At 47.2% G+C, this 142,787-nt stretch overlaps 3 protein-coding genes across 6 annotated transcripts in view; 2 read left to right on the top strand and 1 right to left on the bottom strand.

Moving 5' to 3' along the window:
- LOC308636049 (kinase suppressor of Ras 1-like) overlaps positions 1-6,997 on the top strand; it is a 16,695-nt gene extending 9,698 nt beyond the window's left edge. The window contains exons 5-6 of the mRNA XM_081271088.1: positions 2,130-2,210; positions 4,075-6,997. Of these exons, the coding sequence (XP_081127214.1) occupies positions 2,130-2,210; positions 4,075-4,153 (160 nt within the window). The 3' untranslated portion in view covers positions 4,154-6,997. The remainder of the gene's footprint in view (positions 1-2,129; positions 2,211-4,074) is intronic.
- A 19,478-nt stretch (positions 6,998-26,475) lies between these two features.
- Positions 26,476-41,904, top strand: LGALS9 (galectin 9). 3 transcript variants are annotated; one of them, XM_081270279.1, is made up of 12 exons: positions 26,476-26,587; positions 31,585-31,676; positions 34,002-34,203; positions 35,027-35,137; positions 36,399-36,485; positions 37,763-37,798; positions 38,338-38,388; positions 38,865-38,906; positions 39,397-39,485; positions 39,643-39,805; positions 41,308-41,454; positions 41,530-41,904. In XM_081270279.1, exons 1-11 carry the CDS (start codon positions 26,549-26,551, stop codon positions 41,452-41,454), a joined length of 1,059 nt encoding a protein of 352 aa, XP_081126405.1. In that variant the 5' UTR covers positions 26,476-26,548; the 3' UTR covers positions 41,530-41,904. The 3 variants fall into 3 exon arrangements, with proteins under 3 accessions (XP_081126405.1, XP_081126407.1, XP_081126406.1); XM_081270281.1 differs by lacking the exon at positions 36,399-36,485; XM_081270280.1 differs by having other exon boundaries at positions 41,308-41,904.
- Positions 41,905-43,940: 2,036 nt separating this feature from the next.
- Positions 43,941-80,723, bottom strand: NOS2 (nitric oxide synthase 2). Of its 2 annotated transcripts, XM_081269994.1 has the most exons (27): positions 80,389-80,723; positions 74,502-74,586; positions 73,659-73,781; positions 72,426-72,574; positions 67,454-67,616; positions 66,340-66,431; positions 65,327-65,468; positions 65,079-65,218; positions 63,454-63,628; positions 63,267-63,368; positions 62,882-62,947; positions 59,823-60,017; positions 58,822-58,904; positions 58,293-58,437; positions 58,099-58,203; positions 56,535-56,584; positions 55,993-56,167; positions 55,035-55,167; positions 53,370-53,448; positions 52,217-52,398; positions 51,080-51,243; positions 50,020-50,227; positions 48,578-48,665; positions 48,060-48,181; positions 46,621-46,769; positions 45,620-45,814; positions 43,941-44,203 (listed from the first exon to the last, which is right to left on the bottom strand). In XM_081269994.1, exons 1-27 carry the CDS (start codon positions 80,493-80,495, stop codon positions 44,108-44,110), a joined length of 3,513 nt encoding a protein of 1,170 aa, XP_081126120.1. In that variant the 5' UTR covers positions 80,496-80,723; the 3' UTR covers positions 43,941-44,107. The 2 variants fall into 2 exon arrangements, with proteins under 2 accessions (XP_081126120.1, XP_081126121.1); XM_081269995.1 differs by lacking the exon at positions 62,882-62,947.
- Between the last annotated feature and the right edge of the window lie 62,064 nt (positions 80,724-142,787).

Genomic DNA, 142,787 nt, shown 5'->3' with positions numbered 1-142,787 from the left:
TCAGTGAGACCCTGCCTCTAAATAAAATGTAAAATCGGGCTGGGGATGTGGCTCAGTGGCTGATTGCCCCTGACTTCAATCCCTGGTACCAAAAAACCAAAACAAACAATCGATAGATAGATAGATAGATAGATAGATAGATAGATAGATAGATAGATAGGAGCGCCCTAGATGGGGAGTAGAGGGCAAGAACCTGGTGGCTAACCCCCCTGCCAAGGCTGCCCTGGCCCCCAGCCCCTGTCTCCACCTAGTCCCTGGAGAAGCTGCAGGCCCAGAGCTCACCCCTGGTGCCCAAACGTGTGGTGGTAGCATTCCTCTTTCTGGAACAGGTCAGAGAGGCCTGCCAGGGATAAGTCTGTCGTATGTTCTTTTAAAACCCCTTGGCTGGGCACGGTGGTACACACCTGTAATCTCAGCAGCTCCGGGGGTGGAGGCAGGAGGATTGCAAGTTCAAAGCCAGCCTTGGCAAAAATGCAGAAGGCACTAAGCCACTCAGTGAGACCCTGTCTCTAAATAAAATACAAAGTAGGGCTGCGGATGTGGCTCAAAGGTCGAGTGCCCCTGAGTTCAATCCCCAATACCTCACCCCTGCCAAAAAAAAAAAAAAAAAATGAATAAAACCCTTTCATCAAAACCTTAGCTCATGGCTCTGTTTGGCTTGCCCGTAGTTGGCCATGTCCTCTTTTGAGGAAGCACCAAACTGATTAGGCCCCAAGCCTCAGGTGAGGATTGGTCCCAGCATGAGTCACCCCAGCAGGGTACAAGTGAGAGAAATTACTGAAGAAAAGCAGTGAACTTGGCTGCTTTAGGCCAGAGGTGGGGGTGCTCTGGAGTGGGCGGCGATTGGGCATCTGGGAATATCACATCTTGTAATGCATTAGGTTCAACATTTTGATCTTAGGGTGGGTCAGGGCCCAGTACAGGTTGGGCATCTCATACCTGAAGTGCTTGGGACCAGATATATTTTAGATTTTGGCATTTTTCTTTTTCTTTTTTCATTTTTAATATTTATTTAGTTGTAGATGAACACACAGTATCTTTATTCATTTTTATGTGGTGCTGGGGATTGAACCCAGTACCTCACACAGGCGAGGCAAGCACTTTACCACTGAGCTACCTCCTCAGCTAGATTTTGGCATTTTTCAGATTTTGAATTATTGGCACAGACTTTACTGGTTGGGAAGTTTCAGATTCTGGAGCATCGGTGATTTCAGATGAGGGGTGCTCAGCCTGTACGGGTGGGGGTTACAGTCTAGCCGTTGGAGGTGTGAGCTCGAGCCCACCCTTGCTGCACACCTGAGGATGCACAGGTGGCCCAGGCTGGGCCTCCACCAGTGAGCAGTTTAATCATCTCATCAGATAAGACAAGCAGATGTGCTCCAGAGAAACCTCTATGCCACAGGACTCTGTCTTGTCCTTGTCCCGAGTTCCTAGACCAGTCGCAGGAACAGAGTAGCTGAGCAACATATGTTTAACAGGTGCCTGAATGAATAAGCAGATGGTCTTATCAGGCCAAGTGACGTGAAGGCACACAGGGCCCTGTAGGAGCGCCCCCTGGAGGACTGCAGGAGGGGTCCCAGAAGACAGTCATCAGAGCTGGGTCTGAGCGGGAACCAGCTGGGCAGGGCACAGCGGCAGCAGGGTTGAGCTCTGATCCACTCCTTCAGACCTGGGGCCTCTCTGCCCAGCCCGGGCCCTGGCTTTCTCCTCCATGGCACAGAAGGCAGACTAGGTGGGCTCTGGCATTCAGGGGATGGTTCTTATTCCCTGAAAAGCAAATCGCTCCCCCTTTTCATATCATAGATGGGAAACTGAATCACAAAGGGGGGAACTTAACTTGCCCAACGCTGTGAATTCCAGCCCTCGGAAAGGGAGGTCCAGGACCCCAGTGAGCTGTCCGACCTTCCTGTTCACCACGGCCATTCTGCACGGACAGCCTCTAATTCTCATTCTCTCTCTTCTTTCCCATTGGCCTTATTGCTTTTTTATTTTGGGGGGATGGCGGATGTGCTGGCCGGTCCTGGCCTCTCCCCCTGCCCTGCCATCCTGACTCCTCCTCCTGTCTGCCATCCGCGCTGGGCTGGACCGCGCTCTCCCCACTCCTGGTGAATGGCCGTGGGCACTCCCAGCCGCTGGCGGAGCCGCTACTACGGGAAAGGACGTTACGGCCACCCTGACTTTAAGAACTCCTGTCCAGTTCTGGAGGAATAGTGTGTTGCTATCGTTTCTCTCGGTCCCCGCCTGAGTGTGGCTGCCCCTTTGTACCCCTTCTTCCTGTCTCTGCATCCGGCCTTCTGCATCTCGGCTTCTCCTAACCGTGTCATTGTGTCCCCATAATCCAAAGTGACACCCCACAGCCGAAATGGCCTCCAGCCAGGGCCCTGCAGACTTGTTTCTCCCAGTGGAAGAGAGAGCCCCACCGCGCGTGACCTGTCCCTGGGTGGGAGAGAGCTTGGATCATTGACCTCCGCTCCCAGGGCCCCTCCTCTGGCCAGAGGTCAACAAAAGGGAATCCAGTGAGCGGAAGTGGTCAACGCCAAGGTGTCAGTTTTGATAGTCAAGGGCTAAGAAACCTCTGTGGACCTGGCCTGGGACAGTTGAGGAAAGGCTCCTTGTGGCCAGGGTCCCTTCCAGGCTTGCCCTGCTGCCGGCCTGAGGGATGGAGTTGGAGGGGTCCCTTTCTCTGCAGGGAGGAGGATCCCCTGTCTGGCTGCCCTGGGGGTCAGCTCCCTGTGGGCTCTGATTCTGACCTGCTCTCCCTCTTCTCTGTCCTCTAGGTTGTAGGCCTGGCTGACTTGCATGCCCAGGGCTTCCTTCCTCCTAATCGACCGCTGGGCTCTGCGACACTTCTGCTAACACTCAAAACGCCCAGCGGGCACTAACCCAGGGGATACCATCTCTGCTGCTCCAACTTCTCTCTCCAGACTTGCTCTGTTTGTTTTTAAAACCAGCCCCCTTCCCTTTCCACGTGGCCTGTGTGTGCCTGGGTAACTGTTGGCGAGGATCGAGGATCTCACTAACCTGGCTCCCCGCTCGGGGTGGCCCAGCAGCTTCTAGCCGCTTTCTTGGACGTGGTGACTCTTCCTCTTGTCCTTCAGAGGGCTGACTTGCTTCTGTCTGTCGGGTGGCCCTGTTCTCTTCTAACACCTGAATGAGCCTCCTGCTGACCGGTCACAGCACAGGGGCGGCGGGGTGCTTGGCTTCTAACCCATGAGGATCCTGTCCTACAAGGAGTGGAATGACTTCAGAGCTGCCCCAAGACCAGCGCCAAGGAGTCCTCTCTGGGTTCCTGTGTCCTCTGTAGACTTGGGGCAGTAGACACTCAAAGTCCTGTTGCCTTGACAGACTCCTGCTCCGAAGGGCTGGGTCCTCAGCAACACACTCTGAAACGTTGTCCTAAAGCAGAGCGGAGCCTGTCTCCAAACAACTCCACTACCCGAAACAAAGCTGCTTCCCCAGCCCAACCCCACATCTTCTCCCTTCACATCTGCGGGGAGCTATATAGATGGACCCCAGGTCAGCATTCGTCGGGGTGGGGAAGACGGGCCACTGTGCTGCTCACTGGATACAGATGGCCCCCACCCTCTGTGCAAGGCTGTTCATTTTGGATCTCTGGAATGGGTCTCTGGGAGCCTTCACCTCAGTCTGCCTCCCAGGTGGCCCTAGTGGACCCAACATTTGGTCACCATTTGTAGAAGGAGCTTTTGTGTCACTCCTGGTGCTGGGGCTTAGGTCTCTCTTCTTTCCCAATTCTGCATGGACCAAGGGTGTTCTCGGGAAGCCAGTGAGGAGCTGTTCAAATGAGCCCACAGCAGTTACGGCGCACCCCAGGTACCAGGGAGTCAGAGGTGCATGAGCCACGTCGCTACCCCCAGGAGGGAAGTGTGGCCGAGGCCCAGGACTTGGGGGACCAGGGGCAGCTCTGCCAAGGCTTTGGGCTGAGCAGTCATTGTTGCTCCTTGGTGGGGGCTGGGTCCTCTGCTAAGCTTCTGGAACTAGCCTGTTCTTTAACCAACACCCCAGTGTTGGACAAGACCAGCAGGCCGTAACCCGTGTTTTTGTTCCTCTTCGCAGCATTAACAGCAGCAAAGTTGTACCCCGCTTTGAAAGGTTCGGCTTGGGCGCCCTGGAGTCCAGTAATCCAAAGATGTAGCCGGCCGTGCGGTTTTTCGACCACCCATTTCTTTCTTTTGCAAATGTGTTTCTAAAACACACCAACAACCACCACGACAGAAATAAATAAATAAAAATCAAAACACTCCACCTGCCCAGCGCTGCACACGAGGAGCACGAGTCCTCCATTCAGACTGTTCGTCACCAAGACGCGTGGGCCCTGGAGATGGAGCCACACACCTGCTATTTGAGATGATGCCACCAACAACCAGATCTGTCTGACTGACAGTGAATGTTTACACGTACGTCTCTGCGGAGCGGACTTGAGGTTTTACAATAGGTAATAATAAACAGTCCATGTGTAGGGGCGCTGGCACCTTGGGGTGGCGGAAGTGGCTGTCCCTTGTGGAGGACTTGTAACGGTGAGGGGCCCAGGGTTGGGCCAGAAGGAGGAAAAGCATCGTGATTATAGCTGTTCTGGGGGAGGCGGCCCATGGTGTGACCTGGCCTCTGCCTTGGCCCTAACACCCATCCATAGGGAGTCTCCATCCCTGGGATTCCCCCCTTGTCCTATCAAAGGGACATTATCCCTTCCTCATTCTGCAGAGGAAACCCTGGCTGGGAACCAAGCTGGATTTACAAGTGTTAGGATTCCCTGAAGAACTTGGATAGACCCTGTGACTCCCTCTAATCCAGGCTGTTTCTGTTGCAAAAGTAAAGGCAGAACCCAAACAGCATCTGGGTGGTTCCTAGCTAGGGTTTCTGCTACGTGGAGAAGAACTGTCCACACACCGTGGAAATGTGTTTCTTGAAGCCCCCAGACAGGCACTTGTGGTTTTAGACACATCCGAATGTGTGACTGACATCTGACCCCAGGGCTAGGGTCAGCCTGGTAGCTGCACATATCACGGGGAGTTGGTGAGTCAGAACAAGGAATATGGTAAAGGGAGGGGGAAAGAGACAGCCAGTGGGGGCCCGAGCCCCGCTTTCTGGCCACAGGGTGACCCTGGCACTTTAGAAACCCATCCCATCCGTTTTACTAGAAGGTTCCAGAACTGCCTGCCTCTTCCACCTTCCCAACCCTATTGAACCCCTTCACCCATCCCTGACTCCTCTCTCTGTGCTCAGAGCTGAGACGGGGGCATGAGGCAGTCCAGCCTTTCCAGTTAGACCCCCAGGGAGCCCCCACATCTGCAGAACCTTCTCTGGCAACATCAGGCCTTTTACTTGTGTCCATTCAAACCAGCGGCGGAGGGGTGGGGGGACTGGATTTGGGAACACCTTTGATGTGATTGAACCCCACCTGTCCTCTGTAAAACTATCACAAAGAAAAGTGCCCAATGGAAAAGAGGCCTTTAAGTGGAGGTTGGGTCTCATGGGGCTGCACAGACAAAGGAGAGACGAGGGAGATGGGGTGGAGATGCGACGGGATTGAGGCCTGGAACCTGTGCTTCGCTCTGAGCTCAGACAAGGGCAGCCATGTGGCTCCCACCTCTTTCAGTTAGCCACCTAGCAGAGCCCCAGGTCTTCAGAGCCTTCCCTAGCACCAGAGTCAGGTCCTAATGTCACATAGGACAGGCCGCTCTGATCCAGAAGCTAGGAAACTGCCTCCCTCTCTCCAGGCCCTCCACCCCACCCTCTTTGGGAGTATGTGACAATACAGCGGTGCAGGGTACCGTGGGACTGTGACATCCTTACTTTTTTTGGTCATTGTGGGCAGGAGAAAGAGGAACTGTAGGCCAGTTGGGGTCAGCTCTGTCATTGTGTCTGCCTCCCTGTGACTTCCCCACTTCAAAGCCATGTGGCCGCTGCCTCTGTGGCTGAAGCATACCTACAGCACCCCAGAGGGGACTGCAGATCCCCCCAACCTTGTGCTGCCAAGGGCTGGTGGACAGCTGGGTGTGTTGGGCTCAGCACCTCCCCATCCCCCTCAGAAAATCAATCTCCCTTTGTCTCGTGAATGTCAAGGTTCAGGGGGCTCCCTCGTGGACTTGTGCAAGTGCTGGGGACCCAGAGGTAGGAACAGCCACAGTCCCTGTCTTAAGGAACTGACCATCTTCCGGGAGCCTGGTATCCACCAGGAACCCAGAAGCCTCTTGGCTCTGATGGTAAGGCTAAGGTGCTGGGGGTCCTCCTCTTCCCCGCCAAGGCCTGGACAGCCTCTGGCTCTCCGCCAGCCCCCTCTGCACTGCCTGTTGTTTAGGAAAATCCTCCACAATGGTCCCCCTTCTCCCTTTTTTTATTTAAGTGACTGTGAATTGAGGTTAGGAAGACGAGCTCACCCTTCTGCGTGCCCTCCCCGTCTGCCTTGGAAACGCATGAAGGATGACAGATACTGTGAATTCAGTGCTCACGGCCCACTGTGAAAGGGATGGAGAAGGCCGAGGGCTCCCTGGGGCTGCAGAGGTCCCCACTGGGGTCCAAGAATGGAGCCCAAGAAACTTTGGCCCTTCCAGGCACCCCTAGTTCCCAGCCTCGTCTCCGAGGCCTTTAACCACCAGTCTCTAGTCTCCCCAGGTTTCTTTGTGACTCAAAGGTTGAATCCTGGCTAGTCCTGAGCAGCGTGTAGCAAAGTTGACCTCTCCATGTCACCAAATCAAAACACCCTGTGCCATCTCCTGGCATTTCTTCCTGTGGTCCCTGAAGGGAGTGAAAAGCCCTCTCAGGCTGTTGTTGTGGAATGACTTGGGGACACAGCGTTGCTCAGGATGTCATCAGTATGTATGCACCTGGCGTCTTCCATGGCCACAAGGCACACATTTTACTTTTTTTGTTTTTAATGTGATGTAAAATTTGTACAGTAAAAGTTTTTATATTTTCTATCAATTGCGTTTGTCTTCCAAAAATGCTATTAATTTAAATTAAAATGGTTAGTATTAACAAATGTGCTGTCTCCACGTTTTGATTTTTCCCGTCTTTGTTTTGCCACTGGTAAGAACACACCCTCCGTGCTGAGCCAGCCCTACAGGTCTGCAGTTTGTGAGTGAAGGAATACAAGGAATCCTGGGGCTCCTGTGTGCTTTGATCAGTTCCAAATGAGAGTTGGGGACCTCTCGTATGATGGCACAGGGTGACAGGAATGGAAGGGTCATGGGTGTTTAAACACCTCACACATCAAGGAGCTCCTTCTAAAGGAAGAGAGAAGACTTACGCTTGGACCCCAAGGGCAGGTGTCTCTGGAGAGGGAGGTGTCGAGGCCCCTGATGCACAAGGAGAATCACCCAACCCCACAGTAAGAAGCTCTCAAGTAACCTGAACCCAGTACGTCTCCCCGGGGCTGAGGTGACCTTTGCCTTAGAAGCCTTGGATGAAGGGAGCAGCCTTTGTGTTCAGAGAGGTGCTTGGAAGCTTGGTGCAAGGATAACAGGTAGAGGAGTGGAGGAACCATCATATGTGGGGCCCCTAATCTGAGCTGGGGAGTTGTTCACTGAGCGTAATCGTCCTTTATTCTAATCCTGATGACAGGGCCTTCAAGTAGGCATTGTGATATTTTCACTGGGCAAACAGGTAAAAGAAGGTAAGGTAGTCACCTGAGATCACACAGCTGTGGGACAGCCAGTCCAAGTCTCGGCTTTGACCTCCTCCTTATCTGAAGTCAGGGAATTTACTAGCCAGATATTTATTGAGCTCCTAAGGTGTTCAAAAGATAGTGCTGGGCTGGGGTTGTAGCTCAGTGGCTGAGCACTCGCCTCACATGTGTGAGGCACTGGGTTCGATCCTCAGCACCACATACAAAAATAAATAAATACAAAAAGATATTGTGTCCATCTACAATTTAAAAAAATTTTTTTTAAAAAGAAAGTGCTAAGGGATGGAATGTTTTTCAGAACAGATCGTAGGATAGACCACAAAATTTAGTCTCAATAGATTTAAAAAGTTAGCAAAGTATTTTACCTGACAACATGGTATGAAGTGAGAAATCGATAACAGAAGACTGGAAAATTCACAGACTTGTAAAAATTAAAGAACATGCTCTTTTTCTTTAATATTTATTTTTTAATTGTAGTTGGACACAATATCTTTATTTTACTTATTTTTATGTGGTGCTGAGGATCGAACCCAGGGCCCCACACATGCTAGGTGAGTACTGCTAAGCCCCGAGAACATGCTCTTAACTAATGGATCAAGGAAGAAATCACAAGGGAAATTAGAAAATACTTGGAGACGAATGAAAATTAATACAAACATACCAAAATTGATACGATGCAGCAAAAATAGTGGTAAGAGGGAAATTTATAGCCATAAACACTTAGAGCAACCTAACTTTACAAATTAAGGAACCAGAAAAAAGAAACTGGGTCAAAATTAGGGAAAGGAAATCAAGATTAGAACAGAGATATTAGAGAATAGAAAAATGTTAGAGAACATCAATGAAACCAAAAGTTGGTTCTTTGAAAAGATCAACCAAAGTGGTAATCCTTTACACTGGTGGGGGCAGGGGGAGAAGACTAAAATTAGTAATAAATGTGGAGACTACAGATTCTACAGAAATAAAAAGGAATATGAGGCAGTATCATGAGCAATTGTATGTCAATGAATTAGATAATAGATGAATTGGACAAATTCCTAGAAAGACAAAACCTATGAAGACTAAGTCACAAAGAAATATACATGTGATAGACCTATAACTAGTTAGGAGATGAGATCAGTAATCAAAAATCTCCAGGTAGGGCTGGGGTTGTGGCTCAGAGTAGAGCACTCACCTAGAACATTCAAGGCCCTGGGTTCGATTCATCACCACATAAAAATAAATTTTAAAAAGGTATTGTGTCCAACTACAACTAAAAAATAAATATTAAACCAGGTAAAAGTTTTGGACCTGATATCTTAGCCTGTGAATTCTTCCAAACATTTAAAAGGCTAATGCCTATGCTTCTCAGTTTTTTTTTAAACTGAAGAGTAGGAAATAATAACATATTTTGTAAAGCTACCATTACTCTCATATAAAGCCCATACCAAAAAAAGAAAAAAGAATAGTCCAGTATTCTTTATGAAAATTGACACAAAAATTCTCAAAATACTAACAAGCCAAATTTAGCATGCTAAAAGATGAGTCACCATGACCACATGAGGTTTATTTCTGGAATCCAATAAAAATTGGTCAGTGTAATGTACCACACTAACAGAATGAAAGAAAAAAACACATGATCATCTTATCACAGAAAAAGAGCATTTGGCAAATTTCAAAACCTTTTTACTATAGAAATAATGTAAGAATAAAAGGAAACAACTTCAACATAATGAAGTCATATTTAGAAACCCACAGAAAAAGGGCTGGGTGCTTTCCTCGAATGCACAAGGCCCTGGGTTTAATCCCCAGCACCACAAAACAAAACAAAAAAACAGAATTCTCACTGGTGAATAACTAGAAGCTGTTCCTATAAGGTCAGAAAGTGAAAAGGGTGCTCATTTCCAACATTTCTATTCAGCTGCTGGGAGTTCTTGCCAAAGCAATTAGGCAAGAAAAAGAAAAGGCATCCAAAATGGGAGGGGGGGGAGCAGTAAAATTAACTCCGGTTATAGATACTATGTTATATGTAGAGAATCCTAAAAATTCCATTTGAAAAAGTTGATAGCACTAATAAATAAATTTTTTCAAGGTAGCAACATACAAACAAAAATGGACTGCATTTTTTTAATATTTATTTTTTAGTTGTAGTTGGACACAATATCTTTAATTTATTTATTTTTATGTAGTGCTAAGGATTGAACACAGGGCCTTGCCCATGCTAGACAAGTGCTCTACCACTGAGCCACAACCCCAGCCCTGGACTGCATTTTTATGTACTAACAATGAACAACCTGAAAAGGAAGTTACAAAAATATGATTTCATTTATAAAAAATTATTCAAAAAATAATTACAAAATTATTCAAAAAAGAATAAATACTTAGGAATTAAGAAGGTAAAAGAGGGGCTGCGGTTGTAGCTCAGCGGTAGAGCGCTTGCCTAGCATGTGTGAGGCACTGGGTTCGATTCTCAGCACCACATAAAAATAAAATAAAGGTTATTGTGTCCACTTACAAGTAAAACAAATAAAAAAAGAAGAAGATAAAAGACTTATACAATTAAAACTACAAACATTGCTGAAAGAAGTTAAAAGGATATAAATAAATGGGAACACATCTAATGTATTGATTGGAAAGATAATGTTAAGATGTCACTAGTGTGATTCGGATGTGTGTTTTTGTTTTGTTTTAATTTTCTGGTGCTGGGGATTGAACCCAGGGCCTTGTGCATTTGAGGCAAGCACTCTACTAACTGAGCTATATCCCCAGCCCCAGATGTGATCTTAAGGAACTCCATAGCCCAAACAATCTTAGGGGGTGAGGTAAAAAGAAAAAACAAAGCTGAAGAACTTGTATTTCCTCATTTCAAAACTTATGTCAGGCTCCTTATCCCTTATCCAAAATACTTGGGGCCAAAAATACTATAGATTTCAAATGGTTCTGGATTTTGGAATACTTGCTTATGTGCAATGAAATATCTCAGAGATGGGACCCAAGACCGAACAAGAACTTCATTTATGTCTCATATGCATCATGTATGAACACATAGCCTAAAGGTCCCTTTACACAATAATTTTGTGCATGAAACAAAGTTTTATGGTGTGGATTTTTTCATTTGTGGCATCACAAAAGCACTCAACTATCTTCAGAAGATTTCAGATTTTCAGATTAGGGATGCTCAACCTACAAAAAGTTACAATAGTTAGCACAGCATGGTACTGGCACAAAGACAGACATGTAAGCCAATGGGCCAGAACAGAGACCCCACAAAGAAGCCCCAACATGCATGGCCAAGTGAATTTTTTTTGGGGGGGGTGAGGGTGTGTACCAGGGATTGAACTCAGGGACACTCGACCACTGTGCCACATCCCCAGCCCTATTTTGTATATTATTTAGAGACAGGGTCTCACTGAGTTGCATAGTGCACACCATTGCTGAGGCTGGCTTTGATCTTGGTATCCTCCTACCTCAGCCTCCCAAGCCACTGGAATTACAAGCCTGCACCCCAGAAGGGAGGGAATTTCCTCTCCTTTAGCATCACAGTTGCACTGTGGGGGATGTCAACCTACCTAACAGGGAGACTTTCTGGAGGAACAGGGAATTAGAATCCAAGATATGCATGCCATAATGGTTAATGGGAAGATCTGGGGAGGTTGAGACAAGATGATACTTTTAAAGGAAAAAGGAAAAGTGTATGTATGTGTGTGTGTATGTGTGTGTGTGTGTGTATGTATATAAATAATGGTAGTAATAACTATAAGGTCAGGCAGCAGTGACCAAAAGGAGGCAGATTTTAAAAGGCCGCTGAAGGAGGCTTTATTGAGATTTCACTCCTGGGCAGGACCCTTAGGCCAGCAGAGTGGGTCCAAGGAGAAGCGCACCAGGGCTGGACAGGACTGGAATTTTATTGGGCTTAGGGCAAGAAGGAGGGCTTGGGACAGGAAAAGGGTGTTTTTAGAGTCCCTTGTCCTACTGGGGTTGGTTGGGGGTAGCTGGCTAAGATCCAGGATTGGCTAGGAGACCCCACTGATTGACAGGCAGTTCCATCAGTGCCTGATCGGTGTTTCTTTCGTGTGTGGGTTGCTTGGTGCTTTGTTCCTGAGCCACCTCCATCGACCTAACATTTTTGCAGTGAATTTCATCTGGCTACTTCCTGCTGCTAGGGGCACTGGGGGGAGGAGGGTGGTTTGGGTGTCGGTTTGGTGGGTAGGCAACTATAGGGGTGTAGGAGCATCTGGTTGTAGGTCACTCTGGCAATTTCACCCATGTGCTTTTGGGTGAACCTGAGGAGGCAGGGAGTGATCATTCATAGAAGCTCTATGACTAATATAGGAGTGAGAACGGGAGTCAGCCATGTGGTGAGGGTTGAGTTTAGCCAGCCTGGCCAAGGGTCATTTGATTGTTGCTGTTTAAGCCTTTCACCCAATCAACAGAGGGTGTCGACATTCTTTTTGACCAATCCAGTTTCATTGATATAATAGCAGCATTCTTCTTTCAGGAATAGACGGGTTCCTCCTTTGTCTGCTCTCAGGAGGTCTAGGGCTCCACGGTTCTGTAATGAAACTTGGGCAATAGATGTTATTTGCCTTTGTAGGGAAGTGAGACAGGCAGCCAATGCCTCTACCGCTTCCCGAAGTTGTTGTTCAAGCTTCTGAGTAGTCATTACTGAATAACCAAGTCCTCCTGCCCCGAGTCCAGAGGCAGCAAGGGAAGAGGCCAGGGAGAGTCCAACTACTACTGGTAGAAAGACGGCCCTTCTTTTCCTGGGAAGGGAGGTAGTAACAAGCCATGTTAACTCAACCTCACTGTACAGAGTTAATTGAGGGACCACGTTGGAAAGAACACAAAACGCAAAGGGCATGTTGAGGCTAGGATTTTTTTTTTTTTTTTTTGTAACGGTACCATTGCACCAGAAAAAAAAAAAAAAAAAAAAAAAACCTGGAGGAGCAAAGATTGGGGAAGAAATTTGAATGATCTAGTCAGTCACAGGGTGCTAAACCAGAGGAAGTGTAGCAGCAGAGGAAATTCCCTGATGGGTTACGAAAAAGGGGTATTTTCACCAGATCTCAGATAGGAGGAGTCTGAGGGCCCTCCTCAGCTCGTTTGAGCTTTTTCCAATATCAGGGGCCGATTGAGTAATGAAATGGGTTGCTAACACTGTAGCCCCGGAGGGAGACTCAGGATCCAGCTTAGTATATTTGGCGAGGGCCTCTGTAAGGCGGTTGAGAAATAAGGCTGGATTCTCCTCTGGTTCCTGGGTGATTTCTCTCGGCTTATTAAAGTTAACCACCTTATTGGAAACCGCCTACTATAAGATATTGGACCATGTGAGTGCAGTGACGGCGACCTTGTTGGCCATCTTGATAGTCCCAGTTGGGATCAGTTAGGGGAACGGCGGCTTCACCGGTGGGGAGAGTCAGATCTGTTAGACAAATTTGATCAGCATGATCCTGTGCGGCCTGCTGGATGCAAGCTAGATCAGGAGTGAGGGTGGAGGACAGAACGACATAGACATCATGCCAGGTTAAGTTCATAAGTCTGGGAGAGGTATCGGAATTCCTTAATATAAGTTGAAGAGTCAGCAGAGAAGGACCCAAGGTGCTTTTCAATCTGGGAAAGATCTTGAAGTGAGAATGGGATGTATATTCGGATGATCCCTTCGGCCATCATGCACTTCCCTGAGAGGACAAAGGAGCTTTGGGTTAGCTGGTAAGAGGGTCTGGTGGGACCCGGTTTGGGCACTGACAGGAGAAGAGAGGAGTGAGTGGGGGGAGGGGGAAGGGCTTCTCAGTAGAAGAGGTGGGCGGAGGAGTCAGGGCTGCAGGAGAGGAGGAGGGAGAGGAGGGGGAGAGTCCTGGAGCGGGGGAGGAGGGGCTGTGGTAGCAGGAGGAGGGGCAGGGGAGGAGGGAGAGGATTGGCCTGGGTAGGGAGGGGGAAGGCAGGAAGGTGGGGCTGAGGGCAGCTCAGGTGGATCTGAGAATGAGGAAGGAGAAGTAGAAGAACAATGGGAAGGGGTTCCCTAGGAAGGAGAACTTGAGCAATTTACCTAGAGCAGAGGGGAGGATGGAGCAGACCTCAAAAAGCCTGAACGTTTCTGCCCACTTCCCTGCCCACTTCCCTTTCCGGCGACAGAAATTGTCCAATTCAGTGAGGCTTTAAAAATCAAAAGTTCCTCCTGGGGGCCATTGTGACCCATTGTCTAAGTCACACTGGGGCCAGGCCACAGTGGAGTAAAAGAGCAGGTGCTTATGGAGGCGTACATCTGGAGTGAGTCTTAACCTGGCAAAATTTGAATATAGACACCCAAGAGAGTTTGGGGGTCTAAGGAGGACTCAGTGCTTCCCATGACCTTCCGACACCCTCGGGGGTGGGTGGGATCAGAAAAAGGCATCATGCCCAAGTTCTGATGGCACTCAACCGAGGATAAGGGCCAGGCGGGGGGTTGAGGTGTCCCTACAACCCACCAGGGGCCCAAACGGATCAGAATGGCTCACACAAGGACTGGGCCATCTCACAGTTCCCGGGGCAGACAGGGTTCTATGGTACGTGTGTGACTTATGGATAGACCCCTGGGGACAGAGAGGGGCTGGAAGGTCAGGGGAAACAAGGGAACTTACCCCACTCCTGTCGGCCCCGGATGAAGGGAGAGGGAAGGAGCAGTTTAGGAATTTCCTGGTTTGTTTGAAGTGGGGAGGGTGGACCTCAATCCCCAGATGGAAGGTATGGAAGAGGCCCGAAAAGCCCCCCAGGGTTTCGGCATCAGATGTAAGGTCAGGCAGCAGCGACCAAAAGAGGCAGATTTAAAAAGGCCACTAAACGAGGCTTTATTGAGATTTCGCTCCCAGGCAGGACCCTTAGACCAGCAGAGTGGGTCCACAGAGAAGTGCACCAGGGCTGGACTGGACTGGAATTTTTATTGGGCTTAGGGCAGGAAGGGAGGGCTTGGGACAGGAAAAGGGGGTTTTAGAGTCCCTTGTCCTACTGGGGTTGGTCCAGGGTTGCTGGCTAAGATCCAGGATTGGCCAGGAGACCTCGCTGATTGACAGGCAGCTCCATCAGTGCCTGATTGGTGGTTCTTTCACGCGTGGGTTGCTTGGTGCTTTATTCCTGAGCCACCTCCATCGACCTGACAGTAACTTTTATATTATTTGTATCTTTTTTATTTGTTCTAATTAGTTATACATGACAGAATGCATTTGGATTATTTGTATCTTAACAATAACAAAATTGGACAAAAATGTGCCAGGCAGGGTGGCACAGGCCTGTAATTCCAGCAGCTCTGGAGTCTGAGGCAGGAGGATCAGGAGTTCAAAGCCAGCCTCAGCAACGACGAGGCACTAAGCAACTCAGTGAGACTCTGTCTCTAAATAAGATACAAAATAGGGCTGGGGATGTGGTTCAGTGGCCAAGTGCCCCTGAGTTCAATCCTTGGTACTCCCCACTCCCCAATAAAGGGGGGGGGCGATGCTGGGGATGAGGCCAGGGGACAAAAAACTACAGTCAGTACAGGTCATAAAGGATAAGGTCAGAAAGATGGGGGTTGATTCAGGAGGAAATGAAATGCTAATACCTTCAGGATGCCCCGCCCCCACTGTTGCCACGGTGACCAGCCTTCAGGTAACCAGGGGCTGTTAATGAATGAAGGCCTCCTGGGCCCCTCCCTTCCTTTCTAGCCCAGGATCACTCCACCTTTCAGGTCCTTGCCCACCTTTTGGGTGGTTTGTCACAAATGTACACTGGATGGGGGGAGGAGGAGAGCAAGAGAACAAAACAACTCTAAAATGTATAAAAGGGGCAGGTCATTCCCACTTCCTGGGCCACCCAGCTCTGGAGTCTCTGCAGAGAGCCCTGGCATCAGGGATGGGGCTCAGTGGTTAAGTGCCTCTGGGTTCAATCCCTGGCACAAAAAAAAACACACACACACAAAAAAAAAAACAATAATCAAGACAGCAGCTACTTGAATCTGTCCCCAGAAGAGTGGCTCAGCAGCTGGGCAGCAGGTTGCTGGTTGCTCAGGCAATTGCCACAGCCGGCCCCTTCACTGACCAAAGCCGAGGGGTGCTGCTGGTCAGAGGACACACGGGGAGCCGGGCTGCTCCTGGTGCTCTAGGTTCTGCCCGACATGGGCCTGGGTGCTCCTCTGCTTCTTAGGTTTGTCCCTTACTCAGCCGGTGGGGATGGGGGAGCCCTAACAGAAGCACCAGCTGCAGAATCCCCGGTGCCCAGGGCGCAGCAGAGCGGAATGGATGCCCTTTCCTGGGGAGTGTTTATGGAGCAGAGGATCTTTGCTCCCTGAGAGCAGGAACACAGAAGAGCATTAGCTGATGGACCCTGACAAGGAGGGAGGAGTGGCCTCCCAGGGCAGGCGTGACCTCCCTGTGCAAACAACACCAGCTGCCCTCAGCTGTGACAGATTCTTTGTGGCTTACGTGAGAACTGAACCCAGAGGTGAGTTCCTCTGAAAGTTGCTTCCCTCAGGGCGCCTTAGTGGGTTCACAGCCTCACCAGCTCTTCTGAATGAGCTAACAGAGCTCTGCTGTCTCCCCACTAGTACCCCCCCCATCACGCATTTCCGCCCCAGTCACTTGGTGTGTGAGCCCCCCCACAGTGGTTCTTTTTTTTGGTGGGGGTTAAGGGGGAGTTAAGTTGGAGGTGCCTCTCTTGGGATATAGTGCAATATGTTTGTGGGGTTCACAGCCACTTCTAAGAGTAATCCAGTTATCCCCAGCTGTCGGCTTAGGACCCCCTACTGGACACGCCTCCTGCCCACAGTGCCAGTTCACCTGAGTCCAGAAACAAAGGTGATCGACATGAAGGATGGTGTCCCATGGCACCCAGCACCCAAAAAAGGATCTATTTTCTCTCCAGAGAAGAGGTCTGATCTCCATCACCTGAAGAAGCAGTCAGAGTGTGCAGCTAAAGAAGTGGTATTGAGCAATTCATGAAAAAAAAAAAAACCATGTTTTTTCTGGGTTGTAGGATACATGGGGTATGGTCAACTTTTGAAAAAAGTGTAATCTATTTTGATTTCTTTGCTTATTCAAATAAATATTCACTTTAGTATCTGGTTTTGCATTCACCATTTTGTACATTTTTTTTCTAAAGAGAGTCACCCAAATTATAAAAATTTGGGGACCCACAAAACCTAGAAATGCCCCTAACAGAACCCCCATTTTGTTTAGAGTGGCAACAGACCCAACGAACAGACTGTTTTTCAGTCTCCCTTGCCGATATGAGTAGTCCCATGACTAAGTTCTAGAAATGGAGTGAGATAGAAGTGCTTGGGGCCTCCGGGAAGTCGACTGGGAGAGGGGGAGCCGACTGATCTGAGAGGAGTGCCCTTTGGCTTCTCCCTTCATGCTCCTTTCTGCTGCCTGGAATGTGGTTGTGATGGCTCACTCAGACTGTAGCAGCCCCTGTAGTTCAAGAGGTAACACACTCAGGACGGTTCAGATGCAATTAAAAGGAGCTGGAGTCCCGAAGGGTAGTGAAGCCGCCTCCCCAGTTGTAAATTACTGATATCCAGCCTTTTTCGTTGGAAAGAAAAACTTAATCTCCATATTGGATGTTTTTCTGTTAACGGCTGCCAAAATTGATCCTGAATTGTCCAATCTTGAGAAAGTCACGTCCCCTTTCTGTACCTCGGTGTCCCCATCGGAAAACTGAAACGAGGCAGATTTCCTAAACTCGTGGTTTTAATATTTCAACCATGTATTACATTTCTAAATCTTCCCATTCCGTGTACCACCAATACTATCATTTAATCTGTTTCTTTAAATCGATCTGTACTTTAAAACATTTATTTCATACTTTGAACAAAATGCCAGGCTCCTGTAATAATTCTGTGAAGATTATGTTTTCAACTTTTTAAATTTTAATTATTGGTGGTGATACTGGAGATTGAACCCTGGGATGCTTTACCACTGAGCTACATCCCTGGCACTTTTTATTTTTTTGAGACAGGGTCTCACTAAGTTGCTGAGGCTGGCCTTGAATGTGCCATCCTCCTTCCTCAGCCTCCTGAGTCACCGGAATCACAGGTGTGCACACCACACCTATCTCTGAACATTTCTTTTTCAAAGAGTGCATGAAATGACTCTTTTATTTCCATTTCATGTGTCTTTCTTCATTAAAACAAAAAAAAATGTTTAAAGTGATTTGACCCAAATAGCCCCATGGGGTCTGCCCTAGCCACACATGGGTGCCATCTGGACAGGTCCCACCTCACCCTGCTCCCTGTGTTTAATTTCAGCTATTTCAGAACCACTTGCACACGGAGAAAGGGCCGATGGGACTGGCCAATGAGAAGGGATTAATTTAGAGATGCTTGAGATGCTTAGAGATGGGCCTGCGGTGTCCCCCCTGTGGCTGCCACAGATGGGTGTCTGCTGGGACCTGGTAGCACATCAGACCACCTGCTGTCTCGGCCAAGTCAAATGAGCTTGGCCGGCTCTAGTGCAGTTCTTTATCACGAATGATAAAAATTTGTTTAAGAGCTCTTCCCATAACACCAGTGGCCAGTTACCCAACCTCTCTGTCCCCATGTCACCACCCAGGTCAAGCTGAGTTCCCACCTCCCAGCCCCCTGCTTCTCGGCTCAACTTTTCCAGTCTGTTCTCCTTTATGCTGCTTGAAGAATCCTTCTAAAACACAAAGCATGTGACCTCATGCCTCTAACTCCTCTCGGTGCTCAGGAGAAGATGCTAGCTACTTGGCCTGGTGCAGAGGGCTTCCAGATTGGGAGCCCCGGGTTCCCCAGCACCTTCTGGCCAAGTGCCTCCCCCAAGCTAAAAGCTCGGTCCTTGTCCCTGATGCCAATCCAATAATGAGAACATGGTTTTGAGAACAAATAAAAAGGTTTATTGCTTTGTAGGCAAAGGAGAAACACAGGGGACTCCTGTCCCAAAGGCTGGGATTCTGCCCAGCCGCAGGAACAGGGGGCTTTTAGAGAGGTGATTCAGAAAAAAATGAGACTAGGGAGGAGAGACAGAAGATCAAGGAGGAGAAAGTCACGGAGAAGAAGTTTGGGAAAAAGGCAAAAATGTGTAAGTTTCCAAGTGACAAGGGATTCAGTCAAAGCATCAAGTGAACCCCTGTTACATCAAGACCTCTGCTCCGCAGTTCTTCTCAGCTCCACCCCGGCCTCACCCTCCATACTAAAACAGGGAGGTAGACATAATCTAGGGAGTGCTCAGACCACCATTCCACCAGCTTCTTCGTGCCTGACAAGCATTAGCTCATTTCCTGCTCACAGCGACCTTATAAAGTAGGCCTGTCATTAGCTCCATTTCACAGATGGGGAAAGGGAGGCTTGGAGTGTGAATTAGCTTTCCTGTGTTCACCCAGCTGCCACAACCCCCTCTTCCCCACTTTGCATAATAGAACCTAATTTGCATAACCACCAACCCTAATGGCTCACAGCCCTCTGGAGGGCAAAAACATCAACCTGATCTCCAGTCCTCAGAGCAGAGCTCAGAGCCTGGCCCCCAAGGGTGCGCCCAGCCAGTGGCCACAGCACAGTAGCTGTTTCCTCAATGGAGTTTTGCTTTCCTCTTGCATTAGAATCCCCCTGGGCCCTAAGGAGGACTCATGGGGATGTTGCTGAAAGCTAAGTCCTTGTCCCCATGCCACTCCAATAATAAGGACACGGTTTTGAGAAAAAGGAAAAAGAAGCTTTATTGACTTACTAGCAAAGGAGAAGCACAGGGGACTCCTGTCTCAAAGGCTGGGATTCTGCCCATCTGCAGGAACAGGGGGTTTTTAAAGAGGTGACTCAAAGGCTACCTTCCACGTGTTCTCTGCTGGAGCTGTGATTCGCTTGATCACTTGGGAAAGTCATTTCTGAGATCTGCTGCCCTCCCCAGAGTCTGGATTCCTTGTTCCTGTGGTGAGGGTGCACTCAGGGACAGATAAATCTGCCTAAAATGGGGAAGAAAGGGAGGAGCAGGGAGATGAAGAGAAAGGAACATGAAGCATAAGGTGGGCCACTGTTGCAGGAAGGCCTGTGAGTGGGTGCAAGGACTCCCACTTGTGTGGTCCCAAGAGAGTCCCCAGCCACATGTCCCTGTGGCCATCTATTTTTGTAGACTAGGGCTCTTTTTTCTTTAAGATGTACCCCAAATCTGTCATCTTTGGGGCCCCCAAACCTGAGTCTCTATGGGATGTTGGTTAAAAATGCAGATTCCCAGCCCTGTCCCCAGGGCACCACATCATGGGCGATTCTTAGCTTGTTCCTCTTTGAGTCCTGCCAGGCTAGAGGCTCTTCCCGATTCCCAGCTGGCAGATTTGCAGGAGGGCTCATTGGAGACTTGGTGCCCATCTGGGGTCTGATCTGCTCATATCCATCCCTCCCTGTTCCCGGAAAATAGCTGATGCCTGCAGGAGGGGCCCCGAGCTCTGAGGACTTCAGTCTCTGCCCTCCTGGCCAAGACCTGTTAATCTGCTGGGCCTTGCTGATGGGAGTTAGGATGGAGGGAGGGGGAAGGGTGGAGTGGGAAGGGCGAGGAGGCCAGCTGCGGCAGCCCTGGACCCTGCCCTCTTCACGGTCTCTGCTGTGCCCCTTAAGGGGTCCTGCCTCCTTTTTCCTCAGAGCCAAGGGTCCTCCCTCCTCCTCCTCCCTCCCATTCTGTTGGGCCTCTGATTCTGGGGGTGGGACAGAGTGTCTCACAGCTGTCAAGGTGCAGGAAAAATAGGCTACCTGGAGTTGACTTCTCTGGGTGACCCAGAGTCACTCCCAGAAAGCTGGGCGGACTTTCGATTTCCCCGTAAGTGACCCCGTGTGGGCCTTGCCGAGAGGAAATGAGGAGAAAGGAGCCTCAGGGCTGGGGAGCGGAAACCCAGTGAATTCTGTTCTTCAGAGAGGCAGTGGGAAGAGCCTGAAGCTGGAGGAGGTTCTCTGCAGTGCAGTCCACACTCTTCACTGAAGTCCCAGGGGGAGGTGAGGGTCTGGATGCTGGAAGGGGGTCCATCCAGGCTGCGGGAGGATTTGAGGATTTCTTTTTTTTTTTTTTTTTATTGGTGGTACAGGGATTGAACCCAGGTGCACTCTGCCGCTGAGATACATCCCAGCCTTTTTTTAAAAAAAACTTTTATTTTTAGACAGGGTATTGCTAAGATGCTGAGGCTGGCCTCCAACTTTGATCCTCCTGCCTCAGCCTCTTGAGTAGCTGGGATTACAGGCTGGGGCCACACGGCACCCAGCCCCAGGGACTTCTTATGGCATAGTCTGTGGTTGGTGATAGATGGTGTCTCTGCCTTCATTCACTCTCTGCTCACAAACACCAGGGCCTTTTTAAAATTTTTGAAATATGCTTGAGCCTCTCCAAGCCATTTTTTTTTAAAGCTAAGGTATATTTTACAGTTGAATTGGAAAGCACAGATCTTAAGTGTACAGGTCTTTGCTTTTGCAGTGCTCAGGATGGAACCCAGAGCCTGGTCTTGGCTAATATGCTTCAGGACTGACCCCGGGGCTGGGTGATGGCATAGCTTGGGATCTCTCCTCCAGAAGAATGGGGAGCCCTACACAGAGTGGCTAGGAGCATGTCAGGGGCAGGCGGGCAGCAGCCCAGGAGGGGGAAAGGCTGAAGAGAAGAATTTAATTCAATGTAAACAGGTGCAAGAGTCAAAGCCCGGAACAAGGCCACGTCTAGGGGACATCCTTGGGCGTTCTCAAGATGTGAAATGTAGTTTGGGACAATCTTATCTAAGTCATAAGGGACAGGGACACCTGAGGTTTGTCTGCTTACACAAGAAAGGCAGGAGAGAGGCAGCAGGCAAGATCTCATTCAATGAATTCTGTTCTGCACCAAGCGCCTTCCCCGTCAGAGAGCATAAGTCCAGGGAGCATTGACCAGGAGGGGACCTAAGGGGCCCTCTGGGTCACTACTGGGATCAACTATTTTGATCTCTTACATGTACAGAGACACATGCATAATTTAATTGCATGGTACACTTAAGATTTGGGCTGACAGAAAGTGCCTGGGTAAGGCCCAAGAGGGATAATACCTGACTGGGACCTGGCAGTGGTAGATTCTCAGTCTGAGACCATCTGACTCACATTTTTAAAAGTGTAATTTAGTAAAATACACCTAACGAAATTTACCATTGAGAAACTGATGTGACTCCATTTTTGAGAAACCAGCCTCTACCTCAGAGTAAAGCCTGTCCAAGGAAGAGGGTGTGACCCTTGTCTTTGGAAAAACCCACAGAGCACTCCTAGGCACATTCCCACCCTGCTGAGTTGTTTATCTATAAATAACAGGAGAGATCTGCTGCACCAGGTGTCCCTAACTCAGGCTAGGTGAGGACCCATAGCAATCCCCTAGCAGCCACCAGTCAGCATGAGACAGGGAAAATACCTGGGATGCCAGATGACCCCCAGTAGTTTATGGTGGTTGATAACATGTTGGGAAACCATGTAGTTCAGCACGGACTCCCTTGTGCCTTAAACCAATCAGTTCAAACGAATCCCCCTCTTGTACTAACCAATCACCCTTACCCAACTTGATCCAGCTAGTGACTGTGCTAATCAATGTTAAGAGTTGTTTTATGGTTTTCCCGCGGGGTGTGAAGACTTGCTAAGAGATGCTATGATGCATGTGAAGTCCCTGCCTTCCCCAAAGAGTGTATAAAACTGCTGCAAACCCTGGCTCAGGGCCTCTCAGTGTCACCAGTTGCTGTGTGCGTGGAGGACCGAGCTAGCTCGCAATAAATGCCTCTTTGCTGCTTACATGGATCTTGGTCTCTGGTGGTGTTTTGGGGATCCCAAACTCTAGCATAACACCCAATCTTGATTTTTTTTTTTAATTTGGTACTGGGTTTTGACCTGAGTCATATCCCCAGCCCTTTTCATTATTTATTGAAAGACAGCATCTCATTAAATTGCTTAAGGCCCTCCCTAAGTTGCTGAGGCGGGCCTTGAAATTGCGATCAGCCTGCCTCAGCCTCCCAAGTTGCTGGGAGTTTTTTCCTAGGAACCATCCTCCTGTCTTCCACAGAAGCTGTACCCTCTTACATTCCCACCCACAGTTCAGGAGCTTCCTGTTTCTCCACACCCTCACCAATAGTTCTGTTTGCTGTTGTTTGTTTGTTTAAGTTGTAGCCATCCTAGTAGGTGTGAGATGTCAGATTAGCAGTTTGAAAAGACCTGTCAGTCCCTAGTGCTGAGAAGCCAGGGCTGCAGGCAAAGACCTGGATGCAAGCTCTGAGAAGGAGCGTCCCTGAGGGCTGCCTCTCACCAAGCTCAGAGCTACCCAGGAGTGCACTGTGGCTCAGCAGTCTGGGGAGCTGCCTGGGTCAGAATCCTCTGGCCTGGCACAGTGCCTGGAAGGCATCGCCCTGATGCCTTGATTAGTCCAAGAACACCCTGGCATGTGGGTTTGACCGTGGACCCTCCCCAGGCTGCCTGGAGCAGCGCCCCGGGGCCCTCCTTGGGGACTGGACTCACCAGTGAGGTCGGTTACTGTGACTCACCTGCAAAGCACAAGGTTTTGCAAAGGTATTTGTTTTCTGGGCCTCTCTTAGGCTCTGGGAGATTTTTTTTTCTCCTAATGGTGAAGCCGTCGGACAAGGCCATCAGTGTAGGTCATAAATGATTGAGTCAGAAAGATGGGGGGGCTGGTTCAGGGGGGGAAATGAAATGCTAATACTTTCAGGACTCGTCCCCCTTCTCCAGAGAGTTGTTCCTCCTCACCAGGGGCTGTTGATGAATGAAGGCCTCCTGGGCCCCAGGATCACTTTCCTGCCCAGGATCCCTCCACCTTTGGCCCACCTTTTGGCCAGTAATCACATATGCAAGATGGGGGGAGGACAGAGCACGAGAACAAAGAAAATCTAAGAAGTATAGAGGGGCAGGACACCCCCACTTCCTCGACACCCAGCTCCCTGTGTTTCTCAGGTGCTCAGTCTTCACTTCTGAAGAAACGGGTGATTCTCAACACCAGCATCAACAGACTTTTCTTGAGATATCGTTTACCTAGTTTGCTGAGGTTTTAAGAATGGAAATGCCTGTGAGGCCACCACCCAGATAAGGTCTGGAATGTAGGCAGCCATCAGAGGGTTCATCTGTGCCCCTCCTGGGGGGTTGTTCCCCTCCACCTACTTTTTGTAGCTTGAGGGTTATTCCATTGGACAGACACCACCATCATCTCCCCTTTCTCCTGCTGGGGACCATTTGGCTTGTATCCAGTTTGGTGCTGAGATGGGTGAAGTCGTTGTGAACTGTCACCAGTCACGTAGGTCCTCCATTCTCTTAGGTATATATTTAGGAGTAGAACAGCTGGGACGAAGAAGTAGACGTTTGACTATGTCACACCCAAGCAGTTCTCCCGAGCTGAATTATTTCACTCTCCAAGTGAGAGTTCCAGTCGTTGTTGTTCCAAATCATGACCAGTTGGCAATTGCCTAAAAGTGACAAGATCCTAGTGTGTTCTTTTCTCCCTTCCTTTCTGCTCCCACTGGGCTGTCTCCTTAAATCCATTCAAAATTCTGATCACTCCAGGGGCACATGGGGTGGAAGGTTTGGGGGACACATATGCCCTCCGTCTATGGGACCAACCCTCTCCTAGAAGTCAGTCTTTGCAAACCCTGATGCATCTCAGTAGAACTCGAGGAGGAAAAGAGGTGCAAACATACATGTGGCTTGAGGCACCTTCTGCCACTCAGTGCCTGTGGGACCCGGGTCTTGGTCTCTTTCATGGCACTATAACAGAACACATAGACCAGGTGATTCATAAACAGTGGAGGCTATTTATTTCTCTGAGCTCTGGAGACTGGGGAGTACAAGGTGCTGGCATTGGGTGAGGGCCTTTTGCTATATCATCTCTTGAAAGAAGGTGGAAGGTGGGAGGATGGGAGATGGCAAGAGTGGGGACAAGGGATGGAGTTCGGGCCACAGCCCTTCATAATCCACATTAATGCATTCATGAGGGCGCCCCCCTCCTCACCCGACACCTCCCATTGGGTGCTTCTCAACGCTGGTGCCTTGGAGATGGTTTCCAGCGGGTGCTTTAACTGCTCGTCCCAAGTTTTCTTCTTCTCACTGTCGTGTTGGAGACCTGAGGGACTTCAGGTAAGTTTATGGAGATGGCTCCCCTCCCCCACTGCCTCTCCTGTGTTCTATTCTATTGCCCTTACCTGGTTGCTAACGCCAATTAAAGGCCATTTGTTTCAAATGTCCCCGTCCACCCCCTTCGGCATTGCTTGGAAGGTTCTATGGTGCGCAGGACTGACTTCTCTCCTCATTCCAAAACCCAGGAAAAAGTAGAGAAAAGATAGGAAGAAAAGAAGAAAGACGAGTTCATAGAGGAGACTGGAAGCTCTTGGGATTCTAGAATAAAAATGTCCATCATGGTATTTTTCTTGCAAAACTCTTCTTCCTGCATAATTATGTTTTTACAGAAGGAATCAAATTTAAAGAGATACTTTTTGGATAGCCTAAGAATTCTCAAGTAGTTCAGTGAGCTGTGTGTCTTTGGGCCTATCCTGAGTCTCTCTGAGCCTCAGTTGGTCTGTGTGTGTGGAGGGTTGAAACAGGCCTTCCCATCACTACCCCTGTGCTGCCCTGGATACTGCAAAGGATCTTGCTTGGGAAGATGGCCACGTGCTTCCGGACAATGTCAAGGAGAAACTCTCCATCATGTCACTTGGAATCTATGAACCAAATAGGCTTGGGCTCTGCTGGAGCCCTGGAGGAGAGAGGAGGGAGAGGTCATAGGGTTGGAAACTCCCCTTTTCTCCCAAGCCCCGAATGATGGGGACAGACCACGTGTGAGCCATGGGAACAGGAGACTAAGGGAATAATTCTCTAAACTGGGCCCACTGTGCTGCCCCCGCGTGCTTTCTCTTTTCCAAAACCATTTTCCTGCCGCCCTGGCTGGAAAATAAGCCACAGGGCTCCTTACATTCTTCAGCAAACAGCCTGCAGGACTAGCAGGCCCCAAATGCAGATATGAGGAGCACCAGTTTCCCCGAAGCAGAGACTTTAGTGACCCTTACACAGACCAGATCCCAGAACTCAGGGAGATAAGGACGATTCCCCCTAACCGTAAAATCTGTAAAAACAGGTTCCAATGAGAACCAGTCAGCAGGGGCCAAAGTGACCTGCAGTTGTCAGGCACCGTGGGGACTCAGGAGTCTGAGGTCATCCTGCTGTCAGTCAAAAGTCTGTTATACAAAATTACGTATAAGAGGAAGTGAGGGGAAAGGGGAAAAAAACAAGAGAGAGAAATGAATTACAGTAGAGGGGGTAGAGAGAGAAGATGGGAGGGGAGGGGAGGGGGATAGTAGAGGATAGGAAAGGCAGCAGAACACAACAGACACTAGTATGGCAGTATGTAAAACGTGGATGTGTAACCGATGTGATTCTGCAATCTGTATACGGGGTAAAAATGGGAGTTCATAATCCACTTGAGTCAAATGTATGAAATATGATATGTCAAGAGCTTTGTAATGTTTTGAACAACCAATAATAAAAAAAAAAGTCAAGAGGTGGACCTGGGTGGGATTCTCTGAAAACGTCCCCAGGATCCTCAGGAAAACTGAATGGCAGGAGGGGCATACTGTCCCTCTCCTCTCTGAGAGGACCCTTGAGAGTGTCCCCTTTCTCCCTTTCCTATCCCTTCTAGTAAACTCGTGCCTGTTACTCTGAGTGATATCTCTGATATCTTTCTGGAATGATTCCAAGAATCAGGATTTGAAGGGGGGGGGTCTCTGTGCTTCCTCAGTTGTCAGAAGGCCCCAGCCCTGTCACACCACCCCAGACTCCCGCCCCCTCGCCTACCTTCCTTCTGCAGACCCGCTCCCTCTGGCTCCGCCCTGTTGAAGAACTGCCAAATTGCTTTAGTTTCTATTTCCTTGTAACGTCCTGCCTGAGCAGAGGACAGCCCAGCCGCCGTGAAAGGCAGCAGTGGCCACCAAGGTGGTGGAGAAATGGCTTTCTGTGGCGTCCAGCCTCCCTACCTCAGCCCGGTGAGTACTGGGGACTGTCACAGGGCTGTCCCCAGCTGGGCTGGCTGCCATAGCCTGGGAAACGGCGGGGTGGAGTGGGTCAGTGGGAGAGAGGGGCAGAAATGCCAGGTGGGGGCATCCCAATAGAGCTCCTATTCCATGCCAGTCTCGTCTGTGCCTCTTGGGACCAGCGGGTGACAATCACCATGGTCCATGCATTTGACAGACAGACACTCTGAGCTCCCGCTGGGTGCCTGCTCCATCTGAGGTGCTTGAGCTAGACAGGCCTAGTAGCTTCTAGAAGGGTGATGGTTTGGGGAATGGGGATGCCAGCAGGCTTCTGGGAGAGTAGCCACCCTCACACGCAGTAGTTAAAGCACTGACTCTGGAGAGGGCCTGTCCGGATGGGTCGCTTACTAGCTGAGTGATCTCTGGGCCTCAGTTTCTCCATCTGTGAAGTGGGAATCACCCTCCAGCCCCTATCCTAAGGCTGGGTAAGCACTGAGGGAGCATATTTGAGCACTTCCTGGCACACTGTAGGTGCTTTAGGAATGTTTCATGTTATTAGGAGTCAGGGGGCATCGAGGGGTCTGTGCTCTGAGGACTGAGTCGGAGGTCATAAGGTAAGGGCATGTCCAGCATGTCTTCAGAGGGCAGCCCTGGAGGTGAGGGACTGTCTATGTGGGTGACAAGGGGCTGCCTCCCACACCTTTCCCCTGTCTGTGGGGAGCCTTGTAAGGCTATTATGCCCACTTTACTTGTGGAAAAACTGAGGTTCCAGGAGGTTGAGGCACTTGCCAAGTGTCTCCAGATGCAAAGTGGTGGAGAAAGCAGCGGCTTGGTTTGCTCTCAGAGGAGGGAGAGACCAATGCTGGGGAAGCAGGAGCGCCTATGGTCGCCCTAGGTGTCAGGGTTGAGGGGGTTGAACAGGTGCCAGGGGTAGCCTGGTGGCCTGGGCCTCACACTTGACCCTGCCGCAGCAGAGGCCCGAGGCCTGGCCTGAACTCCCCAGCAGTTGCTAATGCTGCCATCACCCCTCAGCCACCCTGTGGGGATCCTGGGGTGGAGCGTGTGTGGAGGGGCTAAACAGCACCTCTGTGGGGGGGGGTCTGCGGGGTCACAACGGGTCCCCACAGCATCTCATACCCTCTCGCTAATTCCCCATCAGACTGGAAATGACATAAGTGCTGACATTTTGTGATTCTGATTTTGAGATTTTCTGTGGATGTAGAAGCTAAACTTCCTGGTTTTCTATCAAACGAGAAAGAAAATCCTCCTGCAGGCAAGGGAGAGTTCAAATAGGACTTGGGCTGCGCACGTCCAGACAAGAAAGAGGATGTGTGCACTCCCCACTCACGTGGTGACGGCTGACCTCTGGCCGTTTGAGCCACATTTCCTCCAAATGCTAACTCCTGAAGGAGCCGAGTGACCACTGTGGTGCTAGGAAAGGCTCCTACTGTGAGGCCCTGCTGCTTCTAGGCAGCCCTCTCCAGGGCCAGGAAGGAAGCCAGAGCCACGGACAGGACAGGCCGGCAATAAGGATGTCCTGTGCTTTATCATCAGCAGCTTGTGTGGGGAAGCATGAGTTCTGGGGTTCAAATCCCAGCTCTGACATTGACTAGCTGTGCAGCTTTGGGCAAGTTACTGAAACTTTCTGTGCCTCAGTTTCCTCATCCTTAAAAGTGGCATTAACAAGGGACAACGCAGGTCTGAAATGCCAGCTACCAGCAGGACCCAAGAACTTTTGAGGTCTCAGGGCCCTGGGCTAAAGTCACATACTGCCTCCTGCTGCTGGGTAGCCTCAGGCAGGTGTAGTGGTAGCCGTACTGCTGGTGCCAGGATGGGGTGCCCTCTGGTGACGCTGGGCCGGCGGGCGGCAGGAGGCTGTCCATACTTTGGTCTCTTGGGTCCAGCCCTGCTTTCTGGACCTCCAGACAGAGGAGGGAAAAATCTCAGCCTCCAGGTACAAGCAGGAGCTCAGAGCAAGATCTGAGCCAGTGGAGGGATTTGTCCTGATGCAAACAGCTGTATTACCAAGGCTGAGCCCGAGACAGGGGCTTTCCTCATGGCATCGCATGCCACCCTCTCCCCAACACTGCCAGGCTACATTATTAGCACTGTGTTATAGTCTGAGGAGGGACTGGGGCCCAGACAGACAGAGTGACTTGCTCAATATCACAACTTCTGGCACAGGGAGCTGGGGAAGGAGCCAAGGCCAGAGGCCATAAACCCAGTGCAAGATGCTATCCTCCCTTCAGCAGGATCAAAAGTGGGTCCTGCTCAGAGCTCTCCCTCACATACAGGCCCAAATTCCATAGGAGCTTCACCTGGCGAGGCCTCACAGCATCTGTTTTCTGACAGCCTGCATGCTGTGGCGTGCTCACGGCTCCTGCTTCCATCTGTAAAGCCTGCAGTTTTGGAGCCGGAGGGATAGGGTTCAGTGGTAGAATGCTTGCTTAACATGTGCAAGGCTCTGGGTTCAATCCCCAGCACCACAAAAAAAAAATAAAAATTCAATTACATTAAATAAACCATAATCCCCGTGATTTGGGAAGCTGAGGCAGGAGGATCTCAAGTTTGAGGCCAGACTCTGCAACTTAGGGACACTCTGTCCAGAATACTTTCCCCATCTTAAGGTCCTTAACTTAATCACACCTGCAGAGTTCCTTTTGCCACTTCAGGTAACATAATCTCAGGTTCCAGGGACTCTGGACTTTTCCAAAGGTGGAGGCGAGGGGTCATTCTGCCCTCAGTACTCGATATCTTGCAGTTCACCAGCGTTATCAGGTCCTCCTGAATTCTTTTAGAGATACTTTATCTGTAATAAGTCTACACATGCTCACAGTCCCCCCACCCACTTTTTACACAAGTGGCGTCATTGAGTATCTGTGTTGAGACTTCCCTCCCTTTTCTCTCTAAGGACACATTGAATCCCTCATTTGGAAACAGTATCATTCACTTCACCTCTTTTTCCCCTTGCATTTTTAGGCTGTCTCCCATCCTTTGCTGTTATAATGAGGAAATGACGAACTTTGCTTGTAATTAGCGACACCCAGAACAATCTTATTTTTCAGAATTTGGGGACAATCATTTAAGACATTTTGAAATCTCAGAAAACTTTTTTTTTTAAGACACTGTTGCCTGAGAGATGAAGGTTCTCTGTCCTGCCCCATCACCTGTACCCTTCTTCCTCCTTCCAGAGTTTCTGTAAGATCTGAGCACTTCAGAGCCATCATACCTTGCTTTCTGTTCCTTTTTCTTTTTTCTTTTCTTTCCTTCCTAGTACTGGGAATCTAATCCAGGGCCTCACATGCTAGGAAAATACTCTATCACTGAGCTCTCTCTTTGGACACAGGATCTCCCTAAATTGCTGAGGCTGGCCTCCAACTTGAGATCCTCCCACCTCAGCCTCCTGGGCCACTGAGATTACAGGCTTGCACCACCACACCTGATAGCTTTCTGTTCTTGTGCCTCAGTGTGAATAAACTTCTGTGAAGGGTGCAGGCTTCCCAGCTTTGGCGTGTTTAAAGCGTTATCTCTTTTGATAGCATAAAAGGCTCTGATGAGAATGTTGGGCTTCAACAGACAGGGGAGGGGTTTCCAATACTCTGAACTCAATGCCCCTCAAGTCAGTTTATGCCATGCTGGTCCATAACTCTATCAGGGTGACTTTACTTCCCCCAGACCATGGACATGGGCAGGGGTGAACTCGGAGGCCAAGAGAAGTGTGAATTTCTCAAGGTCACTAAAGGATTTAATGTGAGTTCAGACCCATCCTGAGTGGCAACAAGAGACACTTCCCTGAGAGGTCTACCGACAGCAGCTTCTGCCTGAGGTCCAGGCCCTGCAGTGCCCCTGAGTGTGGATGGGCTTCTGTAGGTGCCACAGTGTCATATGCCTTCAGGACACAGGCGAGAAGTGGCCGTGGGCTGGACTTGGCAGTGGTGCTTTTGAAATCCCCAGAGAAAACAGGTCACAGAGAACCCCGCCCTTGCCCAGCCCCAGGGCTGATGGACTTTGGCCCTGCCTCGCCTCCTCCCAACCTTGGCCCACTTCCCTTTCCACCCTTGGACTCCTCTGGAGCCAGTTCAGATACAGCATTGTGTTGCGAATACTTCATCCTGTATCTCCACCATATAGGATCGGATGCACCCTTTTTGGAGAATATTTTTTTCCCCAGAAATGAAAATGTTTACTCAAAAGATAATAATAAATCTAAATTTCTGGGTTACTCTTTAATTTGGGAACTGCTAACACTGAGCCTGGGTGGAATTCATGGGTTAGAGCAGAGGAGATGCTGTCACATCTGGTGAGGGTGTGAAGTCCCCATGCCTCAGTCTCCACCGCTCCCTACTGGTCCTACCTGGCCATCTGGCTCGTGCACATCACTGCCCCTGCTCTGGGAAATACTGAATTCTTACAGGAAATTGACCTAAAGGAGGTGTAGAGAAGAGAAAGGAAAACCACCCAGGACACAGAACTGTGCTCTAATGCGGGTGGACAACAGGCATCCAGAAGTGTGCATTGAAAGTTGGGAAGTCACCAGGGTGGGGACTGTGCCCAGAGAGGGCAAGGCAGGGAGAGGAGGAGGGTAGCAGAGAGGCACCTACTATGCGCCATATTCTCCACAGTCATCCACCAAGCTGCCTTAGCAAGGGCAGGGGTTATCTCTACGTCACTGAGGAGGACACTGTGTCAAAGAGAGCTCAGTAAGCTTTCCTCGGTCGCTTCTGCATCTGGAAGGCCCTCCTCCTGGTGGATTCCTGGGTAGTCACTTCCTCTCAGACTGCCAAGGTTGGCTGCCCATGATGTCCCCTCAGACTCAGGTGGTCTCCTCTTTTTAGGGCTCAGAATGTCTGCAACCAACTGAGTCGCATCTGCTTCTGCACAGGACCCTAAGATCTGTGAGGTTGGGACCCCACCTGTCCCATTCACAGCCACATGCCCAGGCCCTAGCACTGTGCTCTCACACCCAGGTGAGTGCCCACCAACTGACATCCCATGTCTTCTCCCTGCAGATGGTCCCCTTTTCTGGGACAATCCAAGGAGGTCTCCAGGAGGGACTCCAGATCACTATCCAGGGGACCGTTCTTCACTCCTTTGAAAACAGGTATACAGATGGTGCTGCTGTTGTCTCCAGCCTCTTCCCTTAGCAGCCACAGGGTGCTGAGCATGAAGGGCTGGGCCCTGCCCATGTTTCCCAGCGCCACTGAGCACGGGTATCGACTGCAGGGCTCCCTGTCCCCAGAGAACTCAGCAAGGAGGAAAGGGGCCCAGAGTTGCAAAAGCAGAACTCCCTCGGTCCCCTGCTGGCTCCGTCTACTTTGGAGCCCTTCTTTGGCAGATGTGTGGACATATTCAAAAGTCATTTTGTCTCTTTGGTTTTCAAAGCATTTTCTGGAAAATACTAAGTCAGCCAAGATGCTGATCAGTGCTGTTTCCCACCCTCCTCAGTGAAGCGGGGGCTGTCTGCAAACAGGGAAGAGCTCACATGTACTCTCAGGCTGGAGGGGGGATATCTGACCCCCATGCAGGCGTGGCTGACCTCTGCTGAGCAACACTGTCCGGGTGGCACTGAGGTGTGTGGTTTTACAGGTTTGGTTGGGATCTACACAGCTGCTGTCTGCCACTGTCCACAGTGCCTGGACAAGCCCCTCGGGGCTCAGCTGTCTGTCTCAATCCCAGAGGCCCTGTCATCACCTTACATGGGGCACTCGGACCTTGTGGATCCTCTTCACACCCTCTGATGCCTTAGATTGGCAATCTGAATTTGATTGACTTCCTCCACCACTGCCATCCCCCATAAGTAGGGTGGACATGGCCACAGTGGACATGGGACTTGTCCAGGAGCCCTGGGAAATCCTGCAGGAGATTTACTCAAAGCCCTCCAATAGGGCAATCCAGGACCTACCCTGAATTCCCACCCCCCCCACACACACACACACATCAGTCTGACCCCCTCCCGCACCAGAAGGAATTCCTACTGTGCCACCCTGTCTACAAGACATTGTCCCTCCAGTTCTGGTGACTCTCCCTTGGGAAATGTTGCTCTCGCCCTTCCCTGGAGCAGGAATTTTCAAAACACAGGAATGAAGCTGGAGGGCTGCCAAGGGAGAAATACATCCAGAGATATTTCAAAATCCGCATTCTCCATCCAAAGAGAAATGGCTTTAATTTTGTAACTTGGATTCTTCCTTCTTAGCACTGCTAGAGTCGGGGCCAACAGGGATCCGGGCTGGGTTCTGGGCCTGCTGTCATAGAGTTCACAGAGCAACCTGGCTTGAAGGAGTACATCCCTGCTTAGCTGGCCAGAAGGTGCCAGAATGTTCTAGAACATGCCCTTTTCCAACAGAAATTGAGTGGGCTCTACAGGAAGTTAGAAGGCTGCCTCTGGGGCATGGTGCAGTACTGGGCCCTGTGAGGGACAGAGAGGAGGGAAAGCCAAGGCCCTGGCCTGAAGTCTGTGTGGGAGAACAGTGTGGCCAATGAAGCAGGCAGAAGCCGCGTTCATACAGAGCTCAGGGAAGGCTGGACTGCAGGGAGACGCCCCATCTTGAACTTGAGACTTGAACTTTGTTTCAAGGTCTAGATATAACAGAGAAAAGCAGAGAAGACATCTACCGAGCCCCCATTTTGGGAGCCAACTGCCCTGGAAGGTTCTTTGATTTGAAATGGCTCATCATTTGAAATGGCTCATGTCCCAGGGGAAAGTGTCCAGGGTGAGGGGCTTCCTCCCCAAAGAGAGGGATGAACTTGCACTTGGGGCCTCCTGAACATGACCTCCCTCAGGATCTCGTCCTGAGTGTGGCAACCTGAGGGCAGTGTCAGGGGTCTGAGTCCAACCTCACTTGACTTCAGGGTCACCACGTCCACTCCAACACACACCAACATGCAGTGAGCACCAGACTTCACAAAACTCCGCACCGTGACATTTTTATGCTGGTGAGCTGGTATTTATTTATCCCACACTTTCTCTTTTCGACATTGTCTTTGTAGGTATATGGCCACCGATTTCAAATGATCTTCAAATTTGTTCTTTTCTTTCCCAGTTGGGCAGGTGGGGGCTGGCTTCCAACACTGACCCCTGCGAGCGTTCACTTGGCACTAAGTCACATCCTTCATGGTTACCATCTTTGACATCCATTTGTAATTAGTTTCCAAGACCCAGGCTTCTTGTGGCTAATGCTAGCTCTTTCCTTACCCATTTTCCTACTTACATGTTTTTAGAAAATCACGCTGGAAGGGAAACATACAATAATTGCATGAAAAAATATTAGGTCCAAATTAGATGAATAATATCAACAAAAAAAAGATGCCAACAAATTCATGTAAACTGCGCAGGTTCTATGCAAAGAAGCCCGTGGTGCCAGGCTCTTTCATTCTGATGTTGGCAGTAACCATGCAACAGAAGACTCTTTGGTTTCCCTCTGCCTAGGTTTGCTGTGAACTTGCAGACTGGCTTCAGTGACCAAAACATTGCTCTCCACTTCAACCCTCGGTTTGAAGAGGGAGGGTATGTGGTTTGCAACACGAAGCAGAATGGACGCTGGGGGCCCGAGGAGAGAAAGATGCAAATGCCCTTCCAGAAGGGGAAGCCCTTTGAGCTCTGCTTCCAGGTGGAGAGCTCAGAGTTCAAGGTGAGCGGGAAGCCCTCTCCCTGTCCCTCTGGGCTGGGTGAACAGTCTTTAAATACATTGATTGAGATCAGGCCAGAGTGACACCACTACACAGACCATGGATCTGTGGCTTTCTAGATCGTCACCTGTGGCTAGCTAGTCTCCATGCGTGCAGTCACCTGCCCCTGCAGGTGCACCTGTTGCTTCTTTTACTGTGAAAATAGGGACTAGATACATCACCATGGTGTTTTTTGAGCTCTTACGTCTTTAAGTTCAAGATGATCCCATTCCCCTGCTGTAGCCATTCCTTCACTTCTGGAAACATCTCTTTTTTTGTGGGGGGGGGGGGGGACCTTGTTCTAGACTTTATCCAGGTTCCAGTAGCCACGTGGCTTTGTAAGTCCCTGCAAATGACCTTTGCAGCCAGAGCAGTGTCTCTGGGCTTGGGGACCCAGGTGGCGTGAGACTGTCCTCTTCTGTGCTATGTTTCATGGGGTTCCCTGCTTAGTGTGTGACCCTAGATCACCTCCCCCTGCTCTCCATGAGCATTTTTATGCATACCTAGATGCTGCCCCAGGTGAAGTGTCACCAGAAAAATGAAGATATAGTAATAAACAAAAAACTAGAGGAACAAAAAGCCAATGGGAGCTTGGGGTTGGAGACATTTGACTCACATGTTCCTGTCACTGGTGCAGCCCTGAGGGTCCCCCATGCCCCCTCTGAAGTGGGCTGGTTGTGAAAACCAGGCTCAGGCCTTTGATTCCAGAAGCGGGGCTCCAGGAGCTCTGGCGTGCTCCCGCCCTGGCCCGGGACTCCTCTCCTGGAACATGGTCTCCTTTGCCAGGTGATGGTGAACAAGAACTTCTTTGTGCAGTATGCACACCGCGTGCCCTTCCATCGCGTGGACACCATCTCTGTCACCGGCACTTTGCAGCTGTCCTACATCGGCTTCCAGGTGAGACTGAACCCTAGGCCCCTGTCCCAGGGCTGGGGCCCGGGGCCCAGGCTGGCTGTGTCTAGACTCCATGGCCCAAAGTTACCAGCCAATCTCCTCTCCAGGTGGCTTTGGGGACACATTGGTTGGGAACTAACCAATCTTTTTTTTTTTTTTTTAATTTATGAAGAAAAGAGATTTATTTTATTTTATTTTTATTTTTTTAAGAGAGAGGAGAGGGGGAGAGAGAGAGAGAGAGAGAATTTATTTATTTATTTATTTATTTATTTTAGTTCTCGGCGGACACAACATCTTTGTTTGTATGTGGTGCTGAGGATCTAACCCGGGCCGCACGCATGCCAGGCGAGCGCGCTACCGCTTAAGCCACATCCCCAGCCCCTTATTTTATTTTATTTTTTTATTAGCTACACATGACATTACAATGATCTTGGCAATTCATACATTTGAATCAGCTGGGGTATAATTTCTCATTTTTCTGATTATACAGGTTGCAGAATCACACTGGTACTAACCAATCTTGATGGTTGTCTTCCCCGCCTCCTCTGTCACTCTGCCATCCTTGTGTTGCTGTCTCTGTCTGAAGCTCCTGCCTTGGTCTCCCAGACCCCTCGGCCTCTCCTCTGACTGTCGCTCTCTGTTTCCACCTTGGTTCGCAGACCAGGTGGTTCCAGAAAGAGCCCAAACTTGGGAACCAGGCAGAATCCTGTTCAAATCCCCAGCTGTTGCCATTCTCTCCATCTGTGGGGGGGACCAACGTCACCTCTCCCCGCCTTGAAAGGACATAGTTACGGCCACTGGGTTGGTGGTTCCTCATCTGTAGAATGGATATAATCATTGCCACTGGGTTGTGTGGTTCCATGACGCTGTGTAAGTCAGGGTCCGACTCCACGGCCCACTTTGTCGTCGGTTTGACCCTCCCTGTTTTAAAATATCTAAAAGCTGAGGAGACATCATGTGAAAAAGGGGAAGGTTGGGGTGTTCTGGACCCACAGTAGGTCCTCAATAACCACGAGCTCCTTTCCCTTGGAGCTTCATCCCTCACGTCCCCTCCCTCCATGGCAGGGGAAAGACAGAGAGAAGGAGAGGGAGGGAGAGTGCCCACCTGCCACTACTCACCCAGCAGCCCCTTCCTCGCCCTGGAGCCTGAGCTGGCCTCTGGGTCCTGTGTCTGCCTGGCCGCTGCTCCTGCCTGACCTCTTTCTTCTCTTCCTTGGCTCCATGGATGCTCCGAGTCAACCGGTGGTGCCTTTTGTTTTAACAGAGGTCTCCAGTCCAGTCGGCCTTTTCCACCATGCACTTCTCCCAGCCTGTCTGTTTCCCATCGAAACACAGGGGGCGCAAACCAAAAGTGAGTTACAGATGGAGGCCGGGAGGCTGAGCAGACAGCAGGAAGGACAGAGGGCCCACAGGCCGCTCCAGCCTGTCATACCCGCTAGGGGATTCCCCATCTGCTTCCACCAGTCGCCCAGAGCTGGGGACCTGGGCAGTGTCCTGGGTCCCTATCCCCTCCTTGATGCTCAGCTCACCTATGTCCCTCTCCAAAGCCTCTGCCATGGCCCAGACCATGGTGACTCCTCACTGTGACAGCCGTGTCCAGCTCCTCACAACCCCACTGTGCAATCCCTTCCCATGAGCACACCCATCCTGGTCCAAGCCTCGGCCCTTCTGAAGGAAGCCCCAGGTCCCCAGAGGAGCACAACAGAATGTCCCCAGATTTGCCTCCGCCCACCTTCCTGCCTTCCAGCCCGGCCCACTCATAAAGAGCATGCAGCCTCTGCTGTTCCCTCGAGGCCTCTCAGGCCACCATGCTTTTGCCCATGCTGTTCCCAGAGCTGAAGCCACCATGTGCCCATCTCACCCCCGGCAAGCCTCTCACCGCACAGTGATGCTCTGCTTAGATGTCACTCCTCCAGGGAGTTTTTCCCGTCAGGAAGGCTGCCAGACGCTCCCCTCTGTGTGAGCATGAACTTTGTCCATATCTGTGCCATGCAGTCACCATGTCCTATTATAACCATGCTTATGTGTCTGTCCCTGTGCCCACAAGCCCCTGGAGCACTGGCACTGTGGCACCATTATTTGGACACCGTGCCTGGCACAAAGCAGGGACCCAAGAAATGAATATGGGCTCTGATTCCCACAGCCAAGTACAGGAGGAAGCCAGCCAGGGCCAGAGTGGCCTTCTGGGAGGGGCAGGATCAGGGAAAGGAAGGCAGCCCTTCCCCTGGCTACCAGAACAGTGGGGGTGGGGAGAGCGCTCTGACTACCCAGGCTCCGCATGGCCCATGATGACATGGACGTGCTCGGCTCACAATGGGGCCTCTGGTGAACACTGGTTTTCACCTGATGGGTGGAATAGGGCATCGGGCTGTTGCCTCTGGGGATTCAGGGAAGCAATATGGCCTGTGTTGGACCCATCTGGGGCAGCCAAGGGCACATCCTCCTCCCCAGCCCTGAGACCTGTGCACTTGGGGGTGAGAATCTGATGCTGCAGGCTTAAGAAGGGAGGAGAAGGGAGGTGAGTGTCAGGGAAGTCATTTCTGACCACAAGAAGCCCACCTGGAGGTAGGTAGCCATGCCTCCTCCACCTGGAACCAGCCATCATTTTGAGTTTTCTTGTCTTCTCAGCCTCCAGGCATTTGGCCTCCCAACCCGGCTCCTATGGTAAGTCAGCCTCTCTCTCTTCTGGTCCTCTTCATTTTGGTTCTTCCTGTGCATTAAAGGAAGGAGGCATGGCCAGGCATTGATGTCTCTCATAAGAAAGTGGGCAGCTAAGGCCAGCCCCACGGACCACCTGGCTGGCCTCTGGGTGTGGTGGAGGGACCTGGGGGTGTGGCTGGTTGGCCCCATACAACAGGGAACCACCTGAATGGCCACTTGTCTGCAGAGGCCCCACATTCCCCTCTCTTGCTTGCAAAGTACAGCTGTGCAGACAGAAATTCCCAGAGAGGAAAGTGGGGCTGGGGCAGACCTGTCTCTTCTCTGGAGCCCTAACCTTTGGACCCTTGAGCTTAGAAACAACTGTATCCACCCTCTCTGAACCTTGGTTACAGCTCAAGGTTAACTCTCTTCATAGTGTGTGTGTGTGTGTGTGTGTGTGTGTGTGTGTGTGTGTGTTTGTGTGTGTGTCCACTGGTGGCAGGTGGTAGCATTCACGCTAGTAGGAGCTGGGAGCTGGTTGAGACTTGGTTTCTTTCTTCCAGACTCAAACTATTATCCACACGGTGCACAGCACCCCAGGACAGATGTTCCCTGTAAGTCTAAAAGTTCCTTTTCAGCTCCTTGCCCCGTGGCTTCCCTCTTGAGCACCAACAGTATTCCCTAGAGTCCCAGCACTGGGTTAGCAAGTCCTAAAGTGGTTTATCCAGGAGGATGGGGACAGATGGGGCTGAGCCCAGGTTCCTAGACTTGGATCCCGAGGACAAGTCCCTGCAATGTCACTACTGATCACGTCTTGATCTTTCTCCTCCTCCTGCCATTGCAAATCAGGTGGGGGCCTGGATTGAGTGGGGCTTCTGTGGAGGTGCTGAGAGAGAGGTGTCCATAATGGGTCCAGGAACACACCAGGAAGTTTCAGGAGGGCTGATGGAAGGCATGTGGCAGAATCCAAGGGCTGAGCCCTCACAACTCAGTCTCCCACTGGAGCGTACTCTAGAGTGTGTGTGTGTGTGTGTGTGTGTGTGTTTGCACATGTGTTTCCACATTGAATTTTCTGGTCTCTCTTCAACAGAATCCTGCAATGCCACCTATGGTGTTCCCCAACCCAAACTATGTGAGTAGGTTTTTGGAGGAGGCAGGAGATTTCATTTGTGTGGGGCAGGGAGGGAGGGCAGGGCCACGGGGGATGGTCCTCTGACTTGCATAATTCAAGGCAGTCCATTGTCAAGCTGATTTTAAAAGCATCCACGTAAATTAGAAGACTGTCCAAAGGAGCCCTCAACTCTGAAGTGGTCTCTTCAAGTGAGCAAATTAGGACTTTCCTTTTTCCACCCCGAGAACCCTTTGGTGTTGGCCAAAGTTCCTTCTGTGACATTTAAAGTGACATTCCCCACTGCCTTGGGGAATGCCGGAAAGTTTTCCTTTGGCTTGACTGAGCCAGGTAAAGATGTCCTAGGTCTCCTTCTGGAAGATGTCCTGCTCACAGGCACAGTTCCAGACTTGACTGATGGGACACATCTATGGAAGTTGGTACAGGATTCTCAGGGGCAGGTGTGGCTCTCTGGCTGCTGCTGCTGGCTGACTTGTCCCCACCCTCCCAACAGCCGATGCCTTTCTTCACCAGCATCCCAGGGGGTCTGTACCCATCCAAGTCCATCATGGTGTCAGGCACTGTCCTGCCAAGTGCTAAGAGGTAAGACAGGGCCTCCAGGGCTACCAGAATAGAGAGAGACCCCCACGGTCACTCTGGCCATCTCCCTGGCTCCCGACAAGTTGGGGATTGTGGGGAAGGGCTGGGTCCCAGAGTTCAGTGGACAGAGAGGGTCCATGTGAGTTGCCCCCCACCCCAGGTTCCACATTAACCTGCGCTCCGGGAGTGACGTCGCCTTCCACATGAACCCCCGTTTTGATGAGAATGCTGTGGTCCGCAACACCCAGATCAACAGCTCTTGGGGGTATGAGGAGCGAAGCCTGCCCCGAAAAATGCCCTTCACTCGAGGCATGAGCTTCTCGGTAAGTTGCTGTGACCTGGAGCTCAGAGGGAGGGGCTCACAGGGGGCAAGAGGAGAAGAGGTGGAGGAGTCTGGGGTTACCTGGGACAGCATGGGGGCTGAATCCTGAGGGATGAGGACTGCACCCCAAGGAAGAGAGAATGTTAACAGGTTATTATTATTTCCATGATCACTGCCCCCACCCACATAGCAGGTGTCAGTGTCTGCTTTTCACATATGGGCAAAAGAAACTCGCAGGACACAGGTCACACGGCCAATCTATGCCAAACGGAACCCAAGAATGAGGCATGATTCATTTGCTCCCATCTTCACTCTGCAATCACTTGCTGACCACTTTATGGGGGCCACCTTGTAGGAAGTAGCCCACTTCTGTGGATGCAGCCACCAAGATGTCAGACAGGATCCTGCCCCCACGGAGTTCACAGTGTAGATCGGGGAGGAAGAAGGAACGGTCATGAACCGGTCACTGCAGAGAAGAGACAGGTCCTTGCAGAAAGGGAAACTGAACACGGGCTGGAGGGAGCCGGGGCGGGAATGGCGGGGAGCTGCCTGTGTCTTGTGCAGAGGCAAATGGGGTCCATCTGGAGCCTCAAGGGCAAGGGCTGCGGGGTGGAGAGCCAGGGCAAGAGAGGTGCGGATTAGCTGGAGGCCTGACCACCCAGAGTGGGCCTTCTCCACCTTGACTCTGCAGTGGATTCACTCAGAGAGCTTAGAAAGACAAATCAAGGCCAGGGCCCCCACCCCAGGCCAGTAAGGCGATCAGCCTGGGCCTCTGTATTTTTAAGACACTCCCTAGGTGATACATCTGCAATCGGGGTTGAAAATGACTGGTGTGGGCCTTTGTGGGCCATGAAAGGGGCTTGGATTTTAATACAATGAGAAGCCATTGGAGTGTTTCAAGTCCCGGAACAATAACCTTGATTAGTGAGCTCTGAGACCTTGCGGAAGTGACACATGCTCTGCGTCTCAGTTTCATCATCTATAACATGGAGTGATAATACTAGAGATCAGAGGACTGTAAGAATGGAATGAGACGGGATCTGTGCAGGCTGAGGGCTGTGCTCGCCATCGCCATGGGTGATGAGGTTTTGAGGTTTGTTCCCTGCCTGCCTCGCAGAGAGGCCTCCGGCTGTAAAGAGTGTTAGGAGGCTGCTGCAGGAGTCTAGGCCCCCAGCCCTGAGGACACAGATAGCCCAAGATAGCATCTCATCCCAACTGGAGAGTGGACTGGGGAGGCAGGTGACTCGACAGGGAGTGGGTCAGGGAAGGCTTGGGTGTGCAGGGTGGGAACAGCATTCCATGCTCAGGAAGGGCATATGCTAAAGTACCAGGGAAGGAGAGCGCATGGGTATTTATTGAGGAGCAGATATTTCCGGCGTAGCCAGAATGCAGGGGTGGGGCTTGTTACTGGCCAAGGCAGGAGGGAGGAAAAGAAGGAGATTCAAGCCCTGCGTTTAGGGCTGCTGATTTTCCAAATGGAAGTGACAGGGCCTCTCTGTCCAGGTATGGATCATGTGTGAAGGTCACTGCCTCAAGGTGGCTGTGGACGGTCAACACCTGTTTGAATACCTCCACCGCATGAAGAACCTGCCGGCCATCAATAACCTGGAAGTGGCGGGTGATGTCCAGCTGACCCACGTGCAGACATAGGTGGGCTCCCTGGCCTGAGGACAGGGCTGGGATGTGGTGCTGAGTTTCCTCATCATCTCCATTCCCCTGTCTCAGCTCCAGCCTCCCGGATGCTACCATGCAAGCAGAGGGTGTTCAGAACTGGTGAAGCTGTGTTCACCCCCCTCAGCAGACACGGAGTCTCCGGAGCCTCCCAAGCACCCAGTTCAGGCCTGTGTTGAATGTGGCACATTCCTGTCCCAGGTCAACTCCAGTTCCCAGCCAGAGCTATGCATTCCCTGCAGTGAGGGGACCTCCTTGGCCCCACCCCCCTTCTCTGACCCTTACTCTCTTTCTTTCTCACCTGGCACCCAGCTCAGCCCCCCACCCCTCAAGGAAACTACCCTGATTCCATCCCCCTGGGCTTCCACCAACTCTCTTTCCCAGGGGAAAATAAGGAAAATGAAGGAATAAAAATGGTTGCCGGCAACACGTGGGGAAGACCGTGGTTTATTAAATGTGTCTGGAGACACTTGGGAGTCTCTGGAACTGGAGGTCCCTGCCCAGGGAGTGGGAGAGACTGCGTGGGCTCCCCTTGGGAAGGGGGATCCTGACGTCCACACCTACTCACAGTGAGTCCCTGGCAAACCCCAGGAGAGAGCTGGGGAAAGCAGGAGGACATGGAATTCTTCTGCAGGGGTCTCTGGACCTCAGCAGCTGGGTGAACCTGGAAAACAGCTCCATGCTTCTGAGATGGAAGAAGGGCTGGGACAGAGCCTGTGGGGGCCCCCGGCAGAGCCTCATCAGAACCTTGTGCCCAAGTGGGAGGAGGAGGCAGGCGGGACAAGAAGCTGATTCCAAAGCTGTCCCAGTCATGATGTGCAAGAGGGAAATGGCTCAGTGTCTGGGGATCTGCTGGTCGGCCGCTGGGCAGCAGAAGGGAGCCCAGCTGGATGTCCAGGTGATGCCATTTTACTCTGCTCACTCCGTCAGAACCCAGCCCCAGGAGCCAGAGTGGGGCTCAAAGAGTGTTCAGACCAGCAGGTGCCTCATGATCTGGGAGCTGATTAGAAATGCAGCACCTTGGCCTGGTGCAGTGGTGCATGCTTGCAATCTCAGCAGCTTAGGAGCCTGAGGCATGAGGATTTCAAAGCTAGCCTCAGCAATTTAGCAAGGCCGTATATCTACATAAAATACAAAAAAAGGGATGAAGATGTGGCTCAGTAGTTAAGTGCCCTGGGTTCAATACCCCCCCCCCAAAAAAAAGCACCTCGGGCCCCACCCAGACCTACTGTATCAGGTCTGCATGTTAACAGATCCTGGGTGACTCGAGTGTACATTAATTTGTGAGAAGCCTTTGGTCTAGGCCACTGGACTCTGGGCAACTAGACTTTGGGAAGCCCCTTTCCCCCATCCCCCACCTCCATGAGAGTAGCTGCTACCAGAAGTGGCAGGAGAGGAGGGGAGAGCAGGTGAGGGAGCCCATGAAGCAAGGCCCAAACTGAAGCTGAGAGCAGGATTTCTCTAGACCACCACTTGTCCCCAACTGAGACCTTTTTGTGGTTCTGACCAGAAGGAGATGCAGCTCTGTCGCTTAAGAAGCTCCCCTGGTCAGGAGGCTGAGGAAGGAGGAGTGCAAGTTCAAAGTAAGCCTCTGCAACTTAGTGAGATCCTGTCTCAAAAGAAAAATAAAATAAACACCAGGTCTGGGGGTGTGGCTCAGGGGTTAAGCACCCCTGGGTTCAACCCCTACCCCAAAAGAAGCAGCTCCCTGGCTGGCTTCAAATCAAGAAAGGACCACAGTCTCCCAGGAGGGGCAAGGGTAATGCATGCCCTTACCCTCCACAAAGTCTTCCACAACCAGGAAACCTCACCTGCTTTCCCCATGTGCTAAATCACCAGTGGCCAAACAGGTGGCTACAGAACAAACCCCTTCCTAAGACAGGGCGAGGGTCCAGGCCTTTGCTAAAATCTTGGCACTAAGTGCATAATTCCACTGCTCACCACACCTTTCATAAGATGCTTTCTGGGTGAAATATACAGCTCCAGCCCCTTGCCTGTGCCCCGCATCCCCACCACAGATGGGGATCTTTGTCCCTGTGTGGGACACATCAGTCCTTCTCCATAGGACTTAGATCTGCTTTCCTTACAAAACAATCCCCCCTCCAAACACACACATATATATACAGGTTGGTTAAAATAGAACACATTTAATATAAATATTTACATTAAGGAATCACAGAGGAAAGGTCCAAGGGGCTGTTGCGAGTTGGGTTGGGTTTTTTTTTTTTTTTTAAATACGGAGACATAAATAACTGTACACAAGGCAGCTAAATACAGAGTGTTGTGATAGCGCCTCCTGGTGGCCACTTACAGTGCTGCAACCAGAATAAGGTTTCCCCTTTTCCTCCCCCTCTTGCCGGGCCTGGCTCACAGACTGAACCTCCAAGGGGCCAGCGAGGCCCACCCCCCACCCCCCCGGACTCCATTGCCCAAGGAAGGGTGGGCTCAGAGAGAGTGCTGGCTCCAACCAGCCCAGGATGCTACTTGGTAGTAGGTCACATAGACGGATGGTGGAACTAAGAAGGGCTTGGAGAGATGGCTGTTTTCCAACTCCCCAGGACCTTGTCCCCAGCTTGAGAGTCGACTCCGCCCTTAAATTCCATGCCAGCAGCTTTCACTGCTCCAGTGGTCGTCAGAGGCCTGTGTTGGGCTGTCCCGCGGCCCTGTCCTTTTTCACCTCGTAGGGAAACACAGCACCAAAGACATCTTCATGATAGCGCTTCTGGCTCTTGAAGAGAAACAGGGGCCACAAGGTCAGCCCTGCTGGCCCAGCCTCCCTGCCCCACTCACCAAGCCCTGGCTCCTCTGTGACACGGAACAGGCCAGCAGGAGCCCTTTGGTGTGGAGAGTGCGCTTGGATCTGGTTTATGCCCCCAGCCCCATTAGCGCCTGCTCTGGTGTGAATCCTCTCAACATCTCCTAAAGCTCTGCAGGTGGACGCCATTCCTACTTCCTGCCTAGTGCTCGTCTCACGAGATGCCCCAGAAGGTGGCATAAGTCTGAGATAAGTCTGGGTGGGAAATACGGTGCACTTTCTCTCCCCTCCTCCACCCCAGTCTTAAACTGTCATGATACATCTGATGGTACACCAATGTGTTTGCCTTTGTTTAACTGAGCATGATCTAAACTATCTGACCCTGGAATCTACCAACTCTGAACACATTTTGGGAGACATTTGTGGGGTCTTGCTGTTCTTCACACACATACGCTAACGCCACCCCAGGACCTTCATGCATGCTATTCCCTGAAGAGCAGCCTAGAATGCCATCTCCCTCATTACCCACAAGGCTTCTCAACTGTCACCTTCCAGTGACATCTTATTTAAAACAATAGGCCCCTAAGTCTCCCTCAGCAGCCTCCCTGATGCAGTATCCATTATGCATGTTCTGTTGTATCAACCCTTCTAGAATGTTCCATCCAGGCAGGGATTTTTGCTTGTTCTGTCTACTGCTGTATCCCTATCATATAGTAGGTGCTCAAACATGATGAACATAAGAACGTGTCTTGGGAAGAGTATGGAAGTGGTGAGCACAGGCTTTGGGGCCAGAGACAGAGTCTTAGGCTTTCAGCTTCACTGTTGTGGACCCCGGGCCCCCTCCCTCTGTAAAATGGGGGTGTAAATGTGCCTCCCTCATGAAGCCCTTAGAAGGAAACGCCTCATGGGAATCTTCCATAAGCACCTGGCCCCAGGTGGGCCCCTGATGAACACTGTGGCTGTTACCATCATAAAGGGAGTGTCCTTCCCACTGGGGGCTGAGGACAAGCAGACAGCATCCTGGGTGTAAAAACAGGTGCTTCCTGCATAGGAGGCTGCCAAAGGGGACAAGTTTCCTACCCGGTGTTTGTTACTCTGCTCTGGCTACACAGCTGCTCTCTGAAAGGGGCCTGGAGAGAAGCCAGAGAGGTCCTCCTGCTCCATTCCACACATGGAAAGACAGAACACGTGGACCTGCCTTCTTAAAGCTGACAGGCAACCACACCGGGGGGTAGAGTTAGGCTTTCCAAAAGCCCATCTGGACTGCTCTGGGGTTCCTTCGGGGCCCAGGAGTGTCCTGGGATTCTCCTGATCCTGTCACCCTGGTCCTAGCTCCTGCAGCCTGGACCCTTGACTACACCCCCGAACCCACACACCAGCTCCCCGTACCTTGAGCTGGAAGAAATAATCCTCAACCTGCTCTTCACTCAAGCTCAGCTTGGTGGCCACCAGCTGCTTCAGGGTGTGGGCCACATCTCGAGCCATACGCACATCCCCACAGACATAGAGGTGGCCCGGGGACTCATGCAACACGCGGAGGACCTCACCAGCCAGCTGCTGCCGCAGAATGTCTTGAACATAGACCTGAAATCAGAGGATACGGTGGGTCTAGTCCCTAGCCCCTGGGAGAGAGGCTGGGGGTCAAGCCTGCTGTCCCCTGTTAGGGGAGATAGGGATGTCAGGGGAGTAAGAACCCTCCCAGGCAGGACCGTGGCTCAGTATGAGAAGGTACACTGACACCTAGCCCAGCTCAGGCCAGGGGGCCCCCCGGATTTTCTCCAAATTCATCACACTTCAAAGAGGCATCAATCAAGTCAACCCCCTGCCCAGGGCTCTGAGGCCTGCCTGCCTACATTCTAGAAAGGGCAGCCTCCCCATGCCCAGGTTCATTGATTGGAAGCTGGGGTGCAGGTTTCCAGGCTTTCCAGTCACACAGAGGGTTCAGGAGACAATCGGGATTCTGTTTTTGTTCCACACCAGATGTCCAGTGGGCCCAGAATGGGGTCCAAGAGGAATCTTCAGGAACAAGTTCATAACTGCTGAGCCAAAAGTTTGTCCAAACTCCCCAGGCTCCTGGGGCCCAGTGCAGTAGCTGCTGTCTAACCTTGTCAGCTGGAGTGTAAACCAGCTGCACCTCCTCTCCCTGGGCAGCCACGTGTCCCAGGGGGCTGCTGGGGATCTTCAGCAGGCTGGGCTCTGGGGATTAACCCATAGTGTCACCCTGAGTTGATCCTAAACCTCTCTGGGCTTGTCTCTTCTCCTGGACTACAGGGCACAGTGCTCTCCACAGTGTCACCCTGATGGGTGTGTGTCTCCACTTTCCAGCTGAGGAGATGGAGGCTCAGGGGGCCAGGGGTGTTTGCCTGGTGTCCACTCACGGCCGCACTTACCTTGGGCTTGCCGGGCAGCCGAGAATAGGCTGTGTGCACCTCATGCAGCACCCCCTTCCGGGCCATCTCCAGCATCTCCTCCCGATACAGGTGGTCCTCCTCTGGGTGGCGGCACCCAAACACCAGGGTCATGTGGCCTCTCTGGAGCCCTGCAAAACCCAGCAGGCTGCAGTTACCAGCATGGCCACCAGAGGGCAGATCACAGCTCAAAATGACCAACTAGAAATCTCTTCAAGGGTCCTGTCTGGTATAATCTCCATTTTACAGATGAGGAAACAGAGGCCCAGGACATAACTGGACACACAACTGAAGTGCAGGTACAGGAGTCCGTCCAGCTCACCAAAGGTCAAAAGTGGGGATTTCCCCCATTATTCCCTGAGAAATAATGCACAGGCCAAGGCAAACTCTGGAGGAAGGTCTTCCTCTGGACAGGGGCCAGGAAACATCTGTGGGGTGGTGGCAGAGTTCTTCTAGGCAGGTGGTGGCCGCCTAATGCTGTACCCCACACAGGAACCTTCAAGCTGTACCTCTTTAGGGTCCTATTTTATTTATTTGTTTTTCAGTACTGGGGATTGAACCCTGAGGCGGTTTACCATTGAGTATGTCCCCAGTCCTTTTTATTTTTTGTTTTCAGACAGAATCTTGCTAAGTTGCAGGGGCTGGCCTCAAACTTGTAATCCTCTTGCCTGAGTCTCCCAAGTAGCTTGGATTACAGGTGTGAGCTACTGTGCCCGGCTTTCTATTTAAAAAAAATTTTTTTTTTTCAGTACGAGGTACGCAAATCAGAGGATAATGAAGGGCTGGGTGCAGTGTATGCACCTGTAATACCAGTGGCTCGGGAGCCTGAGGCAGGAGGATCACAAATTAAAAGCCACCCTAAGCAATGGTGAGGTGCTAAGCAACTCAGTGAGACCCTGTCTCTAAATAAAATACAAAATAGGGCTGGGGATGTGGCTCAGTGGTGGAGTACCCCTGAATTCAATACCCAGTGCCAAAAGAGAAAAAAAAAAAAAAAGAGAAGATAGTGATGGCAGTTTTCAAGAGCACACATTCATCTGGGTGCAATAATGCACACCTATCATCCCAGTGGCTTGGGAGGCTTAGGCAGGAGGATCACAAGTTCAAAGCCAGCCTCAGCAACTTAGTGAAATCCTGTCTCAAAATAAAATGTAAAATGGACTGGGGATATGGCTCAGTGGTTAAGTGCCACTGGATTCATTCAGTCTCTGGTACCCCCCCCCCAAAAAAAAATCACACATTCAATACCAATCCTAAGCCAATACATTGTTCTTTTTTATTTTGTGTGTGTTTTTTCTTTTAAAATATACATGATTATCGTCTAATTCATGGAGCATGGTGTGATACTCTGACACTTGCATACAGTGAATAATGATCAAATCGGGATCATGAGCATTGGCTAGTCCTCACATTGGCTGTACCTTTGTGCTCAGAGTCATGGAGCCGCTGCTGCCAGAAACTGCGGAAGGGCGCGATGCCTGTGCCAGGCCCAATGAGGATGCAGGGATGGGAGGGGTCCTCGGGCAGCTGGAAACTGCTGGCACTGAAGGGAGACAGAAGAAGAGAGGCCACACCCTCAGACATCCTGGGCTGGTGCAGGTGCAGGACAGGGGCTGGGATGCTGGGCGTGTGGCCAGGAGGTGGTGTTGGGGATGGAGGAGAACAAGCTCCAGGTCCACTTCCTGCCGGGCACCTCCCTTGCCCTGTCCAGGCACATCATCTCCCCACCCAGGAGCCTTCTGAAAAGACCTGACCCCACTGTACTCTGGGCACCTGCTAGAGACTCAGCCAGGGGATAAAATGGGGAGGCCCAGTGTGGCCTCAGTACTTTCTCAGTACTGGACCAAGTGGCCCAGAGGGGCACCGAACGCCGGATCTCTCTCTCTCATCCCAGGACACCCAGAGGTCAGTGGTCCCACAGGAATGGGAGGGTGTTTACCTTCGCACAAAGCAGGGCACTGGGTCCTGGGGCATCAGGCTGCTGAGCCACGTGCTGCAGACGCCGTGGTGCAGTGGACCCTGGCCACCTGCAATGACAGAACAGACCTGACCAACGTTCTCCCTCCAGCCCGCAGGCGACCGTGTCAGCTGCTCCTCCCACACTGATGCACCCCCTTGGGCTGGCCTGCCCACTCAGATGCTCTAAGGGCGGAATGAGGGGTTGTGTGTCTCTGGTTCTGGGGTCCACCCTCTACACATCCAGAGCTGGGAAAGGCTGCCAAGGGCTTAGCAGGCAAGGTGCCCCTTTTACCTCTCAGAAACCGAGTCTCAGAGAGGGAAAGTGGCTTGAGAGGTTGCTCAGGTGGTGGATGGCTCTGGGTCCCTGATTCTTACTCTATTGCTTCTTCCAAGAGTTTCTCCAGGGACCCCCCCCCCAGTCCCCAATCAGCTTGGAGATGGCCACTGCTGGGTGTGTCCTCGTGAGGGTAGCCCTTGCAAGTATAGCCTGGGTGCAGGTATAGCCGCTCACCCCACCTGTTCTGATGTCACTGTCTTTTCTTGTAATCCCTCCTGGCCTTCTGGCCCTAGGACTGAGACCTGGTCCATGGGGAGCTCTCTGGCGGACTGACACAGCCTCTGTGAGCTCTTAGAAGCTGTGTGACTATTCTTCACAGAGGATGGAGGGCTCCCAGTGTGGCCGGATCCCAGCTTGCCTCCACAGACAATGCTGAGTGACAGGGGTCAGGGCAGGGGGCCAAGTGTGTCCAGGGGAAGAGCCAAGACCACAAGGGATTGGCCTCCCCATGAGCTCCATCATGGTCCCCTGCACGTTCCTTCTTGGCGACTTAATCATAATCTCTCATTATTTCCATGCCTGTCTCTTCTTTGGCTCTCTAGATACTCCATGAGAGCAGGAGCTATGCCTGCCTTCGTTTCCACACCCACCATGGTGCCCAGCAGAGAAGTGTGACGTAAGCCATCCCTGCATGAGTGGAATGAATGAGTGACCAACCAAGTCAGAACCACCCTGAGCTCAGGCTGACTCTCGGGGACTAAGAATCACTGGGCTCCCCTTGAGTGTTGGATGGTCTCCCCACGTGATCTCACTAACTTGTCTCAAAGTGATGAAGAACCAGGATTCAGCAATTAAACAAACCGGGTTTGAATCTCAGCCGTCCTCTTACTACCTGTGTGACTTGGATCAGTGGCTCAGCTTCTCCTCCCCTGTGGAATGCACAGTACCTATCTCACCTGGCTACTGACCACAGTGATTCAAAGCGGTGAGCTTAGCGCCTGCTCTGTGGTGATCTCTTCCTCACACCCACGAGTATGATTGACAACTCTGGGAGGGGGCGGGGTTACCACCCTGTTTAACTAATGAGACCAAAACTCCGAGATGTTGAAAAGCTGCCCCAGAAGCAGGAGAGCTGCGCCCTTCACCTTGGGTGCGGTAAGTGACCACGGCCACGGTGAGGTGGACCTCTGTGGGTGTGTGGTCCCGGGAGGAGCTGATGGAGTAGTAGCGCGGTTTCAGAAGAGGGAGCTGGGAGAGCAGGAAGGCAGCCGGTACCCGCAGCGATGGGAACTCCTCCAGCACTTCCAGGAACGTGGGGCTGTTGGTGGACTTCCACTTGTTGTATTCTGAGGGCTGAGAGTCAAGGGCAGGGTGAGGACTCAGGGTGCCTGCCCCGCCCCGCATTCACCATTCAATCCCGCAGCGTGCGCTGTCCAGGGTGCTGAGACTCCCAACCTGCAGAGGAAGCGCTCCCGACCTGGAGTAGCATTTGTCTGTGTGCCCAGAACTCTGCTGTGGGCAGCTCAACTCCATTGCGATCTAAATCGGGGCAAGGCTTTGGAACCAGTTAGATCTGGGTTTGAATCTTGGTCAGGCACCCTTCCAAGCTATAGAACCATCCCCCTTACTTAACCTTTGTGAAGCAAGGACAGTGTCACTGCTCATGTGGGGACATTGTGAGAATTAAATGAGACAGCATGTGTCAAGTCAGTACAGCACAGCTGGAAAGTACAGTAGTGGGAGGGTTGGGATAAAGATGATTAGCCACAACGAGGATGATAATAACGATGTCTGGTGACTCTTAGCAAAGACTTGGGCCCAGAAGCTGCAGGTGAGTTAATGCATGCTCTCATTAAGGTGCTAATTCCGCTCTCTGTCACTGCATCACTTATCCATTCGTCCACACCACCCCTCCTCCCAGGCTTCTGAGTGCCATGTTTTGAGAGGACAAGGACAAGCAAGACATGGTGGATCCCCTTTCTAGCTCATTCCCAAGGAAGTGCACTTTGGCTACATCCTGCTGGCACTGAGGAAAAATTCAGTTTATTCCACACAACTGTGTCCTACAACAGGGATGGCAGACAATGTCTGGATTCCCACTAGCCCTTGACAAGTCTCGCCTTGGGAATCTGGGGAGATCCTCTTGAAGGTTAAAGACCCACTCTGGGAACTTCCCCTGCCTCATCCACCAACCCTGACATTTACCTGGCACAGGGTCTCCAGCCTCTGTCTCTCAGACTCCTCTGTGGCCAGCCTGGCCAGTTTTTGGAGCTGCAGAGGGGTTGGGGGCGTGGTGATGTCCAGGAAGTAAGTGAGGGCCTGGCTGAGCGAGCAGGGGGGCAGCCTCTTGTCCCTGATCCAGTAGCTGCCTGCAGAGGGAAGGAAGGCATCAGGAGAGGGAAATGCCCCACCTGGGTTTCCCGGAAGGTGATGGGACTCTGGGAAGACACACTCTATGCTCCAGCTGCAGGGGAGAAAAGAAGGTGGTACCCAGAGATAGGGCTGCCAGGAAAGGCTGACTCTCAGGAGACTAACAGTCCTTCAAGAGACACCCAAAGTGATATGATCCTGACGAACTAACCACGTCCTTCTCTGGCCTACACCTGTACATTAGCAAGATATCCACGGTGAACTACAGTCTCCCACTGGCTAAATTCCACAGGAGACTGACCTATAGCCCAGAGGCCTGTTGTTCATTTAGAGAAAAACTCATGACCACCATGCCCTTGGGTGTTATACCAAGAGGTGCTGGCTGAGCAGAAGATTAGCCCAAAGTGAGATGGCAAGGGTGAAGGAGTCCCAAGGGGCAGTGTGCAGGGTAATCACAGCATGGATCCTGGGGCCAGCAGACCTGGGTTCAAACTCTGACTCCCTGTTTCCTGTCTGAATGACTGAACCGTAGGGCTTTGGGTTCCTTCCCTGAGAAATGGATATGATGACAAAAACCTATCTTACTGAGCTTCTACGAACATTGAATAAAATCAGGCATGTAAAACAGTTGATACAGTGCCCTGTACACAGGTACTCGATAAATGTTGGTAAAGATTATAATTATTATTATTATTTCATCTGGGCCAGAAGTCTGATGAACCACAGGGCTTCTCTGGCTCTCCCCCTTTCTCCTGGACAGGGAGAGATGGGGGCTGGCTTTGCTTCTCTGACCCCCCACTTTTCTATTTTGGCCTCTGTGCTTAGAGGGTCTGTCCTTTGGTGGTATCAGTAACCCCGAGGACACTAAGGCCAGGGAGCTATTCCTACAGGCCAGGGCTGGGGTAGCTGGCCTGGGGTAGGTAGAAGCCCAGCCCCGGGCTGGCTGGAGAGGGGTCTCAGCCAAGGGCTCACCGCTGTCATCCAGGGCCTCCAGGCGCACAGTCTGCTGGGCTGCGGGGCTGTCCACTACTCGCTCCAAGATGCCTTGGACCAGGGCCAGCTGGTTGCTTGGGAAAACCCCGAGGTGCTCTCCAGGCAGGTAGCTCAGGTCTGTGCTGTCCTCGCAGGAGAGCTCCACCAGGAGGGTGGTGCGGCTGTGGAAGGAAGGACCTGGTGACTGCCAGGATTTCCTCCTGGCCACCTGGAAGGCGGGCCAGTTTCCCCAGGAAATGTGCCCTCCTGTCATTTTCCTGCCTGGTTCCTTGAGCCTGAGTTGGGGACCAGGCATAGCTTTGGGCGGGAAGACTCAGCATCCCACAGTTTTCCCTTGGGAGAAGGCCACCCCGCCCTGCCTGGGCAGCCCGCCAAGCCCCCGAGGTCTAGCTGGAGGCTCTGCTGAAAGAAAGCCTCCTGCGTGGAGATCTCTGGGTACTGGAAGAAATGCTTCCCTGTCCCCAGCGCAAAATCCTGTCCTTACTAGAAAAAAGTCCAGTTTCCCTAATGAACTTGGGAGAGGACAGTACAGAGAAACAAAACCCACAAATAATCCCCAACGCTCAGCTTCCTGGCTGGGACATTTCTTCCCTGCCAAAACTTCATGGCAGCTCTCAAGACCCCAATGACTTGTGTCCCTGGGCCTCTCCTTTCAATGAAAGATTCTAGTGAGGAAGGAGAGAAAGCAAAGCAGGGGCTTTGTTCCCAAGCTGGACAGCTGGCTGGTCAATTGAAACTGGCAGCAAAGACACACAGGTGGCCACAGGTTAGCAGACCAGTTGATCCTATTGGTGGTATTTTTTTTTTTTTGGTGTGTGTGGGGGGGTACTGGGGATTGAACCTAAGGGTACTTAACTACTGAGCCACATCCTGACCCTTTTATGTTTTATTTTGAGACAGGGTCTTGCTAAGTTGCTGAGGCTGGCTTTGAACTTGCAATCCTCCTGCTTCAGACTTCAGAGCTGCTGAGATTACAGGCATGCACCACCATGGCCCAGCTATGGTGGCGCCACTTCTAGTAACAGCGGATGCTTCTCTCCTTTCCCTTCAAGGACTGACTTGCTCCGGTCTTTCATTTATCAAAACAGAATCTTCTTGGAACATCATCCAAGAGCCCTGCACGATACCTCACCTGGATTTGGGACTCTGTAGATTCTGCTGAGATTTGAGCCTCATGGTGAACACCTTCTTGGCGTGCATGTGGCTGAGGGCTATGGAGACACAGATAGGAAAAGTGGGCTCTTGAGCAATGGTGAGGGAAGCCCCATGTCTGAGTCAATTATTCTTGCCCGCTGCCTGTTACGGGTTGGACATGAACAGTCCCTGTGTTGAAGACATATCCCCAGTGCAGCGGTACTCAGAGGTGGGGCTTTGGAGAAGGGATTGGATCATGAGGGCTCTGGCCAGTGGATAAATAATTTGAAGTCATTGCTGGGAATTGTTGGAGGTGGGGACTGGTTGAAGGAAATAGATCACTAGGGGCATACCCTTGGGGACTACATCTTGTCCCTGACCCCTTCCTCTTTCTCTCTGCTTTCTGGCTGCCATGAGCTGAGCAGCTTTCCTTCGCCATGGAGTCAGCCGACCGTGGACCGACACCTCTGAAACCACGAGCCAAAATAAATCCTTCCTCCTCTAAGTTGTTTTTATCACGTATGTGTTTGTCAGCTTTTGGTTGCTGTGACCAAAATATTTGAAAAGAACCATGAGGTTGGGCTCCTGGTTTCAGGTCTCAGTCCATGGCCAGCCGACTCCACTGCTCTGGGCCTGAGAGGAAGCAGAACATCATGGCGGGATGATGGAATGGAGGAAAGCTATTAAGTTCAGGGCGGCCAAGAAACAGGGGGAAAGAGGAAGGAAGGGATCAGGGACATATATAGTCCCCAAGGCCACACCTCTGGGGACCTACTTCCTCCAATCACACCTCACCTGCCTATAGTTACCACCCAGTAGTTCATTCAAATTATTAATCCATCAAGTGGATTAATCCACAGATGGGATTATAGCCCCCACAATCTAGTTTTTTCACCTCTGAACACTGCCTAACCCATGAATGGGCAGGGGGTAACATTCCAGATCCAAACTGTAACTGACAAAAAGCTGACTAATACACAGTGGTAGCTATTGAGATTTTTTTTTTCCTTCTGTTTTCCCCCAGTTTCTGAATATAAAGACCCCTCATCTGACAGATGGTGGATGTGCTGCTGCTAACTATTGGGAAATTTAATTTAGAACCCAAAATGCATGTTGTCCCAGGGCAACTCCCTGGCTTGGGATCCACAGGAGGGCAGAGCTGAGGCTGGGGATGTTCTGGGGATGTTCAGAAGCCTGCAGGATCTCTGTTCTCAGGGAGCAGGCACAGCACCTAGAGGGAGCAGAGCCTGACCACAGCCTGGAGCCGTCTCACGCTGTCACCGTTGGTAAAGCTGGGCTCAGCTCCTAACCTGGCCATGCTACCACTTGCTTCACCTCCTTGAACTTCAATTATTCTGTCCCTTTCTCCAGGTTGAGTGTCAGGATCTCTTAAACCACCACCCATGGTATCAGCAACAAAACCCCAGCACAGTCAGCCCACCCCTGACACAGCCCACCCTCCCTCCCAGAGCGTCTTCTTCAACAGCTCTCTTTGGAGCCTGGGGTCTGGTTGGGTACTAGGCTCTTGGATTCATTGAGGCAGATGCCTGGCAGCCTCAGCTGCTGTCTCCATTCAGAGGGACCTGGTTGTGGGCTCAAGGCCCAGACACCCAACCTAGGCAGGAGGCTAAACAGGCCTCGTGTAGTGCAGAGAGGCAGGTACCTTTGTTGAGGTCCAAGGGCTGTGAGTCCTGCACAAGCCTGTGGTGGCGAGGCTCCCAGGTCATGCTGCCCGTGTAGAGCTTGGGGATCTGAATGTGGTGCTTGCCTCGAATGTCAAACGTGTCGCAGGCAGCCTGGAAGGCAGTGCAGACTGGTGTCAATCATCATCCTCCTCATCACTGGTGGGATTATCAGATTGTAGGCCCTCACCATGGACCCAGCATCAAGCTGAGTGCTTCAAAGAATTTCTAAGCACATGAATCTATAGGGTCACTATAGGGACTCAAAGAGGTGCCCGGGCTTTGCACACAGTAGTTACCACTAATATTAGAAATATTAATGCTGACATCGTCTTGCCAACATGGTGAGGGAGGTTTGAATACTTTTCTTTCCTTATGTGAATCACATGGAGGAGGCCTGGGCTTTGAAACCAAGTGCCCCCAGCTCAAACCATGGCTCCTGAGCACCTTTGCTGAGCAAAACTCTTCCCTTCAGTGATAAGCCCCCTACGCCCACAAGCAGCCCCTATAATAAAGGTCTATGGAGATACTGAGCCAGATCAGAAGAGCTCAACCATGTGCCCTCTGTCCCCAGCTCTCTGTGGCTAGGAGTCCCAAACAAGATGTGGTTGTTAAGAGGTGACCTAGAAGGCCAGGGTTGTGGCTCAGTGGTAAAGTGCATGCCTAGCACGTGTGAGGTACGTGGTTCAATCCTCAATACCATATTTTAAATAAATAAATAAAATAAAGGTATTGTGTCCATCTACAACTAAAAAATGGTTTAAAAAATAAGAACTCTTCTGGGAGGAGTGAGGATCACAGCCTTGACCTGAGTCCCCTGGCCCACACCTGGGACCTACCCACAGGGTGGGGCAGAAGTCGCACCACCCAGGATGGCTGGTACACATGTCCTGGGTGTGAAGACACCACATCATGGGGCAGCTCTGGCTGGGTACTGACCTTGAAGGTGTGCAGGGCCCAGCTACGGAATGCATCCTCCTGCCCGCTGAGCTCGTCACCTTCCCCCATTGGGGTGAGCTGAGAGGCTCCCAGGTGGGACAACTTTTGGTCGATGTCATGAGCAAACGCACAGAACTGTGGGTACATGCTGGAGCCAAGACCGAACACGGCATACCTGCCCCAGGAGGACACACACAGAGACTCAGGTCACATGCAAGCAGCACCCCTCGCCAATGTCCTGCAGACCCAGCCTCGAACTCTCCCATGCCAGCTGGGCCATGCCCGCTTTGGTCCTCTTTGAACTCTGGCCCTCACCACCAACTCCCAAGACCAATGCACGCTTAGCTAGTAGACCTGGGAGAGGAAGGGGTTTCCCCAGCTGGTTCCACAATACACTCAAAGGATAAACTTCAGATTAGGGCTGTCCCTGTGCTGAACAATTCCAGGAAGACCCTCTTATGCACATCCAGTTTCATCCCCAGATCCTAGACTCTGGGCCCAGAGGTTGGGCTCAGCCAAAAAGGAGTGGGGAAGAGCCTGACCTGAAGGTGTTGGTGAGCTCCTTCAGCATCAAGAGGGATTTCTTCAGAGTCTAGAAAGGGAGACAACCACAGAGTTCGCAGGCCAGGATTCACACAAGCACAACTTTTTCTTTTTCTCCTGGTGGCCCATTTAAAAACTGGCCATATCTAGCTGGGCTGGGCACACCTGTAATCCCAGCAACTCCAGAGGCTGAGGCTGAAGGAGCACAAGTTCAAAACCAGCCTCAGCAACTCAGCAAGGCCCTAAGCAACTTATGGAGACCGTGTCTCAAAATAAAACATAAAAGGGATGGTGTTGTGTCTCAGTGGTAGAGCGCTCACCTAGCACACGTGAGGCACTGGGATAGATCCTCAGCACCACATATAAATAAATAAAATAAAGGTATTGAATCTACCTGCGACTAAATATATATATATATAAACACAAAAATGGGCTGGGGATGTGGCTAGTGGTTAAGTGGCTCTGGGTTCAATCCCTGGTACCCAACAAAACAAGACAAAAATCTGGCCACATCTAGCAGAAGGATCCAGGTCCACAGTGGAGTTTGGTTTAGATGTAGGACTACCTGACCAGGGCTCGGTGGACAAGTTCAGCTTATCTTGGAGACCAATCAACCGTAGCAGCTCACGTGGGCACTGCCCCTCAGTGGAGGATCCAGAACAACCCGACCCCATGCCTCCAGCTCTAGAAAAGCAGGGCCTGCCCTATAGTGGGGCATCCAAGAGGGTCTCCTAAAGGACATGAGCCTTCCTTCTTCTTTGGAACCAGGTAGGAGCAAAAACAATTGGCCATATATTCTCTAAAATGACCCTGATTTCCCAGGAACCCCAAACAATTTTAGGTACTGTGTGATCCAGCATAAACAATGTCAAATCATGGAAATTATTCCCTTTTGTGTATTTCATTTTTTAGTTATTCTCTTCTCAATTTATTTTTCATCCATCTGTGCACCATGAGTCTCTAGTTGGGCCATAGAACTATAATCTCTTGAATAATTATCTATTGCTCTTAAAAAAAAAAGATAGAGCAGACCTGGGTTGGTCAATTGCATTAACTAAAAATCAATAATTTTGGATTTCACTGAATTTACTTTTTGCTGGCTTTCCCTTTGTGAGAGTGATACAAGTTTCCTTTAAATATGAGTTTTTCAGTTAGAAAGTATGTAGGTCAATTCACAGAAATTTATTAAGTGTGTCAGAGGAAAGGTGGCCTGTGAAGGACCCTGGGTGACTTGGGGTTTCTCTCTCAATCACCCTCTTTTGAAGGGGTGGTTTCCAGGGATTGAACTCACGGGCACTAGCCCACTGAGCCACATCCCCAGCCCTACTTTGAATTTTAGTTAGAGACAGAGTCTCACTGAGTTGCTTAGCACCTCGCTTTTGCTGAGGCTGGCTTTAAACTAATGATCTTCCTGCCTCAGCCTCCCAAGGCACTGGGATTGTGGGCGTGCACCACCACGCCCAGCCCAACCACCCTCTTTGTGGTATGCCAATCCCTTTGGACTATTCTTTGGTTCTCCTGGGCTCTACTCACCCCTCGGTGATCAGGACTTGGGCCACCCACCTGTCCGTTGCCAGGGGCATCTCCATTCCCAAATGTGCTGGTCACTACCAGCAGTAGCCGCTCCTGCTCCATGTCGCTCAGGCTGTACTCATCCATGCAGAGGACCTGCCCGGTACCCAGGAGGACATTAGCCTTCACTTCCCAGGCTGGGCCCTCCACCCTTTCCCCAGACCCCTGTCCAACTGATCTGGTACCTTGGGGTTGAAGGCACAGCTGAACAAGGTCCCCAAGTCCTGGGCCAGCGCTTCTGATTTTCCTGTCTCAGTTGCAAAGAGGATCGTGACTCTGACTCGGGATGACATGGTCTTGCGAATCAGCATAGAGGCAAAGAGCACAGCTCTGTGGGAACAGACAGACAGATGCTGTGTACTGAGTCCTCTTCCAGAAGGAAGTGAGGGTTAGGATGGGAAGGGGACAGAGTTCCAAGTGGACAGGTGGAGGGAGAAGCAACCTTCATTTCTCACCAGCTGTCCACCCTGACTAGTGGCCCTTATCTCCCCTCACCCTCTACTCGGCCCCTTTGGGGAAGGGAAGAGAGAGAAGCTGGGACACAAGCATCCAGTGACCATCAGAATTACTGCCCAGATCTCTGGGAACCAAACTGCACAAAGCACACTCTGTCTCTGTGTGCCCTGCTCTTCAAGGCCTGGGGGCAAAAGCTGACTAGAAGGAAGGGACAATGCAGAGGCTGACACTCCCACTCCCACTCACGCTCCCACTCACTTCCCCAAGACTTTGAATCGGATCTCTCTTCTCCTGGGTCTACGCTTCTCGTCCTGCCAGACATGGGTCTTCCAGGGCTCCACCTGCAAGAGGAGGGAGATGTGAGTGTAGGCCAGGGTCCTTCTCAGTTCATAACTTATAGTCTGAACCAGGATGCTTTCGAGAGGACGAGGAGGAGCTTGATGGGCCTCAGTAGTCCTGGGCAGACCAGGGTACACAGCTGCCTGACTTTGAAAGTGAGGCAGTTTCTCCCAAAATTGAATTTTTGTGTGTGGTGCTGGGGATTGAACCCAGGGCCTTGTGCATGCAAAGCAGGCACTCTACCAACTGAGCTATATCCCCAGCACTCGAATCCTTTTTGATAAAACGTGTACTCATTTTCATAGCTAGCAGTTACTGACTGCATTCTGGCCTGGGCACTGGGCCACACTCTTAAAGAGGCCACACTCTTAAAGACCCTCAAGCACATCCTCCTCTCATGGGAAAATCAGGGCTCAGAAAGGCAGGCACACAGGTAGAAAATGGCAGAACCAGCAGTCTCAGTCTGACCTCCCCATGATGCTAGGTGACAGTTTTCCAGACTCCCCAAAGAAGTAGGTATGTCAAATAGACACCAGGGAGGCTTAAGCCAGACATGGCAACAGAACACAGCACAATGAAAAGAATTTCCTTTATCTCTGTAGACATGGACAGGAGATGCTCTGTGTCCTAGATTGGGGCTTGAGAAGCATTAAAAACATGTCCCTGGGGCTGAGGATGTGGCTCAGTGGTAGAGTGTTTGCCTAGCATGCCTGAGGCCCTGGGTTCAATCCACAGCACCACAAAAAAAAAAAAAAAAAAAAAAAAAAAAAAAAAAAAAAAAACCCACAAAGAAATAAAAAATTAAATGTATCAAGTCTTAAAAAAAAAAAAATAATAAGTCCCTGCCCCTCACCCATGGCACACACACAGTCTCCACACCCACGTTCCAAGAGGAAGAGGACAGGAGGCCCCTCCCTCACCTGATAGTAGTAGAATGGGGACAGGACATAGTTCAACATTTCCTGGTGAAACACAGGGGTGATGCTCCCAGAAATTGGAGGGACCAGCCAAATCCAGTCTGCAGGGCAGCCCCCGCGGGCCCGGTACTCATTCTGCATGTGCTTCATGAAGGACTCCGCGGCCGAGTGATGGTCCATGATGGTCACGTTCCGCTTCTAAATCAGAAATAGGAGGGAAGTTGAGATAAGGGGTGAGGAGAGTGGAGAGCAGCCAGGTGGCAACAGGGACAATTCCCAGGGAGTGCGGGAAAGCCTTGGACGCCACTCCTCCTGGCCTTTCTGCTCACCTGCTGGAAATAAATGACCACATGGGAGCTCTTCCCGAGCCTCTGAAGGGGCCTCGACGTCATCTAAGCACTGTCAGCCCACAGATGACATGGTGGCCCCCCCAAACCTGGGGAGGAAGCATCCAGCTTCTCATGCCCACAGGTCTCCCCACCCTTGCTGCAAATGTCTCGTAGAGGACTCAAACAGAAGCCCTTATTTGCAGATAAAGAAATACCACCCCTTCCATCTATACCCTCTCAGCCAAAAAGGAACAAGACATCTCAGTGGAGAGGCCTGAAGCACGGGAGAAGGATTACAGGGAAGACGAACCACCCATGTCCTAAAATTAGAGGCCACAGGATCTGAGACACCTGGACTGACCCATTAAGAGCAGCACCACCCCTATGTCTAGGGCAAACCATCCAGTCGAGAGACACATGTTTAGCATTGTGGTCCAAACTCTGACCTTTCACAGGCCCGGTAACCTTGACCTACTAGTTCCTTAACCTTGCTAAGCTTCAGTCTCTTCATTAAGCTGGGGTTGACAGTTCTACATAATGAGGTTGTTGAAAGGGTGCAATAAGTTAGTAGAAACAAAGCACCAAAGTTCTCAGTAGATATTAGCTACTATTATTATTTCCATCTGCCAGGTACAGCGTAAGGCCCTGGCACAATAGGAGGAATGACAGTCCCTTTCTCTGTGGTAGGCTGTGGTCTAACTAGGGGAAGCAGAAGGAAGTCTGGGAGCTATGATGGAGGGGAACCAAGGCTGCTTGAGGAGAACAGAGGCTCAGGGGAGTTGAGAGGGGCTTTGGGCACAGCTTCTGGAAGAGGCCAAGTCTTAAGAGATGGGTACAAGTTGTCCTGGGATGCAGGGATCGGGGGGACATTCCTGGAAAGAAGATGCTATGAGTCAAGGATGGGAGGGACGGGAACAGCCAGCTATTGCCGGGCCCTGTACGTCCAGCCACATCTTTTAAAATTTCATGTATAGGTGCCTTCCCCCTTACTATGGGCTTAAATCTTGATAAACCCAGCAGAGTTTGATAGTCAAATATGCATTCAATACTCCCAACCTCCTGAACATTGTGGCATCGCCACACAGCACATTACAGAGGGTCAGGTAGTGAGCCTGATGCTGACGTGGCTGACTGGGAGCCGAGGGTTGCTGCTGCTGCCCAGTACCACAGGAGTATCCTGTTCCCCATCACCAGCCAAGGAAAGATCAAACTTCAGAATTCCAAGTTCAGTTTCTGAATCCACATCACTTTCACCCCTCTGTAAAGTTAAACAATTCCTAAGTCAAACCATCCTAAGTTGGGGACTGTCTGTATACATACATGGAGACTCCTTAGTGCCAGGTCAGTGGTGGTCACAGGAGCCAGTGATCATCGCTATGATAACAATTATAAATAACAACAGTAAAACAAACATGCTGAGGGTCCCCTGTGGGCCAGGCAGTGCAGCTAAACGTGTTGCAAGAGCTGTCATTTAATTCTTAAAATAATCTAGGGAGGGAGGTCCTGCTATGATCCCCATCTTTCAGGGAAGGAAATTAGGCCACATCTTTGGAAGGTCATCCTGAAGGACGGTGACAAGGAAGTTCTGGAGACTCTCAAGCTCTGGAGGGGCGTGGTCAGCCATGGTCAGGAGACGGCAGAGGCTCTGCAGATTTTCTGGGACATATCCGCATCCTGCCAGCGGCAGGGCTGATGCTGGGAGTCCCCTGGAGCCAGGATGTGTGGTACAAGGCCAGCCCTTCCTGATCGAGGCCAGCTCCAGGGGCTCTCTTCCTGTTCCTCTCAGCTCAGAACCCCCGACTCCATCACGCACAGTCTGGATCTGCCTGTGGAGTGACCCAGCCCTGGGGAACCGTGTGTGATGCATATATATTTTGCTTACTACTTATGTTCGTGGCCCAGCCTAGCACTGGTACATGGAAAATGCTCCATAAAATTTTGCCAGTGGTTTAGACTCTAGGGCATCTGTCAGCTTGGTAGAGATGGCTCCAGCTTCACACATCCTGGGCCTGAAGCCTAGGAACAATGTGAACAGGGGCAGCAGATGGACTGGTCCGGCCCTGCGTGGGAACCAGCCTGCTGTGTGTGGGCAGAGGTGGACGTTGAAACCCCTGCTCTTGTGCATGGGACTCACATTCATTCATTCACCCAGTATAAATATTTTTAGCATTTGCCTTGTGTTCAACATTCTGACTAGAGGTGCAGTAGTGAGCACAAGGGACAAGGTCCTGTCCTGTGGCTCCCCAGGGAGCTTAGATTCTAGTGAAAGAAACAAAACAATGAAGAAAGACAGAAGTAGATGTCCAATAGAGTGCCACAGACTATGAAGAAAAACGAGGCAGAATTAAAGGAGTAACAGAGAGAGACAAGACAGAGGTGGGTGAGGATGTTGATTTACGTGGAGGACTTGCGGAGGGCTTCTTTAAGGAGGTGACAGCTGAGAACATCTAGAAGGGAAGGAGCTGGCCAAGGCATGATTGGTGGGAAGAAAATTTTACACAGAGTGAAAGTTAAAGGCAGAGGCCCTGAGGGGGAAATTCTCTTGGTGGGTTTGAAAACCTGGCAAGAATTTCAGCATCACTGAGGAGGAGTGGGAGATAAAAGCCAGACTGGAAGGACTACTGGAATGACTGCAGGAGGAGGAAGTAAAATGAGTTCATTGAATAGTTTTGCTGTAAAGATAAGCAAAAAAAATGTAGCTGGAGGGAACCTGAGGTTACCTCCATTTGTTACCTGCAGATGGGACCTAGGATAGCCTGCCTGCACACCGATTGGAATGTTCCAGCAGAGAAGGAGACACTGATGATGCAAATAGAGGGGAGGGGGATTTGGGGGAGTAAAGGCCTTGAGCAATTGAAAGCTCACAGGGATCAGTGCACATGCGTAGGGACTGACTTCGGAGGCAAGGAGTTGCCTGGTGCTAGACCAAGAGAGCCAGCAAGAGGGCACAGCGAGCGGCCTGCTATGTGCCAGGGCCTAGCCGGTGCCTGGCACTTGTTGATGTTCAATATTTGTTTGATGCAGGCACAAATGAATGATGCTGCCAGGGGGAACATCCAGCACCCAGACGGATCATCTTGTCACCAAAGCATCTATAGACCCAAGTCACCTGACGTACCTGGAAGCTATGGAGCACAGCAACGTTGATCTCTGTGACAGCCCGGTCTTTCCAGAGGGAGGCCAGCGTGTGCATCTCCAGGCCCATCCTTCTCCCCACTTCCTACAGGGCAGAGCAGCAGGGGTGAGGTCTCCCAGGGACCCACCCACAAGCCCACACAGACCTTCAGTTAGGTGGCCCTCGTTACCTCCAGGATGTTGTAGCGCTGGACATCACAGAAGTCCCGGACTCCGATCTCAGTGCCCATGTACCAGCCATTGAAGGGGCACGCGGGGAACTCAAGGCCACCCACCTCCAGCAGCATGTTGGACACAGCCGGCAGGGCATACCACTTCAGGTCCAGCTCGCGGAACCACTCAAACCTGGCCGGAGGCAGAGTCAGTTGCAGTTGGGGACTTCTTTTTTTTGTCCCTGGCTCCCCCCACCCCCACCCCCACCCCCCCACACACACACAAAAAAGCTTCAAGCTTCAGAGTCAACCAGGAAAACTCCTTTCCAGGTCTCTGAGTCACTCCACCAGGAAAGTGAACTGGGAACACCAGATGTCATTCATTAAATTACGCACTCATTCACTGATTCCTTCCCCCAGGCCTTGTGCTAAATGCTAATAATCCAGTAAAACATAGCAGTTAGGAGCTCCAGAGAGAGAAAACAGAAGCTCAAATTTGGCCTCTCTACTGACAAGCAGTGGGACCCGAGGAAGCCTTTAGCCTCTCTGAGCCTCAGTATTCTCATTCATCAACACAGCATCAAACTCATGGGACTATTATGAAGACAAGACCATCCATTTATATATCCAATTATTCCATAAGTACTTATAACTGAGCAACTACTATGTGTCAGCTCCCTTTCGGGTTTTGGGGATGTTCTGGTGAATAAGAAAAGTGAGATCCCAAATTTCCATTCGCTTACAGTGACGTCTAGACTTTGAAACTACAGAGAGGTAAACAAATACATAAGAAAATAAAAACAAGATGATGTGTTCGTCTGAGGGTGATGGTGCCTACTCTACATTGGGTGGTCAGGAGAGTCTTCTGGGCGGCGGGGAGTGACACCATTGACAATACCTTTCAATAAGAAGAAAAAAAAAAAGGTCTTGCAAAATTCTGAGGAAAGGGCAGGTCAGATTGGAGGAACAAGAAGCGCAAGGCCCTGAGGCAGGATGGAGTCCAGCGTATTCAAGGGACAAGAAGAAGAGCTCAGGGGCTCGGGATATGGCTCAAGTGGTAGCACGCTCGCCTGGCATGCCTGAGGCACTGGGTTCGATCCTCAGCACCACATAAAAATCAAATAAAGGTATTGTTTCCACCTAAAAGCTAAGAAATAAATATTAAAAAGAAAAAGAAGAGCTCAGCCTAATGCCGGCTACATAGTCTTAATATGTGGGGTTACTTTTGCCATTTTTAGAAGGGCCAAGACTAGGTTCTGATCCCACTGAGCTCTCAGAGTCCCCATAGCCCTATCTTTGCCCCACAGTCAGCAGACAGACAAGCTGGGAGGAGGGAAAAGGAGACCTGGGCTGCCCAGACTGAGTGTCTCCAAGGGTTTTTGTCCTGAGGTTGAGGCTCTCCCGGCTCCTCGGGGCCCATTCATCTAAGCCTCGGATTCTCTTGTCCATCAATACATCTTCCTAAGTCTGAGGCCAGAGAATATAATACAGAATTGTTGCAGAAGGCACAGGATGACGCCTGGGTGTCACCTGCTGCTGCTGGGCTCTGGGGGAGGCACGGGAGGGGTCTGCTGGTCGGAGTCCATGAGGAAGGAGAGGGACGTGCCTGTGGATTCGCTCGTCCCGCACCCTCAGCCACTTACTTGGGATGTTCCATGGGCACCTCAAGCACAAGTTCAGGTGGGATTTCAAAGAACTCAGGGTCACGGCCATCAGCCTGCAGGACCAGAGGCAGCACATCGAATCGGCCATAACGAGGCTTCCAGCCCAAGTCGATACATAGCTGGGGGGCAAGACAGGTCCAGTGAGCCTGTGGGCCTGCGCCTTGACTCCCCCAGGCCCCACTCCACACCCAGCACTGAAGACCCTGGGGTAGAGACTCGGCGGGTACCTGGGTGAACTCCAAGTTGGCAGGGTCCCCTCTGATGGTGCCATCAGGCATCTGGTAGCCGGCATACCGGATTAACTGAGAATTCCAGACTCGGAAGTCGTGCTTCCCATCGCTCCGCTGGGGGAACACAGTGATGGTCGACCTTCCCCAGGACAGGAGTGGCACTGTTTACCATCTGGCCCTGGTGGGGACTCCCAGCCATCCCCCCTGGCCCACCCCACCCCCCACTCTTCCTGCTCTGCAGTCTTTGCAGCTGAGCTGCCTCCCACCTACCACCAGCCCCTTCCTTCTAGACCAGCACAGGGACCACTAGGGACCTCCGAATCCTTTAGGCGAGAGTAGCTGCCCCTCCACAGCCCTCTCTCTCCCTGCCCGGTATTTCTTCCCCTGAAGTTGAGTCAGCCGGATGCCTGTCTAGTGCAGGTCGTGGTTCACAGTGAGGGTCTCAGACACCTCTGCATCCGGGTCCCCTGCCTCTTCTTCCCCAACCCCCCATGCTGGTCTAGTCCTGCTACATGGTCTTAATATGTGGGATCTAGTGATGAGTCCCCATTAGGTGGCCCCTGAGTATTTTGCTGGACCCCAAAATGAGTGAATGACAGAACGAGATGTTAGTCCTATCGGGTGGGGGTAGGGGGACAGAGTGACAAGCAATGACTCACCTACCTCTAAGAAACTACACAAGAGTCATATGCTAGAAAACCAAAGTCTCAGCCCCTCTAGGAAGTGGAGAGCTGTAACACTGAACCGTGAAGTTACTTCTTAAAGCTGGAACTTCCACAGGGTTCCAAGCCCAAAGGAAACCCAGGAAAATGGGCTCCTGGTAGAAGCTAAGCTGTGGAGGCTGGGCTTGCCATTAGAGGTCCCTGAAGACAGGACCAGATCTTTCTCCTTTTCTCTGTCCCTGGTTTCTCCTGGAGTCGGTGAGGCCTCCTCCTAGACCCATCTGCATGTTTTGGCTAAACTGCGGGGGCAGAGTAGGCCCCACGGCCACCCTGGACAGGCACCCCCACCTGATGTTGCCGTTGTTGGTGGCATAACGGATGTGTCTGCAGAGGTGTTCAAACATCTCCTGGGCGGTGGAACAGCTCCGAGCGTCAAAGACCTGCACACAGCCCACCAGAGTCAAGGATACTCATGCCTTGACTTGAGGCATGTCAAGAAATGCATAGGGCTGGGGATGTAGCTCAGTGACACAACATGTGACAGCATATGTCCTGGGCTCAATCTCCAACACCAAACAACAAACAAACAAAAATCCGATGACTATGCGGACAGAGGCTTCTAGGCCGATTGAAGCCCTGGGGGACAGCAGGCGGCCTGCATGCCCCCATTCCCACAAGACAGAGGGGCCTATGCTCCTCTGCGTGAACGGCTGCCCCTTTCTTCTGTTCCCCTGGGGCAACCCCACTCAGGAGACTCCAGCAAAATGCACATCCCAAGAAAACCCAAATTTATAGCTCTACAAGTCAGGAACACCCAACCCCAGCCTGCTCCCCTTGCATCTTGAGCCTATTTGACACGGTTGGGGTTGGCTTTCCTGGTTTTTCTCATCGATTTCTCCTTCCAGAGGATCCAAACCACAAAATGATCCTCCAGCGAAATGTGGCCCAGGAGCCTAGGATAAATAAAGTGGCCAAGAATTCAAACATTTGAGGTAAACAACCTCTCTTGCAGCACCAAGGCCTTGGTAATAACAAAAACAAGGTCATGGTGTGGTTTTACAATGGCATTTCAATCTCCTGAGCTTAATGCATCAGAGAAGGCCAGCTAGAGATCCTGAAGTTAAAATGGGATTCTGGGGGCTGGGGGCGTGGCTCAGTGGTAGAGCACTCGCTTAGCACGTGTGAGGCACTGGGTTTGATTCTCAGCATCACATATAAATAATTAATTAAAGATCCTTTGACAACTAAAAAAAATATATTAAAAAAAAGGATTCTGGATTTCTACGGGGGCGGGGTGGGGGGGCTTTGAACCCTATCTCGGGCTGGGAACATGGGGCTTTGGCTTGTCCTTGGAGACCTAGGCACAGCTCCGCTGGGCTGCTCCAGAGCCATCTGCTCAGGGCTCAGGACTCAGGGCCAGCCCACCTCCAGCTCCTCTCCTGCCCAGGGGGAGGAGGCTCACCTGCAGGTTGGACCACTGGATCCTCCCGATGCAGCGGGGGGCGTTGCGCCAGGCCAGCTTGGTGGCAAAGATGAGCTCATCTCCAGTCAGCTGGTAGGTTCCTGTTGTTTCCATCTCCTTTGTCACCGCTTCCACCCTGGCCAGATGTTCCTCTATTTTTGCCCTGGGGGACAGGAAGATATCAGGAAGACCAACAATGAGATGACCTTACATGGGGATTAATTCAATCCACAGAAGCAGGAACTGAAATCGGACACCAAAAGGGCAAGCTGTCCCTCACGGGAGACTGTCCCCTCTGAGGTCTGCTCCAGGGGCCTGTACTGAGTGCTCAGCCATGGCCATCATGAAGTGCTTAATCATTTGGAATAATGAGTCTACATTTTCATTTTTACACCAGATCCTGCAAATTATGAAGTCTGTCCTGCATCAGTGAGCACCCTTATTATTTCTAGGTACTTTTTCTTTTCTTTCTTTTTTTTTTTTTGATATATTTTTATATTTTTTCTAATTAGCTATACATGACAGTAGAATGCATTTTGACACATCATACAAAAATGGAGTCTAACTTCTCATTCGTCTAACTGTACATGATATAGAGTTACACAGGTCACATAATCATATATTCACCTAGGGTAATAATGTCTGATTTATTCTACTACCCTTCCTACCCCTGTGGCCCCCACTTCCCTTCATTCCCCTCTGTCTAGTTCAAATTACCCCCCTTATTGTGAATTAGCATCCATATATCAGAGAAAACATTCAGCTTTTGGTTCTTCAGGATTGGCTTATTTTGCTTAGCATAGTGTTCTCCAGTTCTATCCATTTACTGGCTAATGCCATAATTTCATTCTTACTTAAGGCTAAGTAATATTCCATTGTGTATATATTCTAGGTACTTTTTCTTTAATGATTCATCTTAGCAAGGGGTCTGATCCTTCTCAGACATTTACCAATGTTGGAGGAGCAGAGTCCCATTAAGCCACAACACTGTCCTGACTGTTGCACCTGTTCCCCTTGTCCTGGCTAAGAGGAGGTAGGCCAGACCCTCCTGCAGCAGCTCCTGAGCACCAAGTACTCACTATGAGCCAGGCACTGTGCAAAGCAATTCACAGACAAGGTCTCATTGCATCTGTGATTTTTAAAAGTCTTTTTGAGTTGAGTGTAGTAATACATGCTTATAATCCCAACAGGAGGATCACAAGCTTGAGGCCAGCCTCACAACTTAGCAAGATCCTATCTCAAAATAAAAAATAAAAAAGTCTGGGGATGTGGATCAGTGGCAAAGCACCCCTGGGTTCAATCTCCAGCACCCGTGCACTTGACTTAGAAGGAATTTCATGTTTACTTCATAGTCAAGGGTCTCAAGGCTATAGCAGTTAAATATCAGGCCCAGGAATATAAGTGTGGTCAAGAGAAAATCAGGACACAGACTCTAGGGGCAACAGCAAGCTCTAAGACATTCTTCACAAGCCCAGCCAGGCCCAGACACAACCCTGGAGGTTAGGACTCAGCCTGCAGGGCCTCAGGGAAGCGGTGCACCCAGCAATTTCTAAATGCACTTCAAAAATATCCCAAAGGAAAAGACTCGTCAGAAAGACTTAAACCCCCACCACCACACACACACCTCACCGTAACCTTGAGATTTCCAATCAGCACCATCAAAGGTTTTCAAAATGGCAACAAACAAAATTATTTAAATTATTCTGTTCTACTCAGAACAAAAATGGCCTTTCGGTTGTGCCGTGTCTCAGCAACCCTTGATTAGAGAAAGAAGCTCAGAGACAAAACACAGGGTGATACTTATCCTCAAGGACATCCCTGTCATAAGGAACTCCTGGGGGCTGTGGGGTGGAGTGGTGCTCCCCCCTCTCCAAACAAAGCTTCTAGAAACATCTTCCACTCTGCGCTTTACCACAAAGACAGTAGTGACTGCTGTAACCCCAAAGCCTCCAACATGTATAGCCGTGTTGGCATGTGAATACTTAAGAAAGGTCATTTTTAAAGTCTGTGCCTGGTTCCCTTCGAGCTTTATGTCTGACCATTTTGACACAGTCGTGTTTCTGAGGCACAAACAATGCAATGATGCCTCTTAACTCTGAAAAAGGGGAGCAGCCTTCCTCAGCAGCAAAAAGATTTGAATATAACATTCAGCACGTCATGATCCCCCAGTGTACTACCATCCTCCATATACAGAAGATGACCAAACACGCTCGGCTGCTAGCGATTGTGGGGGATGGGCTGTCATTCATGATTCACACCCCCCAGGACCTCCCCGGTGTGACAAGTGGAACTTCCCTGTGTGAGAAGCCAGTGAGTTTCAGCAGAGCCCAACCGCAGCACCCTGGCCTCTGGGCTTCCTAACAACCATCCAATTACCTTTCAAAGACCAGCCACCCTCGAAGTTCCAGAAGAGCATCAGAAACCTGAAGAGTAGAAGGGCTAGGTGGAAGGGCATGCAGGCTAATAGCCAAGGCTCAGGGTACCAGCTGCCGAGGCCCCAGACACAAGCTGCTGAGCCTCCCATCCCAGCCCTGGGATTTCAGAATGGGTACGTTCAAGCAATTACATCTCAATTGGCTTTGGTTTCCTTGTTTGTAGAATGGGGATAATAGTGCCAATCTCATGGAGTCATGGTGTTAAAAAAAAAAATGTGACTTACATAGGGGCCTGCACATGCTTAGTGTCAAATAAATCAAAAAGAACTGTGGCCCAATGAAATCCATTAGGGAAAATCCCTGTACTCCCAAAAGTCTCCCTACATAACAACTGAGCTGAAAGACCAAAGACCATGAACCCTGTAATCGGAACACAGTTCAGTGGAAGTTCCAGGTGCACGGCATGCAAACGAGACAGCGCCCTGACAGGTCTCAACCTGGGCTGCATGTCAGGATCATTGGGAGATTTTGGAGAACATAGATACCCACCCCTTCCTCATCTCCCAAGACTCTGTCACCTTTGGTCCAGGGGACCCAGGCATCTGTGTTCTGAAAGCTCCCCAGGCGAGTCTACAGTGCAGCCAGGGTTTGGCGACCACTGGCCTGGAAGATGGGGACCTCTTGCAAAGACTCCTCATCTCTCCCAAGCTTGGACCTTCTAGGGTTGTGGTTAAGGGCAGATGGTATTTCTAGGAACCACTCTTTCCACTATGGGTCCCAGGCACCCTCTGTGGCTCACTTCATGTGGCCAAGTGTCACATGAGTCTGCCACCTAAAAACCACACTGTCCTCCCAGCTAGAAAACAGCAAACCCAATGCCTCTACCATCCCACATTTTGTCCTACAATGTCTTCATGCTTTTTTTTTTTTTTAATACTGGGGATTTATCCCGTGGGTACTTAATCACTGAGCCACATTCCTAGCCCTTTAATTTTTTTTTTTTTTTTTTTTGAACAGTAAGTTGCTCAGGGCTTCGCTAAGTTGCTGAGGCTGGCTTTGAACTCATGATCCTCCTGCCACAGCCTCCTGAGTGGCTGTGATTACAGGCTCTTCACGCATTTTTATGTTTAAGTTTTAAAGGAGCTTAAATCACATAGTCATCTATTTTATTTGGACAACATAGGGTTCTAAGAATATAATAACAGCTCATACTTGGGTTGTTCTTATAATGGACTAGGTACTGATCTTAGTACTTTATATATGTTAACTTATTTAGTCTATATAAACTCCTGCAAGGCAGATACTTTTTTTTTTTTTTTTGGTACCGAGGATTGAACTCGGACATTCAGGGGCACTGGACCACTGAGACAAATCCCAGTCCTATTTCCTATTTTATTTAGAGACAGAGTTTCACTTTTTTTTTTACACAATATCTTTATTTTATTTTTTATGTGGTGCTGAGAATAGAACCCAGTGTCTCACGCTTGCCAGGTGAGCACGCTACTACTTGAGCCACATCCCCAGCCCCACTTAGTGCAACTTTGGCTGAGGCTGGCTTTGAATTCATGATCCTCTTGCCTCAGCCTCCTGAGCTGCTGGGATTGCAGGCACCTGGCAGCAGGTACTTATTATTCTCACTATTTTCAGGCAGGAAAATTGAGGCACAAAGAAACGAAGTAACGTGCCCAGGGTCGGGCCACTTAGGAGGCTCACAGCTAGGATTTGAACTTAAAGTCTGCCACCGGAATCCTGACTATATAATATCATTATATGATAGTATAATCGTATAGCTATCTATATGATTCTCTGAATGTTTTCAATCGTACATGTTAACAATAAAAATCTGCACTCGACAATTTAAAACATCTTTGCATTCCAGTGCCTGACACCAGGCTGGTACTTGATAGTGCATTTGTCATCTGAATGACTGACTATAGAAATCAAGGACTCCTAGCACTCCTTGCAGAAATCTCATTGGGTAGGAAGACGAAAAGAACCCCAGGAATGTGGAGCCCCACCAGATTCAGTGCAGAGAGCACCTGCCTGCCCTGGCCAAGTGAGATGGCCCTGTTTTGTGCAGGGATTCAGTGACCTCAGGTGTGTCACTGGGTTCCAAGTTCACACCTGTAGGAGGAAGGGCTTGACTAGGTAGTCTCTGTCTCTGAGGTCCTTTCTATCTCAAACCTTTCATAATAAAAGAGTCCATTTAAATTCACAGTCAAGGTTACTGAGAGCTAGGACACTGTTCTGAATCCTCACAATGATCTTATGAGCCAAGTTCTATTATTCCCATGGAAGCCGAGGCTTCAGGAAGGTAAATAGATTTCTCAGGGATTCAGCGGTGGTTAATGATGGAGTCAGAATTCAAACTCCGTTATACCTCAACCCCCACTTTTTAGCCCTATTGCCATTCCTGAACTTTATCCCCGATTACAGATACCTACTCCAGGAGCTCTTCTCTTGGAAAATTACAATTTAGCCTGGAACCACTGGAAATCTGGGAAGGAAAGGAATCTAGGGCCAGAGGGTCACTGCTGGAGATAGGAGAGCCTGGGGGAGAAGGAGGAAGCAGTGACATCATAGGACACAAGCCTTACTCTTTGAAGGAGGCGTAATACTGGTTGACAAATTCAATAGCTTGAGGTAGAAGCTCATCCAGAGAGATAGGCTTGTCCCTGGGTCCTCTGGTCAAACTTTTGGGGTTCATGATTGACCCCAGGCAAGATTTAGACTTGCAAGTGAAATCCTGGAAAGACAGAAGCAGGTCGTTAGCATAGAGTGTCAAGCCTACTCTGCTGGCCTGGCCACCTCCCTGCTCTCTGGATGCTTCCACGCCCCACACCTCCTCCACCCTGTGGCACCTTTTCCTTAGGATCCAGGAGCTTGGGCTTTCTCCCCACCCAGACCTCCTCTTCTTTACTGGCTGAGTCCCAATGGGTATGAGCCAGGACTGTCCCCGGATCCTGGCCTCAGTCTGGCCCTGCTCCCATTTTGGTGGCTGGGAACATTTCATCTGCTTTCTTATTTAAAGAGGCCCCCGTGGCTCCTGGGGGGGGGCACAATTCTGGGGTCAGCCAAAATGAACTGAAATGAAAGAGTGCAAATCCCAGAGCCACAGGATGGCACAGAGAACATTCTGGAAGGAAGTATCCCCAAATATTAACTTTGGTGGTTTCTGGGGGTGGAGGGTTGGGGAATCATTCTGCCTTCAAGGTCTTGACATTTTCCATTCTTTGCATGTTGAGCAGCTGCTCTACTCTCTGCATTCTAAAGTCAAAATAAGTAACTTAAAAGACAAAAAGAAGGACTGGGGGTATAGCTCTACGGTAGGGTACTTGTCTAGCACGTGTAAAGCCCCGGGTTTGATCATCAGCACTTGAAAAAAAAAAAAAAATGAAGACAGGAAGGAGCTTTAGAAGACATTTAGTCCAACCACTCACTGGATGCTCCACCCGCTCTGTGATCTCTATTATCAAATAGTATTTGACTTCTGCTAGTGACGGGGAGCTCAATTACTGCCTCACTTAGTTCGGTCTAGCTTTGGGCAATTGAGTTAGAAATTCTTCCCAATTTCTGCTAAATTAGGTCTAAGAAAAGTATCAATTTGTTTCTTTAATCATTTATCTGATATCCTTGGTTATCCGTTTTCCATTAGGGTGGTTAAAAGGAAGCTGTCATCATTAACTTCCTACTGTCATTGGTAAGAATGTTAGTCTCTGTTCCTGGCAGATGATTGTCTGCCTAGGGGGACGTCTGTTGATCCACAAAGGGTCCCCACAGCTTCACCAGCTTGGACAAGGGTGGTTCTTCCTGGAGCCCCGCCTTCTCACCGATTTGGCTTTGTGGTGGAGCGTGTCTTGCAAAGTCATCCCATTGCCCCAGTTTTTGATCCTCACGTGCTCTGAGCAGGATGGAGGAGGCACATTCAGCGGACCCAGAGATTCTGGAGACTTCTAAGAGGGACAGAAAAAAAAAAAAAACAGGTCTCTCCAAGTGTCTGCAACCCCAGGATCCCACAGTCCTCCCCCCAGCCCTCTGGGCCCGGCTCCAGCTTGGGTGGAGAGCTGTGGGTATGCACACAGGGGAGGGGGCAGTCCCTGTCCCTCCTCCCTGCCCAGCAGTGAGGCCACCTGGGCCAGTCCGTGCTGAGAGCTCCAGGTGCCTGGGCTATTGGCCAGGCTTCTCTCCTCACCAAGGCCCTGCCAAATGCTTGCTCAGAGGAACGGCAATGGGAGAGACTCAGGTTAGATGAGGGGGAACATGTCACAGCCAATACCACTAAGGACAGAAATCAGGACAGGGAAGAATGGACCACTGCTTTCCTCTCCCAGGACTGGGATTGAAGGCTCAGCTGGTAAATCTGATTGTTTGGGAATGTCCCACCCCTTCGATCAGGAATGATTACAAATCTTCCCTCACCTGTCGCCAGGCCACCCGGACAGGTTACCCAGATGCTTATGTACCTTGGGGACCCCCACTCCTGAACACCACAGACCATTCCACTCTCAACAGCCCTTCCTGGCTCCCACTGGAGCCCCTAGGTTTGGGCCTCTCCACTCACCACCCAGACCCTGGCTTCCTGCACCCCCAGCCCAGCCCGCAGTGGTATGTCCAGCCTGCATCTGCCCATGTGAGGAAGGAAAAGGATTTCCACATCCATGTGACCCACTGACCTTTGCCATCTCCGGGAGGGGAGGGGGAGATCCATTCTGGTGCCTGATGAGGTTGTGACATTTGGGGTCATCCTGTGTCCCTGGACTACGAAAGGAAACAGCCATCAGAGATGGAGTCTGAGAGCAGAGAGGGATCTTGGAGTGTCGTCCCCTAGTCCCCTCACTTGACAGATGGGGGACTGAGGTCCAGAGGGTGGGAATGAACGGAACGTGGCTTCCAGTCAAGGAGGACGGAGGGTGGGGGAATCAGTCACACCGAATCTCCCCACCGGTTCCATCCTTCCTCTTCTTCTCTTTTTCCCACACAAAAGGATATGAGGGGACCTGAGCCAAAGCTACTGGCCCAGACAGCAACACACAGAAGTTCTGGGAAAATACCCTCTTCAAAAGCCAAGTGCCCATGTGGAACAGGGGCAGGTAGGCCGAGAACAGCTCCGTCCACTCTCCCCTCCCAGGCCAGCAGCAAGCTCTGCCCACCACCTGCTTGTTTTTCAGTGACTTGATCTCCTTATCCAAAACACGAAACTTATCCTGGTTTATACACTTCAAATTTTTATTCTGGAAAATGTGAAACTTGCAAAAGTCGAGAGAATACTATAATAGCCTTCCATGGGTCCCTCACTCAGATTCAACCCCATTCATCAGTTATCATGGCCATCTTGTTTCCACGCCCATCCTCTGCCTTTATTTTATTTGTTTGTTTTTACAGTACTGGGGATTGAATCCAAGGTCTCATACATGCTAGGCAAACACTCTGCCACCGAGCTACATTCCCATCCCTTTTGATTTTATTTTATTTATTTTTTTGCAATGCTGGGGGAGTGCTCTACCACTGAGCCATATCCCTAGCCCTTTTTCTTTTTTATTTTGAGACAAGGTCTTGCCAAGTTGCTTAGGGCCTCAATAAGTTGCTAAGGCTGGCCTTTAACTTGTGATCCTCCTGCCTCAGCCTCCCAAATTGCTGGGTACAGGCATGCAACACCTTTATTTTAAAGCAAATCTAAGATGTCATGATATCTTTATTGACATACATATCCCAGTAAATATTTGTTCTAGAAATACTTTCAAAAGGATTCTTTTTACAAACATATTGGTTTGATATATTTTAAAACAACAAGTTGTGTTTCAAGAAATGAGCCTGTCCTTTGAAGAAGGAAAAGCCTTGATTGTCTGAAATCATTGGTTTTGGTTTGGGATTTCAAGTTTACCCAGTGCTGTAGGAAGCAGACAACATGGGCGCTCTCTGTGCACGTATGTGAGCACCCTCCAATAGTCATACCCACACCTGCCTGCCCCTGGGGAGAATCATTCCATCAAGGCATCCTACCTTGAAAGCTTATTGTGCCCCATGTTCTTGGCATTGTCAGAGGGGGAAGGTTAAAGAATATAATAAGGGTCTTTCATTTTCTTCATACATATATCTATGAGATTGGAATATGAGTGACCAGAGATTCCTTTTTTTTTTTTTTTTTCAGTACTGGAAATTGAATCCAGGGTGCTCTATCACTTAGCTACATCCCTCATCCCCCACATTTTTGTTGTTGTTGTTTTGAGGCAGGGTCTGTATAAGTTGCCCAGGCTAGCTTTGAATTTAAGTCTCTTGGCTTATAGGTGTACACCACCACACCCAGCTTGGATTGCCTATATTATTGGGAAAAAATAATAACTGTAGGCCAGGCACAGTGGCACACACCTGTAATCCTAGGGCTCGGGAGGCTGAGGCAGGAAGAGCACAAGTTCAAAGCCAACCTCAGCAATGGCGAGGCGCTAAGCAACTCAGTGAGACCCTGTCTCTAAATAAAATACAAAATAGGGCTGGGGATGTGGCTCAGTGGTCGATTGCCCCTGAGTTCAATCCCCAGTACCCAAAATAAATAAACAATTAATAATAATAATAATAATATATTAATAATAAATGTGTATTATTGTTTAAATTAACTACATACATTTCATACGACATTGGGTGATTTATAACTATAAAAAGATAGTATCCCTGGAAGAGACTGTAGGTATGTAGAACTCCTTTATTTGTGGTTTTGTTTTCCATGGTTTCAGTTGTAGGAAGTCAACCAAAGTTTGAAAATATTAAATGGAACATTCCAGAAATAAACAATCCATAAGTTTTAAAATTGCACGCCATTCTGAGGCGCATGATGAAATCTTACATCATCCCCCTCTATCTTGCCTGGGCTGTGAATCATCCCTTCATTCAACAAATCCCCACTGTATACACTGTCTGCCCATTAGTCACTTAGCAGTGGTCTTGGGCATCAGACCAACTTCCACTTTGTCATAGTGCTTGTGTTCAGATAAGCTTTATTTTACTTAATAATCATCCCAAAGCACAAGACGGGTGACTCTGGCAATTCAGATTTGCCCAAGAAAAGCTATAAAGTACCTCCTTTCGGTGAAAAGGTAAAAGTTCTGGACTTAATAAGGAAAGAAAAATATTGAATGGTACGGTTGCTAACATTTATGACAAGAATGCATTTTTTTCTAATTATGAAATTGTGAAGAAGGAAAAAGAAACCCATGCTAGTTTTTCTGTTATACCCCAAACTGCAAAAATTACAGCCACAGCATGATAAGTGCTTAGTCAAGATGGAAAAGGCCCTAAATTTGTGGGTGGAAGATACAAACATAAAGGATGTTTGGACTGATGACAGTATGTTCCACCCGAAGGCCCTGAATCTATAGGAAGACTTCAAACAAGTGACACCAGGCCACGTACTCCAAGTAAGAGATGGTTATGCAGATTCAGGAATAAATTAAAAAAAAAAAAATATATATATATATATATATATATATATATATATATATATATATATAAATTATTGAAAGGGCTGCATCTATTGATGAAGCAGCTGCTGCTTTACTTCCAGTAGAATTGAAGAAGTTGATTCATGACATCAGACTATTGACATTGTCCTGGTTCAATGATGTACATTCATATAACTTTAATAACAGTATATTGTTATAACAGTTCTATTTTCGTATTAGTTGTGTTAATTGCTTACTATGCCTAATTTATGAATTAAACCATTGTTAAGTGGGGAAATCCAGTATTTATAGAGGTTGGTACTACTGTGGATTTAGGTATCTGCTGGGATCTGGGAATGTGTGCCCCTTAGATAAGGGCGGACTGCTTGTATGTGTCACAAAGCAACTTAGATATGAATCAAATGATTCAGCATCCCTGTAGATGGCTGTCCATCTGACCATCTATTAGTTATCTGGCAAAGATTCTTTGCTTAGTCAAACTTTGATCAGGTTTTTGAAACTTCTCCTATGCCTATCTGTGAACTCCCTTGTAAAATGCAATTTTAACAAAGAACTAAGTCAAGTCAGTTTAGCAGTAACTCCCCCAAACACAACAGCTTAGCACCCTTTATAACTGATCAGGTTCTTCATCCTCCACCATCCTCAGGTGGAGGCTCATTATCCTGGCCTTGCCTGCTTGCTATTTTTGTGATTCTAGGAATAGGACCCAGTGTGCTCTACACTGAACTAAATCCCCAGCCCTTTTTATTTTTATTTTTTTATTTTGAAACAGGGCCCGGTTAATTGCTCAGGCTGGCTTCAAACTTGTGATCCTTCTGACTCAAGCACTCAAATCTCTGGGATTACACGTATGTGTCATTGTACCTGGTCATGCTAACCTCTTTTTAGCAAGAATTTTGTTAGTACAGATTTAGATAGAATCCCCCTTACTCCTGATGTGACCTCTTAGAAGTTCTCCTCTTAGAACTGGCCCCCAACCTTGGCTATCAGTTTCCACTTTTCCATACTGTTTTCCAAGTTGAGCTCAATCTCTCTCCTCCATTGCAAGTTTCAGTTGCAGTGGTCCCTTAATATAGATATCCTTACCATGCTTCAGCAAGTGTCCTGGAACTTTTTTTCTTTAATGGTTAAATTTTTTAAAAAGACATATTATTTCAAGGGAAAAAATGATATCTCTTCTTATCCCAAGCCACGCCCATCTATTCATTTCCCTGTAAAAATCTAGTTTTAGCAAAGAACCCCATTAAGTCAGGTTAGCAAGAACCCTCTACCCTTGATATCTAATCAGGTTCCTCTCCTTCATCATCCCCAGATGATGTTTCATCATCCTGACCTCTTTTCAGCAAGAATTTTGTTCCATTGGTTTAGATACAATCCTTCTTACCCCTGACGTTCGTTCCATCTTAGATCTTTTCCATCACCCTTAGAACTGACCCTCACCCTGTCCCTTGGAGATCAACTCCCACTTGCCCATTTGGTATTCTGAATTAAGCTCAATATCTCTCCTCCACTGAAGGACCCTGTTGTAGGGTCCCCATATCCAGCACCTGTCCTGAATATATAGAGAGCCTTCCTTGTGGTGTTTAAACAACTATCATTGAATAATTTTTTTCTTTAACACACTCACCTGGTCTGGACTAATGTGCTTCATGGGGTGTGGTGGGGGAGCCAATATAGAAAATCTGGACATTAGGAAGAGAGAGATAAGCCAGGCTGAGCAGGCACCAGGGGGCCACTTACATAGGAAGATGATTTAGGCTGGGCTCCCCACAGTAGCAGTGCCTTAATGCTCTGCTCACTCTCGCCATCATCAGTCATTCTAACCCTCTATTCTGCATCCATTCTGGTTTCCTCTCATTTACTTTTGGAGATCGGGGTGTACAATTTCATAAGAGTTGGATGATTTCATAAGTCTCAAATCAGAAACATCAACTAGTCCTCAGCATTATTTAGATTGAGAAACAGTGTTTTTGACTGTGCTTAATCATTTACCCTAAATATTAAAAAGCATCATCTAAAAGGGCTGTCTGAAAATTCACCATAAGGATGAGCTATAATTAGCCTGACCACATCACCTACAGCTGGATGTTTAGATTGTGTCTAGTTTCTCCACTCTTATAAACAATGCCTCAGAACTGTATATGTGGTCTGATGCTGGCTGTGTGTGTATATAAGAACCTGGGGGAAATGATGGTTAATGTTAACAGCCATTAGCATTAAGTGATGAGATCATGGGCAATTTTAATTTTTCTTTTTACTTTTCTGTATCTTTAAACTTTTTATAGTGGCTATAAATTCCTTTAATAATTTTTTTTTGAAAAATGAATATACAAGGCTTTATCCAGGTGCCTGTCTGCTTTAGCAGATTTCTTTCATCTAGGTGCTGCAAGATCCTGTGACCAGTTGTCAGATGAGCACATTAAGACTCTGGATACTTGATTCCAAATTACAGCATCGTTTATCTGAACCCACATACACTCATGCAATTTGACTAACCCCACAGCTGTGCCTGGACCTGCTTGGGCCTTTTGCTGACGAAGGACCTTCAGCACTGTCCTTCAAAAGGAACGCTGGTAGTGTGGTGGCTTGCTTAGACCTACAAAGCTATTCGGAAGCCCTGGAGTGATAGGGCTGCTGAGGTCAGAGGTGTAGTTTATAGCTGTCTGGGACTGACGTGGGAGCCCAATTTCCCTGTTGATGCCACTTCTCACCAGCCTATTCAGCGTAGACCCCAAGTGAGTGGGGGTGGCACTCCTCGGAAGGGGAATTTGTAAAAGAACACCTTTGCTCTCTTAACTACATCCCATCTAAAGAAAGTAGCAGTCCCAGTGTTGAAAAATCCCAAGCTCCCAAGTGCCAAAAAATGCGCAATTCAGCCTGACAGACGCCTCTCACGGTGCACCTGGGGCTTTCCTGGACCATACGTGGCTCTTGCAGCGCTCCAAGGAGACAAGCGCGCAGAGAAAGCCCTCAAGGAAGCAAGGGGGACATTCCAAAGCTCCAGTTTCTCTAGCAGAGGATCCGTGCTGGCCGGGCTGGACTGTCCCGGTCAGGAGTCGCCCGCCCGCCTCCCTCTGTCGCAGACACCTCGACGGACGGGGAGTACCTGGCTGCGCAGGGGCGGCGGGAGGGCTTTGCTCGGAGGATCCAGCGCAGAAAACGGCACAGCCGCGGCCGGGCCGCTTCGCAAGCGGCGCTCAGCCTTTCGCGCATGGCCCGGTGCCGCGCAACTCGTGGGTCCCGGAGCCCAAGCGGCCGCCGCTTTATCACTCCCGGACCCCGCAGCCCCCGCCCCCGGGCGGAGCGAGCGGAGGAGCGGCCAGGATCCACGTCCGGGCGCCGAGGGTCCCAGCGCTGGGAACCCTGGCCGGGTGGCCCCAGCGTTCCTCAAAGCGACCCCTGGTCTCCAGACCAGCAGCCGCAGCGCACCGCACCGCAGTGAAGTTTGGCCGCCGTCGGACGGTCCCTGGGTTAAGAAGAGTGGGGGCCGGGATGTTTGGCCTCTGATTTGATGATTTCCCAAGCAATACCAATATGGATCATAACAAAAACGCCCATCTGTACTGCACTTTACAGTTTACAAAGGAATCTTTTCGGTCTGCTATTGCCTACACATTTTACTAATCAACCAATAAGGCGGGCCTATATGTTATGTCCATTTTATTGAGGAGGAAGGTGGGGACCTAGAGAAGGTAAGGACCTTGACAAGGAGTCACAGTAGAAATGTTCTGCTGGGGAGTGATAGTGGCCAAATTATATTGTTATACCGTGTGAATATACAAATATGTAGCAACAAATCCCATCATCATGTACAACTCTAACGCACCAATAAAAATGTGGGGGAAAATACATTTGCATTTCTAAAAAAATAAAGAAATGCTTTAGTTTGTTGTTGATTTATTGAGACAGGGTCGACAAGGTTTTGACAAATTGCCGGATCTGCCCTTGAACTTGCAATCTTCCCGACTCTCAGCCTCCCAAGTAGCTGGGATTATAAGAATGTGCAACCACTTCTGGGGGGAAAGATTTCTTTTCTGCATGTCCTGTGTGATTCCAGAAAGGAAATGAAAGAATGGGCAGGGCTAGTGGTGACTTCTAGTGGGAAACATGGGAGTAGGCAGTTGGGCCAGAAGTCCTGTCAGGTCCCTTCCTATCTAGAAGGCTGAGAGCCTTAAGGCTTTGTTCCATGTGTATATTGCTCCTTACATTATAGGTTGATGACTGATGGGATTCAGATAAGGATAGGGCTGCAACCCTCTGGGGACCCTCCTGGCTATATTTCAGCACATTAAATTCTAAACCCAAATTACAGATGAATCACTGTACATGTTTGTTTTGGGTCAACTTCAGCCCAGATAGGAGCACTTAGCTCAACTTTGTTCTAAATTCCTTTCATCTTCACCTAGATGACTCCACATTTGCCTTTGACTCTAAAACACAGACGTGAGCACACACACACACCATGCTCACTTCTGAATCACACATACAGAATATTAGAATCCTGAGTTACAGAGAATAGGTTATTGGTCATATTACACCTAAATAAATTGGAAAATTATGTTAAAAAATAAAAATAAATGGGCTCTTATTGCTTTCAGACTAAAATCTTCTTTGTATGGCTACTTCCTCTTCCAGTTGCATACTCCCTGCCCCACACCCCACTGGGTGGTTGCAGTCCAGCTGGGTCGCCTCCTCCAGTAAGTTGGCTGCTACCCACCTGTGCCCCTCCCCACATATAGGCAGAGTCCTCAGTTGTCTCCCCAGTAAGGACACTTGACTCTGGGGCCTGGGCACTCATACTTTCCAGCCTCCTGCCCACCTCTCTGTCCCACTGCATCTCTTCCATAATTTATAAACTCTTCAAGCCTCGTTCTTCATGGACTCCTCCAAAATCATCGAGGAAGTCATCATTTCCCACACTTCCTCCCTGACAGTAGGAACTGGTCTCTTTTCTGTCCTTTCCACAGTCCAGCACAAGGTAATCCCTCAGGGAGAGCCCAAGAGTGTAGAATTTGGACTTGGTTCAAAATCTCAGCTCCATCACTTTCTAGATCTTGGCCTCGAGTAGGTCACAACTTTATAAGACAAGGATGATAATAATAATTTCTGCCTCATTATGGACACAGTACTAAGGCTACCCTAAATATTACTTGTTATTTTTAGCAGTGACATATGTAATTAATAAATGGCTCAAACAATTCACTGATAAACAAACAGAAGGGCTTGTAGACATCTTCCACTCTTAGCACAGTGCCAAGTGAATAAGCCTAGGTGTATAATTGTTAGCTCCCCCTATGTCCTTTTTTTTTTTTTTTCTGTAATGCTGGGTATTGAGTCCAGGGTTTGTACATCTAAGTAAGCATTCTCTCGCTGAACTACACACCTAATCCAGTATATAATTATTAATGAATGGCACATGCCCAAGACCCAAAATGTAGCAACCTCTTATAGTGGTTACAGTTAGACTGCCCATTTGAATTTCAGCTCTGTCATTTGCTAACATTAATAAGATCTTAAAAATCACCTTCACATTCTGGCCTCAGTGTCCTCATCTCTAAAGTAGAAGGACACCAAAGTTCCTTCCTCTTGCATTGTTGGAGGACTAATGAATTAATGTGTGACATTTCCTCTCCGTCTCTTCTACTGTCTGATTTGAGCCTTTCTATCAGCCCACCCCAGTGTGAAGAGAGGGAAAAAAAATAGATGGTCAAGTTCAGGTTCCATTAAAGCTCAGGGTTTTGCCTGAGGGCCTGAGCTCAGGTATCCTGAATGGCCTAAAGACAAGTTAGTCCTCAGGAATAACTGGTGACCGGCAATTATAGCCACTCCAGGCTCTAGAGCAGGAGCATTGCTTGCTAAAAGTCAAGAAAGATTAGGAACAGCTGGAGTCAGGGAGGTCAGTTGGCAGGGGTAGCAGTAGTAAAATAAAGAGGAGAGGGTGCAGCCATTGTCAGTTCTGCAGCATTTTGAGACCTAAGTGATAATAGGATGTCCCAAGGCTATCCAATGCTTCATTCTCATCACTTGGTCTTTTGGCCACCACAGTGTGGCTCCCTGTTTCAAATGTTCTTTCCTCCCGTTCACCCCACACACCATGCCAGGACAGTCTTGCTGGAGAATCTACTGGAGCAGATGGCTCTCCGCTGCCGCACAAAGCGAGTCCAGATCCCCGACCCTGCACTCTACCTCCCTGAACTCTGACTTCGCCTTTCCTCTCCCAGCTCCACGGACACCCAGCCCGAGCACAGTCAGTTCGCTTCTGCCTCTCTTTGCCTCCTCGCCCCCCCTTCCCAGAATGTCTCTGTTACATCTCTCTGCATTCCACCGCCCTTCAAAGTCCATGACGTACACCTGCAAAGCCCTCAGGGGAGGACTCTGCTTACAGTGTTGCTCAGTCCCTTCCTAGCTACCGGGAACAGCAAGCACTTGAGGATGGCGACAGCAGATGCTGTTTCTTGAGCACTTGCTCTGTGCCCAGCCCTGTGCTAAGTGATTTACTGTGCATTTAATCCTTACCACAACACCACAAAATAGGCGAAACCACAGATGAGGAAATTGAGGCTTAGAGGCTAGGGGGCTTACCAAAGTTCACAGGACTCTGAATTGACAAAAACATTTCCTTCTCCCCAAGCCCATGCTTTGAACTGGATGGCACTTCCACAACCAGGTGAGGTACACCCAGGACCTGCCGTCCGCCTCCAGGGGGCGCTCTGCCTGTTGCATTCCCTGGAAAGACACTTCTGGGCGGTGACGTTGCCTGGTGGCTCTATGTCAATTGGGACTTCGATTTGATTTGCTTGGTCATTGACTTTTATTTTCGTTTAAGCAAGATTCAATCCTCAGGCCAAGGTTATGAACTCCTCTAGCATTCTCTAGAAGCCTGTGCACTGACTGGTCAGGTGACTAATTCTCTCAGTTCTGTGGTACATCAGGCTTATGACTCCCGGCTGGGGGATGGCATGGAAGAATACAAACTCTGGATTCACATTTCAACTCTAATTACCTACCAGTCATGTGACCTAGTCATTCCCCTTTCAGGGCTTCTATTGCCTCATCTGTAGAATGAGATAATGCGTGTTTCAAGTAGCAGCTGAAATGCAAAGTACGAGAAGCATTCTGCAGCCCTAGCAATGCTGAGGCGCTCGGTATCTAAGCACAGCCCTAATGTTTATTAAGTGCCTGCTGCATGCAAAAGCTCTCCAGTTGTTTACCCACTCCCTTTCATCCTCAATGTGCTATGAAGTGAGTTCTCACACTGCAGAGAAGCACTTCTGAAGCTCAGAGATGTTAACTTACCCTAGGTCACACAGCTGATAAGAGATGGCACAGGACCAGCTAGTGAGGCACAGAACACCTTTGACATCCTTCAGCAGGATGTTATTCAAAATATCCAACAACTGGTAAGGTACATGTTCTGGCAACTCATAGTAGATACTGGTCAAGATGCTGCTGGTGGTAACCATTAGGCACTCCTGCCTCCCATTCTCTCATATTCTTAAATTTTTTTTAAGAGAGAATTTTTTTTTATGAGAGAGAGAGAGAGAGAGATCTTTCTTTTTAGAGAGAGAGAGAGAGAATTTTAATATTTTATTTTTTAGTTCTCGGTGGACACAACATCTTTGTTGGTATGTGGTGCTGAGGATCGAACCCAGGCCGCACGCATTCCAGGCGAGCGCGCTACCGCTTGAGCCACATCCCCAGCCCCCATTCTCTCATATTCTTGCTAGAGATTCCAAGCACCCTCAGGGCCAGCACTGTGCCATATCTCCTTCTCTCCTCTGCCTCCCATATTGGGGATTGAACCCAGGGGCACATTACCACTGAGCTATCTCCCCAACTCTTAATTTTTTTTTTTCATTTTGAGACAAGGTCTCGATAAATTGCCCAGGCTGAACTTGAACTTGAAATCCTCCTGACTTTCTGAGTCACTGGTAGTACAGGTGTCCACTACCACATCTGGTGTATCCCTTCCTTTTTCATGTAGTGTCAGGCACAATGAGGTGCCCCCCCCCCCCCAATCAGAGGTTCCACAGAGACCTCCAGGAAAGAACCCGGAGACCAGACCTCAAGTAAAAGGCCAGGAGCAGAGAGAACACTTATGTGCCAGGGGCCCGGAGGATGATGGACACCAAGAGAGTCAAGCGGGAGGTGGCAGCAGGGAACCCTTACCTGGAGAGTGCACGGGTGACTTTCCCCACATTGTTGTTAATGTCCTTTTCCTCAGTCAAGTCAAACTGGTGGGATTTGACCTTGAACAGAAACCTCCAGGGACAGGCCATCTTGGTGGCTTTGCAAAGTAGCTTTTTTATCTGGATTCACACTCAGATGTTCTTTGCTGTAGGGCTGAGGAAGAGCAAAGAGACTGTGAGGCAAGAGTGAAGAATTTACAGGACTGAGCCTTCCCAAGAGATCAGTTTACTAAAGAACCAAGATAAAGTAAAGGTAGGGCTGGGGCTGGGGTTGGGGCTCGGTGGTAGAGCGCTTGCCTACTAGCATGTGAGAGGCACTGGGTTCAATCCCCAGCACCACATAAAAATAATAAACAAAATAAAGGTATTGTGTCCATCTACACTAAAAAAAAAATTAAGATAAAGTGAAGATAGGTCATGAACAACTACCCAATGTTCTTCACCATGTTCCTATTGGGCATTAGGTTTGGGACCCTATTGACTTAATTCTACAAAGCTCTAAAAACACTATGAAAGAGCAACATTGGACCTACAGCATCACACCTCAGCAAGGACAAACCACATGCCTCATGAGCCTCCTTAGTGGTTCACCTGACCTGGGCCGGGTTCTTCCCTGGAGAGAGGCAAGGTGGGCTTGAGCTGGGTGGTCACTGTAACACATCAAACATGGGTGCATTTGCCTGACCCTGCAAGATGAGATCCGGTGGCTATAATTAGCCACCACTGTCCTGTTACACCTGTGAATTCGGAATGTCCCCCAAGTCATAGCAGCCTAAAGAAAAGGCTGAGGAAAAGCAAAGAGACTGCAAAGTAAAGTTGTGTCACCAGTAGAACTCTTTTGAACCCGGGATGTGAGTTCCACTCCCAGGCTGTCTCTTTTGAGATTTTTAAGACTCTTTTAAGTTTCAGCAATTGTGGGCTGGGGATGTGGCTCAAGCGGTAGCGCGCTCGCCTGGCATGCGAGCGGCCCAGGTTCGATCCTCAGCACCACATACAAATAAAGATGTTGTGTCCGCCGAAAACTAAAAAATATGTTTAAAAAAATTCTCTCTCTCTCTCTCAAAAAAAAAAAAAAAAAAAAAAAGATTCAGCAATTGTGAGCTGGGCACAGTGACACATGCCTGTAATCCAAGCAATTTGGGAGGTTAAGGCAAAAGGATTGCAAGTTCAAGGCCAGACTCAGCTACTTATGGAGGCCCTAAGCAACTTAGCAAGACCCTATCTCAAAATAAACAACAAACAAGGGCCGAGGGTGGAGCTCAGTGGTTAAGCACCCCTGGGTTCAATCCCCAGTATCAAAGTGGGGTCGGGGGAGGTTTGGCAATTGTTGCTCTTCTTAGTTCAACAATGCTGCAAAGAGGAAACAATTATATGAATGAAGTGGTTGTTTTTACCATGCAGTATTGCATGATTTTGAGGTATGTGGAATTAAGATAACTGATTCCATTTTAATTATAATTTGTTAACTCCTGCATATATCATTAAAATAAACTTGAAGTTGAAAAAAAAGAGAAAATAATTATTTATGAAAAATGCATTCCACTCTCAATATTTGAAATCATCTCTTTTAATAAAAAAGTTAACCATCAGAGACCTAAGATGCAGACCTTATTTGGTTTTGGCTTCCCATGGCAAACCTCCTTCTTGGGAACAGCTTCATGCTAGAAGACAGCTTGGGGATAGGGCCCACATCCTGGGTTCAAATCTTAGTTCTGCTGGTGACTCAACCTGGCTCAAGTTATTTAGCTGATACTCATTTCTCCATCCATAAAATGAGCTATGATATCCACCTTACCCAGAATTTTTAGGGAGTGGAGGGATACATGTTATAAAGACTGAATAAGATAATCTATGTAAAATAAGCAATGCTTCTCCCTACCTCATTCTGAATTTTCCAGAAAGTTTTTCCTTCTAATGTAGCAACCACAGCAAATATTTGAAGAAAAGAAATCTGAATAGACGCCAGGTTCAAATGACCCAACATCATATTGGTACTTCATTTCCTAAGTTTTCCATCTGCTTATGTCTACAGGCAGCAAATTCCCAGTTTTATGAGCTTTCTCAAAGAGAAAGAAGCAAAATTTCCAAACAGCAGCCTCCTCAGACATGAAGAAGACTCACCTCAGAGCTGCCGAGCTGCCTCTGTAGGTCAGGCACAAGGAAGCTGGAAAGATCTGGCCTTGAGAACTTCAGGATCCGCAGTGACTGCCTAGTTCTCAAGTTCAAGTGGCTGAGAAGTTTCAGACCAGTGATGCTGAGCCCTCTAGAGCCAGAGCCTCAGTTTTCAACTCACTGCAAAGTTGTGATCACCGTAGCAGCCAAGAAGTATTTATACCATTCAGGATAATCCTGGAAACCACTGCACCAAGTTCTCTTATTTGCTTCCAAAGGGAGTGTCCCCGGCTGGGTATACAGTTAGCTCATTTGCCTCTGGTGCTATTGCATCATGCTGAGTGTAGTGCATCCTTAGTAAATTTACCTCTTCCTGGTCCCAGGTCCAAAGCGGCAGCTCATCAGCAGGGTGGCCCCATGGAGTCACCAAGGCGCTAACTTGATTTGGCCAAACCACACAGCCTCTCTTTCAGCATCTGGGGGATTTTTTTTTCCCCAGCAGGAGCTCCTGGTTAATTCCTGTCTAACCTCTCACTTCCAGTTTGCAGCAGACTCCAAGAAGCTAGGGAATGTTGACAGTCTGGAACATGCTGGAAAAGGCCCAGGTTCCAGAAGCCTGGCAATGCCAGATGATGCCAAAGAGGACCCCAAAAAATTCAGTTTGAGGTTTGGGGAAAGGAACAGAAGACAGGCCTTTGACCTAGAGAGGTTTCTTAAACATTGGTCTCACTAAAGTCTCCCCTTTAGCCTTAAGTAAACCTGAGCTAATAACAGGTAGCATTATGTTCTCTGGTGGGAAAATTCCTCTTTTTCATAATGGAAATTACATTATAACTTCTTATGTGGAAAAGTATAATTTTTATGATGCTCTAAATATAGCATTCCTATATGGCCTGATTATTTTTTTCCATTATGAAAGTAAAATAGCAACCTCATGAGGGAAAAATTAAGAAATGGAGTGGGAAGCGCACCCTGAAATCTCACCCTGCTAACATAACCCTGTCACCATCCATCCATTTCCTTCCCATGTTTACAAGGTGTGTTCAACATTAGAATGCATTGAATTTGTCTAAGATAGAGAAGCTAAGAATCGCAGAAGGAGACATGCATGGCCGGTGGAAGATCTTTGTTGCGTGAGTAAGTGAATGAATGAATGCGTGAATGCATGAAAACTAGGAGTGGACTGGAATGAATCTGAACGTATGAAGACTAACCTCCTTTCAGGCTTCAGCCAGGTGAGTCTGGGAAAATAGAACTGGGGAAAGACTCAGAGTGTCTGCCTTGGGGAGTACAGAGCCTTCACATGGAACAGATGAGTATAATCCAAACTGATACCTGCAGCGAGGGAGGGCTGGCATGGTGCTGAAGCTGTTGGATCTGCCTGGCTTAGAGAAGGATACAGGAAAGAGGACACCAGGGCAGGGTTTTGAGGGATGATTAGGAGTCTGCCACACCGTGATCCCCCAATTCCCATTACTACCCCACCCCCCGTAAAGAGGACCTCTCCCGGGTGCAGTCCCTGGGCAGTCTCTGTGACCTCATTAGCTTGCTCTCAAACTGCACTGGTAAGGAGCCTCCCTTGCAGGACACCCCCGACCCAAAGCATGCTGTGCTGTGACTGTCCTACGGCTTCTGTGTCTACTTTGTTTCTTCACCTGGTGGGCAGGTGTGGGAATCACTGCACCTGTAACTTAGAGAACTCTGGCATTAGCTGATGAAGGGATGGGGAGCTGGTGCAGTCAGAGAGCCTCTGAAGTGCTGGCACAGGGTGAGGACTCTGGAAAGAGCTTTACTTTCCCCAGCTCCTTCTCTCTTCTTCTCTGTCTACCAGCCTGGGCTCCAAGGCCACCTTACTGTCTCAGGCCCTACTCTAACCTAGTGTCTGCTCTCCATGATGTTTGGGGCAGATGTCAGGGTTTGGGTCAACAATGACTTTCTAACTCAAGTATCAGGCTCTGAGAACTTGACTAGAACTCTCCTGAAAGGTCCTGGGTTCTAGTGACAGCTCCACCCCTGACCATCTGTGTGGGCTCAGAAAAGCGACTTTTCCTTTTTGAACTTGAATTTTCAAAAGACAAAAAGTGACAGAGCTGGGCACAATGACACATACCTGTAATCCCAGCTACTTGGGAGACTGAGGCAGGAGGATCTCAATTTCAAGGTTACCCTGGGCCGAATAGCAAGGCTGTCTCAAAATAAAATTTGAAAAAGGGGACCCCTGGATTAACCCAGGGGTGGGGAGAGAAGCAAAGTAATAAAAATGAGTACATGAGATGCAAAAAAAAAAGTTTTGACTTATTGAACAAAAAGGCAGCAAGCAAGAGTTTTTGATCCCTGCTGTAGGTCAGGGAGTGAGCATTTATCTTTTGATCAAGAGCAGGAATGTGACCCACCTGCCTTCCAAATTAACCTTCCTCACAAGGCTCAATGCAAATGCTAGATTTAAATTGCAGCGCTCTCCTTCTCTGTAACATTAAATTCATTCATTTATTAGTGAAATAAAACTTTCCATTTATCTATTTAAAAGTGCATGATTTGGTGACCAATCATTCCTTGGTCTCCATGGGTGACTGGTTCCAGGAACCCTCGTGGATGTCAAAATCTGAGAAAGCTCAAGTTCCTTATACGAAATGGCGTAGAATTTGCATATAACCTGTGCTCCCTCTCTCATATACTTTAAACCATCTTTATATGACTTATCATATCTAATACAATGTAAATTCTATGTAAATAGTCATAATGCATTATTTGGGGACTAATGATAAGAAAAAGTCTTCACATATTTAGTACAGACGAAACATTTTTTTAAAAGTATTCTTGATCCTCAGTTGAATTCATGGATGAAGAAGGACCTGTAGAGATGGAGGACTGACCGACTGCCTTTGAAATGTTCTGTGACCATCCCCACGATTCCAGCATTCTCTTAATTTTCGAATAAGAAGAGGGGAGTTAAAACAGCGATAAGGATTGTTCCAGCAGAGAGGTTGGGAAACCGAGGTCACACGACGGGCAGCCTAGAACGGGACAGGCAGTGAGCTTCTGATGCATCCCAGGGTTGGCCCCTGGCTGGAGGTGTCATAGGTTTTCCCTCTTCGAGGGTTCTGCAGCTTCCTGGGCCTATGTGGTCACCTTCCTCTTGGCCCTGCTTACCCAACCAGCAGCATTCCTGAGCCTCTTCCGATGATGGATGCAGCAGGTGAATTCTGCTGGGGAGAAATCAAAGAGCTCCTGCAAGGGCAGGTGGGGACATCTGGGCCCTCGGGGGTGGCAGCAGAGGTTCCAAGGCTGCTGTGGAGCAATGCCCTCCTCCTCCCTCAGCTGGGCGTATGCCAACAGCTGCGGCACTGGAATTTCTCATTATCCTGGAACTGATTCTCCAACAAATCAAGCTGATCGGTTCCTAATCCAGGGTGGGTAGACGGCTCAGCTCCAGTTGGCCCTTGGGAGTTAGTGACTTTTAAATCCTTTTCACTCAAATGGTGATCAGAACCAAGGCTTACTGTTAGTCCACACAACAGTCCTCTGAGGTGGATCTTATTACCAGCCCTGTTTTATAGATGGGCTATAGATGTTTATAGATGCAAAGTGAAATGACTTGTCTAAGATCACACAGGCAGGGCTAAACCTGAGTCCCAGGCTCACAGGCTGGAGTCCTCCCTTTCTCCTCTGACTCTCCAAACACCCTCCAAGGCACAGAGCTGGGACAGGACCCCAGGGGAGTCTAGCTCCAAGGCCCATGCTCTGACATGCATGGGCACCCTGATGCTTCTCTTGACAGGTTTCCTCTCCCACTCTTGATAGTTCTCAATTATAATAATTACAACTGTCGTGTTTTAGCATAATACACGCTCAATAAATGCAGCCAGGCCCTGGACTTCCCATTCATTGTCTCCATCAGTCCTCCAACCATGCCACTCGATGGGTACTGGTGTTACCCTAATTTCCCAAATGAGGAAACTGAGACATAGAAAGGACAGACAACCAATCTAGTGTCACTCCTCTCCCAAGGTGTTACTGCTGTTTATCATGAGGAGTCCTTTTCCCCAAATGCTGAAGTATAACACCAGAGAAGCACGCTGAGGCGAGTGTAGAGTGGAAAGTGGAAGGCTTTATTAAAGGAAAGCAGAAAAGACTCCCCACCCCACCCCACCCCCACCCCCAGGAAGAAGGGGACCCATTGAAATATTTCTTGATGTGATTGTTGTCTATAGCAATTAACTGGCTTTTCACTTTTGGAAAATGATACAAATTTTAGAAACACATGTCCTTTATTTCTTTCTATCCTGCATGTGATGGGGAATGCAGGTGGGAAGGCCAAAAGGTGGGAAACAGGTGGACAGGTGGAGCAGGGAGGAGAGATCTGGGAGGGAAGGGCCTGGGGTGGTTTGATTAGCACCTCCCTGTTTTGCTGGGGGCTACTTCATTAAGGGTTCTTTAGGATGGGCCTGGGCCTTGGGGACATTAACATTTCAATTTCCCAGGTGTAGTTCTGGTTTCCCGGACTCAGATCAAACTCCATTTTCTTTATGGACTCCATTTTTTTGATAAGGACTCATTTTCTGTATTAGACCCAATTTACCTAAACTACACTAACTACCTATCTTTAAATCTGGCTTCAAAGGCTTGACTCAGGTCTGAAACCTAGGGCTGTCCTTGGACCCTGTTGACTCCTTGCTGCATGAGCACACCCTGGGGAATAAGGAGGAGGATTGAGAAACTGAGGTCAAGGTGAGAACCGAGACTTACTAGGGCTGGACAATCCTTGGTGCCAGCATCTTGTGCCGATCTGTGCGATGAAATGGGAGGAGGAGAGGTACAAGAAGGCAGAGTCCCTGCCTCCCAGAATTCTGTGAGGGAACTCCTCATAATTTTAATTTTCAGAGGAAGAATCCGCAGCCTAGAGAGGTGATATGCCCTGCCTGAGTCACCAAGAGTCTAAAGGGCAGTGCTGGGTGTTGAACCCAGAACTGTCAGGCTCCAAAGGCCAGGTTCTTCCTATGCCATGTATTAGGGTTTGCCTGTTAGCTAGGATTCGGCACAATGCTGGGCAGAGAGGCCACCCCAACCACACAGCCCTTGTCCTGGTCCCAGAGTATGCCTAGTAATAGTAGGAAGCAAGGCGACACTTAACTGGGCTCCATGAGACAGGAGGATTGTGTCTGTCACCCTCTTCCTATATTCCCTGGTACACAGTAGCACTCAAACATGGATTACAGGGAGTTGGGTACTTACTGTGTGCATGGCACGATACCCAACCTCACAACAACCTGCAAGTAAATGTCATTGTCCCTCTTTTGGAGGCAGAGCATTGCGGGTGGGAGAAAGGGTCCACTGGCTCACCACCTACAAACGCAAACCTCCCAGTTTCAAAGCCAAGGCATTGTCCCCTGGATCTCCCCTGAAGGTGCACTGCTGACCCAGCACCCTGCCTTCCAGGGGGATAGGTGCAGCTCAAACACCAAGGGCTCAGGGCCTTCAGGGCAGGGCACTCAGGGGGCTGAGCCCCTCCAGGTAACAGAGGCACTTGAAGACAATGGATTAGCCAAGGTAGGGGGACAGGCCCCGGGAAGCCTCACTCTGCAGGGCTGAGAATCAAGATGGTTAATGTCTGTTCTCCAAAGTGCAGATTGCTTATCTCTGGGGCTCGGGGAATTTCCCACCCTTTCCCCGGAAGCCCAAACTCCTCAGCCCCAGCACCTGGTGCCCCAGCTGGGAATACAGAAGCCGAAAGGTCAGGGAGCCACAGGGTTTGCAGAAAGGCTACCCACGTGCCCTCCAGCCAGCCGCAAAATCCCAAAACAGTCCACAGCATGGGCTGGGGTGGGTAACCAGCAGCCACAGGCCACACTGCTACCGCTGGTGGCCGAGGGATGGCATTTCTACAAGGTCTGCCACAGTTGGGCTGATTGTCATTACCCTGTGCAGGTGGGCTGAGAAGTCAAACCAGACTCTCCAGTCCCAGACCAGCCAGGGGAAGTCGGCCAGATCTCTTAATCCCACCTCGGTTTCTTTAACTGAAAATGGAGACTGTAAGAACCTTTGTAGGGTCTTCCTGAGAGTGAAACAAGGTCTCGTCTGCAAAGTACCCAACCTTCGACGACCCACAAGGTTATATCAATAGATATGAGCTTCCTGCCCAGTGGATGGGGAAATGGAGGCCTAAGAATAATTCATTCTCAAATTCCCACAGCGACTCAAACAGGAGCACGGACCCCTGTTTTGGCTTATTGTTTCTTCCAGTCCCGTGGCCCCAGCTCCCTCGAATTCATCCAAGTCCTTTCCCTCCTCCTCCTCCTGGATGCCTTCTTTGGCCCCCATATCAGTTCTCTGGCACCTTCCTTACCTGGCATGGTGATGATGGAAGTGACTCCTGGTACCACCATCTTTTAGATGGTGAAGTGGCCACCATATGTCCTCCTTGAATATCTCATAACCTCAGCATTTGCATACAGTAGGTGCTCAGCAGATGTCCTTACTGATGATGTTAAATGGGAGGTCCATATTTGGATGAACCTAAGCTTCTTTTCTGTCACATGATGGGTTTCCTCAAAGTATAGTCAATCCAGAGGGGATTTGAATAACATTTTTAGTTTAATCATTGAAATATTTCTTGATGTGATTGTTGTCTATAGCAATTAACTGGCTTTTCACTTTTGGAAAATGATACAAATTTTAGAAACACATTTATTTAAGTTAAAAAAAAAAGTCAATTTAAGCAAAGAAAAGCACAGGTATACATGCATGGGTGACAAAAATCACGAAGATGGGACACAAAGAGCAAGTTTCATCATTGTGCATGTGACCCATGGCAAGTCATGTGCCCTACCTCCGATTCACTCCACTCATCTATCCAAGAGAGACTTTGGAAGGATGTTTTCTAAGAGTCCCTCAGCTCTGGTCCCCTAATTCCTTTAAGTCTCCAGAAGGTCCCCAGCCTCCCACCCCAGCCCCATGTCATTTGTCATTTGATCTCTGAAGAACATGAATCATAAGAATTCTGGAAGCCAGAAAAAGGTCTCCAAGGCTTAGGACTACCTTGAATGACTTGGAGATGACAGGAGCCAAGTGATTTTTGCTAGAAATACCCAGGTGGTCATTACAAGTGGAAAGGCCCAAGAGATCAGGAGATGGCCAGCCTTGCTTGCTGAGTCCCTAGAATGTGACTCATGCTAGCTGGTGTAGGCTGGCACAGTGGGGGAAGAACCTGGCCTGGCTGGCAGCCTGCCAGCTAGGGGTGGGATCCCAGCCAGGAATTTTCTTTAAGGGGCTGGTTTTGTATGGATGCTCCCCATTCTCACCCTCCATGTTGTGTCCTGGGTTCTAGCCCTTCAGGGTTGAGGAAAAATAACTACAATAGCACCTGGGCTCGTCCTGGGATGATTGGGTGAGGATCAAGGATTCAGGTGCAAGTAGCATATCTAGGAGATGTGGGGGCCATGAGAAATGGGTGGGGAAGTGAGTGAGGGAAGGGCAGGCAGCCATCAAGGGTACTCTCTAAACCAGCCGCCACGATGGACAATTGGAGTTCAACTTACCAGGCACAGGGAACCTTGATGTTCAACTCTTTTATTTTATTTAATTAAAGTATTAAATTATTTATTTATTTTTGATACAGGGGTTGCTAAGTTGCCCAGGCTGACCTCAAACTTCTGATCCTCCTGCCTCAGCCTCCCAAGTCATTAAGATTCTAGATGCGCACCACTGCATCCATCGATGTTCAACTTTCCCAAAATGGTTACACCATTTTACATCCCCACCAGCAGGGCATGAGGGTTTCAATTGCCCTGTGTCCTTGCCAAAACTTGTTATTGGCCATTTTTAAAAATTATTGCTTCCCAGTTGGTGTGAGTGGGGTGATAGACATTTTTTTCTTTTTGTTTTTTCTTTTTTGTGGTGCTGGAGATTGAACCCAGGGTCCTGTGCATGTGAGGAAAGCACTGTACCAACTGAGCTATATCCCCAATGTGAGTGATAGACTTTTAATGAATGTATGGATAGACACATGGAAGTAGATGCCAGTCCCTGAGCCTGAGCTCTGATATCAGTGGAAGATCTGCTTTTCCCAGGAGCCTAAGCCAAGGAGAGACAGAAATCTTCAGTCTGGCCCTGTCTGAGGTTCCTGACACCCAATCTACCACAGTCATGGGTGTCTCCAAAGCACACCACTGTGGCCTGGACCCCTTATGCCCATGGAAGACTCTAGAGGGGACCCTTTTCTGGATGGAACAAGTTCTATAACCCCTCTGAGCCTCAGTTTCCTCATCTCTGAAATGCAAATAATTAACTTCAGTTTGTGGGATGGCTGTGCAGGTGAGAGAATGAACACAAGCTGTCTGCACAGGGTGTGTTACACAGTAGGTGCTCCATGGGTGGGAGCTTTCTCTTGTAGTCTGGTTTCTCAGGTTGACCTACCCAGCAGGTGTGAGGAGTCTGGAAGACCTGAGTCTCCTATTTCAGCCCTTGGATAACAGTGGGGATGTGGGGACACGGCATCTGTGTAGAAATAGATCCAGCTCAAGGGCAGGTCCCAGGAAAACCTCACAGAAGGACCACCCAGATTCCAAGACAGGATTGTAAATGGATTCTATCTGTTGTACCAACGCTCATAGACAAGTAATGGTTACTCAGGGTCATGCAGCAAAAAAGGATTTTAAGGATCTGTGTTTGAAAGCACAGAATGAAAAAGCAGCCACATCTGCCCAGGGCAGATGACAAATGACCTTGATTTGCAGTCCTTGGTCTAGGATGGAATAAGGCTAGCTTACCTAGATAATTTGTTACTCGGAGCAACTTGTAGGTCAGGAGGGAAGAGTGGGTAAAAATAATTTGCTAAAAATCTGAGTGGGGAGGATAGCAGTGGTTTCTCACCAGCTCTACCTATCCTCCGGGTGGCACTGAGAAATAAGCACTTGGTTTATGCAGAATCTGAGCGAAGATTGTCACTAATCACTTTGAGAGGCCAGGGGTTGCCCACAGAGCCAGAGAAGATTCTGGGTTTCTCTATGTAATTCCATTTCCTCATATGTAACATGGGGTCAGTGGTGACATGCCTCACAGGGACACTGTGTATGTTGCCAGATAAGCTCATGAGCCCAGATAAAGAAGGAAATGGTGGGGGCAGAGGGGACATATACTCTCATTTTTATTAGAAGAGAAAACTGAAGGGGCTGGGGTTACATAGCTCAGTTGGTAGAGTGCTTCCCTAGCATGCACAAGACCCTGGGTTCAATCCCCTGCACCACCAAAAAAATAAAGAAATAAAAAACTGAAGCATGCGATGGGCTGGGAGAGATGAAGAAAGTGTGGAGAAACCCAGGAAGCTTCATGATCTCAACTTTGCCCCAGGTTCTCGTTCTCCCTTTAATTCCAAGTTCACTCTTCCATATTAACACTTAACTCCCATCTGGAGTGACTCCTTCTAGAAGTGTCAGCACATACACCCTGGTCCCCTCTCTCATCTGAGGGGCTTTCTAGGCTGTAGTCTTCTGGTTGCCCATCACCTGAGCCCTCCCATTGATTCAAGGGCATGTCACCCTGGGGCAGCCAGTGGAACAGGTGGACCTGTGCCTGCAGGGGTTCTAAGTGGAGACAGAAAAAGGGCAGTGGTTAATAGCAGGATCGGCATTCAAGAGGCATCCCCTCAAGAGAAACAGAGGATAGGGACCACAGGACAGAAGTGGTCATGAGTGAGCAGATGCCACCTGGGTGGTGGGGAGTGGTGGGCAGATGGTTGTAGGATAAGCAGGGGCAGAGGAGGTTTGCCCAGCCCAGGATGCTCCAGCGGGGCAGGGTGAAAAAAATCCAGGTCCTGGCAGAACTGTCTTTACGAGGCCCAATTTCAGGCCCAGTAACTCCTGGCCACAGGTCCAGCTTCCTCATTGCCTGGAATATTCTACAGTCCAGTCCCTGGTGTGAGGGGGCTTAACATTTTGGGAGCTCCCCAGCCAGAGCCAAATCCAGGTGCTGTTACTTTATTGAGGAAGTCTCCAATTTCATGATAAAAATGTTTATTGGGATTAAGGAAGGGGAGAAGATTAGACTGATAAGGTGCGACACTGGAAAGTACCCAGGAGCAAATTTGCGGGGCTTCTGAGAAAGCAGAAAACTTTGCTGAAATTCCTGTTGGAAAAATAAATCAACCACGCATAGCCTCCTAACGCCTTTAGCAAACAGCCAGTTCTGTGGGTTCCTCTGTCCCATGTGGAAAGTTGAGACCCTGGGGGTTTCTCACCAGCAGGGGAGGGCTCCCTGAACAGGGTTTTGTTTTTTTTTTTAAAGAGAGAGAAGGGGGAGAGAAAGAGAGAGAGAGAGAGAGAGAGAGAGAGAGAGAGAGAGAGAGAAAATTTTTTTCATATTTATTTTTTAGTTTTCGGCGGACACAACATCTTTGTTGGTATGTGGTGCTGAGGATCGAACCCGGGCCGCACGCATGCCAGGCGAGCGTGCTACTGCTTGAGCCACATCCCCAGCCCTCCTGAACAGGTTTATTTATTTATTTATTAGCATTGATTCTTTCTTTTCCTTTGGTGTAATAAATTTTATCGTTGGTGTAGATGCAAGTAGCCATCACCATACTTAGGTTACAGAATAGTTACAACACTCTTCACCCCAAATTATCTCATGCCACTTTGTAGTCACCCCCTGCCACCAACCCTAATCCCTGGTAACCACCGATACACTCTCCATCCTTACAGCTTTGCCTTTACTAGATTGTCATATAAATGGAATTGTACACTGTTTAATATTTGAGACTGACTTTTTTACCCAGCATAATGCCTTTAAGAGTCATTCCTGGGGCTGGGGATGTGGCTCAAGAGGTAGCAAGCTCGCCTGGCATGCGTGCGGCCCGGGTTCGATCCTCAGCACCACGTACAAACAAAGATGTTGTGTCCGCCGATAATTAAAAAATAAATATTAAAAAATTCTCTCTCTCTCTCTCTCTCCCTCTTAAAAAAAAAAAAAAAAAAAAAAAAGAGTCATCCCTGAAGTTGTATCTTGATAATGCATTTGGTTTTATTGTAAAAGGTTATTATTCACCCACTGATGGACATTTGAGTGATTCCAGTCTTTGGCAATTTTGAGGAGGGTTGCTATAACATTCATACATTGGATTGGGGTTGTGGCTCAGGGGTAGAGCACTTGCCTAGCATGTGCAAGGCCCTGGGTTTGATCCTCAGCACCACATAAACAAAAATAAATAAAATCAAGGTATTGTGTCCAACTACAACTAAAAAATAAAATAAGTTTTTAAAAAACTTCATATATAGGTTTTTACCTGGACCTAAGTCTCTTTTCTCTTGGTTAGTACCTAGGATTGGGATTGTTGGCTGTTGAGGTAAGTAGGTAAGAAAATGGCCAAACTGTTTTTCAGAATGGCTACAGTATATCACATTTCTGCAGGAATGTGAAAGTTCTAGTTACTGTGCCTACTGGCCAGCACTGGATACGCTCAGGTTTTGTTGGTTGATTTAGCCCTTTAGTAGGGGTGTGGTGGTAGCTCATTATGGTTTTATATTTCCCTAATGGCTAATGATGTTCAGCATTTCCTCATGGGTTAATTGGTCATCTGTAGATCTTCTTTGGAGAAGCGTAGATTCAAGTCTCTTGGTCAATATTTAGAAGTTCGTTTGTTTTCTGTGATGGTTTAGACATGAGATAACCCTCAAAAGCTCATGTATGAGACAATGCAAGAAAGTTCAGACATGAAATGATTGGCTTATAAAATCAGCACATTAATCCACCAATAGGGATTAATTTGGTGGTAACTGTAGGGAGGTAGGTTGTAGCTGGAGGAGTGGGTCTGTGGGGCGTGCCTTTGGGGTATATATTTTGTCCCATTGAGCAGAGCTCTCTCTCCCTCCCCCTCTTTCCTGGTAATGTGCTGAGCTACTTTCCTCCAACACACCCTTCCTCCTCCATAATGTTCTGCCATATCTCAGGCCTTGAGGAACTGAGACAGCCATCTATGGACTGAGACCTCTGAAACCATGAGCCCCCAGATAAACTTTTCCTTCTCTAATTGTTCTTGTCAGGTCTTTTGGTCATAGCAGCAAAAAGCTGACTAAAACACTTTCTTACTGTTAAGTTGTGGGGTTTTTGTTTGTTTTGTTACAGGGGATTGAACCCAGGCATGCTTAATCACTGAGGCACATCCCCAGCCCTTTTTTATATTTTATTTACAGACAAGATCTTGCTGAGTTCTTAGGGCCTTGCTAAATTGCTGAGGCTGGCTTTGAACTCAAGATCTTCCTACCTAGCCTCCCAAGCTGGGGGGATTAATGGCATGCACCACAGTGCCTGGCTACTGTTGAGCTTTATGTGTTCTTTATATAGTCTGCGTATAAATTCTTTGTCAGATACATCTTTTGCAGACATCATCTCCTGGTCTTTTCAATTGGTTAGAAAGTATCTCTTGCAAGCAAAATGTTAAATTTTTAGAAAGTATAATTGTCAATTTTGTAAAGTATAACTCTTGTCAATTGAGATGGTTTCAGAGAACATATTTGCCTGGCTGACAAGGAAAAGAAGGGATTGTAGATAAAGGCAATAGTGCATGCCAAGGTCTGGAGATCAGAGAAGCAGGTAGGGATAGGAAGTGTAAATGGCTTAATATTGCTGAAGAGGAACATGTTGTGTATGGGGGCAGGGCAGGGGAGGAAAATGGGAAATATTTGGACCATAGAAGGAGCCAGGTAACAAGGCTATTAGAGGTTCTTTCAACAAGTGAGGATCTATCACCTGTAAGATGCTAAAGATCATGGCAACAGCATACTTTTATTTTGGTTAACTTTAATTGTTAAAGTTAGACATAATTTATTATACAAATTTAGATCAACAAAGAGAGGAGTAAAATCCTTTGGAAGGTAGTTACATTTTAACATTTGTATAGTTCTTCTATTAAAACACACACACATAATTTGTTTTACAACAATGAGATCTCTCCATATACACTATTTTATAACATGGTTTTTGTTAATAATTCGTGAATAATACATGTGACACATTTCCAAATCATTTTTCCCCTGTATCATTTCTTGTTAAGATTACTATGTTAGTCAGCTTTATGTCACTGTGACCAAAATATCTACAAAGAAAAACTTTTAAGAGGATTAAAAGTTTATTTTGATTACAGTTTCAGAGGTTAAGTCTGTGGTCCGCCGACTCCATTGCTCTGTGCCCAAGTGAGGCAAGTCAAGGTGGAAGGGCGTAGTGAAGGAGCGCTGCTCTATTTATGGCAACCAGGAAATGGGGAGAAGGGTACAGGGAAGACGAAATTTTCCAGGGCATTCCCCCAGTGACCCACCTCCTCTAGCCACACTATACCTGCCTATGTTTACCACCCAATTAGTCCATTTAAACTAGAATGGAACCATCAGGTTACAGTTATCATAATCCAGTCATTTTACCTCTGAATATTTCTGAATGAACACAGGAGCTTTTAGGGAACACCTCATATGCAAACAATAACATAATCTCCTGGGCTCCCAAAGCTCATGTTTATCTCACAAGGCAAAACACATGTAGTCCATCTTCACGAGTCCAGTTTCAGCATTGCCCCAAAGTCCAAGTCCAATGTCTCATCTGAGATTTAAGGCAAACTCTTAGTTGTAAACTCCTATAAATATCAAGAGCAATTTACAATGCACAAAGGCATGGAGTAAACATTCTCATTTCAAAAGGGAAGCTTAGAAGCATAGAAAGAAGAGATGCAACCAAAACCAAAACTGAAGCCCGGCTATGCAAACATTAGGTTTGGTAACTCTAAGTATGGCATCTGGAGCACACATTGAGAAGATGTGAGCACCAAAGGGCTTGGATAACCAAGCCCCTGTGGCCTTGCTGGTTGTAACCCACATGGCCTCTCTCTTGGCCTGGCCTTTTTTTTTTTTTTGCATAGCCAGCAACTTTCCTTGGAAGATGTTCCACATTACTGGTATCTCTTAATCTCAGGGGCATTTCCACTGCAGCTTCAGCTTTCTCCTCACAGCTTCATGAGTTAGTCCAATCAAACTAGGAAGAATCAATGAGCCCCTCCCAGGGGCTTCCCATAGGGGCTCAGACCCTGACACGCTTTGCCTGGCTTCCTAGGCCTTCCTTTAAATTCTCAAGGGAAACCTCCATGACCTCCTAACTCCAGCATCCTGCATTCCTGCAGAACAAACACCATGTGGATCACACTAAGGTCTGCTTCCAGCTCCAGAAGTAGCAGAGCCCTCTTGGATCAAGGTTGTAGCAGCCTCTATGTGCCTGGGTTTCTGAACATGGTTAAATGAATCCTGAGAAAACAACTTTCTAGGCACCCATGTGTGTTGCCCCCCAAACCTCTTAAAATTGAGTTTTGCTTCTGTACCTTTAAACCTGTAAACAGTGTGGTGCCAATTCCTGAGAGGCCTTTCTTTCCTGTTGTCTCTGTGCAAAGTACTTAACTTCTACTTAGTGATGGTAATCTCTTCAGCAGCCACACGTTCCTTGGCCCCAATTTTACAATCATTTTTTCTGGCCACATTGCAAGTCTTTAAAATCTTTCAGCTCTGCTTTCTTCTTCCAATTCTGTCTAAAAGCCAACAACATCCATGCCACTGCCTAAATGTTGTGTTGCCTTAAAGTTTCCTTCACGCAATTAATTAGTCCATCACCTTTAAATTCAGACTCACAAAAGTCTCAGAACATAGGCAAATGACAGACAAGTTTTTCTTTCCAGAATACAACACAAATGGCCTCTAGTCCAATTCCAAATAGAATGTTTGTTCCCCTCTGAAACCTCATGATCACAGTCTTTACCGTCTGCATTCCCATTGGCATTCTGGTCTTCTGAGTTCCCACCAGAATTGTCCATTAAACTCTACTTACAGGGGCTGGGGATGTGGCTCAAGCGGTAGTGTGCTCGCCTGGCATGCATGCGGCCCAGGTTCGATCCTCAGCACCACATACCAACGAAGATGTTGTGTCCGCCGAGAACTAAAAAATAAATATTAGAAATTCTCTCTCTCTCTCTCTCTCTCTCTCTCTCTCTCTCTCTCAAAAAAAAAAAAAATTAAAAAAAAATAATCTCGAAAGATTCCAACATGGTGGCGGGCGCAGAGAGATCAAGTCTCTGACCTCTTCAGCTGTGCAGGCATAGGGAGTCGTAAACAACCTAAATCTGTTTGCTCAGGATCACTAGGCATTGACATTGTAAAAGCTATCTATGCTAAGCCTCAGGCTAGCATCATTCTGAATGGACAAAAGTTAAAGGCATTCCCTCTAAAATCTGGAACAAGACAGGGATGCCCTCTATCACCACTTCTATTCAATATAGTTCTCGAAACACTTGCCAGAGCAATTAGACAGACGAAAGAAATTAAAGGCATAAAAATAGGAAAAGAGGAACTTAAATTATCACTATTTGCAGATGACATGATTCTATACCTAGAAGACCCAAAAGGGTCTACAAAGAAACTACTAAAACTAATAAATGAATTCAGCAAAGTGGCAGGATATAAAATCAACACGCATAAATCAAAGGCATTTCTGTATATCAGCGACAAAACTTCTGAAATGGAAATGAGGAAAAACACTCCATTCACAATATCCTCAAAAAAAAAAAAAAACTTGGGAATCAACCTAACAAAAGAGGTGAAAGATTTATACAATGAAAACTACAGAACCCTAAAGAGAGAAGTAGAAGAAGATCTTAGAAGATGGAAAAATATACCCTGTTCATGGATAGGCAGAACTAACATCATCAAAATGGCGATATTACCAAAAGTTCTCTATAGGTTTAATGCAATGCCAATCAAAATCCCAATGGCATTTCTTTCTTTTTTTTTTTTCAAAGAAAGAGTGAGAGAGAGTGAGAAAGAGGGAGAGAGAGAGAGAACTTTAATATTTATTTTTCAGTATTTGGCGGACATAGCATCTTTGTAAGTGGTGCTGAGGATCGAACCCGGGCCGCACGCATGCCAGGCAAGCACACTACCACTTGAGCCACATCCCCAGCCCCCAACGGCATTTCTTGTAGAAATAGATAAAGCAATCATGAAATTCATATGGAATAATAAAAGACCCAGAATAGCAAAAGCAATTCTAAACAGGAAGTGTGAATCAGGCGGTATAGCGATACCAGACTTCAAATTATACTACAGAGCAATAGTAACAAAAACAGCATGTTACTTATACCAAAACAGGTGGGTGGACCAATGGTACAGAATAGAGGACACAGAAACCAATCCACAATATTACAACTATCTTATATTTGATAAAGGGGCTAAAAGCATGCAATGGAGGAAGGATAGCATCTTCAACAAATGGTGTTGGGAAAACTGGAAATCCATATGCAACAAAATGAAACTGAATCCCTTTCTCTCGCCATGCACAAAAGTTAACTCAAAATGGATCAAGGAGCTTGATATCAAATCAGAGACTCTGCGTCTGATAGAAGAAAAAGTTGGCTCCGATCTACATATTGTGGGGTCGGGCTCCAAATTCCTTAATAGGACACATACATATTGTGGGGTCGGGCTCCAAATTCCTTAATAGGACACCCATAGCCCAAGAGTTAATAACAAGAATCAACAAATGGGACTTACTTAAACTAAAAAGTTTTTTCTCAGCAAGAGAAACAATAAGAGAGGTAAATAGGGAGCCTACATCCTGGGAACAAATTTTTACTCCTCACACTTCAGATAGAGCCCTAATATCCAGAGTATACAAAGAACTCAAAAAATTAGACAATAAGATAACAAATCACCCAATCAACAAATGGGCCAAGGACCTGAACAGACACTTCTCAGAGGAGGATATACAATCAATCAACAAGTACATGAAAAAATGCTCACCATCTCTAGCAGTCAGAGAAATGCAAATCAAAACCACCCTAAGATACCATCTCACTCCAGTAAGATTGGCAGCCACTATGAAGTCAAACAACAACAAGTGCTGGCGAGGATGTGGAGAAAAGGGTACACTTGTACATTGCTGGTGGAACTGCAAATTGGTGCGGCCAATTTGGAAAGCAGTTTGGAGATTCCTGGGAAAGCTGGGAATGGAACCACCATTGGACCCTGCTATTGCCCTTCTTGGACTATTCCCTGAAGACCTTAAAAGAGCATGCTACAGGGATACTGCCACATCGATGTTCATAGCAGCACAATTCACAATAGCTAGACTGTGGAACCAACCCAGATGCCCTTCAATAGATGAATGGATTAAAAAAAATGTGGCATCTATACACAATGGAGTACTATGCAGCAATAAAAAATGACAAAATCATAGAATTTGCAGGGAAATGGATGGCACTAGAGCAGATTATGCTTAGTGAAGCTAGCCAATCCCTAAAAAACAAATACCAAATGTCTTCTTTGATATAATGAGAGCAACTATGAACAGAGCAGGGAGGAAGAGCAGGAAGAAAAGATTAACATTAAACAGAGACATGAGATGGGAGGGAAAGGGAGAGAAAAGGGAAATTGCATGGAAATGAAGGGAGACCCTCATTGCTATACAAAATTATATATAAGAGGTTGTGAGGGGAATGGGAAAATAAACAAGGAGAGAAATGAATTACAGTAGATGGGGTAGAGAGAGAAGATGGGAGGGGAGGGGAGGGGGGATAGTAGGGGATAGGAAAGGTAGCAGAATACAACAATTACTAATAGGGCATTATGTAAAATTGTGGATGTGTAACCGACGTGATTCTGCAATCTGCATTTGGGGTAAAATTGGGGGTTCATAACCCACTTCAATCTAATGTATGAAATATGATATGTCAAGAGCTTTGTAATGTTGTGAACAGCCAATAAAAAAAATTTTAAAAAATGTGACATAAAAAAATAATAATCTCTACTTATAACTTCTAAAGCTTCTCAATCCTGTATCTCCAAACTTTTCGAAATTCCTCTTACAAATCAGTTCCAATATTTTCTGAACCATGGAGATCTTACTCACAAAAATGACCCTACTTCTCTGTGCCAATTTCTGTGTTAGTCAGCTTTTTATCATTGCAACCAAAATAATTAACCCCCACCCCCACCCCACCAAAAGAAAAACAAACTTAGAGGAGGAAAAGTTTATTGTGGCTCATGGTCTTGAAAGTTCTGTCTATGGTCAGCTAACTCTAGGGCTCCGGGCCAAAAGGGAAGCCGAAGATCATGGTAGAAGAACATGGTAGAGGAGTGCTGCTCTGTTCATGGCTAGCCAGGAAGCAGAGAGAGAATGAAAGGGGAAGGGGCTACAGGGAAGATGGGCCCTTCTAGTGCATGCCGCCAGTGATCCACCTCCTCCAGACATGTTCCACCTGCCTAGAGTTACCACCCAGTTAGTCCAATCAAACTAGGAAGAACCAATGAGGTCACATGCCGGGTTTCTGTTCTCGCAACTAAAAGGCTCAGGGGTCACTCCAGTTGAACTGGGCTAACTGGGCTGTGCAAAATAACCACACAAGAGACACAAATACCTTTTTCTTTGGGGTCCCTGTGACGGCTCCTCTGACCTTAAGGGTCTTCAGGAAGAGAGAGAGCCAGAGCATGCGCTGACCCCTTTTATGGAGGAGAAACTATTCAAATGAGGCAAGGGGTCAGGTTTCAGGGGGCTGAGTCTATCTTCATGATGTCCACTGTGAGCAGATTGACTGACACCTGGGTAGGACACACCCAGGGGCACAGTAAGAGAAGGGGACACACACAAGGCACTTCCATGGAAGATTCTATCCTAAACAGGGCAAAGAGTTATACTACAAAGGAACAGGTGAGCATAGCTTCACCCACGGAGCTGTAGCAAGACACACTCAGGCATGAGACACTGACCCTTGAACCCAAGAAGGGTAGGGAAAGTTCTGCCACATTTCTGCGACTGAGTGCCTCAGCACCCAGCCAGGGAGTGTGACTCAGTCACGTGTAAGGTTGGTCTCCCACAGACACAGCTCTCATAATCCAATCATCTCACTTCTGAAGATTCCTTCCTTAACACAGGAGCTTTGGAGGGAGGGGCACCGCATGTCCAAATCCTAACATTTACATTTTTGCTTTATTATATCTTTACCTTAATAGTTCATGCACCCAGATTAGAGTGTGTAACATTAAAAGTGTAATAATATTATGCATCACCACAGATTTTCATCTAGCTAAAGGATAAGAACACAACCAAGACCATCATCATCTCCCCTGGCTAACATACATGTAGTCCTTACTGTGTACCGGACACTATTCTCTACATGTATTAATTCCTGTGCCTTCAAAACAAGCATCTGAAGTATTGATATGACTTTATCTATATCACTATGAGGAAAGGCACAGAGAGGTTAACCAGATTGCCCAAGGTCACACCAGTAGTGAAAGACAGAGGTAAGACTAAAACTTTTGGAGATGGACCCAATTGGGATATGGACCAGAGGTGTCAGAGGTGACTCCCAGATTTCTGCCTGCAGCAATGGAGGGGCAAAGTCATCCCTTTCCTGAGATGGCAAAAACAGTTGGAGAAGCTGACATCGGGGTAGAATAAGATAAGAAATTCAACATTGGAGGCATTGAGATTGAAAGGCCTATGGGACTTGAAAATGGAAATGGATGAGTGAATGTAGAATGAATAAATGCATAGGTGAATGGATGAGTGACGGGGCCTCAGGCAAGGACACTCATACTATAGCAAGGACAGCACTGGTCAGTAACATCAGGGAAGCCAGAAAGCTGAAGTATAACTTGGGAAAAGTTCACAGCTGCTTATAACAGGCCAGAGCAAAGAGGACACAGACACTCAGGATCTGGGAAGCTCATTTTCAACAATGTTTATCAAATATCCAGGACCAATAAAGACTCCATATCTATAGGGAAAATTCCTTTTAACCCATAAAATTCCTTTTTCCATAGTGGAGTTTGGGATAGAGGCCATCTTCAGAATTGGATCCTGACCACACCCCTCCCAACACTCTGCTTAGGACAAAGCACATTCCTCAGCTATCTGGACAGGAGGGAGGTGGAGGGATGGGGGAGGTTTCAATCCCCCTTCTCAGGAGACAAAGGACTCTTCATGATTTAATTAAAATGCCCATCAAAGTCTTAGAAGATAGGGGTTAGGATGAAATAAAAATAGTTGGAGTGAACATATTACAATTTAATTTCATTTCAGGGGCATCTCTAATATTAGAGAGACTTAATTCATCACTAAACTCCCATCTGTCCAGCCATATCAGGGGCATTTCTTAAGATGTCCAAGTCCTGTTTGAGAGGTCTGGAGAGCTCTGTCCTTTGTTTCTTAATGAGAGAACGATGCAGGGCAAGAGTGGCTGGTCTATGGCAGGCACCAGTTAACGAGTGCAGAAGGGGAAAGAGAAAACAGCTGGATGCAGTGTGCACAGCTGTAATCAAGAGATATAGGAGGCTGAGGCAGGAGGATCACAGGTTCCAGGACAGCGTGGTCAACGTATTGAGACTCTGTCTCAAAATAAAAATATCTGGGGGTGCAGCTCGGTGGTAGAGCACCCCTGAGGTTCAAAATCCCTAGCGGCACCAAAAATAAAGAAGGAAGGAAGAAAAGAAGACGGACACTCCTTTACCACTGGTCAACACTTTGGATTTTAGAATTTGCCTAATATTGGGGTGAGCCAGAGCCTTGAGGCCCCTAGAGAATATTCCCTCTGCATGAACAATTTTTCCTCCAGATAACTTATGACTCACTTTCCCTACCCTTCAAGTCTTTGATCACATGTCACCTCTTCATTGACGCCAGCCCTGCCACTTCTATTTAAAATAGCAGCCTCACCCATCCCTGACTTTCCTTATCCTACTTACCATCTTCTGTTTCTCCCCAGAGCTTGACTTCACATCCTTTGTAATTTGCTTATTTATTTGTTCAGCATCTATTTCTCCCCCACTAGAACACGGGCCCCCGCAAGAGCAGGAATTTTTGTCTGTTTGCTCACTGCTGTATAACCAGGACCCAGCAGAGTGACTGTCTTGATAAATAGTTTGGGACAATGCATGGATTATTACAGCAGAGAAATGATCTGTTGGGGCTGGGGTTGTGGCTCAGCGGTAGAGTGCTTGCCTAGCATGCAGGAGGCACGGGGTTCCATCCTCAGCACCACATAAATGTAAAATAAAGATATTGTGTCCACCTAAAACTTAAAAATAAATAAATATTTTTAAAAAAGAAGTTATCTATTAACTGCAATTGCTATTGCTTTTCAAGGAGAGTGGACCCTGGGGATACTCCTGGGTTGGTGGGGCCCAGAGATCCAAAAGTGCTTCATCCCCAGGCTGAGCTGCCTTGCAGACTCCAGGTGCTCAGGAATGAGCCATGACTCAGGAAAGGAAATGCTCTTCCAGCATCAACTGTACACCCCCCCTCTGGCTCAGTACCCACCAGCCAAGTCCAAGTCCTACTCATGGTGCTTCTCTTCTGGAAATGGTGAGAAATCACTAACACTCTGCCCCATCCTCAGAGTTATCAGTGTGAAATAGCAGTGGCTTTCTTGTCTGTCGCAGATGGCAGAGTGGCTTCTGGGGCTCACATAGCCAGAGAAAAGGCCCTGGGAAGTGGTCCAGGAAAGCACTGCACAGAAGACATCTGTCTGGAAAATATTAGTCCACAGTCTGATGTCTGCAGAACCTGAGCTTGGGTACTTTCTCTTTTACTGACAAAAATAAGCAGTTTTGTGTCTCAAAACACACAGAGGACTTTCCCCAGTTACTGTTGCTAGCAGCATTGCTTGCTGAAGTTTTTCATGGTTGAGAGCTTGTTTTCTTCCAGGAGAATAAATTTGGCCTGAGTAATGTTAAGAGTAATGAAAACATTTTAAAATGCAAAATTGGACTCATTCCTCCCCCATGAGTAGTTTCTTGGAAATCTCCAGTTTTACCAGCAATAGCTGAAAAGTGTGGGGTCACATCCTTTGAAGTGACACCAGAAGGAGTCAGAGAATTTCACAGGTGGAAAGAGCCAATCTCCCTTCTTTTGGTGTCTCTCCACCTCGGAGTTGATAAGTCCATACTGTTTCAGCCCAAGGCATCTGGACCCCTCCCCTTCATCTCTTGCTCCCAGACTTCACAGTCTAGAGACACTTCCAGTTTTGAACACATGTCTGCTGTTCAGGTTCCTTCTAAAGACTAGCACTCCAGAGCTGGGGTGTCGCCAGACACCAATAAAACACATGCTTAGCACCAATAAAGCCTTGGGTTCAATGCCTAGCAACAAAACAAAACAAACAAACAAAATGACTAGGAGTGAGGATAATCTTCATTCAATGGTACTGTGTAACAATTGGATTTCCACTTGAAATATAATGAACTCTGATCCCTACCTATTTTGTGTGATCAAACATAAAAAATTCATTCAAGATGGATCATAGACCTAAATGTAAAAGGTGAAACAAGAAAGCTTCTAGAAGACACCAGTGATATTCCACACCATACAACCACAAAAATGGGATCTTAATTAGAATAAGTTATTCTCCATGTGTGTATAATATGTCAAAATACACTCTATTGTCATGTATATTTAAAAAGAGCAAAAACAAAAAAGCTATTAGAAAAAAAAGAGGGGAATATCTTCAAGACCTTGAGGAAGCTCAAGATTTCTTAGCGTGTAAAAAACACTAAACATTGGGGCTGGGGATGTGGCTCAAGCGGTAGGGCGCTTGCCTGCCATGCATGCGGCCCGGGTTCGATCCTCAGCACCACATACAAACAAAGATGTTGTGTCCGCCGAAAACTAAAAAATAAATATTAAAAAATTCTCTCTCTCTCTCTCTCTCTCTCTCTCTCTCTCTCTCTCTCTCTCTGTCTTAAAAAAAAACACTAAACATAAAGAAAAGATTGAGAAGTTGAACTTCATTAAAATTAAAAACTTTGTCAAAAGACATTATTAAGAAGGTGAAAAGACCAAAAGAGGATATTTGCATGCTTACCTTTAACAAAGGATTTGCATATATATAGAAGTATCAAACTTCTATAAATCAATAAGAAAAAGAATACATATTTTAAAATAGTGAAAATTATTGTTTCATAAAATGGAATATCCAAGTGGTCAACATACATTTAGGAAGGTGCTTAAAGTCATTAGTTATCAGGAAAATGCAAATTAAGATCCATAATGATATACCACTTACACACCCACCCAATTGGCTATAACTGATGATACCAAGTGTTATTAAGGATGTGCGAAGCAACTTCACTGTTGGAGTGTGAATTGGCAGGACCACTTTGGAACACCATCTGACAGTGCCAACTAAAGCTACCCATGCCCACCTTATGACCTAAGGTCAACACTCCTTCCAGGCCACAAAATGAGTGCTTGTAGCCTATTCTTCATTTGTATGATGTTTACTGCTGTAGTAAAAAGAAGCAAAAACATTTACTCCTGGCCTTTACAGAAATGGTCTTTAGCAATTAAAAGATGGATTCTTCATGCAAAAACATGGATAAATCTCACAGACATCATGTTGGCCCAAAGAGGCCAAACACCAATGAGTACACCCTCATGCGATTCCTTTTTCATAAAGTTCAAAAGCAGACAAAAGTAACCAATAGTGGTCAAGAGAGTGGCTACCTCTGGGTATCGAGATCTGAGAAATAGGACATTAGGGGGATACACTCTATACCTGGATGGAGATGGGGCTTCCACAGATGTATATAATTATGTAAAAATCTATCAAGATGCACAGTTGAATTTGTGCATTTCACTGCCTATAACTTCTACCTCCATTTTTTTTAATGTTTATTTTATAGGTGTAGAGGGACACAACACAATGCCTTTATTTTTATGTGGTGCTGAGGATCGAACCCGGGTCCCACCTGTGCTTGGCAAGCACTCTACCGCTGAGCCACAATCCCAGCCCCTCTATCTCCATTTCTAAAAGGCAAACAAATGCAGGCCTCCAAGCATGGTCTGCCATGGGCAAAGCAGAGAGGAGCAATGCTCTCCTTTACCCGAGAGATTTCACTGGGTATTAGTGCAGCTGTGCCATGGTCCCCTTCTGAAGAGAGCATACCACAATGGCACATTTCTTACCCATAACCCACCTTGCTTAGTACCACTTGACCACCCATTGACCTGGCTCCAAATACATGTCTCCAATTAATGGTGCCAAAGGCAAACTTCCATATCTGGTCCTTCAACTTTAGTGCAATTATTAATCTCCTGAAAACTTGCTAGCAATACTGGCTCCTGTTCCTCCTTCCCCATTTTCTAGTTCTTTCAAGTCCTGGATGGGATTCAGGAAACTGCATTGCCAACAGCTGCAATGGGTTTCTGATGGATGATCCAGAGACACAGATACCCAGAAACACTGCTGTGGGGGCTGAGGCAGTGTCTCTGAGGACGTAACGGCAAGAAGCAAGAGAGCTGGATTGATCTAGATACAGGGGAAGAAGGAGAGAGCCAGAGGAAGATGCAGGGGAAGGGAGAGAGCAGGGAAATAAAGCAGACTTTCTAAAGTCTGGCCATGTGAAATGTATGGAAAACCTCTTCCCATCTCCCCACCAAAGGGCTGGTGGCCTAGCTCTGAGTGATGTACAGGCTGTGAGGCTGGCCACTTCCAGGACGTGTTGAAGTATGGGCCCAGTTTTCAGGATGAGAAAAGAGGCTGTCCACGGAGTTGCCCTCATGTCCAGATTTGATTACCAGGCAGGAATATGAATATCATCCTTCCTCCCAGTATTTGGGTTCCATCATTCCCATCAAACCTTCTGATTTTCTTCATGGAGTCCAGGTTCAAAGCCACCCGGCACACCTTTGGGTAAATATATGTGTAGGTGTGTACCTAGATACCTGTGCAAGGCCAACTAAGCCAGGTGATAGATATGGCCAGGAAAAAAAACACACAATTACATTAGATTACATTAAATGGATAATGGAGTCCCTGCAGCTGCTGTAAAGAACAAAGAGGTCTTTATGCACTGAGATGTATTGACCTCCAAGGAAGATTTTTAAGTCTTAAAAGTAAGACGGCAACACATCAATATGCTCTATGCTTTTTTTTTTTTTTTCCTTTTAGATATGGAATCTCACTATGTTGCCCAGGTGGACCTTGGACACTTGGGCCCAATGATTCTCCTGCCTCAACCTCCTGAATAGTACCATATACGCTTTTATGTATTGAAAATCTCAAAAAGAATTACAGAACACTAGAGTAGGGGTCACTAGGAAGAGAAACTGGACCTGGGAGAGAATTGAGCTTGGGAGTGAGGCTTAATTTTTATTCTAGACTTTTTGATACTGTTTGATTTTTTTGTTACCATGCATGAAATTTATCTTATTAAAAAATGAAAGATTGAGGAAAGCAAGGATGAGAGGAGGGAAGAAAGGAAGCCACAGAGGATTCTTAGATGGTTGGGAGCTACGCAGAGCAAGAAGCCAGCTCAGGCCCTGTAGGATTCTCTGCTGGTCCCAGCAAATGTCCTGGGCAAAACAGGCTGCGTCTGTTCACTGCATCTGGGCTCCTCTTCCATCCCTTCATCCACAGCCTGCGGTAAGAACATGTTGTCTTAAGTCGAGCCCACACCCCGGGGTGGAAACGCCGTGGTGTGCCAATGTGAAATTTCCAGCCACTTCTCCGGTGTCATGTAGGAGTTCAGAGATTGTTCATCATCGGGACAAATTAGCCAAAGTTGAAGCAAGAAGGAGGAAATGCAGAAGGGCCAGAAGCTTGGAAAATAGGCTAAGGGCCTCCTGTCTGAGAGGCAGAATGGAGCAGTGGGTAAGGCTCTAGGCCCAGGCTCTCTGGGATTCCATCCTGGCATTCCCACTTAGAGCGTATAGAACTCTCAGGAGTATTGTTTTTATGGTTTAAATACAAGGCATCCCCCAAAAGCTCATGTGTGAGACAATGCAAGAAAGTTTAGAAGTAAAATGATTGGGTAAGGAGAGTTTTAACCTAATCTGCACCTTAATCCCCTGATAGGGATTAACTTGGTGGTAACTAGGCAGGTAGGGTGTGGCCTGGAGGAGCTGGGTCCTTGGGGACTTGCCCTTGGGGTTTATATTTTGTCCAGGGTGAGGGGAGCACCCTCTCTCTCTCTTTTTTTCTTTCTCTCTCCCTCTCCTTCTAGCTCCTGTCCTCTGCTACACACCTCTGCCATAATGTCCTGCCTTCCCTCGGGCCCTGAGGAATGGCTCCAGCTGTCTATGGACTGAGACCTCCGAAACCAGGAGCCACCAAATAAACTTTTCCTCCTTAAAATTGTTCATTTCAAATCTCTTGGTCACAGCAGCAAAAAAAAAAAAAAAAAAAAAAAAAAAGGCTGACTAAAACATCATTTCTCCCACATATAATCCAACAGAGTCTGCCACACTGGGCTGTAGTGAGGATTAGATGCATCCTGACTTGAGGAGTGTGTCTAGGTGTCTATCACAGAAGGACTACCAGCAGCTGGGAGCGATTAAGGCTCTTGCTTCTTATTTGAATTCTGATAGCATCCTGTGAGGAGGCTCCTTTGATACACCAAAGCTTAGATAAATAGACTCTAAGGGCTAGACAGTGGAGTTTCTGATACAGGCCTACAAAGTTGATCTGCCTCATCGTTTCCCAAACTGTCCCAATGAGCATTTAGTATCTCATCAAAATTTGAATGATTCTTTCCCAAAACAGGTTTTGTGGCTAACGGATTTGGGAAACACTGGGTTAAGTGAAATTAAACAGGGTATTTACTGCAAACTGCATCAGAACCTTTGAAGTGCAAAGCACCTCTGACTCTAAGAAGAGAAGTATTTCCCAAACCATTTGATGATTAAATAATTTCATGGCATCCTGTGGACCCTTAGGGGAACATGAGGGCTGCTGGACAACAGCTCTGGAGATGCCAGGTGGCATTAGGTCAGGCACAATGAAAAGAATGCAGAACTATTCAACATCCGTTTTCATGCCGGTCTCCATAAAAGAGAAGGTCTCAAAACAGAAAGCACAGAACGCTCAAGGGCATGGTGATTAAGAGGGCGACAGTGAGCTGTGGAAGAAAAAGCAGCATTGAGGGAAAATGAGGATCTGAACTCAAATCACTGCTCCCCAAGCTGGGGCAGAGCATTTGCTCTCTCAGGACCTCAAGTTTCCTCAGAAATTAGGGGGCAGAGTAGCATAGTGTCTGCTTCAATAGGTTGATTTAAGATCCACATGTCAGTGACTAAAGTGCTTTCCATATGGTAATTTCTCAAGGTTGTTTTTTTTTTTTTTTTTTCTGTATCAGTTTGGATGTTTTCAGTTGCAATTAGCAGGTGGCCGAACTTGAATTGGCTCATGGGGAAAAAAGGGTGGGGGCGGGAATTTACCAGTCTGCAAAAGTCTGGGTGGGGCTTTTACTTATTGGGTGTGTGTGTATGTGTGATGTCATTAGAGTAGATGGGAATTCTGAGCGCCAGAGAGCTTAACACCCAACCCTGGAGAGTTTCTAGACTGATCATTGAATAGATGATCTATGAGTGCCTGAAGTCCTAGGGACCAATGCAAAGGCTCCAAGACATTTGCAGATCAGCTTTTTCCTTTTTCTAAAAGGGGATCAGCATGGAGAAATGACCCTCAGGCCATGTAGGAAGGTGGCCCCAGCAGCTGTCAGCAGTTCCAGGAGTTTACAAAAGTATAGTCCCAAAGCCTGCAATTTTGCTAATAGAACCTAGTAAAAATAAAGCACAACAAGTCTCCTTGGCTGTAGAGATATTTTAAAAACTGGACTACATAATGATTGTACAAGATCTGGGCAGAAAGAAAGAAAGAAAAAATTTGAGAAGCACTCCATGGATGTAGTGTGACTGAATCTCAGAAAAGACATTTGACAAAACCTTTCATGAGAATGCCAGAGGTAAACAAGAGGAAGGTGGACCAGCTGTGTTGCAGCTGCCATTGAAGGAAACACTGTAGTTCCATATAAAGCACACAGAACTTGGAATTTTCTTCTAAAGCATAACTTAACATTGTTTTATTAAGGTGTATTAGTCGTATATACACTTCTCAGTACATTGTGTGAGTGTGTGTGCACGCACGCGCGTGCACATGCATGTATGCTTGTACCCTAACTCCTGGTGACTGAGCAGGGTCTCAAGCATGCTAAGCAATAACTCTACCACATCTACTACATTCCCAGCCCTGCTCAGTGAATTTTATACTTATATACTTTTGTGCTCACCATTCAGATCAAGATATGACATGTTTCCAGTTCCCCAGAAGGCTCCTTCATGCCCTTTCTTGTCAATCTTCTGCTTCAGAAGCCACCATTCTGATTAGTTTTGCCTGTCCTCGTCCATCATGCAAAATATACTTTTTGTTTGTTTGTTTTTGGCTTTCTGAGGTCATTGTTATAACACAAGATGCATCATATTGCTAAACAGAGAAGTCATACATTCTTTCTCATTGCCGTGTAAATTTATTTGATGGGTATTTGATTTGGGAGGTATTTTGTTAATATCTTTTATAATATCAATGAAACACTTATTGCTAACGTTAAATTTAGTGGTTAAATGTTAGATACTTTCTTCGAAGTTTGAGAACAAAACAAAAATAACTTCTATTGCTACATTTTTCTAATATTTTACTTGAGCTCCTTGTCAATGCAATAAGTCAAGAAAAATAAATTTTAAAAAAATCAGAAAGGATACCATAAAGCCTTTTTTTTTTCCTGATGGCATAAATACATATGTAAGAAAGCTAAAGAATCTATTATTGGAATTAACAAGGAAATTTAGCAAAGTTACTAGCTAAAGTCAGTATAAAATATCAATTTTATTTCCATATAACTAGCAATATTTGTCAAATAAGATTCTTAAAATATCATTTACTAATGGTGTGTGTTTATGTATGTGTGTGTGTATGTGTGTGAGTATGTGTGTAAGGGGGAGGAAAGAATATGAAAAAACTAATGTAATCAAGTGTTAACATTTAGGGAATCTGAGTGAAAGGTTTACAGAATTATTTTACTACTCATTTTGCAATATTTCTTTGAAATTATTTCAAAATAAAAAGTTTTAAAAAACCATTCACAATAGTACACAAAAATCAGGTATGTAAAAATAAATCTATTAAAAAGATGAACAAAGCCTACATTAAAATCATAAAATGAAACTGACACAAGCTAAAAAATTAGGAAAACATAATATTGCAATCTGGTATTATTCTAAAAATTCAGTGCGATCTCAATTAAAATCCCAGCAGAAATTATAAATATCAACAAAGGATATAAAAGAGCCAAGATTAAAGCTTGGGAAGCTTTTTCTGCAAATGGCCAGACAGTAAATGTCTTATCATGCAGTCTTTATCACAACTACTCATTTTTTGCCCTTGTGACACAACAGCAGCCAGGCACAATATGGGGAAAAATGGACATGGCTGAGCTCCAATAAAACTTTATTTACAGGAACAGGTAGTGGGCCAAACTTGCCTTGCAGACCACAGTTTGCCAAACTTTAGCCAAGACCATCATGAAGAAGAAAGGAAGTGAGTAGTCTTCCCAGATACCAATACTTACTAAGACCATGGAGCTAGGGAGAATAGTAGCAAGGTTGCTGGTAGAGGAACGCACCGGTCCGAGAGGGTCCATAGTCCAGCCCCTGGCAATCCAAGTCTGCCTTCTGCTTGCTCTGGACTGAGGTGCCTATGATGGAGGTGTTCAAGGAGGAGAAAGTTGGTTCCGGACCACCCCAAAAATGCGATGGCCAAGGTGCAGGAACCAGGGAGCAGACTGAGGTTGGGTTTCAAACTGGTTTGAAACCAATATAAGGAAAAACAAAGACTTCCCAAACTTTAATCTTGGCTCTTCCATATCCTTTGTTGATATTTATAATTTCTCCTAATTAAGATTAAGAGCTCTGAGTGCTTAACAGTGAAAATGGTACAATCCGCATTACACCCATGACCCAAAGGCGTGGCAATTAGAAGAACACATGTGGACTCCTGCACACGGAAACATACATACAGAGAAAGAAAAGCTTATAATTCTTTAGTAATGGGAAGGCATTTTTCTTCACCAAAATGGGTACATTCTGCTCACTTATCAAGGTAAAAAAAATCTCTAAGAATTAAAGAGGCTGTCGCTGGGGCCCCATCACAGTCCTGGATGCTATAGCAGGATGTTCTGCAATGGCCACGATTGATTGTGTTGTGATCTTGACAACTGGAGGAAGTGTGAACTTCATCATGTCGATAAATTAGACTATGGAGATTCTTTATAATTACCCAGTGCTATGTTTGTTGGTCCGGGCTTTGTTCCTCTGGGGTGGATATTAGAAAATTCTCAGGATACTATGTGTCTCCAGTATGACAGAGTCTGCCAAACACACAAGGCGCCAGCTCACATCCCTGCAGAAAGTGTAGCAGATGAAGAGGGACCATCAGTGTCCTCAGATCAACAACGGTCCTGGTTCCCAAGGTCGTGCTTGGTTCACACTGTTTCTCCTTTGGGCACTGCTGGGTTGTACCCACACATACCACTTTGTGGGGTTTTTTTAACTTTATTTTTTTTAATTAGCTACACATGACATTACAATGATCTTGGCAATTCATACATTTGAATCATTGGGGTATAATTTCTCATTTTTCTAGTTGTACAGATTGCAGAATCACACTGGTCATAGAGTCACCTATATACGTACAGCAATCATAACCACTTTGGGTTTTTTATGACTATGTACCGCAGCTTTATAATTGGCTCTCCCTCAGGCGGAACATAGTAAGAACAAATAGGAGCAAAGTCCAGAGAGATCCTCTGCCAATTGTTTTCCTTTGGATTAGCTGAATTTGCTGCCACCCTGTTTGCCTTGGGATTAACTATCGAGTTTGTTTGTTTGTTTTTAAGGAAAATAATTCTCAAAAACAAAATTTCTATTGAATCGTGGATTGAAGAGAAGGCTAAAGATCAAATTCAATATGGACAACTTGATGAAGTCTTCGTTTTTCCTTATGATATGGGAAGTCAACGAAGAACTATAGATGTGTATTTACACAATCATCTCCTGAAGGAGATGGATTGGAGCAGCCAATAAGAGAAGGTTGTCATTGGTTTAGCTTAACAATAGACAGTTGAAACAAAAAGCAGATAAGAATTGAAGTGCTCACTATAAATTCATAGATTCTATATACTGGTGCCTGCTGTCCTTTGAATAAGGGAATCAAAACCTTCTTCATAAGCCCTTGCACTAAAGAACCTGAAATATAGAGATACCAGTTGTATAGTTGTATGGAGAGAAAAAAAAATTTTTTTTTTTTTTTGGTACCAGGGATTGAACCAGAGACACTTAACCACCAAGTCACATGGCCAGCCATTTTAATTTTGTATTTTGAGAAAGGGTCTCACTAAGTTGCTGAATCTGTCTTTAAACTTGAGATCCTCCTACCCCAGCCTCCTGAGCTGCTGAGATTACAGGCATGCCCAGCCGGAGAGAAAATTCTTGATGATTACTTTATATAAGGTATTCAAGAATAAGAGGATGTTTCCTTAGAAATTGTGGGCAAATGTTCTTGTGATGCTAAAACATATCCAGCCCTAGAAGAAAATCAGAGCCACCATTAAAATGAACTTATTCTTTACATCTGCTTCATTACTTCAAAATTGTATATATCGCCAAAAAATTATGCAACAAGCCCACTCTGGTTAAGGTGTCCTTTTCCTCAAAGGTGCCCTAGTGCCATGAATTAAATATCTTTATTACCATCTTGAAATGGAGAAGCCATCCTGCCTTTGAATTCCTGCCTTTTGACTACCTCTTCTTCCCCCTAAAAGGAAAAACGTTTCACACAAGTAAGGTAAATACATTTTCTCTGGATTTTGTTTTGTTTGTTTTCATGTGCTGCACCTCTAGACCTCACCTGCACAATTGAGATATGGTTCCCACTTTGCCAGGAGAATCTGCATGCGATGATTTGTTTCCCCTTTATTTGCTATTTCTTATATGATATCCTAGATACTATAGAACTTAATTTGTCAAATTCAATAAAAGCTCAAATTGTGTTACCTTTTAGTAATGTAGATTTTGTCAAATCCATTAAAGATCAATGTATGTTCTGTATAAAAAATAAGACAAGGGAGTTAAATGTAGCATCAGATTAATGTGGGCTTTGGCTGCAGTCAGACTTATGCTACGTTATTTCTGTTTATGTCAATTCTAGCATGTTAAGAATGTAACAAGGGCTGGGGTTGTGGCTCAGTGGTAGAGCACTCGCCTATCACGTGAGAGGCCCTGGGTTCGATCCTCAGCACCACATTAAAAAATAATAATAAAAAACAAAATGAAGTTATAAATAAAAGAATGTAACAGAAAAAAAAGTAAAAGTTCCCTTCCTCTTCAGTGGTTCATATCAACACAGAAAGTTCTAATGGGAAGCTCTGTCCATGGTTCTGTCCAGTTGATACTTTTAGTAAAGACACAACACCTACTTATATTAATTCAGTGCTGAGAGGAATGTTTAACTATATTAGAACCAAAAAGAAGAAGAAGAAGAAGAAGAAGAAGAAGAAGAAGAAGAAGAAGTTCATAGAGATTTTGATAAGTATGAAACAATCAAGAAAAACCAACGAAAACCAAATTGAATGTCGGGAGACAGTATAATAGGGTGTATAAACGGTAACATCAGAGAGATTAAAAAGGAGTTCCATACCAAGATAGTTATCATGGAATTATTTTAAAAAGATGGTGAAAGTAAGTAAAGCATTCAACAATAGCAAGAGTTACCTAACAAAATATTAAGGTGAAATTCACTGAGTGGATTTTGTATTTCCATTATGATTTTGTATGCCTTCAGTATTAAATGAAGCTTTAAAGAATATGTGATGATGTGAAATATATGTTCTAAAATGTGCAAAAAGTTATAAATGCACAAGTAGAACAGAAGACAGAAATAAACAGTACTGCTGGGCACAGTAACACACATCTGTAATCCCAACATCTCGGGAGGCTGAGGCAGGAGGGTCGAGAGGTTCAAAGCCAGCCTCAGCAACTTAGTGAGGCCCTAAGCAACTCAGTGAGAACTTGTCTCAAAATAAAATACAAAAAAAAAAGGTACCCCTGGGTTCAATCCCCAGTATAAAAGTAGATAAATACTAGCTATGTTAATGATTGATTTCTTTTTTACTCTTTTACATCTTTCAAAAATCTTTACCTTTAATAATCAGGTGGGGAAACTGGCAATCAACATGTTTAAGTTGCATTAGGCATTTCTGCTGATCTTAAGCCCAGGATGAGTCAACAGTGGGCAGGACACAGCTGCCAAGAAAACAAACACAACCTTTAGCCACCCAAACAGAAGCAAAGTGTTCTGCAAAGAAGAGGTACCAACTCTTGGCCTCCAGATGGCTCTGATTCATGTGGAACCTAGTGTCCAATACAGGAAACCACATTTTGAACAACATTGGAATGGACACTGGGGCACGTCCAAAGAAGGGTGACCCAGGTCATGAGGAAGATGAGTGACACATCATAATTCATTCACTTACTAACCCACTAATTCAACCTACGAAGCACCTACTAGGCATTGTGGAGGAAGTAGAAGAATTGTATCAGAGAACAGCTCTCTCATGGAAGGATCCTTCTGGGGGTTATGATGGTTGTCCCCAAATATTTAAATCTCTATCGTATGGTGGAGGAGATGAAGTTCCCCTGGGTCATTCCATAGGCAGAAGGTCCAAAAAGTTCAGAGAAGCAGCTTTTATCCCAAGAGAAGACAGTTTGGGGAGTTTGGTTTGGTTTGGTTTATGGTGTGGGGATGAACCCAGGGCCTTGCACATGCTTCATAAGCACTATTGAGCTTCATTTCCAGGTCTTTGTTTTGTTTTCTATTGGGCAGTACCATCCAGAGTGAGCAGCTCATCCCCAGATGGTCTTGAGCTAAGGCTGTCTGGCTGGATAAAGCCACTCTTGCCTCTCTCTGGTCATGGCTGGGAGGTGAGTCTCCCAAGGCTACTCCATGACACCATTGGCCCTTGAATTGGCTTCTCCTCCTGGGTTGACCACCACAGTGCAGGGGCAGGTGGTCTCTTCCCTGAAGTTTAGTAGAAAGGTGAGTCCCACGTAACACTTTTACATATTTTCCCCCATCAGTTACACATTTGTCTCTTCAGATTACCAAGAAGAGAAAAGAGTTTGATCAAGCAAGCTTTCATAATTTGCTGGCCAGAATCCCCCAGGCAGATCTCAACTGGCTTCAAGTGAGCAATGCAGTTTGGGGGAACCACAGTCTAACTCTTCCTTCATCTCCCTGATTATCTATCATCATCATCATCATCATCATCATCATCATCATCATCACCATCAATCACTTTCATGTAATAAGTACCCAATAGGTGCCAGATGGGTAATAACACTCTGTGAGGTAGGTTTTATTATCAACATTTTCATTGTTGAAAAAAATGTGGATTAAATTCATTAAAGGGAATGTCAGAGCCAGGACTGGAACCTGGGACTTTGGGATCTTAACTATGGAAGAGCTAGTAGTTGATTCTAAGAATCTAGAGATGATGAATCCCATCATCCTCTTCTCTTTCTTACCTAAAGATTAGGGGAAATAAGGTTCTATAGCTAAATTTATCACCAAAGCCTAATGATTGTGGCTGTTCCGTATCTGTTTGCTTTTGCCAATTTGCAGATTTGTAGAGGACTTGAGACACGCTGGAGAGAGGAGACCTGAGCTTCAGCCCTTACCCTCCCTCTAACTAGTTTGTGACCTGAATCAAGTCAGTTAATCACCTTCCTCCTCAGTTTCATCATCTTTGAAGATAACTATATAATGCTTAAATATCCCTTCTACATGTCTAAGTTTCAAGAAAATGCAATTAAAAAAAAAAGTGATGCTAAGGGAAATAAGCCAGACACAAAGGGGCAAGATATTATATGATTCCACTTATCTGAGGTACCTAGAATAGTCAAATTCACAGAAAACTGGATCAACTAAGAAAAAAGAGGGAGGAAATAACTAAAATCAGAAATTAAAGAAGGAGGGTCAGGGCTATAGCTCAGTGACAGAGAGCTTGTCTAGCATGCATGAGGCACTGGGTTCAATCCTTAGCACCACATACAAATAAACAAAATAAAGCCATTTTTTTTAAAAAAAGAAGAAATTAAAGAAGAGACATTGTTAGTAGTTTTATGGAACTAAAAATAATTATTAAAAAGTACTGGACTAGGGGTGGAGTTCAGGGGTAAAGCACTTGCTCAGCATGCAGGAGGCCCTGGGTTCATTCATTCAATCAATCAATCAATATGCACAATGATATACCAGCAAATTGGATAACCTCGAAATGAACAAATTCCTAGAAACGTGCACCCTACTAAGACTAAATCAAAAAGATATAGAAAACCAAAACAGACCTATAGTCATTATAAGGAGGTTGAATCAATAATTTTTAAAAAATTACCAAAAAAGAAAAGCACAGGACCAAATGCTTTCACTGGTGAATTTTACTGAAGATTTAAAGAAGAATGAACACCAATTCTTCCCAAAGTCTTTATTAAAAATCAAAGAGAAGGGAACATTTCCCACTGTATTCTTTGAGGCCAGCATTACCTCATACCAAAGCTAGACAAAGACCTTATAAGAAAACTACATACTTATATTCCTGATGAATTTTGATGCAAAAGTCCTCAACAAAATACTTGCAAATTGAATTCAACAACAGATTAAAAAATATATATATATATACTGGAGATATTAGATGGAGTAATTAGGCAAGAAAAGGAAATAAAAGGCTTCAAATTGGAAAGGAAGAAGAAAAATTTTATCTCTGTTCATAGTTGACATGATCATATATGTAGGAAACCCTGAAGATTTCACACAAAAAAAGTTAGAATTAATAAATGAATCCAGTTAAGGTCTAAGATACACACACAACACCCAAAATCAGTTGCATTTCTACTCATGACTAAGGAACAGTCCAGAAAGGAAATTAAGAAAGCAATTTGATTTAGCAAAAAGAATAAAATACTCAGGAATTAATTTAATTGAGAAAGTCACTTGTATACTGAAAACTACCAAAATATTACTGAAATGAATTAAATAAGATACCATTAAATGGAAAGGCATCCTCTATTCATTCATTGGAAGATTTTATATTGTTAAGATGCCAGTATTACCCAAAGTGATCTACAGATTCAGAGCAATCCCTTTCAAAATGCCCAATTATGTCATATCAAAAAAATTATACACCATGATCAAGTAGGATTCATCCCTGGGATGCAAGGCTGGTTCAATATACGGAAATCAATAAATGTTATTCACCACATCAATAGACTTAAAAATAAGAACCATATGATCATCTCGATAGATGCAGAAAAAGCATTTGACAAAGTACAACATCCCTTTATGTTCAAAACTCTAGAAAAATTAGGGATAACAGGATCATACCTCAACATTGTAAAAGCAATCTATGATAAGCCACAGGCCAGCATCATTCTGAATGGAGAAAAATTGAAGGCATTCCCTCTAAGATCTGGTACAAGACAGGGATGCCCTCTCTCACCACTTCTGTTCAACATAGTCCTCGAAACACTGGCCAGAGCAATTAGACAGACGAAAGAAATTAAAGCCATAAAAATAGGAAAAGAAGAACTTAAATTATCACTATTTGCAGATGATATGATTCTATACCTAACAGACCCAAAAGGGTCTACAAAGAAACTATTAGAGCTAATAAATGAATTCAGCAAAGTGGCAGGATATAAAATCAACACGCATAAATCAAATGCATTCTTGTATATCAGCGACAAATCCTCTGAAACGGAAATGAGGACAACTACTCCATTCACAATATCCCCCCAAAAAATAAAATACTTGGGAATTAACCTAACAAAAGAGGTGAAAGACCTATACAATGAAAACTACAGAACCCTAAAGAGAGATATAGAAGAAGACCTCAGAAGATGGAAAAATATTCCTTGTTCATGGATAGGCAGAACTAACATCATCAAAATGGCGATATTACCAAAAGTTCTCTATAAGTTCAATGCTATCCCAATCAAAATCCCAACAGCATTTCTTGTAGAAATAGATAAAACAATCATGAAATTCATATGGAATAATAAAAGACCCAGAATAGCAAAAACAATGCTAAGCAGGAAGTGTGAATCAGACAGTATAGCTATACCAGACTTCAAACTATACTACAGAGCAATAGTAACAAAAACAGCATGGTACTGGTACCAAAACAGGCGGGTGGACCAATGGTACAGAATAGAGGACACAGTAACCAATCCACAAAACTACAACTATCTTATATTTGATAAAGGGGCTAAAAGCATGCAATGGAGGAAGGATAGCATCTTCAACAAATGGTGCTGGGAAAACTGGAAATCCATTTGCATCAAAATGAAACTGAATCCCTTTCTCTCACCATGCACAAAAGTTAACTCAAAATGGATTAAGGAGCTCGATATTAAATCAGAGACACGGCGTCTGATAGAAGAAAAAGTTGGCTATGATCTACATACTGTGGGGTCGGGCTCCAAATTCCTCAATAGGACACCCATAGCGCAAGAGTTAACAACTAGAATCAACAAATGGGACTTACTCAAACTAAAAAGTTTTTTCTCAGCAAAAGAAACAATAAGAGAGATAAACAGGGAGCCTACATCCTGGGAACAAATCTTTACTCCACACACTTCAGATAGAGCCCTAATATCCAGAGTATACAAGGAACTCAAAAAATTAGATAATAAGATAACAAACAACCCAATCAACAAATGGGCCAAGGACCTGAACAGACACTTCTCAGAGGAGGACATACAATCAATTAACAAGTACATGAAAAAATGCTCACCATCGCTAGCAGTCAGAGAAATGCAAATCAAAACCACCCTAAGATACCATCTCACTCCAGTAAGATTGGCAGCCATTAGGAAGTCCAACAACAAGTGCTGGCGAGGATGCGGGGAAAAGGGTACACTTGTTCATTGTTGGTGGGACTGCAAATTGGTGCAGCCAATTTGGAAAGCAGTATGGAGATTTCTTGGAAAGCTGGGAATGGAACTACCATTTGACCCAGCTATTCCCCTTCTCGGTCTATTCCCTAAAGACCTAATAAGAGCATGCTACAGGGACACTGCTACATCGATGTTCATAGCAGCACAATTCACGATAGCAAGATTGTGGAACCAACCTAGATGCCCTTCAATAGATGAATGGATAAAAAAAATGTGGCATTTATACACAATGGAGTATTACTCTGCATTAAGAAATGACAAAATCATAGAATTTGGAGGGAAATGGATGGCATTAAAGCAGATTATGCTAAGCGAAGCTAGCCAATCCTTAAAAAACAAATGCCAAATGACTTCTTTGATATAAGGGGAGTAACCAAGGACAGGGTAGGGACGAAGAGCTTGAGAAGAAGATTAACATTAAACAGGGATGATAGGTGGGAGGGAAAGGGAGAGAGAAGGGAAATCGCATGGAATTGGAAGGTGAGCCTCAGGGTCATACACAATTACATATAAGAGGAAAGGAGGGGTAAGAGAAAAATAATACAAGTGAAGAAATGATTTACAGTAGAGGGGGTAGAGAGAGAAAAGGGGAGGGGAGGGGAGGGGAGGGGAGGGGAGGGGAGGGGCAGGGGGATAGTAGAGAATAGGATAAACAGCAGAATACATCAGTCACTAGAATGGCAATATGTAAATCAATGGAAGTGTAACTGATGTGATACAGCAATCGGTATACGGGGTAAAAATGGGAGTTCATAACCCACTTGAATCAAATTGTGAAATATGATATATTAAGAACTTTGTAATGTTTTGAACGACCAACAATAAATTAGAAAAAACAAAAAAACAAAATGCCCAATTATGGTTTTCACAGAAATAGGAAAACCTATCCTAAAATTCATATGGAATCTCAAGGGACTCTTAACAACTAAAACAATCTTGAAAGAGCAAAGTTGGAGGTCTTACAGACCGCCCCACCACTGTGCAACCTTGGACAAGTTATTAAGTCTCTCTGTTCCCAAGTTTCCTCATCTATAGATGAGGAAAACAACATCCTTCAACTCATAGAACCTTTATGAGATCAAATGAGTAAATGCATAGAAAGTCCTTAGAAGAGAGACTGGGACACAGTAAGTACCATATAAGGAAGAGCTACAGAGATATTTGGTTCCCTGTAAGTAGCTCAGCTAAATGATACCCATTTCCGATATATTTTTTAAGGCAAAGTCAAGACTTAGAGCCAGGAGTCAGAAAGAGAAATTAACCAGAGAGGTGAATCACTTTCCTTACGCAGACGCAGACAGGGAAAACCCCACGGGTGCCAAGCTCAGAAGTGCAGGGGCATCTCTGAATGCACCAGTTTAATAAATGGGGGGGATTTAGGGAGCTCACTCTGAAAGCAAGGGGACAGCCCCAGCCCCTGCTTCCCAAAGCCAATTCATGCCCCTCTGTTGACCATAAATGTACTCTTAGACTGTTGCTCATCTTCCCTGCCATTTACTTGGCACCCTAGGAAGGAACCTGTGCCCTCCAAAGGACACAGAGCTGAAAAGAATCCATCACGGAGCTGTTTCCAATTCGTTCCCTCACACCAAAGCTAGACAAAGGCTCTGTCAGAAAACTGTCTCATTAAGAAGGCCAGAGCAGGAGATATGATGTCTGCATTTAATTCAGTACCCTCTCCTTTGTAAGAGGCATTGGTTATCAATCCAGAGAATTTAGCAGCTCCCCTGGAAATGACGTGCAGGAGTGATAGGGGTTACTGTGCTGCTAAATATTCTCCATAGGCAATGCAATGCAGATGTTTGCAGCTTGTTGCAAAAAACCAGATGAGAGAAGGCAGGAAAAACAAGCTAATTGCATCTCCCAGTCCAAGTGTGCCAGACAAATCTTTATACACAAAGTTAAATGTTGGAACTGGGCCAGCTTGCTCAGGACCAGGATTATTGACTTTGAGCAGGGATGACTCTTACCAAATGCCTGGTCTGGCTGTCTTCCACCGTTCCCAGCAGGACCACGCTCCAGGTGGAAATGCCAAATTGTGCACACAGGGAATTTCCAAAAACTGAAGCTCCTGCTCAGCCCCTGAAGTCAGTGCTAATGTTTATGTCGCCCTTGGCCAAGACTCTTCTGGTTATTTTCACTTTCTCTCTTGACAGAATCACATAGGGGCAAATACAGTATTGAGCAACTGGGGGAAAAGATCTGGGGGGTTTTCTGGGGGCTAGCTCAAGCTGGCTGGTTTGTGGTGCCTGTGTTGGCAAGGTCTCTAAAATCCATCTTTCTGGAAATCGAGTCATGATGAGCAACCAGCTCTCCTCCCTGAATCAAAGTTAAAAATCAATGTGGCGTGGAATCACACTGATGGGGGAGCTTACTTATTAACTAACTCTTCTCCATAACTGATTCATGCTTTCGTATTAAGACCCAGACCATTTTTGCTCCTGCAAAAACACACTGGAAGACATCTCTGAGAAGTTTACCCCAAATCCTTACAGGAGGACCTATGAAATCTAATTTTCCCATAGTGCAATGCTAGGTGAATGTTTACTTCTCCAAATAAAAGTGCTTCTTTTAGGGCTGGAGTTGTGGCTCAGTGGTAGCACACTCCTCTGGATCTACAATTTAAAAAATATTTTTAAAAATGTTTTTTTTTTTTAAAAAAACAAACAAGCAAAAAAAGAAAGAAAGAAAGAGTGCTGCTGCTTCTCACTCTCTCTCCTCCCCCTTCTCTCTCCTCCTCCTCCTCCTTCTCCTCCTCCTCCTCTTCCTCTACTTCTTCTAATGAAATTTATATGGTCCACCATTCCTGTTTTGACCCTGAATGCTGAGAAGCCCAGAGTCAAATTTCATGATTAAAATATTTATCCATATGCAAACAGTTCCCACTTGGACATAATGGGCTTCCAACTCTCTTCTTAAATTTTTCATTTTCACTGTATTTAAAGCTGTAAAAAAAACCCCTCACAATCTTTTAAAATAATAAGGTAGAATATAATTAATTAATTAATTAATTACACTATTAAACTTGACCACAGCATTAATCTCCAACCTTGCTACTTAAAATAGAACTGAGGCATTGATAAAAGTTATTGTTCAAAAAGAATTGGCTCTGGGTGGGGTTCAGGTTCCTGATTTGAATCTGTTTTCTTGGAGCTGGTTTGAACTAATTGGTGAGACTGAGGGATAGTCACTTCCGACTCTCCTTTGTTTGAAAGGATGGTGTTTTGCAGGTGCAGGGTTCACAACAAGCTTTCTGGCTCTAAGGAAAGCACTTGTGCACCTGCGCACATCCAATGTTCTTATCTTTCAACCAAACCTTGTTACAAAGAATAGCAGCCCCACAAAACCCTCAATAGAACAAAAGATCTCTAAGTGCTGGAGATTTTAAAACTCCACTTGGGCTGGAGTTGTGGCTCCCAGGGCGTGCGGTAGAGCACTAGCCTAGCACATGAGCAGCCTTGGCTTCCATCCTCAGCACCACATAAAAATAATATTTTTTTAAAAAAAGGTATGGTGTCCAACTACAACTAAAAAAAATCAATATTTTAAAAAACTCCACTTATTAGAACAATGGTCAAGTAACACAGTAGCAAAATAGTTACAATATTTGGACACAGCTCAGGATTGGTTACAACAGATGGAACTGTTTCTGGTTTATACCATGAGTAACAAGCGTCTGGGTCACAAAGTGTTCTTATAGCTACTATTTGCAAAAGTCAGCACCTGGGGTTGTAGCTCAGTGGTAAAGTGCTTTCCTAGCATGTGTGAGGAACTGGGTTTGTAATGCCAGATTTGTGGGATCCCAATAGACCTCCAGGAGCCGAATCCGATGCAATCACACAAGAGTCTTTATTGCAAGCTCGATCCTGGACTCACAACCATTCCGAGCCCTCCCATGTGCCTGCTTTTGCCCAGGTCCCTAATTACCCTGCTGACTTGGTGCCATCATCCCAGACATTTACGTTCAGAAAGCTCCCTGGTCATAGCTATCCCACTGGCAAAGATGATGACTGGGATCCGCAGTTGTGTCCTGCTGGCCATGACATCCTAACTGAAAAGTGTCCGTTTACGTAGGACAAGAGCTGATCTTGTGGTACCCAGTGACGGGCAACTTCCACGCTTGCACTGCAACCTAAGCCAGGGGAATGGGGCCTCCCCAGAGACGGGTAAGCAGTGCAGGGGCAGTGGACGACCTAAGACAGGGGCTACTTGATTCCCTTTGACATGCAAAAAACAAAAGAGGGGGACTTGCTGGTAGCAGGCCTTCCCTGGCCCCCGGGGCCCAGCCCCCAGTTCCTTGTTCTGCATGTTAAAGTGGCCAGCTCACAGGGTCGTGATGCAGGCTTGCGGTTTCATGTTTATCTGCCTCAGACATATGTGCCTTTTTGGGAACATCTTGGCCTTCTCGGAGCTTCCTGATAAGGGACGGTCACGGTAACCCAAGAGTAGCAGGTGTTATTCCTCCCCTGTTTTGGCTAAATTTCCACTGCAGTTATAGAAAGTATATAAGGGAACAAACTTTGATAATAAAGCGCACACATGCCTCCTCCTGGATGAAGAACCTTGGTGTCCTGTGTATTTCTTAACCCCACCGTCCCTCGACGGACTTGGCTTCTGTGGCCGGACGCGGCAAGGGGTATTCATTTTGAACTGATTGGTTTAATCCGTGAAGGGTGTATGTGTTAAACTACATGGTTTCCTAACATGTTATCAACGACCAAGACTACTGGGGGGTCATCTGGCATCCCAGGTATTTTCCCTGTCTCATGCTGATTGGTGGTTGCTAGGGGGTTGCTATGGGTCCTCACCTAGCCTGACTGAGTCAGGGACATCTGGCGCTCAGATCTCTCCTGTTATTTACAGACAAACAACTCAGCAGAGTGGGTATGTGCCTAGGAGTGCTCTGTGGGTTTTTCCAAGGACAAGGGTCACGACCCTTCCTTGGACAGGCTTTGCTCTGAGGTAAAGGCTGGTTTCTCAAAAATGGAGTTGCATCAGTTTCTCAGGTTCAATTCTCAGCAACTGCATATAAGTAAACAAATAAAATAAGCATCTATTAACAATTTAAGATTTTTTTAAAAAAATAATCAACTGCAATCTATTCTATTAGAACCCACAGTTAACTGGGATCTTTATTCATTTCATCTCTCAGTGTAGATGATCTTCTTCTTAAATTATAAGAAGTTACATTTATGTCTGAGAGGTAATAAAAATACCAGTATCCCAAGAATATCCTTGACTTATCCCAGGATCCTATGTAGCTGTCTGTACCCATATGGGCATTGCTGCACTAAAACCTATAGGTGTTATTGTACCCTCAGTTACTGTAGGCAAAAGCACATTCTTTCAATGTAGTTTTGAAGCCAGATTTAAAGTTAGGTAGTCAGTGTAGTTAGGTAAATCGGGTCTAATACCGAGTGAAATCTAAAATGGAGGCCATGCTGGGAATGACTCAGGGAAAACACAGGACAATTCATGGAATGTTGACGAAGTCCCGAAAAGGCCCTAGGCCAAAGTCCACCTCAAAGAAGTATTAATGAACAGCCCCCAACAGATTTGGAGATAGCCCATCCTAGAGGAGTGATAAGCCCATCCCAAAAGTCCTCCCTGCCCTTTTGGTCCACCTGTGTCCCACCCCTCTGGCTCTCCAACCTACATTTCATCACCAAACCTATAAAAAGGGGAACACATTTGCCCGCCAACTGGATTCCACCTCTTGAGTCCCCTTCTTCCTCCGGGAGAAGTCTTTTCTGCTGTCCTTTAATAAACTTCTAATTTCTACTCTGACCTTGCCTTGGCGTGCTTCTTTGGTGTTATTCTTCAACATCGGGGAAGCAAGGACTCGTCACCGGTCAACAGCGGTATCAGTTTTGCACAGATTTCTGTTCAATAAATCAGAAAGCAATTTATCATAACAAGCTCTTCAATGAGCCCCATAGCAAAATGCTTCTCTTCCAAATGCCTCCCTTTGATGCATTAAAAAAAAAAAAAAAAAGCCTTTCCCTGAGTGGACCAAAGCATTCAAGTCAATTCCTTAAAGAAGTAATTGTATCCTTCCAGTCAATAAAAAGTTGCTGAGTTTCTACTCTGCATTTGGATGAAGGTGGACAAATACCCATGTGACCTACTCCCTGCAACAGACTCGGCTGATTGGTCATGGGGCTCTTGCACAGACACTATCAATCCATGGGGCCTGGAAGATACAAGCAGCTCCGCCTTCCTGCACCAATATCCTCTGCACCTATTGTGTGCCAGGCTGAGGGGGGAAAAAAACATGAATAAGGCAGAACTTACAGTCTAAAGGGAAGCCAGACACACAGACTGTCATCATAGCAAGAAAGTTCTGTGATTGTCAGTGGTGTGGGGTAGTCTTGGGCTACCTGGGCTGGGGTCAGGAAGGCCTCCTGGAGCTGGGATTCAGTGCACTGCAGCAAAGGGGTGAAGCACACAGGCTCTGAAGACTTGCTAGGTGGGTTCAAGTGCACCTCTAAGACTTCCCACTATATGACCTTGAACTAGGTATTTAGACTAAATCTCTAGTACCTGATCTATATAATGGTGTTCCCCTCATGCACTGCTAGATGAGGGGATTATAGATCCACTTGGCACTTAGCACAGCACTGGGCACACAGTAAGAATCTGTTCAGGGTAATGTTATCGCTGTTTACCATTGTTTACCAGTGAAGAGGGGACCTGAAAGTCGGAATCTGTGGAAGCGGGAGGTCTTCCCTCTTTTATAGCTAAATTCTTCTTTTAGTTTTCCCACATTCCTGTCCTTTGTTTCCCTTTATCTTGCAGTGATAGAATGCAGGTGGGAAGGCCAAAATGTGGGAGATAGGTGGGCTGAAGGAGTAATCTGGGCAGGAAGGGCCTGGGGCAGTTGTTGATTAGCACCTCCCTGTTTGCTGGGAGCTGCTTCTTGAACTGTTCCTTAGGATGGTTTCAGGGCGGGACATTAACATTTCAATTTAATGTTAATGAAATGCTGCTCTGGTTTCTCGACTCCATTCGATAATGGTCTCCATTTTTTAAATGTTACTCAATATTAGGCCCGATTTACCTAACTACACTAACTACCTATCTGTAAATCTGGCTTCTGTAGGAGAGTCCTGCAAGGGACAAAATTTACTGTGTACCAGGCACTGTACTAGGTGTCTGAAATAAAATAGTGAGCCTGGCAAAGTCCAGAAAGAGCAAGGAGGTCAGTGAGGTTGTGAAACCAGAATTAGCCGAGCAGAGAGGTAAAGGTGGAGCCAGAGAATGGGGGAATTGAAATGTTAATTCCTCCAGAGCCCTTCCTCCACTCTTTTGAAGATAACCTGCCCCTGCTCCAAACTGTTGCTAAGGTAACCTGTCTCAGGGATAGTCCCTCCCTACAGGGGGGTGTTAATTACGCCCCTTTCCCACCCAGATCACTCCAACTTGGTCCCTGCACCCCATCTGCTTCTCTCTCCTTTTGGCCAACCCACCTGGGCATCTCCTGGGCTTAGTCACCTACACAGGAAGGAGAGAGATAGGAAATCAAAGGAAGCCTAGGACATGTAAAAAGGTAAACCCCCTTGTTGCTTGGGATATTAGGATACCAGCTATGGCCCCCTTCTCCCTCCTGGGAGAAGTCTATGTTACCTCTTTTTAAATGCTTTATATGCTTGCCTTGGTGTGTTTCTCCAGTGCTACACTCCAACATGTGAAGAAGCAGGACTTGTCGCTGGTAACTGGGGTTATCAGTTGGAACAGAGGGGATGGGGGGGAGGGTGAAGCCAGATTTAACGATAGGTAGTTAGGTAAATTGGGTCTAATAAAGAAAATAGGGTCTGATCCGAGCCTGGGAAAACCAGAACTACCACTGGGAAATTGAAATGTTAAAGTCCTCAAGGCCGCAGTCGGTCCTAAAGAACAGTTAATGAAGCAGAGATGCTAATCAAACCATCCTAGGCCCTTGCTGCCCAGATCTCTTCTCCCCGCCCCATCAGGCCACCTCTTTGTCACCTTTGGGCCTTCCCACCCGCATTCCCCATCACAAGCAGGAAAGAGGGACACAAAGGACCGGAATGTGGGAAGACCACGGAAGACCTTAGATATAAAAGGGAGAAGACCTCCCCTTTGCACGGATTTCGCCTTTCGGGTCCCCTTCTTCCTCCTGGGGGAAGTCTTTTCTGCTGTCCTTTAATAAAGCCTTCCACTCTCCACTCCGAGTTCGCCTGAGCGTGCTTCTCTGGTGTTGTACTTCAGCATTCGGGGAAGCAAGGACTCATCGCGGTAACAGATTGGAGATTCCACTGAGATCCTACCGAGGTAAGCTCCTCCCCATGCACCCCACATCTGTCTGAGGTGTATCTTTCTCTCTTTCTGGAAGATGGCGTGGGCACCCAATGGCTACTTAAACGCAGCTAGGGCAGCCGCCACTCGTCAAGACTCGGGTCAAAGTTTTCTCAGCCGAGGCAGTGTTAGACCAGGACGCAGAGAAAAGACCACTGACTCCCATTAAAATCAAATTAAAGCAAGCTTATTATTTCGACCGGCCAGGATGCCTCTCCCACCTAAAAACCGCGGGAACAAGACAACCCCGCAGCTTTCTTGTAGCCCAGCCTTATAGCCCAGAAGGTTACACAAAGGGGGGTGTTATGCTCGAATTTGGGACCCCCAAAAGACCACCAGAGACCAAGATCGATGTAAGCAGCAAAGAGGTGTTTATTGTGAGCTAGCTCAGTCCTCCGTGTGCACACAGCAACTGGTGACGCTGAGAGGCCCCGAGCCCAGGGTTTGCAGCAGTTTTATACACTCTTGGGGGAAGGCAGGGACTTCACATACATCATAGCATCTCTTAGAAAATCATCACACACCTCGGGAAAATCATAAAACAACTCTAAAACATGATTAGCACATTCACTGGTGGGAACAAGTTGGGTAAGGGTGATTGATTAGTATCAGAGGGGAATTCATTTGAACTGATTGGTTTAAGACACGAGGGGAGTATGTGCTGAACTACATGGTTTCCCAACATGTTATCAACCACCATAAACTACTGGGAGGGTCATCTGGCATCCCAGGTATTTTCCCAGTCTCATGCTGATTGGTGGTTGCTAGGGGGTTGTTATGGGTCCTCACCTAGCCTGACTGAGTCAGGGACACCTGGCTCCTCAGATCTCTCCTATTAATGTAGATAAACAACTCAGCAGGGTGGGTATGTGCCTAGGAGTGCTCTGTGGGTCATTCCAAGGAGAAAGGTCACGCCCCCTTCCTTGGACAGGCTTTGCTCTAAGGTAGAGGCTGGTTTTTCAGGGTTTACAGATTCTGACGAGCATAACACAAACGCTAGTTTATATTTTTGCTGGCCCAACATCAGAATTTATGAAGGTCATTAGAGCCTCAGAGAGGTTTGTTATCTGGCTAGGGAAGACCAAGATTTATGAGGCATCACCAAAGTTTCAGAGAGGGTTGCTATCTGGTCAGGGAAAGCCAGGCATGGGTGAGTTCCAAGGCACAGGCAAGCTAGTTCAGAATTTGCAGTAATTTATAGTAAAGCCAAAATTAGCTTTTCATGTCTTTGTGGCAAGATGGCTCCCAATTTTAAGAGATAATCAGGCTGGGTCTGTCAGCAGCTCTCAATCACCTGTTTGATACAGAGCAGGCATGTTGGGTTCTGCCAAAGCTGAGGAGGACAGCAATTGGCATTGAGTACATAGTGTCCCTAGTCCCCATCTGCCTTGGATGCGTGGAGGTAGAGGAAGGAGTTTGGTTCCTTTCTCTTGAACCCCCTCCCGACAGCCCTAAGGGGTATCTAGGGTAATTGGTAGATGAATGGCACTGAGGGAGAGCCCCAATTACTTTTGCCTCCATGTGGGCCACTCTCAACCCCGCATCCATTCTCTCCTGGATGCTCCCCTTCCTTTGCCGGTCAGAAACACTAGCAATTAAGATTGTAGGACTAAGAGAGACATGGGATGATTAGTAAGAAGGTGCCCAGGTTCCCCTCAGGCTGATGAAGGCATTCCTGCACCCCCAGTCTGACAGGGTCACAGCAGGGGGGATGCTGTGGCTGGGCCGCACCATCTGGAAACCAGAATCATAGGAGATGTTAAGTGTTTGTTTATAATACTCATGATATGGATAATAGGGCATATGTCAGTCAATCATAAAAGTACATGTTGCCTGAGATTGCCTGAAAATTCCCAGAATGAGGAGACTAAGGATATAATTAAGACATGCCACAAGGTGTGTTTCAGTGTCTCTCAGGATACAAACAATAGTGTTATTCCTCAAGAAATTCATGGGAAAATGTTGAGAGCCACAGCCGAAGGGGCCCCAGCAAACTTCTAGCTGCCAACTGATTGGCTCCTCTGCGGTGATGCTCATTGGGCTGTTTCCCTGCCCTTTCAGACCACGGAGCTGCTCATTGGGGGACTTTTTGGTTCCGCCCACACGACCCAGCCAATCGGCCTCAAGAGCAGGAGGAGTGGGGGAGGTGGAGAGGCTTGTGGGAAGCCGTGGTGGCAGTTGGGCTCTGAAGGTTTTCCTGAGGAGCTGTTTTGTTTGGTGTGTGGTTCTAAAAATAAAGTTCGTTTCTTTTGACAAGTGGCTCCTGAATTGTGCCCAGCCAGACTGCGGCAGGAAAAAGATTGTGAAAAGCATAACAATTTACATTAAGCCCTCCCACCATCCCCCCCATTCTAAAGCCTCATCCTGTGCAACATACATTCCCCCCCCACCACCAACAGCCCCTCCTTTGCCTTACACAGGAATTCATGATGAGAATGGAAAACACAGTTAATATAAATGACAAATGGGTTGAGGTGCAAAGCCTGTCCTTTAGTTAAAGATTACAAAGACAAAAGAATTGGTGTGCTTTGACCAAGGATCAAGGAAACTCTTTAAGAAAGCAGATAAATAGGCCATATGAAAAAAGGAAATTACCTTGGAAACTAAAAATAATGTAAGATTAATATAGATATATTTTAGAGGCACTTCAGAGAAGTAGGCTTTTTAAGTAATGGACTTTCACTATTTTAAGTGTGTTTTATTGGGATTTTAGTTTAGAAGTAAGAAAGCTTTCCAATAATCAGAGATGTGCTTTAAGGTTAAAGGTTAATGAAATAATTATAGGTATGCTAAAGTTAAAAGTGAATAATAGGTCAGGAGACATGTAGTCTAGTTGCGTAGTCTAGCACCTAGTGATTGAGGTAAAAATGTAAAAGCTTAATCATGATTGGCTAAGGTTAAACAATGTACTCAATATCTTAGGTAATCAATCTATGTCAGAAAAGATTGTAACTCTTGAAAATCATGTAAATCAAAGAAGTTTTGGGCTTTGAGGCTATCCATTAACTACCTGAAAAAATACCTGTAAAAAAGGTATAAAAATAAAGGCCCCTCTAGAGGCAGCAGATTTTTTCTGGAGGCTGTTCATAACTTGCAACCTGTCTTCCAGTCTCTCTGACGCCACTCCTCCTTCAGGACCCCTGGATCCCCCGCTGGGGCCGGCCCCAGAATCGTGTGCATAGGTAAGTTTCACTAGTCTGTTTAAAATTTCCCCATTACCATTCCGATGCTTAAAATATGCTGTGTTCTCTTTAAGCTGCCAGAGGGAGGCATTTAAGTCTGAATCCTCCCAGGGTTTCTGGCACAGGGCAAACTGGGACCCTAGCACTTTCTCAAAAGGAGGCCAGAAACAACCTTGGCAAAGCGCGATGAGAGAGAGATGGGTTTTCTGGACCATAAAGAAGCTCAAGCTTAGGAAGATGTCCCTAATAGGAACAGTTTTCTCCCACACGGGTGCCTGAATCCTGTTTTTTTTCTCTTCTCACTCAGATGGGAGCTTCTCTCTCCAGTGTGCCAGGTGCACCACTCACCTGCATATTGAAAAACTGGGATCAGTTTGACCCACAGACGCTCAAGAAAAAGCGCCTCATTTTCTTCTGCCGCCAGGCCTGGCCTCAATACAAACTCCCTGATGGAGAATCCTGGCCACCAGAGGGAAGTATCAATTTTCATACAATTTTACAGCTGGATAAATTTTGCAAAAGGGAAGGGAAATGGTGTGAGGTGCCATATGTGCAGGCTTTCTTTGCCCTAAGGGAAAACCCCAAATTATGCCAACAATGTAAAGTAGACTTGGCTGTGATCTCTGCCATGAAGAGAGAAAATCTTAAGGAGTCACCTACTGAGGAGAAAGAATTGGGAGGACCCATGAAATCTCCATCCCCTGCTGATGTCCAGCAGTGGCCCTCCTGTCTCCCATACCCTGGCCTCTCTCTATTTGACATAATAGTCAGATCAAATGTATTACTCTTCCCGGAGATGCCAGGAGGAGAATTTGGACCAATCAAAGCACGTACCCCCTTCTCCCTTCAATACCTAAGACAGATAAAAACAGACTTAGGGAGATTTTCAGAGGATCCAGATAAATATATTGAGGTATTTCAAAACCTATGCCAGGTGTTTGACTTCACCTGGAAAGATATTATGCTATTACTCAACCAGACTTTAACTTCCAATGAGAAGGAAGCCGCCCTAAGAGCAGCTGAACAGTTTGGAGATGACCTGTACCTTGCTCATGCCCCAGCGGCACAGACCAGGAGCAAACCCAATTATCCATCTGGAGCACAGGCAGTTCCCAGAAACGATCCTGACTGGGACCCAAATGCTGAACAGGATGCTTGGAAAATGAGACATTTCCAAATGTTGGTCCTTGAGTCCCTCAGGAGAATCAAGCAAAAGCCCATTAACTATTCGAAGATTTCAGAAATTATTCAGGGCCCCCAGGAAAGCCCTGCTATTTTCATGGAGAAACTCAGGGAGGCAATGAGAAAACACACCACCGTGGATCCTGAATCCACAGAGGGCCAACTACTTTTAAAGGTCAAATTTATCACTCAGTCAGCCCCAGACATTCGGAGGAAGTTACAAAAATGGGCATATGGCCCTGATCAATCTTTAGATGACATCCTCCGACTTGCTACTTCCATTTTTTATAATAGAGACCTAGAGGAAAAGAAGGAGAAAGAGCGCAGAGACAGAAAAAGGATTGAAGCGCAGGTATCCTCTCTTAGAGGAGTCAGCTCCCAGGGTGAAAAGGGAGGCAGACAAAATGCTCCTCAGTCCACAAAAGGGACTTGTTTCCATTGTGGAGAGGGAGGACATTTCAGACGGGATTGCCCACGGGCAAAACGACCATCCCCAAAGCCCTGCCCTAAGTGTCAAGGCAATCACTGGAGGAGTGACTGTCCCCAGGGATGTAGGTCCTCCACACAGGCCTGATGGGCCCAGGGTCAATTTTGTGAGCCCCGGGCATGCTTCTCCCTAGGGAGCCAAGAGGTTGACTTCCTCTTTGATACTGGCACCACTTATTCTGTACTCACTTCTTACCCTGACCTCTTTCCCCTAATATTGTACCAGTCAAGGAGTGTCTGGATGGCCTATTACCAGAAAGTTTACACCCCCACTGAGTTGTAAGTGGACAGGGTGATGTTTTCTCATGCATTTCTGATTGTCCCAGAATGTCCTTTATTGGGAAGAGACTTACTTTCAAAACTTCAGACGTCCATTACAATGAATTTGGGGCAACAAGGACCATTATGTTTGCCTTTATTAGAATGTAATATAAACCCTGAAGTGAGGGCCACTGAGGGCAAAATCAGACGGGCAAAAAGTGCAGTCCCAATCAAAATAGTCTTAAAAGATCCCTCTGTTTTTCCACATCAGAGATAATGTCCCCTACACCCAAAAAAAAAAAAAAAGGGCTTATTAAAGATCCTTTAAAACTTCAAAGGACAGAAACTTTTAGCGCCCTGCAACAGCCCGTGTAACACACCCATTTTAGGAATTAAAAAACCCAATGGGGAATGGTGCCTAGTCCAGGACCTCAGAATAATTAACCGAAGCAATTGTTCCTCTCCGCCCTGTGGTTCCTAATCCGTATACTCGGTTGTCCGAGATTCCAGCAGCCACTGCTTGGTTTACTATGTTGGATTTAAAAGATGCCTTTTTCTGTATACCTTTAGACTCCTAATTGCAATATCTATTTGCCTTTGAGGAACCAGATAGTGGATCTCAATTAACCTGGACAGTATTACCCCAGGGATTTAGAGATAGCCCTCACCTGTTTGGCCAAACCCTAGCTAAGGATTACAAGAAATAATCCCACAATTTGGGTTGCCTCGAAGCCTACAGAGTGACAATGGAGCACCTTTGGAGATCTCAATCCTCAGGAAGGGTAGAGAAAACTAATTCTCCTTCCCAAGGAACCGAGGAAGGATACTCCTATACTCCAATAGAGGACCTAAAGTATCTCTTCCACAGAGACAATGGTGATGTGTAAACTTTTCTTTCTCTCTTTCTTTATGACTATAGGCAGATCCACTGAGACTAACTCTTTTCTGATGTGGGCCCAACAATATGCCACTAGGTTACAGAAAGATAATTGCTGGATATGTGAACTATTACCCCTTTCCAACACTCCTGGACTGCATTGATGGGTATCCCCCACTTACAAGGAAATGACGACCCCCTAATGTTAGAACAAAAAGGAAGAAAGATCTTCTTTACAAAATGCCTCTCATCCCAATGTTCATTTATGGCCTATAAATGAAACTTTATCACAACCAGGTCATGGAAAGATTTTCACTTTTTTTTTTTTTTTAATTTTTTTAAAGAGAGAGAGAGAGAATTTTTAATATTTATTTTTTAGTTTTCATCTTTGTATGTGGTGCTGAGGATCGAACCCCGGGCCGCACGCATGCCAGATGAGCGCGCTACCACTTGAGCCACATCCCCAGCTCAGATTTTCACTTTAGAACAGACCAACCTTCAGACTTTAAAATCCCATATAGGCCCATCTAATTCTCGCCTTTCACCGTCAACATGTCACAGGTGTAAGGATGGTTACTATCAGATTTGGGACGGAGATTTATGGCTCACTCCCACTATTGGGCATTTAAACCAAGAAGCCCCAATCTGTTGGGAACAACGAAACCATACCTATGACAAGTGGCCTAATGCTATTCGAGAATTAGGATGGACCCCAGAGTCACTATGCTAACAAATTGTGTTTTTTTACAAGCCGATGACTAGTTTGGAACAGTCTGGCTCTCTAGACCCAGAATTATTTGGCTAGCACCCAATGGAACTCAATGGGTATATGAAACTAACTTATGGCCCTGGCTTTTCCCCAGGCTGCATAGGGAGATGTATTATTGTTGGGTATCCCTGGATGCAAGGGAGATGGACTCCAAATGTAGAACAGCCAGCAAACCTCCCCAGTCTCAAACATAGATGGGGACAGTCTGTGTTGGTGGGTATGATCATCTAGCTTCACTGTTTATTATGTGGCACATGGAAACCTTAAACAATTATACCACACTGCCCTCCGCGAGGTTGAGGAAAGCTTCTCTCTCCCTATCACTGAAGTAACACTTATGGGGAAGGCCATCTTCCAAACCGGATAGCCTTAGATGTCCTCACTGCAGCCCAAGGCAGACCTTGTGCCATTCTTAAAACTGAATGTTGTGTTTACATCTCGTGACAATTCTGGCAACGTTGACTAATACCCTTAAAGATTTACATGCTCAGGTAGAAGCCATGTCCTCGCCAACCTTATCACTGGAACAATTCTTAGCTCCTGGTTCTCTGGTACCTCCTGGTGGGAAACATTGTTAGTCTCTGTCGCCGTCATCAGACTCGTTGGCATATTTCTATGCTGTGGCATTTACTGTTGCATTAACCTTATTCCAGTACTAATAACTCTCGTTTCTCTTATAGACCACCCATCACTCAAATGGCCCTCTAGCCTGTTGCTTCTCAATCGGACTTCTCTACTGGACCACTCGATAGACCCGATTTTTAAAGGGGGAACTCCAATCTGCTTGCTGCACGCCGCCCCCTTCCAGCTTGAAGAAGCCAGACGATCATCATCGTCCCATTTCCTTACAGCAGTAAGGAGTTCCTCAGATTGGGGGGGGGGGGGATGAAGCCAGATTTAAAGATAGGTAGTTAGTGTAGTTAGGTAAATCGGGTCTAATCTAGAGTCTAGTAAAGAAAATGGAGTCCGATCTAAGCCTGGCAAACCAGAACTTCACCAGAACTACCGAAATGTTAATGTCCCCAAGGCCCCGGAGAAGCAGCTCCCAGCAGAACAGGGAGAGGTTAATCAAACCATCATCCTAGGCCTTCCTGCCCAGATCACTCAGCCCTGCCCCACTGGTCCACCTGTTTCCCACCTTTTGGCCTTCCCACCTGCATCCCCCATCACATCAGAATAGAGGGGAATTCAGAACAGGAATGTGGGAGGAGAAAAGAACTTAGATATAAAAGGAAGAAGACCTCCCCTTTCCACGGATTTTGCCTTTTGGGTTCCCTTCTTCCTGAGGTGGGGGGTGTCTTTTCTGCTTTCCTTTAATAAAGCCTTCCACTGTCCACTCTACGCTCGCCCGGGCATGCTTCTCTTGTGTTATACTTCAGCTTTCAGGGAAGCAAGGACTTCACAGTAAACAGCGGTAACCAGAGTACTCTTCAAACAATATGCGAGGTCACAGGGACTCACGTGCAGCTTGTAGACCACTTTAAGAGTGTTGAATTTTGTCAGAGAGATAAGGAACCTCTTGGGGCTATGAACAAGGGAGTGGCATGATCCGACTCATTCATACTAAAAGAATCATCCTGTGGGTTCAATTCCCAATTCCTGAAAGTCGCTCTGACAGCCATGGTTAAAAATAAACTATTAGGGGGTACAAGGATAAGTAGGGAGACCATTTAGGAAGTTGCTACAATAATCCAGCTTCTGCTGCCTTGGGAGTGAGTGGCACCCAGCCACATGCAGAACTGCAGCATCGTAGGTGATAAGGCCAGCCAGAAGCACTTTGCTAGAAGCACATTTGCAAGTCCATTTGGGTGGAAACTGAGCTGTTGGGAGTCCAAACACAGGATTTCAAGTTCCCAGCCAATTCACTGACTCCCAGACGACATAATGAAAACAGAATCCAAAACAGTAAAGCAGAGCAGTATTGAAAAGGCAGTGCTAGGGGTTTTATGAAAGCATTGGGCGGGGGGTGTGTGGGGGTGTAATCCCTGCCACCTCAAAAAAAAGCAGTAAGAATGATTGTGCAGGGCTGGGGATGCAGCTCCTGTGGTAGAGTGCTTGCCTAGCTCGCTTGAGGCCCTGGATGTTAAGAACTATTGTGTAAGATCCTTTCAGGAAGGACTCTGCCTCATGACTCTATCCCCAGGCTTAGCACATTGTAGATGCTCAATAAATATTTACTTCCTAGCTAACTGATTCTGTGCATCTTACGTGTTATTTGCTATTCACAGTACTCTTCAATAGAATAGGCGCCAATAGGAGACGTACAGACGG

Source organism: Spermophilus citellus, assembly GCF_964194105.1.
Source record: "Spermophilus citellus genome assembly, chromosome: 17".
Classification (NCBI taxonomy): Eukaryota; Metazoa; Chordata; class Mammalia; order Rodentia; family Sciuridae; genus Spermophilus; species Spermophilus citellus.
The sequence above is the reverse complement of the archived record's forward strand: the minus strand, read 5'-3'. Positions and strand labels throughout refer to the sequence as shown.

What these genes read in the sequence shown, in the direction of transcription:
- LGALS9 (XM_081270279.1), top strand. Translation starts at nt 26,549, where the DNA reads ATGGCTTTCTGTGGCGTCCAGCCTCCCTACCTCAGCCCG. An exon ending in AGCCTCCCTACCTCAGCCCG is followed by an intron (nt 26,588 to 31,584) that starts GTGAGTACTGGG and finishes TTCTCCCTGCAG; the next exon opens with ATGGTCCCCTTTTCTGGGAC. An exon ending in TGGAGAGCTCAGAGTTCAAG is followed by an intron (nt 34,204 to 35,026) that starts GTGAGCGGGAAG and finishes CTCCTTTGCCAG; the next exon opens with GTGATGGTGAACAAGAACTT.
- NOS2 (XM_081269994.1), bottom strand. Translation starts at nt 80,495, where the DNA reads ATGCGCGAAAGGCTGAGCGCCGCTTGCGAAGCGGCCCGGCCGCGGCTG. An exon ending in GAGCTCACCAACACCTTCAG is followed by an intron (nt 56,168 to 56,534) that starts GTCAGGCTCTTC and finishes CTCCTGGGGCAG; the next exon opens with GTATGCCGTGTTCGGTCTTG. An exon ending in GGCTGCCCGGCAAGCCCAAG is followed by an intron (nt 45,815 to 46,620) that starts GTAAGTGCGGCC and finishes CTCTGATTTCAG; the next exon opens with GTCTATGTTCAAGACATTCT.